Source organism: Nyctereutes procyonoides, unplaced genomic scaffold (assembly GCF_905146905.1).
Source record: "Nyctereutes procyonoides isolate TBG_1078 unplaced genomic scaffold, NYPRO_anot_genome, whole genome shotgun sequence".
Classification (NCBI taxonomy): domain Eukaryota; kingdom Metazoa; phylum Chordata; class Mammalia; order Carnivora; family Canidae; genus Nyctereutes; species Nyctereutes procyonoides.
The window spans coordinates 16,235,406-16,357,301 of NW_026575159.1; the positions used below are offsets into that span (position 1 = coordinate 16,235,406).

Sequence of the window (121,896 nt, forward strand, 5' to 3'; positions counted from 1 at the left end):
GGTGACAGGGTAAAGAAAATACTTCACTCAATGTTCAATTCAAGCTGTCCAGAGTATGGCATGGCTGTTATATCAAGACCAAAGCTGTTAGGCAGAGTCCAGATAATAGAATTTTTTGGGTAAACTTGGCTTAAACTTGGTCTATTTCAATTTGAATGAAGAATTTTTTGGCAGAGTATATTTTGGTAAGGGGAGAGCAAGTATAAGCATCAGAGGAAGTAAGAGAGTAAGCAGAAGGATGCTAGATACCTGAAGGCAGGGAGGGAAGAAAATATTCCAGGAGAGATGAAAACTCCAACAAGAAGCACTGAGGAGTCATACTAGTTTGCACAGAGCTGGCCCCAAACATTTGGGGGGAAACTTTGGGTCCAGAATGAGTGCACAGTTTAAGAGGATCCAAAATGCTCCTCACAACTTTATAGATCTGCCATATGACAGTGACCCAGAAGAGTAAGGGATTCAGTGTTTCCTTCACATAACTTGCCCAAGCAGGACAGAAAGACAGTGTCTGAAAGAGCAGGAAATATGTGGCATTTTCCCAGTAGGAAGAGCTGGTGCTCCCTCCTGGGCCTGGTTCATGGTCTCCCAGCGCCTCTCCAGGCCCTCGCTGGCTGCAGCCTGAGTGATTATAGTCAAGGAAGGGAAGCTCCCATTTGAGCTGTGAGAAAGGAAAACCCAACATACGGTGCTGAGTGGGAGAATTTATGGTTCATCAACTCTCCGTTCTCTATTGAGATAAATGTCCCCACCACGGCTCACGCAAAGGCCTAGTCCACACCACTGAATTGAATGTGATGTAAAATTTAAAAGCCCTTTTTCAAAGATCTCATTCCAGAAAGCCAAAGCCAAGTAAAATACGTGATTAGTTCCAAGATGAATGCCTCGCCTGGCAAGCTTTCCCGCTTTCCAGCTGTACTTTGGGGTTCCTTGTCTCAGTGCATTAATTGACGCTTAAACCCAAATTTTATTGTTTCTTGTATGAGGAAATGCCTCCCAAACCTAAAAGAAAAATTAAAAAACCCCTCACATACAAAATGCAATAACAACTTTGGGCCTAAGGAGTTCCAAAATCAAAAGAATATTTTCTTTCAACCCCTGGCAGTTCCAGGGGCAGGCTGTATTCCCTAGCTAGGATATAAATCAAGAACTTCATACTTGCAGGGAGGCTGCCTTGGGCTTGAATTCCAGCTCTGCTGATTACTAATTGTGAGCTCTGAGAGACTCATTCACTTTCCTGAGTCTTGATTTCATTGTCTTTCATGTAGATTATAATAATCCTTCTTCTTGGAGTACTTGTGAGGTTTAAATAAACAAAGCAGCATTAGTGCCCAGCACAAGACTCAACTTACCAAGAGAGCTCAACACACAGGGTTGGCTATTAAATGGATCAGTTTTCTCTCTCCACAGGAAAAACCAATTGACAAAGGCAAATGCAAGAAGAGCCTGGAAGGTCATAGTTCACACTGGATTCCGATTCCCATTGGCCCACCAGCTTTAGAGGTACTTCCCAGCTCATGCTTACAGAAAGGTAGACAGACAGAAAATCTAAGAGCAGATAAGAGTGGTATCAGTCCACAATGTGTTGCTCACCCTGTGTCTTAGTCAGCTTGGGGTGCTGTAACAAAAGACTGGATGACATAAATAACATACCTTGATTTCTCACAGTTCTGGAGGATGGAACAGCCATGATCAAGGTGCCAGCACAATCACTTCTTGGTAAAAGCTCTCTTTCTGGCTTGCAGATGGCTGCCTTCTTACTCTGTGCTCACGTGACCAAGAGAGGAAATTGGTGTTTCTTTTTCTTCTTATAAGGATACTGATCCTCTCATGGGGACTCCACCTTCATGACTTCATCTAAACCTACTTATGTACCTTCCAAAGGCCCCACTTGCCATATTGGAAGTAGGGCTTCAGCATAAGTGTTCTGGGGATGGGGAGGGGCACATTCAGTCCATGATACCATATATTAATGTATTCATACACTGCCTTAACCTATCCCAAGCTCAATTGGAAAGGTCATAAAGGTTAACACAAGGAGAAGACAACAGCATGGTGCGTGGCTGTGTGGTTGCCCATATGAGCCACTTCACTATCCCTCCAAGAGGGAGATATCCTGGCACTCATTGAGTCAGAGGGAATTCCAAGTGCTGTCATGAAATTTATATGTTATTGCCTACTTTTCCTATGTCAATTCAACCCTGGGTAGTTATCCTGATGAAAATTGTACATCTTCTCCTATACAACTCTTCCCCTGACTCTTTCCCCAAATATTGGTAAAAGGACGACAAAAGATCCTGGGGGAAAAATATCCCATAGAGAACTAGAATGGGTTATAAGGCTGAGGTCATGGCGTTAGGGTTCAAGAGGTTTAGCACAGGCTTCTGGATATAAGGGGAAACCCCTAGTTTTATTCTTGCTCATCCAAAAACTGTAGTTATAAAGAAAATAAAACAGTGCCTCGCTCAGTGCCTGGCACACGATAGGCTCTCAATAAATGTTTTCAACTATGTTGAAATAGAAAATGGTTTCCAAATGAGCTCCATTGAAATATACATACTTGCACATATACACACATGCACACACATGCATGTACATGCACGTACATACCTCAGCATATCATCTAAAAGGAATGAAGCGCTGATAATACTACAATGTGGATGAAGCTTGAAAGCATTACACTAAGTGAAAAAAAAAACAAATTAAAAAGGCTACATATTGTATGATTCCATTTAAATGAAATACTCAGAATAGGTAAATCCATAGAGACAGACTATAGGTTGATGGTTGCCAGGGGCTGGGGGTGGAGGGAGGAGGACAGGAAGTGCCTGCTTAATGGACACAGGTCTCCTCTTGAGTGATGACAATATTTTGGAACTAGATAGTGGTGGGCGTTGCGTAGTATTACGAATGTACTAAATGCCACTAAATTGGACATTTTTAAAGGACAATTTTCCATTATGTGAATTTCACCTCAATTGAAATCAGAAGTCTTCAGCCTGTGTTTTTTTTTTAATTTTTATTTTTTATGATAGTGAGAGAGAGAGAGAGAGAGAGAGAGAGAGAGGCAGAGACACAGGCAGAGGGAGAAGCAGGCTCCATGCACCGGGAGCCCGACGTGGGATTCCATCCCGGGTCTCCAGGATCGCGCCCTGGGCCAAAGGCAGGCACCAAACCGCTGCGCCACCCAGGGATCCCCAGCCTGTGTTTTTAAGACCCACAATAAGTGTTCCTGGCCCCCAAAGCCTTCTTCCTCTATTCACACTAATCAACCCCTGCACAGCAGACACACATCTTCCTAATCCCTACAATATTTTACACAGGAAAAACAAAGAGCTCTCCATTAGAAGCAGATCAGGTTTGGGGGAACTAAAGCTTATAAAAATTGGGGAGGCCATTTAAGGAAAAGAATGGAAAATTATACAAATTTGGATACAAAAATAATGTAATTAGCATAAAAAATAAAGCACAGTAAAGAACAAGTTTTCAAAAGCTAATACTATAAACTTCACAAAATCCACTGAAAAACCAGCTTGCTACGTTTTATCAATTAATTGCCTGGCATATATCTGTAACATTTTTTCTAGGGTTTTTTAGCTACATACATTTGGTAGCCTCTATTTTACAATATTATCTACACAGGGAACAGAAAGATAATTCAGTCTTCCATCTAGCATGCTGACTGAAAACTGTATTTTTATTGACAATTTAGAAAAGTTCCTTTCAGCCTCACAACTCAACATTGGTAATGTTGTGTACATTTTAGGACTGTGATGAAATCTGAGGAAACCTCTATTAAGTGTTTTTTATATATGAGTTGTGAGATTTAGAGCTTTTAAGTTTTCTTATATAGTGACTAAATGTAGATATGCTCATTCATCTCCTGTGCCAGAAACCCTAGGACAACTTCAATTGTGAGATCACCTCTATCCCTGGATTTTGTGTCAGAATACCTGGTGAGTCAGCGCAAAGGATAGTTTGGAGGCCATCTCAATGGTGGGTCAGCTAGTAAAAACAAAAGCACACACAGAAGTAGCTGAGAGCTACATAAATGGATCCCGGTGAGTACAGGGCAGAGGCGACTCCAACTCAATTTCCCTTTAACTGGATCCCAATAATGCCTGAGACCCCTCAAGCAATGTCCTACAGGAGGAACTGTGATAGAGGGGGGTCAGAGTGAGAAAAGACAATGGTCTTAATCCACATGAATTCAAATACCATAATTTTGCAAATTTTATAAAAATCAATGGCAAGTGAACATCGTGGCACCCCTCCAGTCTCTGGCAGACGAAATTTGAGAAATTGAAGTTCTGTTGGCTTCACTGTAAACCACCTCTACTCTGGATAGGGAAGTGGAGCATGAGGCAGCTCACCTTTTCTTTTGTTCTTTTTTCTTTTTTTAATAAATGTTTGATTTCTAAGAAAATAAAACATGCACATTGAAGTTTAAAAATCAAACAGCACTAAAGTAAGCTATAAAAATAGCAAGATCGGTCCTCCTTCTAACCTACCCCCAATTCCTGGTATTCGAAGGCCACCACTTAGACATAGATCTTCTTTCTATTGTTGGAAATAGAAATTTAATTCTTTTTCACCAGTAAATCATCCTCTTTCGTCCTCCTCCCTCCACGTCCTCCACCCACCAATGGCTTCTCACCAGACTTAGAATCTAAGCTCCTTTTTCCAACGTGACCTAGTCCCTGCCTTCCTCAGTGGCCACATCTCCCACCACTTCCCTCCCTGCCCACTCCGCCAGCTGTTAGTCACCTTCCAACTGTTCCTGCCCCCTGGCATCTGTGTATCAACTTTCTCCCTGATCCTATCTCCCATTCCCAGACCTAAACATTTCTTTTCCTATACTTGGTTGTATTTGAACATCCATTCCTCTGTTTACTCTATTGCATTTCTTATAAATTGGCCCTAATTTTTCTTGGAACAAATCAATATCCTCACTCATCCATTTAACAAATATTTGCCGGGGCTTAAACTAAGTGCAAGGGACACAGTGATGAAGGGAGACGTGTTTGCCCTCACTGCCCTTACAATTTCATGGGGAAAACTGACAGAGGAATTAGCACAGGGTATGAGTGGCATCATGATGAGAGAAGTTCATGGAAGAGTCAAGGACTCCCACCCTGGTCTAGGTCATCAAGGAAAGCGTCCCAGAAGTGGCATTTACACTGAGACTTGAAGCTGGAACAGAGCCCAGCAAAGCAGGCTTGGGAGGGGGATGTTCTCGGTGGCAAATACAAAGGAAGAAAGAGAGCGAGTAGTGCCACCAAGGTATTGACATGGGCCAGCTAAATCTTCAGTATGGATTTCCCCCTGGGGAAATGAGACAGGTACATTTCCCACCTGATGGTTGGCAGCAATAAATTTATTGCTTATTAATTTGTGAGCCTTCAGTAAAATAATAGTCCTCATTACCAATCTCAACGAAATAACTAGAAGACATTACTAGATACCAATAACGTATCTCTGCAAGGACCAGACCCAACCTGGTGAAAATGATGCATCCCTACAAATTAAGAGATCCTTCAAATTAAGCATCCTGTCTACATGCCTTTAGGAAATAAACCATCATATTGATGGGGGGAGGCAGGGGAGATGGCCAGCCAGCAGTTTTTGTGTACCAGGAGTCTTACCTATGATACGTAATATTAATGTTGTTACTAGTTATAGTGGAAGGTACCAATTGCTGAGTATTGGCCAAGCCATTTTTCTCATCTTCACAATAACTCTCCAAGGTGGTTGTTAAGATCCCTCTTTTCAACATGGAAGAAAGTTGGCTCAGAGAAGTTAAATGATTTCCTTAAGGCCACACTGCCTTAATATTCAAAATCCAGTCCATGATATCGCACTGGTCAAATGGGCCTTCCAGATCCCTCTATCAATCTTTCTTAAGGCCCGATTATGACCGCCTTACAGGCAGGTGTCTTCATGCTGGTCCTGCTTGCTGCTCTTCTAAGTATTTCTCCAAGCTTTGGAGTTATTGGTTTAGAGGGTAGGGGGACTTTCTTCTCATTTCTTTTCTTCCTTCTATCAAAATATATCTGTCCTTACTATCATTTCCTTAGGACCCCGCTTGGAAAAGCAGTGTGATATTTTGGAAAGAGTATAGTAGGATTGGGAATCAGGAAGCTGGACTGTTTACTTGGATTTCCCCCCTGCTAAAACATTCAATTCCTACATCTGTAAAATGAATTCTTGTGCAGATTAAATGGGATAATAGATATAAAAGCTCTAGAGAAATCAGAGTGAGGGAGCTGATGTGATAAGCTCATTCGAATAAGGTTTTAATGGCTGCTAATGTTTTAATTATGTTTGCATCTGAACTGAGCCTTCAATGCCTTAAGGGAAAAATTCAAATTAGCATCTCAGACTCCTTGGCAAGCCAGTATGAGAGGCACTGCTTGGGACAGGTGAGGGAATTACAGGTGTTCTATAAAGAACATCTTGAATAATCTATAGGAAAATCAGTCCATGAATAGGGATAACCCTGGTCTGCAGAGCTGATCCATACCCACACAGATCCTCTAGAGTGTGCCCTCATGAGTATTCCTCATGAGGGCCTCCAATGCACAGAGGGTTCTAGAGTCAGCAAAGGGTTGGGAGGTAGAGATTCAGGACTCAGCTCTCCCATCTAGGTAATGCAAGTGACATAGTCCAGGTGAGTCCCAGGTTTACAGAATGTCAGGGCTGGAAGATAACTGACATGTGACCTGATCCAATGCCTCCTTCCACAAGAGGAAATTAAGACCCAAAGAGATAAAGCAAACCGGCCAAATCCCATCCCTTTCCTTACTTGTATGTAAGGAAAAACCCATATAGACATAGATATATAAATGTCTATACCTATATCTAAATATATAGAGATATATAACAGATAAAATTCATGTGACACTCTCTATGCTACCAGAAACTCAGCACAGTCCCTTATTCGTTCTCTCCCAACCGGTAGTTGTTCATCTCTCATTGCACAGAGAGGTTCAAGGCCGTGCTACATAAGAATCAGCCAGAGGACTAATGAAAAATTCTGGTTTCCGGTGGCTACTCCTGTGGATTCTGATTCAGTGGACCACAGAGGCTACCGGGCTTGGGAACCACCATGATATATGACTGATTTCACTGAAGAGCAACAGTGGGTAATAGAAACATGCCAAATGTGCTGATGGAAACGGAGCCCAGCCCTGTTGGAATGCTTCTGAATACCCTCCAGTAACACAGAGCATTTGGAAGCACAGAGTTTGGTGTTTGATGAGAAACAGGATGTTGTTGTGCTGGTTTCTTTCTAGTCTCTAAATGTGATCTTTTATCAGAGGCACATATGTTTTCTATACCTTCACATGTGGCTGCAGTTAGACAGGAAACAAATTCCCTACTAGTTGAAAGGTTTGGCCTCTCTTTCACGCCCACCAAGCATCATTTCTATCCTCTGTTAGAGAGACCCCAAGGAAATAATTAATCAGCTTGCCTGCCTGCAACACTTCCAGGATTTGGGTCATGAGAAGTACACTGTCCCAACAAATGGCAACAGCCTGGAGATCACCTCTCCCTCCTCCAGCTGCCATCACCTCTCTTGTCAGCAGTGCCCAGCTGGCTGCTTCCACTAGCCTCCTCCCCATATGGCTCTGTGACTATAAGGAGGAACCCCCTCCCCCACATATCCCCAAGTCTTCTTTCTGGTCCCGCTGGATAATTAATGTTTCAGCCCAAGGCCTAGCAAGAGTGATGGGCAATTTCATTTAAACATCCATAGCTTTAGGGATTAGGCACAAATTTGCTTCCCAAGTGGCCAGGCCCCATTAGCTGCATAGGTTTGAGCTACATGAATGGCACCTGGAATTTCCATAGACATGCACATCTAAGCCCAGAGCCTACTGGAAACCAAAGGAGGCCCCAGATATTGCCATATTTTTAAGATCCCAGAATATTAAAAAGTGAAGAATTGTCAAAGCAAGGTGGCACCCTGACAGTTCCCTGAGGATGCATTCTTCATTCATTCTTATCAGTGCGCCTGCCTACATTAGCTCATTTGGAAGGACAGTCACAAGTCTAAACAGAGGCCCTTCCTCACACAAATCCAACCAGTTCTTCAGTCTAGCCCCATCTTATCTTTCCCTGAACTAGACTCCACCTAGAACCTCCAAGATAACCAGGAAATTGGTAGTTAAGGAAGAAGAGAGACCACCTGGGTAAAAGACCTGAGTTTGATTTACTATTCAGTTGGAAACTCAAAGGCTACCCTAAAAAGTGCCTCCCATTCCATATTTTTAATTATAAGCTATTGTGAAATGGCCTGCAGTAAGCACCTCTTGAACTTGGTGTTCTGTGGGCAATTTGTTTTTGTTTTTTTTTTAAGATTCTATTTATATATTCATGAGAGACACAGAGAGAGAGAGGCAGAGACACAGGCAGAGGGAGAAGCAGGCTTCATGCAGGGAGCCTGACATGGGACTCGATCCCAGGTCTCCAGGATCACGACCTGGACTGAAGGCGGCGCTAAACCGCTGAGCCACCCGGGCTGCCCTCTGTGGGCAATTTGAAAGCCCGGAGTACTGGGTGTTATTCTATATGTTGGCAAATTGAACACCAATGAAAAATAAATTTATAAAAAAAAAAAAAAGAAAGAAAAGAAAAGAAAGAAAGCCCGAAGCAGCAGTTACTACTGATGTTCATGCCCTTAACGCTCTACACTCAGCACCTTATCTCTTGCCGGTGGAAGCCCTGTGTGCCCAGTTGGTTACGGTGATGACTGTTATTCCCAATGCAGAATCAAGAACCTTAGCCTCAGAGAGTTTACATAACTTAGTAAAGCCACAGAGCTTGCAAATAGCTGAACCGGAATTCAAACCCAGGCCTGCCTTACCACCAGCCTGAATATCGCCCTTAATTGCCCGAGGTATGATAAGGACTCCTAACTGGCCTGCTTGCCTTCAGTCTTGCCTCATCAATCCACCCCAATATGGAGAAATAAATGTCCAGCATGACGTATTTATTGTTCAAAGTCACACGGCTAATTAATAACACATGTATGACTTGAATCTCCTTCAAATGTTCCTGCCACTATACTCTGTATTTGATCAGTGTGGTAAGTGATACTGAATAAATTGAGATCCCCAAAAAGATTTGCCTTGGCTGTATGTGCAATATAAATTAACCACATAGTGGCCAAATGTGAAGGGCTACCATCTTATTAGCATCAGTGTTACGGATCCACAGAATATACTTGAGCAGTTATAAATGTGCAGAGGGGGAACTGTTTTTTGACATAATAAGGCAACCACATCCCTCTTTAAATCCTTGTGGTCATTGGCAGGGCCCTCTGAGGTGGTGAGGGTTGGTGTGGGGAGGGGGAGCAAGCAATTCAGATTTCTTGAATATGTGGCATCTGTCTCCATAACATGAGCTCGTGAATTTTCTTTCTTTTCATTTTCTCTGTTGAAGACAATTTACAACTTTATGTTGTCACAGAACAGTAGAAGCCATGGCTCTAAATTTTCCCAATTTACGTAGCTAGGTCTGTCAATGTCATTTTGACAGTTCTCCCACATTTCCAACAGGCACAAAAGCTTTTCTAGTAAGAAAGTGAGTACATCCCCTCCCACCCCCCGCAGCAGTCCCGCTGTCACTAGGCTCATGGCCATGGACTACCTTGACAAGATCTGGAAGGAAATCAAAAGAAAGAAACACACCCCACCCCCACCGCCCCTGGCCCCCAGTGCTTGCCAACACATATCCTTCCAGCTTGCAGACTGGCACTAGTAATCACAGGCATGTTTCTGCTTTGACGACCCCTGACTTCTGCATGAATCTCCTCTGAAATTTGTCCAGGGAAGGGAGCCGGAACCATGGGTTTAATGTCTACCCCCACCATACAGATTTCATTTAAAAACCCACTTGAAAAAGCTACCCCTCCTTCTGATGAATCCATATACAAAGGCAGCAATTGAACCTCATGCATGGAAATTAAAGCCCAGATTATTGAATATCAAAGCCCACCACGGGGCACCGCCAACCCTCCAGCCTGCTCCTCACCTCATCCCCAGCACTGCCTCCCTTCTGACAGCTTCCACCTGGACTCCCAAACCTCCCTCCTGGCCTGGCTTCCCACTCATAATTAAATTCAGAATGAATCTGGCTCACAAAGAACCCTTAGAAACACTTGATTCAACAACTGTTTCCTAAGCACCTACTATGTACTGGGCATTCTGCTTATCTCTGAGGATTTAAAAAGTAATAAGGGATCCCTGGGTGGTGCAGCGGTTTAGCGCCTGCCTTTGGCCCAGGGCGCGATCCTGGAGACCCAGGATCGAATCCCACGTCGGGCTCCCGGTGCATGGAGCCTGCTTCTCCCTCTGCCTGTGTCTCTGCCTCTCTCTCTCTCTCACTGTGTGCCTATCATAAATAAATAAAAATTTAAAAAAAAAGTAATAAGACCCAGTCCCTGTTGATAGTCTAGAGTATAAGAGAAAGGCATGAGAAAAATTGCAATGTTGTATACAGTTACAGTGCAACTTAATAAGAAATATATCAAATCCTAAATTGTATTTGCTTTTTTTCCCAATTCATTAACTATGTGTGTGACCCAAGTGCTTGGGCTCTCGAATTTTAAAAAGCAGCATTCAAGTCTCTGCTCTGCAACCTACTAGCTATGTAATATAAGAAAGATCACTTAATCTCTTCAGGTATCCACCGCCTCATCTCTAAAATGAACATCAAAATGACACCAAGTGAAGAGAACCAATGTAAAACCCGAATGAGGTCCTATCTGTGAATGCCCTTTGTAAAATCTTAAAGGATAATATAATTGCATAAACCAGCCTGGAAATTCCAAGAAGTCAAGGACTAAATCCCTATTCACCACTGCAGTCCCAATGGACCGTGCCTGGATGGAGTCTCCTGTCTACCAGCGGGCCCACACCACAGATTTTTGGACTCACTGGCCTCCATGATCACGTGAGCAAATTCCTGATAATAAATCTTTTTACTTACGTATCCTATTAGTTTTGTCTCTCCAGAGAACCCTGACTAATACCTTGTCTTGGAGACACAGTGGTTATCCCCGAAATGTGTGTTGTGTGGCATCATATCAGGAAAACGAACAGAGCTTGCCGATTGTGGATCATCATACCAGGAACCTGCAGAGGAGGGTCTGGGGGTTCATTTCACACAGCACGTAAAAAGACAGAGTTGGTGTGTAGCAGTGGTTTTAGATGGAGTCTAAGCTTTTCTCTTTTTATAGGTCTGGATATGCCTGAAGCATGGGGTTGCAAGAAGACAGCTCTGAGTCTATTTTGTAAGGGACAGAGAAACTCTCTGGAAAGAGATTCACCATCTCTAGAAGCCAGTCAGGCACGCAACTTGGGTCCAACATGTGGCTGTCCTACACTGAGACAGAAGTGAAGGAGGGTGATCCAAGGGTGAAGAAGACAGAGTTTCCACACTCTGCCGGGGACACAGGCTCAGCAGGCTGCCACAGCTTCAAGCTGGCCCAGCAGTGGCCTTGGTGGCAAAGAGACTTAGCCTCAGAAGCCTAGGCTGGGGACATCATCTCAAGAACGCAAAGCCTGAACCAAGCTCTCCAGAAGCAGGAAATTCTCAGAGGGCCTAGAGGCTCCACTTGACCAAGCAAGTCAGAGCCAGAATAAAGTACTGTCCCTGGCATTATCATGACTTGGTTTTTGTATCCTCAGTTTGGAGCAGCCCCGGACACCCAAATTGAAGCTTTTTATTCCTAGACATATTAAGAGGGCATTGGTGGGGACAAATTTGTTGTCTTGTAAATTCCACACCTGGAAAGTAAAAGGAAGCAAAAGAACTCCCAACATCCCCATGTTGCTTTTCCAGGCAATTCAACAGGTGAGGCTAAATGCCAGGAGTCCAGTGCAGTGGCAGAGGAGGGACACAGAGGAACACTGGGGCAGGACTGGGAAGGTAGCCATGGGAAGGCAGCCTGGAGACAAGAGTGGGGCCCCCCCAGGAAGAGGACCTGCAACCAACAAAGAAGAGGAAGGCAAGGGCCTGGATGCGAAACTGCTGTGAAAAAAAACTCAACTTTTATCTCTACCAAGGAGAAGGCAGCCTGTAGGCTTCATGGATAGCAAGAGCACAAAGCCCTGGGGTCTCTTCGCCTGCCCGCCTTCTGGAAGAAGCCAGCCATCGCTTTGCTGGCTCGCGATTAGGCTCTTGCCGCCTGACTCCGGCTGGAAGCAGAGATCGAAGGAGCTCATGCTCTGGGCATATTCCCTTTGAGCTCTCATCCCACTGTCCGGCGTCAGACATCTAAGCCTTCAGAAGAAGACAGACTGCCAGGAGGAGTTGGCTGGAATGCTTTAATAGAGCGGGAAGCCACAAAGCCCAGCTATCAGCCAAGCTCCCATTTAGTGCTGATTCTTGCCTGAAGCCTGTTCAAACAACTCCCTTTCATTCTTCATGTAGAAAGCAGAACTTCTTTCCCCCATTAATTTCTCTGCCCTGTAAAAAATAGGAAGTCTTTCTTTTCCCCACAAAATCGAAACTTTCTTCAGACGTTTTGTACAATAATGGAGCCCAGCTCAGGCAAGCTCATGGTGGGCCTGTGATTAGAAGCCAGGGACTCACAAATGAGTCCGCTCTGCTCACTACAGAAGAGTTGCCCCTAAAATATTTTCTTTTCCTTCCAGAACAAAACCCTCTTCCTCTGAAAAAGGCAAAGCCGTGGAGTCCAAGGCCCCTGTGAGTGATTGGCCTTATCTACTTCCATTTCCCTATAGCTTCTGCACAAAGCTCTGCACAGGAATTTCTGTAATATTGAACCAAAAGGAAAAGAATATAAAATATTACAGAAATAAAGGAGACAGTGCGTCCTTCCTTCTTCACCTCAGAGAGGTAAAGGCCTATGTCAAGAGTTAGCAATCTTTTCTGTAAGAAGACAGTGAATATTTTAGGTTTTGTGGACCCATAAGCAAAATCAAGATATTATGGGGATGTGTACATAACAAAAGAGAAACAAATATTCATAATTTCTTCTAACCATTTGAAAATGCAAATCCATTTTAGCTCCTGAGGACTATGTAAGAACAGGCAGCAGGCTATGGGCCACAATTTGCCAACCTCTGGCCTATGTCCTGGGCTACTCCACCCAAGGTCCATCTGCCTTTTTCATGTTTAAATGTCTAACTTACAGAGCTTTGTTTGATCAAAGAGGAGGATAAGATGCAATGACTTGTCATCAGTTTAATTTCCTATCTTTCAATGCTTTTGTTCAACTCGTGTTCAAATTACAAGCGCGAATAGCCAACGCAAATAGAATTAAATTCAGCTCCTGAGCCACACCAGCTATAACTGTGTTTCAAAATGTATATAAAACGGGATCATGTGAGTAACTCAGTAAGTTGAGCCTCCAACCTTTGGTTTTGGCTCAGGTGTGATCTCATGGGTCATGATATCATGGGTCATGAGATCAAGCCCCACATCTGGCTCCTTGCTCAGTGGGGAGTCCACTTAAAGATTCTTTCCCCTCTGCCCCTCTCCTCCCACCCCCCACGTATGCGCACACTCTCTCTCAAGTAAATAAATTTAAAAAAAAATAAAATTAAATTTAAACATAAATAAAATGTATATAAAACAATTGGCAAACCACAGAGTTTTCACCTAAGGAAGGACACTGATTTTTTTGAAAGATCCTAAGTCATCCTAATACATCAGGGGAAATGAATTACCCAGTACCACATCCATAAACCATTAGAATAAAAAACAATGACCAAATAAGGTAATCTTGCTCTTTAGAATCAAATACACTTGGATTCAAGAGCTGACTTGTCCCTCATCACCTGTGTAGCCTTGGGCAAGTTTCTGAACTTCACTGTCTTGTCTGGTAAAAAGAAACTAATAAAATCTATCTTACTGCAGGATTTAAAATCATATGGAGGTCACATTCTAAAAGTTATAATTAAAAAATATAAATGTATTTTTATCAAGTACTCATTAATAATTATACAAAGTAATTAATTTTCTTAAATAATATAAGAAAAGCAGCAGTCCTGTGGGCATTCACTAAATGGTAGCCATTATTTCCATCAGATTTTTAGCAGTGAGGACCCTGGGTAGCACACGGCCTGCATCTTGGCAGGTTTGGCACATTCCTCCAGGATGGAATGTGAGAGGTGGTTGGACAGCCCCACACTCCCCACTGAATATACTTCCCCATCAGCATCCTAGGATGCCAGAAAGATCCATTATTCTCAAGTCTTCAGGTGAAGGTATTAAAAACAAACTCTAGCTAAGCTTCACTGATTTTAATGCTATCTAAATAAGAACTTTTGTTTACACAAACTCATGTAATCCTCCCTGAAGCCCTGGAAGTTTATCAAGGCAGACATTATTATTTCTATTTTATAAGCCAAAAAACAAACAAAAAATTAAACATCAAGTTAGAGAATCTGAGGTTAAATCTCAAATGCGCTCTATGAGTTGTGTGACCTTGACCTTGTTTGACCTCCCTTAGCCTCAATTTTCTTATCTGTAAAATGGGTATTTGGCATTATGAGAGATTCTTATTTGAAATGCCTGACACAGGCATCTGAAACACGGTAGAGGTTAATAACTATTAGTTTAAACTGTATGGCAAGATGACAAAAATAATACTTAAATGGTGTATATTGACGTCAGCTTCTTCAGGCTGCTTGTGGCCAAATGCAGACAAGATGAGCTAAAATTCTCACAGTCTGCAAAAATGGCTCTCAGGGGGTTGGTAAATTCTTTGAGTCTCCAAATGCACTAAATTGCTGCCAAATCCCAGAGCCTGCTGACCTATTGGAATGCCTTGGTCAAATTAACAGACAGTCTTGGATTCTCAATATCTCCCCTTTTTCCATTCAAATCTGAAGGACTAATACTTCTGTATCATGCTATCCAAGTGGTCTAACTTCATTAGTGACCTGCAACTCAGGGAGAAAACATAAAACAAATACCTGGTCTTTGCCTAGTAATGCCTTATAGGAGTGTATCCAAAAAATTAGTTGCTAATTCAGCACCATTTTCCTGAGCACCTACTACATACCAGGTATACATGTTAATGACTTAAGGCTTTTATTCTGTGAGACCCAGGCTGCCTACAGCATTATGAGGTGACACAACCTGATTTTAGGACATATCACTCTCTCATTTTTTTCCCATTTTCAGATCTCCCCCTGATGTCCATGCTTCCACCTCATTTAGATGTCACATTTTCCCCAAGGTTCTATCTTCAGACCTCTGCTCCTCTTTCTCAGGCTTCAGCTGGCACCTTGTGCTAACAATTCCAAGTTAATATTAGTGACATTGATATCCCTCGTAAACTCCAGATGTCTGTGTCTTTGTATCTGGTCAGTGGTCCTCCCTACCTCCTCATTGTCTTTGTTATTGGCACCCTAACCACATAGATGCAAAATTCTTAGAGATTCCCTAAATTTTCTTCTCTTGACCTGGACAACAGATCAGTGACCATGTGTGGTCTTTTCTGCCTCTTAAATATCTCCCTGTGTCCTCTGCTTGCTCAGGATTGATCATTTTTTACCTGGATTACTCAAGTAATGTCCTCAGTGGTCTCTGGGTGTTAAGGATGCAGCACCAAACAGTGCAAACAAAAACCCCTGCTATCTGAAAGCCTATATTCTGGGGAGCAGAGAAATTTACTACATGGAGGCAGACAGAAATAGAATCTGAGGTATAAAATGGCAACCTTGTCCATTCATTCCTTCCTTCCTTCCTTCCTTCCTTCCTTCCTTCCTTCCTTCCTTCCTTCCTTCCTTCCTTCTTTCATCCAATTAGCACCCATTTAATGAGCAACTATTCCCTATTGGTCACTTTACTCAAATACTTCACACACACACATACACACACACACACACACGTACACGTGTCAAATACTGGCTTAGTGTCTATGTTTCCTCCCCACTCGTATACTCTCCAAAAATTGTAAGCAATGTGAATTGCTTAGTAAATATTTGTTGGATTCATAATATTTGAACAGATGGCTAACTATGAAAGGCTGGGCAGCAAGGCACAGTCTGCCCCTTCAATATGTTCTGATATATATCAATTTGTAAGGAAAAAGTTAGAAACAAAAGTAATTGCTCAAATAATAACCACCATCTTTGAGTGCTCTTGCTTTGGTAACAGTGGAGCTGCTTCCTGGGTCAGATGTGTTCCAGCAAAGCTGGGCACCTGTAAAATTGGCAGAAGCTTGGCCCCTGCTGTTCCTGAGTCTTAGAGGGAGTCAGATTCTCAAAGCTTCCTTCTCAGATATAAGATAAAAGCCCAAAAGGACAAAATGAGAAAGCAGGGAGCCTGAAGTGCCTGGAATGGTGTGTGGAGCTAGCACCAAGGGAGCTCCAAGTTCTCTACAGGGCCCTAGTCTCTGGTGAACTCTTTCCAAGGGCAAAATTCCTGAAGTTCTATCTCTTTTCTGGAAATTCCAGCACTGAATTCTGCATGTCCCCAAGGGAGACATACGTGCCATCCATCATGATCCCATGGATCCTCATCCAGGGTTTTGAATCCTCCCAGCCCGAGAGCTCTTTGAAATGGATGGGAAATCCATCTCTAATTCCAAATTCCTCCCTAGGGCTCCTCTGTTTTCCCCAGAACTATTCTGTCATTCTCTGATTAAGGGACACGTAGCTAAGGCTTATACAGAGTGCAGGCAGCTCAGAAGAGGCGCTCACGTGCTTCTTAGAATCAAAGGCTCTTAGAACTGGAAAAATGTTAACTTAGACATCCACCAGCAACAGGTAAGAAAATGCAACAGGTAAGAAAATGGGACTCCAGACATATTAGTCTGTGATGGCTGTTGTAACAAATGCATTGACTGGGTGACCTCAAAAACAATTTGATTTCTCACAGATCTGGAGGCTCAAAGTCCAAGATCAAGGTGCTGGTAGGGTTGGTTTCTTCTGAGGGCTCTCTTCTTGGCTTGTAGATGGCTGCCTTCCTACTGTGTTTGCACATGGTCTTCCGTCTGTGAGCACAAACCCATGGTGTCTCCTTGGTTTCCAAGTCTCCCCTTCTTATAAGGACACCAGTCATATTGGATTAGGGCTCACTCTATACTAGCTTTGGAACAACTTAATCAGCTATTTGAAGATCCTACCTCCAAATAAAGTCGCATTCTGAGGAACCAGAGGACAGGGCTTTGACATATGAATGGCAGTAAGGGAAGGACACAATTTGGCCTATAACTCCCAGCCCCAGGTCACCCAGACCTTCCCATAGTTACCTTCTTCTCAACATCCAGGTCTCAGAGAAGCCTTCTCTGGCCATCAAATTGAACATCGTTCCTCTCAGTCACTTTGTCCCCAAGACTTTATTTCCTTTTCTTCATAATCTTGATCATTTTTCCCCATGAGAATAGCCACACAGAAGGCTCTAGAAGGAAATCCAAATTCTTTATCTTGGCTAACAAAGCTCTAATAGGATGTAGCCCCTGCCAGCCTCCCCAGTGTCACCTCCCTCGCCCTCCACACTCCAAACACCCTGGTCTTTTTTCTGTTCCCAAAAAGAACATCCCATCTTCCTTTCCATCTCAGAGCCTTTGTACCTGCTGTTCTCCAGGCCTGACCCATGCTTTCACTAGATGGCTTCTTGTCATTCATATTCAAACATTAATATGACTGCTTTAGAAAGGTTATCTGTGATGAGCCATCCTAATGCAACCCCCAAGTGACGCATAACTGTACCAAAGCATTGGAACTTTCCACACAGCACACCATGCCACCTGATATTTTCCTTGATACTAATTCATTTTCTTGTTAATGTCCTACTCCCCTTCCCCTCCACCCTTCACTCCACACCCAAATATAAATGACATGAGAACAGGGGCTTTTTCTGTCTTCTTCCCCATCATACTCTCCATGCTTAGAGTAGTGTCTGGTCCATTATAGGTACCCATGAAGTTTGTAGAGTGATAAAATTAATGAATAAATAAATAATGCACTGAAGCAGGATTTGTTAACCTCACCACTATTGACAGTTTAGGCCAGATAGCTCATTGCTCCATGTATTATATGATGCAGAGCAGCATCCCTGGCCTGTCCCCACCAAATGCCAGTCAGGACCACCAAAAATATCTTGCCAAATGTCCCCAATTCAGAGCCTTTCAGGGTGTGAACTCCCAGACGAAAGAAACTGTATCAAAAACTATCAGATACCCTTTATCTGCATAGTAGTTGATCAATAAATGTTTACTAATGAAAGATTAGTTTCACAAGTTGCCAAAACTAGATCAAGAACTCTTCCAGAACCCATCTCCAATAGAATCTGGCCACCTACTATTTATGCGATCTTAATTCATTTAAATTAGCCAAGCCTCTGCTTCCTCATCTGCTCAACAAAATATCAAAAGTTCCTATATTGTTAATGTGCTTTCTAAACCATAAAGGATGATACAAATATGCCATTATTTACTGATTCTGAGCTATGCATTTTTACTTCACCTCTTGCTAACTTTTGCCCAAAATAACTTCAAAAGATTATTTCCTTCTAATTGCCAAAACTTCGCTTTAGTATTTACCTGATCCCTTCCTTTTAACAGCAGGAAGATACACTTCCTGCATTCTGTAAAGCTCTATCCCTCCCTCTTACCTTGTCCAGGTCTGTTGAGACTCATCAAGTGAGGTCTTCATTCAACGAGATCTTAGGAAAAGGTCTGCCTTGGACACTCCTATCACTAGACAACCTGAGTTGTTTGGGATGCTCCTATGTCACAAACTTCAGAAAAAGTATGTTCTATCATAAATATTATCCTTTCTTTGGGCCCCATTGATGTCTCAATCTTCCCTCACGGAGCTTCCAAGCAGAATTAACCTCTTCCTCCATCATCCAATGATACTATTTTTTTTTTTAAATCTCAAAGTCTACCTTGTATCTGAACAGTGGATGGATCTTCACTTCTAGCTAGACTGTAACCTTCTTGGGTATAGGGGGAGATCCTGAGGTGTTTGAGAAGGGAGATCAGAACATGTGTCCTACCTCTTTTGTCACCACATCCCAAAAGAAAAAAATAAATTAACTGTCAGAAATATGGATATTTCTCTGGGAATCTTGAAAATACTTGAAATCTGCTTTTTAGATTAAGAAAGACAAGTCATATTTCCACGAATTCTAAAACAGGATATAATTTACAGTATGCATTTTTTTATCAAAGCCAAAAAAAAAAAAAAAAGGCACAGAGGCACCCAGAAAGACAAGCTATGAGCGCCATCTCATGGAGAAGCCAACCTCTGCCTCATCAGCATATGCCCTTCCATTCTCTGGCCTCACCTAAGGACAGGAGTAAGGGTTATCAATGTCACTGACACACTTCTCTGTCTCTCTCTCTCTCTCTCTCTCTCTCTCTCTCTCTCACACACACACACACACACACACACACACACAAACTTGTTGGTACTCCTCCTGTATGTCACAGTCAACAATGAGGGCCATGTCAGTTGGCTGCAAAGCCACAGCAACACCAGGCATCATGGTCAAAGGTGAATCTTGCTGCCTGTAACTGATTCAATGGTACTGGGATGAACCTGGGCTCACAATATGGCCCGTAGACCACAGAAGCTTAATGTCAGACCCTGTTGTATGTTCTGACCATTCCCTAGGTCCAGGTCTCCTCTCCATTTAACCCTTCTCTGACCCTGAGCCTTCTAAATGAAATCCCATACCAATGTAGCTCACATTGTCTCCACCCTGCTCATGCCCTCAGACCATGCTACCCAGAGCCCTGGAGTATTGCTAACCTCCTGGAACCTCCCACTGTGGCAAGGATATCTCACTTTCAGATTGGACCCCCCTGTCCAAACACATACCTGCACAAACAGACAAGAACTCACCACATCCACTGGAAATCCTAGGGTAGTTGCTCCTGCCAGTTAACTTTCCCCAGCACCCACCTGCTAAGTCAGGTTTTCCCTCCAGGCTATTACATTCCCAACAGGCCTCACACCCGAGTTCATATGAATCCCTGCACATCCATCCAAGTCTAAGACCTCAACCTACTTTATGTTTGTCCTCTAGCCAGTTCATGATAACAGAGGAGAGACTTGAGGCCAGGAAAGGAAGAATGGGCCCAGAAAGTCATTTGACTCCAGCAAATCAAATGGTTTCATAGTGCCTGATGAAAGTCTTATACATAATCATGAAGAGCAATACTGGAGTAAGGATCACAGACTTAAACACCTCCGAGTCAGGAAGATGAGTGAATGAATGGCATGGGTCAGATGTCAGACAGCTTAGGTCCGACACCCCTACAGTGACAGCTGAGTTTACGTGTCAACTTGGCTGGTCTATGGTGCCCAGATATTTGGTTAGACATTATTCTAGATGTTTTTGTGAAGGTGTTTTTGGATAAGATTTGCATGTAAGTAGGTGGACTACTTTGGGGTGCCTTGGTGGCCCAGTTGAGCCATCTGACTCTTGATGTCTGCTCAGGTCATGATCTCAGGGTCATGAGATAGAGCCTCATATCAGGATTGGGATTGAGACTCTCTCTCTCTCTCTCTCTCCCTCTGCCCTTCCTCATTCATGCACCCTCTCTAAATAAAGGAATGAATGAATGGATGAATGAATAGGTGGGCTTTGAAGAAAGCAGATTGCCCTCCATAATGTGAGGAGACCTCATCTAATCAGCTGAACAAAGACCAACCTCCCTCTAGCAAGAAGGCAGTCGCCAGAAGACAGTCTTTGGACTCAGACCGCAACTCTACACTGGATCTTCAACCTGTTGGCCTACCTTGTAGATTTTAGATTTGCCAAGGCACCACAATCACCAATTCCTTAAAATAAACCCACGCACAAACACATACACACATATCTTATTGGTTTTGTTCCTCTGTAGAACACTGACCTCAAGGGACCAGCCATTACTCAGATCCAGGTAATCCTGGAGGCCAAGTAAAAATATGTTTAGACCACTACCAATCAGCCTATGAGCCATCAGTTAGGATGTCTGAGCTAGAACTGAGACAGAACCAGCACTAATCTTAGGCAAATTTGCAGCATCTCTGCCCATCCAACTCAGAAACATCATACCCTCCTGCTCCCATACCTCCTACATGCCTACATCTTTCCCATTCTTTACTTCTAACCATAGTTCTCCCCTCTTCCCTCAGCACTGGTTCAGGAAAGAAAATAGATAGCATAATATTTATACAGGCTAGGAACATAAGCATCATGATTATCCTGTGTAGTAGACACAATTATCCTCCCCACTTGACAAATAAGGAACAGAGGGAAGTTCAGTAATTTGACCAAGGTCACACAGGAAGCAGAAGGGCAAACAATCAGATCCTGGACTGTCTGGGTCCAGAGCTCAAGGCCTACCAAGATGGCTTAGTGGAGACTTTCCTAAAAATATCCATTTTTCAGCAACTCAGGCTGGTTTGCTCATCCCCAATAAAGGTGATAACAGCCTTCTGCTGCAGGCCAGAGGTACCGTCAGTGTTCACCGCATAAAACAGGCAACACACATGTGAAACTCATTGGGTTTCTCCAGCAGAATGACAACTTTATCACCACCGTGTAACCTGAACATCCTCCACACAGCTGCAGCTAGAGCAGTAAATCTGAAACTGAAATATGATCCTGACACAGCCAGTTTAAACCCTTCCTGTGGCTGAAGGACCTCCTGCCTCTCATCGGCATTTGTGCCCTAGAGCCAGGATGGGACTGAATCTTCAGATGGAGATCAAAGTGGCCACACTAAAGGGGGTAGAGGTGATTCAGAGGCCGGGCCAGGAAACCATGGAATCCGGAGATTTGAAGGGCAGGTGACCATGTTCCTATGTTGTTCTTCTTGCTTAGTTATGAGGATGGACTGTGGCCTGGTCTCTGTTCTCTGTGCCTTTCCCAATCTTCCATATATAATGTTCCATCATTCCCTTTCCGGGAAGAGAAAGCCACTGAGCTTTTTACCCTGCATTCCCCAGAAACACAGGTAGGGAGAGGTCCTCTATCTCTACATTGATCTTGTTTTCCATTGTAAGTGAAAGAGTTACTTCCCACCCTATTCCCTTTCTCGGCCTGGCCTCATATGGGACATCACAAGGACTACAGGTTGGCTCCAGAGTGATTTTTGGCAAGAGAGGGACTAAAGGAGGCCAGGCATTCAGCCAAATTCTGTTCTTGTGAAAAATCAGTTAGCCCATTCTGACCAGACGTATAAAATAGTCTGTAATAAATGTTTCCTGAAAATGTCAAGGGAATGTTTCCATCTTTACATGCTAAGGTTATAAGAGAGTCACTGAAGCACAGAATTAGTCATGCAAGCTGTGGAAACCAGATATCTAATCAAGCCAAAAAATAACAACAACAACAAAGAAAATGCCCAAAAGCTCTGTTCCCCTTCATCTATGTTCCTTTCTAGTTGTTGCAAAGGTCAAAGATTAACTTCATAAATCTGTTTGATATGTTAAGATGAGACTGCCACAGAATCTAATTGCCTGGAAAACATGGTTTGATGGATATCTTTAGTAATACATGCAGCTTCAGTTAGACCATCACTTCAACCTCCAGAAGGATGCCTGGAAATCAGAAAAGGGGTACCAGAAGCACCTCAGTGTTCTCTGAACCAGGAGGAGATTGATTCCCTTGTGGTAAAGTAACTTATTTCGGGGAATATAGTCAGTTATGAGAAAAATGAGGTATCCTGATAGTAGGGTCATTTGTCTTTTCCAATTACCTGTGGTCTTCAAGTTGGGCTATATTTACATGATGACCTCACGAGGTATATATGGGCAGAAATAAACTAGTTTTAGAGGGGGCAAGTTGCAGATCCACAATCTTCAAGTGGGTATTCTTTTATAAAATTGAGCTATGTGAGAAAGCACTTTGAAGCAGCATGCCAATTCCTTCCTAGTCTCCCTCCACATTCTTCACCCCTTCTTGGGGGGGAAAAGGGCACGATTTTCAGCTATACAAAGGATGAAACAAACCCAAAGCACCAAACAAGGGACAATCCAACATTCTGACATTTGCAGAGCTGCCATGAATAGGGAAATATAACTCCCACCCCATATTTATCGTTAGGAGAAGCGTTTCCAATAATATTTTACTCTTACGACTATTATTTGTTAAAACGTACAGTATCCACACATATGTTACTTTGATCAATTGTGAACTCGTAATAATTATAATGATAACTCAATCCAAAAGCAATTTGTTTTGAAACTTAGAGCCTTGGAGTCTCAAGAAATAATTTTTGTTTCAATGTTTAAACATATTTTTGTTGTAGAAAAATGTTATAGGTTGATCAGTAAGAGACCTCCAAATATGAAAATATGTTACAATAAGAGAAAATTCTTACTGTGATGGAAGAAGAATAGAAATGTGATCTTTAAGGTAGAAAGATGTGATATAGAATTTCTTGCTATTAAGAAAAGTTTGTTCATGTGTGTGTTTGTTTTTTTAATTAAACGATAGTATCAGATGCCTGTGGTATCCAGGCCACTGAATTACTTTAAAGGAGTGATGCATTATTTTATATTCAATATGTATAATGTGCTCAGTATTTATAATGGATTAGAAATTTTGTCCTCTGTAATCATTTAAAATTATAAAGAAAAAAACTTAGTTAAGAATTAGGGCATAAAGGAGCAAAACACTTTGAAGGACATTGGTTTTTACTTTCTTGTTGGATAATCACTGGAATAGGAAGTGGAAAGAACTGTGGCCTTAGAAGCCTATCCTGCTATTGAGCCAATATCAGTTTGAGTAGAATGTTTGTCAGCAGAGACCAGCTAGATGCCCAGTAAACTTGCTTTTTCTTCCTAGAAACACTGTTAAACCATATTTCCAATATTCGACATCTGGGTTAAAAAAAAAGTCCTTTCTGCACATAGAAATTCATTTACTTGCTTAACAAATTAAATAGATACAGATTTGCCTTTTAAAAAAGGACCTTCTCAGCCATTAGAAACGACAAATACCCACCATTTGCTTCGACATGGATGGAACTGGAGGGTATTATGCTGAGTGAAATAAGTCAATCAGAGAAGGACAAACATTATATGGTCTCATTCATTTAGGGAATATAAAAAATAGTGAAAGAGAATAAAGGGGAAAGGAGAAAAAATAAGTGGGAAATATCAGAAAGGGAGACAGAACATGAGAGACTCCTAACTCTGGGAAACGAACTAGGGGTGGTGGAAGGGGAGGTGGGCAGGGGAGTGGGGGTGACTGGGTGGCGGGCACTGAGGTGGGCACTTGACGGGATGAGCACTGGGTGTTATTCTGTATGTTGACAAATTGAACACCAATAAAAAATAAATTTATTTAAAAAAATAAAAATAAATAAAAAAGGACCTTCTCAGAGCCTTCAATATGCTAATATTTAATTAAAACCCTAGCATTCCCCCCCCACCCCGTGCATCTGGGACCCTTTTTCCCAGAATATATATTTACATATTCAGATGACTGATTCCTCAGTAGCATCTGAAGATACCCCCAGCTGTCTTCTCTCCAGATACTTCCTGCTGCTGCTACTCCCTTCATAATGAATGCTCCTCTATCCTCCTAACCTCTGCCTTCATGCACCCAAAATTTCCCCATCCTTCAAGGCCTCTCTCTACTATTTCCCGCAGCTGCCCTTGGAGCCTACCTGCCAGCCCCAATCTGAACCCGCCCCACCCTCCTCTGTTTCCCCTCTTCTAGCAGAGAAGTGCTTCTCTGTTAGAGCCCTCCTCACACTCTACCTTGTCTAATTGTGCCATCACATCTTACCTCCTACACTAAGTGGCAAGGTCTCTAAAAGCCAAAAAATCATTTATCTTTGTAGCGACTCACCTGGCCCCAAACATTTATAACACGACATATGCTTAATAATTGTATTACTATAATGATTGACACTTCAAAGCATAAATCAACCCAGCTAACTTCTAATGGTCTACCTAACGCATATGGTCTGGCTTTTCCGTTTATTGGGTGACCCTAAAATTTTGCGATATTCGGTATATGCTGGTATGCCATGTCAAGGCCAAGTTTCCTTGAGCAATCACTGGCAAGTAATGCCTTGCAATATAGGTGGAGGGAAAAAAATTGCCTCATTACTTTAGTGTAATACGTTTCTGGCCAAGAAGCAATTTCATGAGTCACAAACCTCTTTCTTATGGCACCGGTAGCCACCTTACACAATGTACTAATGAAGAACTGTCATGTGAAGCAGCAACAAAGGAAAGATCAAGTTCTGACCCACGCTGAGTTTTTGGAACAGTTAGCCTTTCTGCAAGCCAGGCCCACGTTACTGGGAATGTTTGTTCTGGCCCCAACTACCCAAGTCTTCAAAAAGGAGGAACTCATATTTTCCCCCATCTTTCAATCAGTTTAATGGTTTAACAAATGTTCTAATTCAATGACCCAGTTGGCATTCTCTGAGCAGTTAACTACATGCCCATCACAATCACCTGTGCCTGCTAGCTGCTTTTTAAGAAGAGTAATTCTAACACAAGCAGTCCTATGAAGAGATATGCAAAGGCCCCTGTGGCAGAGGCTCTCACTTGTCCATAATAACCATTTTCCCCTTCCTCACTAGAACAATGGCCCAATTTTATTGGGGGAAGAAATATAATTCTTGCTATAATTCTGCTATAATTCTAAATTTCCTGACCTCCTTTTCAGTTATATGTGGCTATGAGACTAACTGTGGCCAAAGACAGTCAGCAGAAATATGGGGTCTTCCAGAAGAATTGCTTTATAGGAGCTGACGCAGCCAGGAAGCTCACCCCTTTTGTCCTTCCTGCCATCCTCTGGCCTGGCAGAACGTGGGACGCTGCTATAACAGCCAGTACTCCAATACCCATCTTGAACCTTGAGGTGACCTTGAGATGAGAACCTTGGAGCAGAAAGATAGAAGGAGGCTTTCTCATCCCAGATGATCCTATAAGGACACCATTACCAGCCCCATCATGCCTACCTTTCTTCTTCTTTAACATGAAGAAATAAAATCTTTAAGATAAGCTATTGCCTGATGATTTCTGTTACAAAGAGCCAAATTTAATTATTGGCCCTTGAACTTGGAAGGTTCATAGGCCGTTGTACCTCAACCTGAGTGCTAAAGCAAATTTCAGACCAACCTTGACTGCTCCAAGGGGTTGAGCCTGGGTTCACCAGCTGATTCCTGGTTCAGCCTCTTTCTCAATTCTTTACTCTACATGCTGCCTTGGTCTTGGAGTCCTCCAATGACTGAAGTGAGGAAAACTTTCCAATATAGCCTCCAGCTGCAAAAACTCCATCAAAAAAGTTAGATCTTTTGCCTAGACACCACTTCAAAGGGAGAAAATCTGGAAGTAGATGCCAGAGCCAGCACATACAGATTTGTTCAAATTGTACCCAGCACCATTTTGGGGGGTACCATTCATATCGTAGTCTGCCATGTGTCTATACATGGCCTATGCTGTATAGGTGGCCCTGTACTCACTGTTTAGTGGGAAAAAGCCAGAGTGGAGCTAACAATGTTGTTGGGTCCATGAGCTTGTCAGGCAAAGTGTCATTTCCTGCTTCTGTGAGTCCCTTACTGCTAATAATACTGTAACATCCAAAACAGCCAGGAAACTGCCACAAATGATATAGCTTTCTCTTACCTGTGCTGCTGTATATCAGGAAAATGGACTCATGTCATGCCCCCTGCAAATTGGAAAGAGTTACGTATGAACGGTTGTAACCGGAACTTTGAAGGAATTCATTATTGCCATTCTTAGTGATGACAATAAAGGCGTAATTATCATAGCACATTCATCTGTTTAATCCTTGAATAATTATAACCCCCTTGGAAGTAGACATTATAAATAGTATGATTTAGTAGATAGGAAAAGGAAACTCAGAGAAATAGGTGACTTTCCTAAAATTTGTTCACCTGGAAGAAGAGAACCACAGTTTAAACCCAGGACCTCCAGTTACAAAGCCAACATTCCTTCATTAATGTGTTCATGCATTAATGGTTTGGGAGCTAATCATTATTATCACCTCCATTTTATTATTAAAGGAAAGTTTTAAAATGTATAGCTTCATGACCGGAAAGGGAGAATCTAGACTTTGAGCCCAAATCTTCTCTGGATCCTAGACTCCTTCCGTCACCAGCGTGTTACATTTTTCAAATCACTCTTACTCACATGATCTCCAAACTAATTCATCCATCCCAATCCCATGGCTTCTTTTGTTGGATTATGGGAGGGCATCCCAAAAGGAGTTGAGCATAAAGAATGAGTCTGGTGCAGATGAGAAATGTCATTCAAGTGCATCTGTAGGGTTCACCAGCTCACCTTGTGCTTTCAGCAACTGGGCACTCAGCACAACACCAGGCAAGATCCCTGCGGCCGAGGGGACATACTCTACCAGAGAGACCAGAGCCAATCGGTGCAGACTGAGGCCAACCTGAATTCAACAGTAAACACTGAAGAGAAAAATCACATTGAAACCAACTTGTGAGACACTATCCAAGGCAGATGAAAAGGCAGCAGAGATCACCAATGTCTGCCATGGGGACACTGATCAAGCCTGGGAGGAGTGAGTACTATTACCATACAGGCTTGATGGCCCAGATACACAAGGATGGAGTGGTTCCTAATGCAGAGACACCTGAAATAGAGTACGAACCTCAGGACCATATCCAGAAAGGTTCTGGACCAGGGCCAGCTGGATTTTAACCTTAGAATACTCACCACCTGCCCTCTCTCTTCATGCTTCTCTGTATATCCTCCAAACACTCACAATTATGCACACACACACACACACACACACACATTTAAGTCCTATGAAGTCAGTCTAAGTGAGCAAACAAAAGTCAGGAAAATCTTAAGAGCAAACAATTCACACAATGATTATGTATAGAAGGAGGCAACCAGCTTTGCCTTTGTTCAGAGCTTATTAAAGAAAGAGAATTTTAGAAAGGAAACATTTTTATTGGACTTGACAGACATAAAATCCCAGGTAGGCACAGAGAGCAGGAGCAGACTTTGGGATCTGGGAGGCCCCTAAAGATTAAACCGCAGAGTCAGAGCTATCACTCACAAGCAGCACTAACATTGGCTCCAGCCCAAATCCCACACTGCAGACTGAAGTTAGGAACCAGAGAGTTATCTGAGCAAGAGCAAGAAACAAGGACAGGAGGGCTAAGAAAAAATTTGAGAAAATTTTCCTGCTAAATCAATTTGTATTGGTCCAAGTCTCTGTCTTTAATGGTTCTTATCCTGGAGACATGGCCTGTGTCACCACAGACCTTTTAAAGGTCATGGTCCGATTTCCTCCACCAACTAACTATCCCCAAGGGGAAGATGAGGTCCAAAAAGGTGATACAACTCATTCAAGGGTATATAGACAATTCATGGTAGGAGTCACGATCAGAAGTCAAAGTCTCAAATACTTGCAAGAAACCTGCCTCTTTACACTTGATAGTTGCTGCTTAGACACACCATCTAGCTTTTCATAACTGCTCAACAGTTAGAGACTCCTATAGGCCAAAGTATGAGACAGGATCGGGTTTGGCTGCATGTAACAGAGAAGCTACAAAGAAAAATGCATATTGCTCAGGGATGTCAAAAAAAAAAAAAGTCAAGAATAGATAGTCTAGGGACAACATGGAAGCCATGCAAAGTTGTCTGGGACTCAGGTAGGTGCCTACCAGCTCACCACGCCACCATCTCTGGAGTGTAGCTCTTGCTCTCATGGTCCAAGATGCTCGCTAGAGCTTATACTTTTGAAAACAGAATGAAGGAAAAGTAAGAAAAAAGATCTACGTGCTTCCTATAAGGACATTTCTTGAATTCACTCACAAAACTAGTATCATTGGTCAAAACTTCAATCAATCAAAAGTCTCCTTCCCAGTTACAAGGAGACTGGGGAAGACAGCCATGTAATCATTGACAATATGCCCATCTCCTTAATGATGAAGGGAAGACAGATATGGGGGACAACATGGTACTGTGCCATACCCAGGACCAGTCATTCAAGTCCCTAGCTGAAGGGAAATGCCTAAGAGAAGTCACATGCTTAAGTCAAAGAAAACTCATGCCCTAATGGCATCTGACATGAAAAGAACATGAATTAGCAGCAGGAAGGAAGCAGAGAGCTTTTCATGGAGAAAATCTCCCAGGCAAAGGCCCAGAGGAGGGGATATTAAAAGTTAATGCAGTAGGAGAAATACTTCTTAGATCAATGGCAATGAAGAATAATCTGAGGAACAAGGTAGGGAGGTAGGGTGGGGGGAGGTATTTGTTAACTTTTTAAGACCTAAATACTGATACCTAATGTTTAATCATCCACTCAACCAACATTTATTGAGTACAAACTGTGTGACAAGACCTCTGCCTACTCGAGTGAAAGAATGAAAAAGACACTAGACTCATGGATCTTATGCTCCAGAAGAAAAGAAAAACAAAGAGTTCATGACAGTACAGGCTGATGAAGACTGTGCTAGAGAAAGTTCTGAGCTATGCAAGCACTGAGAAGAGGCACCTAATGCAGGTGCTCCTTAGCAGAGGTACCATAGAAAGTCAAGAGATGCAGGTGCCACCTGGAGGAAACGCTTAAAAGGCCCAGTAGCACAGGGTTAAGGGTACAGGCTTTGCATCTGCTTTCTCAGGTTCAAATCCTGGATCTACCGTTTGTGAGCTGTATATCCTGGCAAGGCATTTATCTTTTCTGAACCCCAGACACCTGGTCTGTCAAATAGGCCTGCTAATGATAATAGTAGCACCTACTTGCTAGGATGGCTGAAAGGATCAAATGAGATATTCCCTGTGAAGCACACAGCATGGCATCTGGCATATAAATAAGTGCTCTGGTTAGAAGAGCTATTCAAATGACTATTACTGATGCTAACTGAAGACTTAAGGATGAGCAGGAGTTGGTGGAAAGAAGGAAATAGATGTCCAGAGCTAAGGAATAGGATCTTCAAAAGACCTGTATCCCAGAGCATCAGAAGGAAAGGGCATCAATGGGAAACATTAAGAGAGGAGAAAATCCAGGCCCTTGCAGGCCAGGTGAAGGCATTTGGACTTTACCCAAGAGCAGTAGGGAACCATCAGAGCAAGGGAGCTGATGTAATCAGGCTGTCACCTTAGAAAGATCACTCTGACTGCTGTGGGGTGAATGGATTGAGCAGACCCAACACTGAAGGCTCTGTGCCAATCAGGAGGTGGTAATCTTTGTGACAGATAGTGGTGGCTTGAACCAAGATATTAGCAATGAAGATAAAATGCATGGATTCAAACGATATTGAGGAAATGGGATCTGTACGACCTACTCATAGTTATATCCAACTTGACACATGCTCTTGGTACAGCCTCTTGAATAATCAAGATCCTAAATAAGCCTTGGAAGTTGTTCTAGTATGTGTTACCCTAGTCCTTGTCATCAGAAAGAAGAGTGTCACCTAGAGAGAGGATAAGTCTTCATCAGCAAAGGGCACATATAATTTCTGGCTGGTAGAACTGGATAATAACCAAGCAGATAAATATGATTCAGGAATTTTAGGGGGTGCCAGGGTGGTTCAGTCAGTTAAGCGTCCAACTCTTGAACTCAACTCAGGTCTTGATCTCAGGGTCATGAGTTCAGGCCCTGCATCAGGCTCCATGTTGGGCATGGAGCCTACTTAAAACCAAAAACAAAATTTTTTTAATGGTTCAGGAATTTAGAAATACACTGCTAGGAGCTGAATCACAACAAATCAAGAGAAAAACAATTCTGTAACAGTTCTCCATGCCTAGGGAAATGCCCCATTTCTGGCACTCAAGGCTTCAGGTGAATAATAGTGTCTATGTATATATGGGATGCTATTTAGTGGCCTCATAATTCATCCTCCAAATGAGGGCACTTTAAAGAATGGAGATGGTCTCTTTGATATCACATCACACAACAGGCAGAAAGTGGGGCTCTCTGCCAACCAAACCCAATCATACACAGGTTGGTTTTCCCCACTACCAAAGGGTGGAGCATTCCTAGGAAAACTTTGATAAATCAAAATGGCATAAAGCCAAGAAGCAGCTTCCATTAATTTATACAGAAACATTTTTGAGTATTCCCAGACCCAAAAAATAACCTCTGCCAGACTTCTCTGATACCTTAGGACACATCTTGCTAATGGATGCACAAAATAAATCGAGGTAAAGCACAGATGCTCACCAGACACATGTCCACACTCTGGCAGCTTGACACGGAGATGCTCCAGCCCCTCAGGGCTGCCTCAGTAACGGCTGTTGCAAAATCAATGCTGAATGCTATTTTTGTTTTTTGCCTTTTGTCGCAAAAGTGAAAATCTTCCGGTTTCTTTCTGTTAGCAAAAAGGTATACTATAATTATTATTTTTTAAAAAGATTTTATTTATTTATTCATGAGAGACACAGAAAGAGAGGCAGAGACATAGGCAGAGGGAGAAGCAGGCTCTTTATGGGGAACCCAATGCAGGACTAGATCCCAGGACCCCAGGATCACGACCCAAAGGCTGATACTCAACCACTGAGCCACCCAGGCATCCCCAAATATGGGTACTACTGTTGGTCCTTCCTAAAAGTGAAGTGACATAGCATGAACTTTCAAAAAGCAGAGGATACCAGTAATTGCTCTTCTTTTTGGCTACCTAATCTTCACCACCCCCCAACACCACACACACACACACACACACACACACACACACACACACACAGTTTTTGTGACAATAGTCTCTAATATCCTTCTAAGGAATCACTCATCTCCAATGGTAAAGTGGTTTTACTGGGACAGTTGCCAGGAGTGAGCCCATAATGCCGTGTTAAGCCAGCTTAACTCAGGACTTTGAACTTGATCAAAAATGGAACAAAACATAAAACACCAGAAAGGGCACAACCACATTCCTTCCATCAGCATTTCCTAGTAAGAACATTAAAACGTTCCTGGTTCCAGACCCCTGGTGCCCTGAATATCTGTCCATTTATGAACCTGTTCTCCATTCCTTCCCATTGATTCTGCGAGCTATCTGATGCCACTGCCACAAATTCCCTTTCTGCCGTTAAAAATCCTAATGAACAGAATTACCATGAACTTTAGAATACATAATTCTGACTCTAAATTTCACATCTGGGGGCAGCCCTGGTGGCTCAGCGGTTTGGCGCCACCTTCAGCCCAGGGCCTGATCCCGGAGACCTGGGATCGAGTCCCACGTCAGGCTCCCTGCTAGAGCCTGCTTCTCCCTCTGCCTGTGTTTCTGCCTCTCTCTCTCTCTCTCTCTCTCTCTCTCTCTCTCTCTCTCTCTGTGTGTGTGTCTCATGAATAGATAAATAAAATCTTTAAAAAAAATAATAAATACAAAAATAATAAATTTCACATCTGGCATTCACTAATTCTCTGTCTTTGGCCTTAGTTTTCTCACCTATAGAATAATAAGACACATACTTTATAAACTAGTTTTAGAAATAATGAGATATTATATGCTGAGCACCTGGCTTACTACCTGGTTCAGAAGCAAGCCATTGGCTAATATTAATTTCCTTCCGATCTTTCTTCCTCTCAGCTAATGTTATGGACTTGGGTTTGATATTTCATATTAATATTTAGAGGCAAGATAATCATTAAAAATGATTTTAAGTTCATTTAAGTCAAGGTGAATCATGATGTCCAACTGAGATTCAGCTGTGCTCCTAAAATAAGTATAAGAAAAAACACGTAGATGAATGGGACAAATTATACCTAATTTCCATATCAGGAGGGATAGGGTAGGTTATGCTGCAGCACCAAACAACCCCAAAATCTCAATGGCTTTTAATGCCAAAGTTTTATTTCATGCTCACTTTACATTTCCGTTATGAGCTGGCTGGGTTTCTGCTCCAGTTCATCCTCACCCAATGTATAGTCAGAGACAAACAAAAAAAACAGAACAAATAGGATACATACATAGAGATTTATTTTATCTTAAGGAATTGGCTCACATGATGCTGGGGCTGGCAGGTCCAACATCTGTAAAGCAGGCCAACAGGCTGGAAATTGAGATAAGAGTCAATGTTTGTAGTCTTGGGTCTGAATTCCACAAGACAACAGGCTGGAAACTCAAGCAGAGTCTCCATGTTATAGTCTGGAAGAGAATTCCTTCCTCTTTGAGAAACCTTAGTCTATTCTGAAAAGATTTCAAATGATTGGATGAGGCCCACCCACACTATGGAGGATAATCTGGTTTACTCAAAGTCTACTGATTCAAATGCTAATCACATCCAAAAAATAAAAAATAAAGCTCTCATAGCAACATCTAGACTGGTTGTTTGACAAAACAATGAACACCATAGCCTAGCCAGGTGGACATATAAAATTAACCATCACATCCAGTCTAAAAAAAATCATGCACTATCTCAAATGTTGCCTGTCACTGTGACAAAGGGAAAGAGAACATGGTGAATCACATTAGCTAGCTCTTAACATTTTCTACCAGAGCTGATACATACCACTTTCACTCACATTTTATTGCCCACAGCAAGTCACAGAGCCATGCCTAATTATAATGGGGTTGAGGAAGTAGAATCCTACAATGACCCAGAAGAGAAGCAAAATATCTATGAACAGCCTTAATGAACACCACAGCCTTATAATCTCACCCTCTTGATTCTTTATAAAGAATACCATTGCCCTTGGTCCTGACTATGCTGGATGAAGCTTTCTGCCTTCATAGTACACAGAGATCCTCTAAAGGAAGACAAAACAGGGAAAGTCATTAATATAAACACATCTCATTGGACTTCTTACCACAGAGTTCTCAGCCCTGAGAGTCTGGTCAGAAAAGGGTCCAGGAGGTTTTGAATTATCCGCTGTTAGAAGCAGTAATACCTCTTACTCTATATGCCATTCTGGAGTCTTCTAGTGCTTTGAAAATCCTGTAAGAAAGAGGGTCATATTTCTTGGCAGAAATGGGACAGATGGGAGAAGCATCTAACTTATGATTTCTGAACGGATTTTCAAACATCTTTATCCTGCTCTAGGACTTGTGCCAGATTTCCCTCCTGCATTCATCTAGAGGAATTTTCATAGACAATTTATATGAAACAAGGATCTGTCTCTTGGTGCACAGTCAGCTCAGAAGTAGCCTCTTTCCCACCTTCTGCTTCCAAAAAGTAGATTGGTTGATTTATTTTATCCTGCTGAGGCAGCCAAGCCTAATTAGCATTGTTGGTTTCAAATAATCTGTGCTTCTCTTTAAAAAGAAAAAGAAAAAGGTCATCTTGTTACAGAATGTATGCAAATGTTGGGCTAATCATTTCTTACTTGACCCCTTTGTTGGCGATAGGTGACACTGATAACCCACTGAGAAGAGTAGATAGAGCTGATGCTGGTGCCAATGATAATATGGCAATGACGTCTCCACACCATAGGGGTGCAGTAAGGATCGAATGAGCTAATGCTTGTGAAGGGCTTAGCACAGTGCCCAGCTGCAACTATGCTCAGTGGACAGCAGATGTTCTTATGGGCAGTTCTGCTGCTTTGCTGCAGGTGGCTGCTCAGGGCTCAGCCCCTAGGGGCAGATAATCTAGAGCTTGATTCCTGACTCAGCTGCTCAGTAGTCATGGGCCCCCAGGCATGTTACTTAAATCTGTGCTTCAGTTTTCGCCTCTCTAAAATAGAAATAAGCATAGAAAATACTGCATAAGATTATTGTGAGGATGAAAAATTGATATAAACAAAGCACTTAGCATAGGACTAGCTCAGACTATGTACATAATATGTGCTATTAGCCACAACTAACAAGAAAATCAGGGTCCCAGCTGGATTGTGGTCCCCCTGCTCAGTTCTTTTCTAAATAGCATTATCCTTTTAGGGGCAATGGTTTTAAACTCTGCCCAAGGAGCCTAGGTCTCCCAAAGGAAGAAGGGGAAAGAGAGACCATAGGGCTTCACTGCTCCTATAAACAAAAAAGTTCTGCTTTTATCTGTTCCAGAAATTGAGATGCTGCACACAATTTCATCACTGACAAGGTGCTGCTGTGGAAGAGTATTTGAAAATCTGTTCTTCTCTGTCACCTCTCACGCTCTCATCCTTAAGTCAGATCATCAGAAATGAGATAAACAGAAATAATCATTTATTCTTGATTCTTATATTTGTTCACTTATTCATTGTTTTCATTCATTAATTTGTGCTTTTTTTTTTTTTTTTTTTTAGTTGGCCAGGTCCTCAGCCAGGCCCCAGAGTCACAGCCACATGAACAAACAACACAGTCCCTGGGGTCATGCAGGCCACTTTCCAGTGGGAGAGACAGACAAAGAAACAGCCCATGATGCCCAGAGTTAGGAGAATCATAATGTAGACATGTTCATGGGTGGTACTGAAGGAAAAGAGAATCTAAACGTCTTTGGGGTCAAAGTCATCTCATTTAGGGGGAAGAAGCCTAAGGGTGTAGGGGAGAAGGAGAGGTAGTACATTTTCTAGGTAGAGACCCAAAGATGAGAAAGAACATGGTAAACTTAGGAAATGTAGGCTGAGCAGCTATTGGGAAGGCAAAAGGTAGGACAAAAGAGAAACAAAGTAGTTCCAAAAAATGAGCATCTAAAACCAAAGGCCAAAGCCCTCTCATCAGGATGGATGCTTCCTTCGCAGCAGATCAGGTTATAAATTCATTATAAATTCAACCAAAAACCTAGCATCCCAACATGTCTTCTCCATGGAGCAGTTTCCTGAAAGATTCTTAGTCTAATCTTTACCAAAAGCACACTCTTTGGCTGCTTGAATTTAAAGACACGTGCTGGGACCACACAAGGACAGGCACACTGGGAGACCCCTACCTGAGGAGAGACATGGCTGCAGCTGACACAGCCTTTTCCTCCTTTCACTAGAGTTCCCCCATCCCCCGCCCTATGGAGCCAGTTCCTAAGTGAAGTCACTGAGCCATTTCAAGGAGGCATTTGCAAGACTTTCAAAGCTGAGCTCTTCCCAGAGCACAGACCAAGGCTGGAGAAATCCAAAATCTGCTGGATGAATCCAAGCTTCTCCAAGCAGGTGCGACAAGTGTGAATGTTCTCAGATTGTGAATGAGGCCATGACTAATTCTCACTTCATATGCCCAGAATCCCAGCCAAGAGTCAAAAGGTTCACTTATTCCTGCATCTCAGTGACTAGCAAATACTAGGCCACCCCTCGAGAAGGAACCTAGGCATAATATCAAGGTGGAGAAGTGTTGTTATCCTAATGATGTTGAGGTAATAATAACTACAATAACCAACATTTACCAAGCACATACTCTGTGCCAGGTACTGTAATAAGCACTTAGTATAAATTAAATTAACTCATGTCAGGTACTCCATGGAGCATTAATACCACTACCCCAATTTTACGAAGAACAAAAAGATGTCCAGAAAAGGGAAGCATAGGTGGAGGTAGGAGGCAGAAAATTACAAAGAGTTTGCAAAAGCTCTAAAACAGAACAAATAATACCCAAACATAAAAATACTAGCATTTTTACCAAAATTGACTGCATAGGCCTCAGATTACCCATCACACAGGAAACTACCCAGAGGCACCTATAGCATATCAGGGCAACCTATACTAGCATGAGCAACTATAAAAGCCATGAGAGAAGTTCAAGAAAAACACTTTGGCTTTCAGAGTGAATCTCTCTATCCAGGGAGTATTGAGGATGGTTTTAGGAAAGAGGTGACCTCCAAGATCTTGAAGAACTGACAGGACGTCATTCCAGGTTAAGAAACTGGGAGGGGGGAAAACAGGGAGGGGGGAAGAGTGGACTTTGTTCCAGGAAGAGCAGAAAGTGGATTGTGGATAGAGGCACAGTTCCAGGGGATTCCAAGCACACCTGCAGAGCCACAGTAGGCTCCGAAGCCCTGTCCCACTTAATCTCAGCTTTTTATTATTATTTATTATTTATTTATTTATTTTTATTTATTTTGCACACTGAGCTTTTACACGCAATTGCATTTGAAGAAACAGTTCAGTTGATCTCCATTTTCAGACCATAGCACCAAAGGTTAGGGAAAGTATTGAGGAGGAAGGGAATGGTTGGTTGTTCAATTTGAACATCGAACCCACCACACACACACCACCCTCTCCATTCTCTGCCCTCAGCAGACGTCACTAGAGGAACACATAATTCTTTCCCACCATTCCCAGAGACTCAGAATCCTTCCATAACCAGCACCCCAGACATCAGAAGTGCCATATCATAGAGCTAAGCAAAGGAATGAATGCAGGCTTTTTCCTGGAGACAATAGAGAACCATATATTTTTTAATCATTGTCCCTAAAGATTCCTCCATTTTTAAACTGTGGTATTGTGATGGGGCCATGAATCTATGGCCAGGCCACACATGTAGGCAGACCTCATCTCAAAGAAACCTGCATAGGTGACTTCCTTGGTTCCTTGAGCTTCCCTCCCACAACAATATGCTCCAGATCCACAGCAATAAGTTCATCAGTGGAATAAGAAGTGAGAAGGGCTTTCACAGTGTCCCAAGACCCACCCGAGGGTGATTCTTTCCATTAGCACATGGTGTGAGGTATTCCTCAGTTTATTACACTGGTACCAGGAAGTTTGGGGATCCAGGAGAGGAAAGGAGTAAGAGAATCAGCCTCACAATCCAGAGATGGCAGGTGACGGAGTGATGGGACCCCTTTGGAGGAGAGGTAGGAACCAGAGTGACATGAGCACTGAAAAAGGAAAAGGGACTGCCATAAACACAAACTTCACCTACTCTTGGGGGCACCTGGGTGGCTCCATTGGTTAAGTGACCGACTCTTGATTTCAGCTCAGTTCTTGATCTCAGGGCTCAAGCTCCACATTGGGTTCCACGTTGGGTGTGGAGCCTACTTAAAAACAAAACAAAGCAAAACTTTACGTACTCTTTTTGGTAGAAAGAACAGGTTCTGGAAGTATAACTTTGCTCAGCTATATGTTTATAGCTGTGACCTTGGGCAAGTTCACTTCATCTCTCTGGGCCTCAACTTTCTAGTTTATATCATAGAGGTAATTGTTTCATTTACAGGGGACATTTGTTACTTATTCCCCTGTCTTTTGTCAAAAGCATTAGAATTTGCTTTGGATACAGCCTTCAAGGACCTACACATCAAGATGCCTCAATATTCCCCTAGTCGAGGAGTGTCATGTGCTCCAGGCTGGGCCATTCAGACACCTTCACTCTGGAATGGGTTTCCCAAGCAAAGTAACACCGTGAAAACATGCAAGACAAGGTAGAGTAGAGGCAGAGCCCCGAAGAGACTGCGCTTTCATTCCTACTCTCTTGTCCCAGAGCAGCTCTGGATCCTGTCACTGTGGGACCCTACAGGCTCCTTTCTAAAAATGTCCTCTCAACGACCAGATGAACCAGAATCACCAGGAACCCTGGCTGACACAGAAAGTGTCAAATGAGGGAAAGATATGTGGGAAAGTGCTTAGAGAATGTTAAGGATGTGGACAATACTAGATGGTGCTTTCTAGGACAATCCATAGTATCTACTACCTAACAGCTTCATTATATGATTATTGAACCAAGTTTGTTGAGTGTGCCCTCTGTCCTTGGACACAACCTTCCAGAGATTCTTCTGGCCTTTCGTGTTCTCCTGAACGGAGCTACTCATCATTTCCCCTTTGCATCATCTGCAAGGTCACAGGGCACTGAATCACCAGAATGTCTTTATCACACAATGGTCAAAACCCTCTATCTCTTCTCTCTCTGCATTATTTACTTTATTCCAGACACTTCCTTCGCAGGCTAATGTAAAATGAAAGGCCATGGGGAAAAAAAAAAATACTTTCACCCTCAGTTCACACCAAAAGTCTGTGGGATATTGGAAAGAGTGATGACCAGATACCTGTGGGGCTTTGTTACTAATCAGCTGTGTGATGAAGCAAGTCATTTGTCCCTCCAGACTTCAGTGTTCTCGTCTGTCAGATACAAGTTTTAATGAGAAAATCTCTAAAGATTCCTCTAGAGCTGAAGGTCATGAAATAATTTAGCCCCACCTGGCTTTCATGCCTCTTCATCTTATGTGCCTCATCTTTGGTGCAAGGAGACCAGGAACCCCTTCTCTGCCTGGGCCATTTGGGATGCATGCCAGCATTTCTAAAACCTCTTTAAGCCCTCAAATACTTAATATGTTTCCCTGAGAATATCTACCTCATTCTTCCTCAAGGAAAAGATCATATCTTAAAAGAAATGAAACCTAGGCAATAAAAACTTAATCAAATGATTTAATTAGAGATCATAGAAAAGAAATATAAAAAAATCAGATTTTATTACAGAAAACATATAACTGAGAATTTTTCCAAATGCTGGTAGCACATTTACAAGCTGTTCAAACTAAGAAAAAGTGCTCCACCGCACAGTGTTGAGAAATAATAATAAAAAGAAACTGTCCAACGTTTCACAAATACATCCATCCCCGTAAGATGCGTTGTCAAAATAGATCATTCTATCTGTCTCAACAAGTCAGTCTGCCCTAGTGATAACTGCATTTCCAGTTCCTGTAGCTGTAGAAAAGGAAGCACTACGCTTTGAATGGCCTCACACTGAACTATGGAAGTGGTTAGGGCCTCCTGATTTTTAGAGAGGGAAGGAAGGGAGTAGGAAAAGATGAAGTATCCTTCATTTACTAGCTCTGTATTTTGAGGCTTCACGTGTGAAACCAGAGAAGCCTCATCACCAGATTGTAGCCCCTCAAAGCCCATCGTCTCTGCTTCTAGGACAAGCCCATACATCAGGAATGACCAGGGTCCCAGGAGCTGAGCAGCCTTGGCCCCACAGGGGTGAACTGTACTCCCCACGCCCTGACTGTAAAAGTTGCCATCAGGCGAGGAGAAAGGAGAACCAGAGCTGTGCATGGATGGGAGCTTTGAGGTTGGCAGAGCCTGTGCTGACCCCTCCTTGAGGGCTGTGGGCCTGACTGCATTACCTTTGGAGGGCAAGAGAGGTTTTTCCTTTGCATTTGGGTCCCCCTAGTGGAACAGTGGCTGGGTCTCCTTAAAGGAGGCATGTGGGGAGATGGAACTGCCCAGGAAAGTTGAAACCAGCCACTAAAAACTTGTGGCTGCCTTTCCCACCACCTCTGGCATATGAGGCCAGCCAAATAACCAATCAAAACATAATTTGCTCCTGCTGTTTACCCAGCAATGGAGGACGGGGAAGTGCAGGAGGAATGGGGCCTCACCACCTTTCTCTCAAGGTACTCATAATGTCGAGGAAAGGGACAACAAGGCTAATAAACATACAATGACCAGCAAATACTATTACTCATAAGGGAAGATGTGTACAGGAGGTCACTTATAATGTAACAATTCAGAGGGAAAGCCTCAAAATCAGACTGCCTGAATTCCTGTGCTAGCTCCTCTGCTCAGTGATCTTGAGCTTGTTCATTCAACAAATACACACTGAGCACTTCGTATATACCAAGTACTGATCTAGGCACTAGACAAAAAACATTTTATTAAAAAAAAAAATCCCTGCCTTGTGGACCTTGCATTCTTCATCTGTTAAAAAAGGATGTTCAAAGCCCTATCCCATAATATTGTAAGGTTAAATAAAATAACCTTAACACTTAGACCTGGCCTAAGATGAAAGCTCAGTAATGCTTGCTTTTGTTAACATCCTACTGATAAATTCTGGAGTCTATATTCTGCTTCAAGATCCTTTCAAAGTCATAAGTCAAAAGGACAGACATCCTGGGCTGGAGTTGAAGCAGCTCAACTTCTAAGTAACCCTGAACCCCAAATATCTAAGGAAGCCTCCACTTCCTTATAAGTGGAATATGGGTGGTCAGAGAAAATGCTTTCAACAACTTGAGCAATGCTTCATCTCCAGAAGTGCTGACCTGGTGGGTCAAGCTGTCACACTTTTCTGGGCCACATTTAGTGGTTGAGGAGTTCCCTACGTGTAAATAGATTATACATCTGTCTATCTGTCCAGCTCACTAAATCCCAAAGTCCCCTCTGTCGGTATTGGTAATGGGTCCTAGTTATATCACTCTTCTCATCACATAAGCATACTGGTCATGGTTCTTGCTCCCATGAGGGTGGACATAATGAAATAAGATCCCACCTTATAGATTTGAACTTGTTCTAAGATAGGAAATCTGATAGGCCTAAAGCCTAATGTGTGAGGTGTAATAGAGCTTTACTGGGGAAGACTGTCCCAGGAATCATTATCCCAACTAATAACAAGGTCCTATCATTTGGATATCTCTTGCCTTCAGAACCTCATAAGGAAGAGGAGTAATTGAATTGGCAGAGCAAGATATGGCATTTCTGGGTCCTATACTCAAGCATCATTACATATATTTAAACCCCATCTTTAACCTTAAGAAAGGAATTGGTCTCTCTCAGATATCTTAAATTCCTTTGAGCATTTATACTCTAAGACCCAACATTAAGAGACAGAGTTCAGGACTATGTCAAGAGAAAGCAGAAGAAAAGGATAGAGAGCATGATTGTTTTTCAGGATAAACATTAGAAACTTAATAAAAATTAAAATGTGAGTCAAAGAAGCATATCTGGCTGGCTTAGTCAGTGGAACATGTGACTCTTGATCTCAGGGTCATGAGTTCAAGCCTCAAGTTGGGCATGGAACCTTCTTTAAAAAAAAATACATGAAAAAAAGAAAAAAATTAATTAATTAATTAAAAATAAATTTTTAAAATGTGAATCAAAGAGTAAAATGTGACCTGCGATTGGAATCAGAAGTCTAAATTCAAGACCTAATTCTACTTTTGTGGTAGATAATAGAGCTACTCACAAATGTTTCCATTTTTTCTTTCCCAGTACATTGGAGAGGTTACCCTTTCCTTCTCCCTTAAAGTTAGATGAGGTCTTGTGACTTATTTGACCAGTGAAATATGAGTGGAAGCAATGTGATTCATTACCTGGCAAAAGCATTGAAGAACCAGTGCATGATTTTCTAATGTTCTCTTTTCTCTTCTGCAGCAACTGTAAAGGCAGTGTTAATATACTTGAAAAGTCTGAAATTCTGAGCCATCACCTAGAGGACAGCTTCTCCAGCAGGTTTCCCAGAACCACAGTAGATTTTACAGAAGTAAGAAATAAATATTTATGTTGTAAAGCAACTGAGATTGTTAGTGTTATTTGTTACCAAGCATAACTTAATCTATTCTGATTGATAAAGCCTCTTACTAACTGTATGATTTCAAGAAAGTTACTTAACTTCTCTAAAGCTCAGTGTCCTCATTCATAAATGGGAGTAATAATAGTTTTCAGCATTCTTGTGAGGATTCAGTGTTAAATGTATCTTCCAGGACTTACTAACTATCAAGCATTATACACATTAAATAAATTAACTGAACACTTCCGGTTGTCCAGACACCATTCTAGACAAATAGAGAGATAAATGAGTGAGGTCTCTACCCTACAGGAATTCACAATTTTTGTGTAAATCACTGTGTTTGTTCTCCAAGTATCAAAGATAAAAATATGCTCTTGGGAAGCTTATGGTCTCAGAATAAAAAAAAAGATAAGAAGAATCATCTTTCTCACCAAAGAATCAAAGGAATAGAAGCGAATGGTGTCATTCTGTCTGTTTTAGTCAAACCTACAAAAGGATGCACAAATGACCTAGCAGCTGTCTGAAAAATATTCAATAGGTCCATTTCAATTAATACTTGAACTCCATTCTCTATTTTTACCTTAATCCCATTGCTTCTTTTTCTAAATGTGTATCTCTAATCTGAACCTCTTTTCAGGATTTGGATAGGCAATCCTAACTTCCAGTTTAATACTTCCACCTGGATGTTTAATACAATCTCTAGCTCAGCTAATCTAATACCAAGCTCAGCATTTTTCCCTGAAATTCCAACTCCTCTTCCTCCTCTGTCCCCATACACCTAGTCTCTGAGATTAGAAAATCCATTGTCATCTTTAATTTCCTGCTTTCCATATCCCAAGTCCAAATAATTTTCCAAGTCCTAAAAACACCATGTCCAAAATCTTTTGCTGAGAGTTTCTGCCTTTCTATGCCTACCACCAGACACATTTCTGTACTATTGCCAAAACCAGAGTCCCTTGGGGTGCCTGGCTGGCTCAGCCAGTGGAGCATGTGACTCTTGATCTTGGGGTTGTGAGTTTGAACCCCACATTGGGGGTAGAGATTACTTAAAAATAAAAACTTTAAGGGGATCCCTGCATGGCTTAGTGGTTTAGCGCCTGCCTTCAGCCCAGGGCCTGATCCTGGAGTCCTGGGATCGAGTCCCATGTTGGGCTCCCTGCATGGAGCCTGCTTCTCCCTCTGCCTGTGTCTCTGCCTCTCTCTCTCTCTCTCTCTCTCTCTCTCTCTCTCTCTCATGAATGAATAAATAAATAAATAAATAAATAAATAAATAAACTCTTTAAAATAAAAAAGAGTCTTATTTTAGTGCATTCTACATTCTTCTCTAAGTATAGCCCTGATTTCTGTTATAAAAATCTTTAATAATCTTCAACTTCCTGCTAAATTAATTCAAACAACTCATCAAACCCAAATCCCTCCACAATCCATTCCTGACAATGTTTCAGCAAATATTTATCAAGTGCCTTGTGCTCCGGATCCAGCCCTTGTCTAAGCCCCAAGGATACAGAGGAAGACCACTCCCTACCCTTAAAGAGCCTATAGTGTCCATGGCAACACACCGCTTAGATCCCCTTTGAGAAAACTTGTTGCAAGGAGCATAGTTGACAGCCCCCAGCTGCCCTCTCTATGGATATCATGAAATCCATGGGTGCTCCCATCTAGCTGAGCTGAGCAAGGGGGGGGGGGGTACCAAAAGCCAGCCCATTCCTACCCAGTGTGAGGTTCTTTTAATAGACAACTTTGGTTCAGCAGCTCTCCATTGGCCTGGCCAAAATTCTCTCAGAACCATGCTATGGTCTTTGGCTTTTTATCCCCATCCTTCCTTCCCTTTCTCCTTTCAACTTGTAGTGCTGGGTATAATGTGAGACAGACAGGCACAAAGTGGCATAGAAGCATAGAGGGGGAAAACCTCAAACTGAATCCAGGGAAGGGGAACTTCAAGGGACACTAGGACATGAGACCGGGCTGAATCATTAAGGATGTAAAGTTGATTTCATTTGCCTTCACTTTGTTAATAATACCCTACACTCAAATTTTGCATACAGAAGAGCCTGGATTTTCATTCCATATACCCACAAATTTCCTCTACCATCTTTGGCATTTTGAGGGAACAATAAATAGCTCCATGTTTCCACATTTGAATTCTAAATTGAAAAAATAGGAGTTCTAGGTGGGAGTTCAAAATATTCCATTACTAAAAAGATGGGAGGATGAGACTTCCTGTGAGAGCCAAATGGACCTGCTGGCTGGATTCTGCTCCTTTGGGAATCTCCTGAGACCACTGGTGTACAGTTTAGGTTTTGCTTCCAGAACTTTCTGAAATGGTTAGAAAAAAGGCATAGGTGGACTAAGTGAACTAAGTGGACTTATCCATCCTAATCCAGGCAGCTGGAATGGTCAGAGCAAACCTTCCCCCAGGAGAACCAAGAGAAACACCTGCTCCCTGAGGGAAGCTCATTCCCAAGGTGAAGAAAGGTGAATATGATCCAGACAAGCCCAGTTCATTCTTCCCACAGCTCCCGATCAGATAAGTCACCCTATCTCCCCAAAGCAGTAGAGAAATCAAGTTGAATTTCTTTAACACAGAAACATCAGAAGTTGAGGAAGAAATGTTCTTCCCTTCCTTGCTTTAGCTTTTTGCTCTCGATTCAGCCTGCTTCGTTGTTAAGTCCATGCTCAACTACAGTGTAGCTATGGCCCTCAGAAGGAGAGCACCATAACATGGAGGCTACGACACCAGGCTACTACACCTTCAGTATCGAACCCACTCCTGGGACCAGAGATGAGTGGTTTAGACATTGCTTCCAGAAGGCTCTGAAATGTATCAGAACAGAACCGAAATTCAATCAACGCCAGACCCAAGGCTAAAAATTCCCTCTCTGTTCCATTTTCCAAATCACAATATGTGCAGTCATGCTGTCCAACACAGCATATCCAAGATTCAACAATGAGATTAGATGACAACCTTATAATGCACCAATAACGAACTGCGTGAAGACACTCACAGAATGAATGATTACAACCCAGAGATGTCCCATTATCAAAGTCTTAGCATAAAATACACATTCAAAAATCAAATCTGCCTTTAAAAAAAATCAAATTCTCCTGAAAGTTGACTCCAAAGATGTTCAAATCCAAAGGAATTAATATCCAAAACCAAATTGCTTTGTCCTTGGGTATTAAAAGCTTCATCTTGCTTTCTATTATACAGGGAAATATGTGTTTCCAGCACCTGACATGCGTCTGTCACCAGGAAGACATTTAATAACATCTTGTTCCATAAGTGTATGAAATAAATAGGTATTCACTGCTAAAGAACCAACCTAGCTAACTTCCACAGCAAGGTAAGAGCAACCAACAGAATGGTAACCGAATGGTATTTCTGTTTATCCTTCTCTCATTAAATTTAATTATTTTAGGAACTGCTTCTTTGATTATAATCACTAGCAAATGAAGCCAGGCTGCTTAGCATAGCTCCTGGCATATATTAGATATGCAGTGTTATTTGGATTGGATTCTAATTTCACAAATCTTATATTAGGTAGGAGCAATGAGCATGATCAAAACCTTTTGCCATCTAGAAAGCTAAATTACTTGCTTTTCATTTTTGCAGCTCCAGGGGATGGGGGGGGGTACTGATTTTTTACATCAATAACCAAGAAAATAAAGTCAGAGGCTTTTGTTTCTGCCTGAACCTTTCCTCGGGCCACCCCTCAAGTTTTTGCTCTTCCCTGTGTCTCCCTTGCCCTCTGAGCAGCTTGCTCCTCACTGGCCTCATCCCTCTGCCCTGGCACCTGCCAGAGAAGGAGCAGATGCTCATCTTGGCCAGTCATGCTTGGCCACCGCAGGCATCCAGGTCCTCTCTCTACTCCCTGCAGCCTGTGCATGCCCAGGCATTACGTCAGGGAACCCCGGGAGCTAAACAAACCCTTCCCAAGTCAGTCAGATATAGGCAGTCCTCCAAAGAGTCAGTCACGACATTCTGGCACCTTCTGATCTTCTCCACCCAGGAATCCCCACTCATGTGTCACACCCCTTCCAGTGCCCTCAGATCCCTGATGGCACACCTGCTCTTCCCTCATTGCCGTGGGGAAACCCTGCCACCTCTGCAATGCCTGGTCAGGGCATCTGTTCCTCCATCTCTCCAGCTGGACTGCTTTCTTGGAGAGGACGGTGTAAACCGAGAGCAACAACCATAGGAAGCGTCTCTTCTCAGCAATACACAGTGCTCCCTCTGTCTCAGGAGCTCCACACTCCCATCTGTGCTCCAGCCACCTCTTCTCCCAAAACACATCCTTCCCTCTTTTTTCTAGCAAGGTCCCTTCATCCTTTGCCCAGTCTTTCCATTCTCTCCTCTGACCCCGGTACCATCTCCACTTCTCCAAATGCCTAGGGTTGACGAGAGAATTTCTCCCCTGTAATCCCATAATATGTCCCTGGAAACAGATTTTGAGATGGAAATTCACACTCAGAAAGTTTATTGGGGAATGCTCCCAGCATCAACACCTACAGGAGTCAAGACTAGGTAGGGGGAGAAGCTGAGCTGTGATGCAGTTGCATGAAAGCTTCCGTCCAACCCTACAAGGGCTCTGGAGCCGAGCTGGCCATTCAGAGCTGTCCAACTTCAAAACATGGAGGTCAAGCCTTTGTAGCTTGTATGTCTGGTCATTGGCTGCCCTTGGAGAGAGAACATGATCTTGAGTGAAGCTGCTTTCTTCCACCCAAGGCAATTCTTGGAGAGAGTCTCAACTGAGAGCCATGAGCAGCCGACACTCCAGGAGGGAGGAAAGAGTACCCAGGAGGGACCGGGCACTGGAGGAACCTGGGATGGAGGGATCTCCATAACACATCACTGCATCCACCGCACACTTACTATGTTAACGTGCAGAATCTTCATTCTTCCTTTCAATCCACAAATGTGTATCAAGCATGCAAGACCCTGGAGATGTATCAGCAGGAGCTCTCATGGACTGGCAGCCCATCAAGAACAAGAAGCTTCGTTTTCCTCTCTGTCTCTAGGGGGCACGTAATGATCACACAATAAATGGTTGCTGAATAAATGAATAATAATAGGATCACAGAGGGTTGGGTAAATAACCCTTCTTTCTCCACCTTCAAAATTATTTGAGAGCTGGACAAGATCAGACCTAGAGAAGCCGAAATATTACCTTCATTACTAACAACAGGCGCTGCTGGAGAATGGGGATTCTACATGTGGGAACATAGAAGAATTAGGAAATAAGTAATAAAATAAAAAAAACTCCAGAGTTAAGCAGACTTTTCCAACTAGTCCTGGGCGGTAATAGAAGATCACAGTCCTGCCTCCATGCACGTGGGAGGGACAGAGAAGGACAATCTTCAGTGATATTTAAAGAAGTGGGAAAAGCTGAGCTGGGAACAACACCCAGTCGGTTCTCCCACAATTTATGATAAGGAATAAGTCACCCTCCTTGCAAAGTGAAGGACAGGGAAAGGCCAAAGTATTAGCCTGCTGATACCACCTCCACAGGTAAGAACGCATCAAGATTAAGGAAGATTTTACCCCTAATATACAGGTACTGCTCAGACCAAGCACTGCAAGCTTATTAGTCCCTGAATCCAGTTATTATGGAAGCCAGGTTCAACCATGACCTTCGCATTTACCTGAGCCAGTAAACTCCCTTGCTGGGAAACAAATGCTAGCAGGGTTTACCTGCAACCTTGAGTTCTCATAAACATAAGAACTTTTTTTTTAAGATTTTATTTTATTTATTCATGAGAGACAGGGAAAGAGAAAGAGAGAGGCAGAGACACAGGCAGAGGGAGAAGCAGGCTCCATGCAGGGAGCCCGACATGGGACTGGATCCCAGGACGCCAGCATCACGCCCTGGGCTGAAGGTGGCGCTAAACAACTGAGCCACCCGGGCTGCCCAACATAAGAAATTTTAAAAACTTTTTAAAATGTAAACATCAGTTATAGGAATTCGCATTGTTAAATAGTTTAAGCTTAAATCCATGGATAGTGAATTTGGAGTCAATGACTGACCCATCCCTATGTGGTTACTATGGAAATGGTTCTCCTCTAACTTCCTGTACTGGATACTAGGAATAGTTTCTTTGTAATCCACATGAATCCCTGATGTGAGGCGTGCAGCCAAATGCCAAGGAAAGCCACCCTCATGGTAATGATAGTATAATCCTCTTGACGGGATTTCAAGATTGGGAATTGGCAATACTCAAATCTGAATTAAACAGACTGAATTCAGTCTGTGTGTCAGGAAAAACAAAATCAGATTTCTCCCCAGCACTGTACTGGCAACAAAAGGTACATAACTCAGTCCCAGAAGAACAAGGAAATTAAGTTTGCACAGGGACTGAGGCAGAGTGGGAAAGAAACATGGTTTCTAAGCAAGGTTCCAAGCCTGAGGAGAATCTCAATTTATGGACTCCTGACAATGGCCTCGCTGCTTACACAATTAAGGTTGGCAAAAATTAATGTTGGCTTGGCTTAATGTTTGGGGAAAGCAGGTAGTTTCACAGATTGTTCACTTAAATGGCAAGATAGAGCTTTCATTTCCCAGAGATTTGGTAGCATTCACATTCCTGTACTTTGAATAACAGCTTGAAGAGGAACTTCTAGGATTTAAATTGCTCCCTTGGCTCAAATTAAATCAAATCCAGGACTATGACACCTACCAGTTCAAAAGCTCCCAGTGGCACACAGCTTTCCAGAGAATTATAGACAGAGGGAAAGGCTACACCCTTGTAGTTTTGGGCAGTGGGCTGAGAGAATGAATATGAAATACATATTAATAAGATGCAAATTACAATGAGTCACATAGATCTGTCCTTGCAGTGAAAGACTGTACTGAGGTCGTCCCTCAGCACACTTGTGCCCTTCTGGAACCTGTGTCTATCCGTGACTCTGTCTTGAATTAGTTCCAAAACCTTTGGGTAGATTGCTCAACCTCTCTGGATTTCTCATTTCCATCATTTATATAATCTCTGACAATGATAGCCCAAGTCTTTCTCTTCTAAAATACTATGCCAATGAGATGGGGTGTCTACCACTGAGCATAACTACTCGTTAAATGAAGTAACCAATAGATGAGAGGAAGAATAATTAAATGAACAAATACCTAAATACATGGAAATTCAGTAACTTGAGAAGAGTATCTCTGCCCACATAGACATTCTCAATCAGGTTTCTGCAAGGGAATTAAGGTTTAATGTTGTAAGGCATCCACTGTAGGAATGAATTTTCTCGACCCATCTATAATGGTACTAGCTATATACCAACTTTGGAAGAATTGGAAAATAGTCACCCTAATCATTGTCTGTGTTCTGTAGTCCAGTTGGAAAGGTTGTACGGTTGTTTAATAGCCAACAGATTTGTCAAGGAATCAGAATTTGCCGATAAGCCCAGGAACATGCTAAAACTCCCCATCATAAAGTCTTGCACATGCTGCAAGACCTGGAGACTGGTCCACCCACCAGCTCTGCAGTGTGGTACGTAGAGAAGAATGCAGGCTCAGGACACAGAAAGTCTGGGATTCCTATCCTTGTCTTCCTCTCCTCCAAGCTCTGCAACCCCATCAAATCACTTTGTCTTTTGGAGCTTTAGCATCCCCCTTGTCTTAGCTTTAATATCCCCACATTGTCCTCCAAACAGAGACCCCAGACAAGGATTTTGGTGCAAGTAATTTATTTGGGAGCTAATCCAAAGAAGCGTGGCATAGCATGAGTTTCTCAGTTTTGGCACTATTGGCATTTGGAGCCAGATCATTCTTTATGGTAGAGGACAGTCTTGATGGAGCTCTATAGAATATTTAGCAGTGTCCCTGGTTTCTGCCTACTAGATGTCAGTAGCAAACACTCCCTCCAGTTGTAATAACCAAACTGTCTCCAAATAATGCTAAATGTCCCCTGGGAGACATAATCACCCTCAGTTGAGAAACACTGGTATAGCAGTTACTTTGGCCTATGGCCCAGATCCTTTCCTCAGGACTCATTCTCCCAGCAGCTGGGAATGTTGGGTTGCTGATTGCTCACAAAGGCACCCACCTCTAGAGATTGCCCTTGGTCAGAGAGACCTGCCATTATGTCCCCTCCTCAGGGGCAGCCTCTATCCTGTGACTGGTCAGTACAAGGAAACAAAGACCTGGGTCCCTTTCTCCAAAGCGGAAAGTCACAAAAAGCTACTGCATCTCCAGAGTTTGCTGTGTGATCAGCAGGTACTCTGGTGCAACTACATCATGGCGTACTCTCCCCCTCTGCCCACTTCTGCTCTCTAGCTTTTCTACAGGGGCTGCTCCCAAGTGCATTCTCCAGTAAAACTTCTACATGCAAATCTCCACCTCACAGTCTGTTTCTGTTTCATGACCTACAACTTGCTGGCAAGAGGTATCCTAGAAAGTCGATTCTCAAATGGAATATTGGGAGTTGGATTCCCTGCTTAGCTTGCTAATGAGTACCCCATCACCATCCATGGTGGTGGAATTGCAATTGTTAAAGGTGTCCTCTGTTCTCAGCTGGCTGGGATACCTCTGGAAGGAAAATATGCTGGCTGGTGAATAAATAAAGCATTCAAGAGGCCCAGGGCAAGAGAAGCAGTCACTATAAGTGAGTGGACTCAGATGGCTGCTGCTAGGTGCTACAAACACATTAAGGGAGGGACAGTGAAAGGCTGAGGTGATTCATCATCAAGAAAAAGTAAGGAGTGAGGGTCACTGGGCCTCTGTGGCAGCAAGTAAAGAGAATTTCATGTCTTACAGCCAGAGAGCAGGAAAAAAGAAAAAAACTGAGCATCAGGGCCAGGACTTAATTATAAGGTAGCAGAGCCCCCAGAGAAGGTTGGAATCCCAACTGTAGCAGGGCTTCTGTGTCCAGGTTAGAGCTCTGACTGGGAAGGAATGGGCCCCTGACATGTGGGTGGTGACAACTGGGCCAGTGCACCCAGAAAGCTTGAGTTTGAGCCATCGGAGCATCCTGAACCCTCTGGGGTTCCCTCCTTGTTATGTACACCCCAGGGCTCCCCCTCTTTGCTTCAAGGCAGCCTGAATGCTGAGGCCTTCGCCTCCCCAGACAACTTACGCCCTCCCTAGATCTCACTCCTGGCCGCCAGAACAAGAAGTGGCATCAAGTCACCACAGTCATCCCAGGAAAGTGCTCAGCGTGCTACAGGAGGCATGCATGCCAAAGGAAATGTGGAAAGCAGCCAAAATGCACCAACAGGAGCCAAGAAGGTATACAGAGGATTGGAATACTGAATATGTCCCAGGGGAACAGACTAGAAAGTTGGATAAGGAAGAGTTTATTGGCATGGAAGAATGATTTAACACCCTGGCAAGAACAGTAGGAGATGGTACAAAGATGCATCCTGGATGGCTCTCGTAAACTTAGGAGAAGTGAGGCAGCGAGGTGGAAATGCCAAAACTACTACAACGGACAGCAAAGGGAGGGATAAAAGGCTCGAAGAAGGGGTGCCTGGGTAGCTCAGTCAGGTAAGCCTCCGACTCTTGGTTTCAGCTCGGGTCATGATCTCAGGATCATGGGTTCGAGCCCTGAGATGGGTCCAGGCTCAGCGCAGAGTGGACCTTCCCTCTCCCTCCACCCCTCCCCCTCTCTCTTCCCCTCCTGCTCAGGCACTCTCTCTCTCTAAAATAAATTAACAAATCTTTAAAAAACCAAAAAACCAAAAAGGGCTCAGAGAAGCAGCCTTGCTAGAGTGGTTACATTGCTTATGCTGGGCTCACCCTAAGGCGATCCCAGTGAGTCACACCCTTGTATACTCCCCTCCCCTGAGTACAAGTGGAACATGTCACTTGCTCCTAGCCAGTGGTGAAGGGCAAAGGTAATGGGTCAGTCACCCTGGTGATTCTGTTACATTATATAATACTGTCTTAGGCTCCCCTAGGGAGAGATTCTCCTGCTGGCCTGACGCAGCTGCTGTGTTGTGAGAGGCCCATGCAGCAAAGAGCTACAGGCCACCTCCAAGAACAGAAAGCAGCCCCTGGGGGACGGCCAGCAAGAAAATCAGGATCCGAGTCCTACAGTGGCAAAGAACTGAATTCTCCCCACTACCATATGAACTTTGAAGAGGATCCCAGGCTCCAGATAGGAATGCAGCCTGGCCAACAGCTTGACTGTGGCCCTGGGAAATCTGAGAAAGGACTCAGTTAAGCCATATGCAGACTCCTAACCCTCACAAACGAGGGTGAGATAATAAATGTGGGTTGTCCTAAGCTATTCAGTTCGTGGTGTTGCTATGCAGCAGTATCCACTACCTAAGGCCAAAAAACCTGCAACCAATGAGGTTCCATAGGCGGACCCAGAAGACACCTCATTTACCAAAGCAATAAGCAGGATGTCCACAGGGCAGGGCACCAGCATTGCCGGCCAGCTCAGCAGTGGTTACCCTGTATGGGTCATGACTGACACTGCGACAGACCCCCTAAGAACAAAGGGGATGACCGATCCTTGAAAAACAGAGACCATGTGGCAATGTGGAAGCATTAAAAGCAAAGTGTTCACAATTGCCATAATGAGTGGCAAGGTTGAAATATCGTCCTATAAATATTCCCCTCGGCTGGTTGGTGTTTTGTTTTGTTTTTTTTTCTTCATGTAGGTAGGTAGGAAGGAGGGGAAAGATTTTTAAATCAAATAGCAAAAGGATATCATGGCCCATAAAAGGTAAAATTTCCCAGTCAGATATGTACATACAGAAAATGTTACCCTCCTCGCAAATATTAAGGAGGCCGGTAACAAATGGTTCTGTAAGGCGGCAATTCTAACTCCCCCAACATAAATAGCACTTGCCCTTGCCACCGAGCAATCAGCTCTTTGCAAGACTGTATCATAGCAACATTGAGCCAGAGAACTTTCAAGAGTATTGAAACGTCCTTCTGGTGGCTACAGTTGTTCTAGCAGCGAGATGCAACAGAAAGAAAATTCTCAGCTGAGTGGTCAGAGGGCCGGATCTCAGAGGCCTAAAGCCACCACTAACTGGATGCATGACCTTGACCAATCCCTTGATTTCTCTGAGCCTTGATTCCCTCGCCTGTAAACTGAGCACTTGAACTATATTCGCTCATTCATTTATTCATTGATTCAACAAATATTTGCTCAGCATGTGCTTAGGCATCAGGCTCAGAGCCTCTGTGCAGGGAAGGAGGGGTGAATTAGACAATGTCCAAGGTCTTTTTCAAATCTAACTGGGGACTTGGAATGGCACATCTATAGAGATAAGGACGCATTTCCCAAAATTAGCATCTCCCACATGGCATCCACATGCCATCTCATAGCCAGATCCTCGATCCTATTGTTAATGACCCTTTGGCACCTTCCCTCTCTTGGTTAAAAAAAAAAAAAAAAAAAAGAACTCAGTTCAGAGTCTTCCCCTCACCCCCTGAGAAGAGGTCACAGTGGCAAAGAATGAGGACGGAGGCGCATTTGAAGAGGCTCACTGAGTCAGCCCGACTCCTCCTGTCTTCCCTCCCTGCAGCCGGGGGTTCCCCACCCTCCTCTCTTCTCCAGAGAGGCACGCCCCCTCTGCCACTCTGCTGGCCACGAAGCTCATTACCATTTTGCACACTCTAGCAAACGGAGCTTTGGAATCTCACTTGTCCTCTCAGCAAAATATCAGATGAAAGTGGAGCAGATTTTAATGCAAAGGACAATTATATAATTTGTCTGAGTCCCAGCACAGAAATGCCACATGACTTCACTTCTTCCCTTTTGCGCTTCTCCCTCACAAGCCACAGAAAGTAATCCCACAGCCTAGAACCAAGCCCACACGTAACCTTTGGGCCACTGAGGATGCTTTCTTCTCATGCTGAGAGGCTGTAGCACGGCTCCAAAACAAAATTCCTTTTGCTTCTTGTCACTATATTGAAGAGTTTAAGGGGCGCCTGGATGACTCAGTCAGTTAAGCGTCTGACTCCATCTCAGCTCAGGTCTTGATCTCAGGGTTGTGAGTTCAAGCCCCATATTGGGCTCCATGCTGGACATGGAGCCTACTTAAGAAAAAGTAAAATAGGGACGCCTGAGTGGCTCAGTCGATTAACTGTCTGCCTTTGGCTCAGGTCATGATCTTGGGGTCCTGGGATTGAGTCCCGCATTGGGCTCTCTGCTCAGCAGGGAGTCTGCTTCCCCCTCTCCCTCTGTTCCTCCCCCCCTTTGCTTGTGCTCTCTATCTCTCTCTCTCTCAAATAAATAAAATATCTTTTAAAAAAATAAAATAAAATAGAGGGCTCAAGATTATAAGATATATATAAATATATACACATATGATTATACCACTGTATGTATATATAAATTATATATATGAATGTTAAATTATGACCCCCAAATGGCCACCATTTTATGTTCTATCCCTGACCTAAATGTATTCATAAGCCCCATTCCACAAGGGAGCAGGAACTCATGAGCTGAAGGCTTCTCGGCCCTCTCCAGCATCTTTCAAACTGAGTCCCTGGGAGGGGAATGCTGGTCTTGCATGCTTCCTCTGTGATGGACACTGGAAACAATTTTCATCTCATGGTGACCAGAGAGGAACATGCAAGTCTCCCCAGGGAGTGCCGCTGGGTGAGGCTGGGACCCTGGAGCCCAGCATGGACGTGTCCTCAGGCATAGGAGTCCCTTACCATCCTTTGAGGCATTGAACTGCTACTACATCCTGAAATCTGTAATCATGGCCCTGTGCCTCCAGTTAAGAAGGCTCTAGAACACCGGTCCAAAACCCAGGCCTCTGCTGGGCCCACAGGTATCTCAGGTTCCATGTCTCTCCTACTGTGTTAGTTTCCTAGGGCTGCCACAGTACATTATCACAAACCAGATGGCTTCAAACAACAGAAGTTTATGCCTCCATATTTCTGGAGGCCAGAAGTCTGAAATTAAGGACCACACTCATCCCAGAGCTCTGGGCTCAGAAAGAAGGAAGACTCTCTCCTTGCCTCTTCCAGCTTTGGGTACAAGTGGCCCCCTAGACCTGTGACTGCATCCTTCATTCCCTCCCTCCTCACATGGCCTTCTCTGTCTCTGTGTCTCAAACTCCGCTCTGCTCTCTCTTGTGAGAACACCAATTTCTGGGTAAAGGGCCCACCCTAAATCTGATATGATCTAATCTCTACATCCTTAACTTGATTATATCTGCAAAGACCCTGTTTCCAAATAAGGTCCCATTCACAGGTACAAAGGTTAGGTCTTGGTCATATCTTTGGGGAGAGGGTGCTCAATTCCACCCATTGTACTTTCTGAGGGCTACCTGGGAACCAGAGAATTCTTACTCCTTTGGCCCCCATTTATAGGTTCCAGAGAACCAGGAGTCCTGCCTCTTCTCATCTATGGAGACCCCTCCCTCATCTGTTTCCCAGCCATACCAGGTGCATGATGAGGCTGAGCTTCTCTGAAAGGCTGTGGTCTCTGAGAGCACATCCTGGGATGCCTCGACAAGAGTTGCTTCTGCTATGAGAAGACTAAAAAGCTGTCTGGAGTTTCTAGCAAACCCCCCCATACCTGCTTCTCTGTCCCTCTGCAGCTACCTTTCTTCGCTACTCTGAGGCTGAGACAGGGAATCCCGGAGGAAGCACCACTAAGCAGAGTTATGAAGTATAATCGGGAGTTGGGAGCGTTGAGGGGAAAGCATTTTCATTCAGAGAGCAGCCTATACAGACACAAAAGTGGAAGGAATTATGGCAGGAGGTTTGTGCAGCCAAAGTGGAAGCTGTGAGGCCACAAGCCTCCAATGATGATCACCAATAACTCCTTGCCTCTCTGTGCACATAAAATGTTCCCCCCACCTGCCACCCCCTTGCATCTTCCCACCTCATGATTTGCCTTTTCCTGTAGAATGTGACAGAAATAATCCCTTCCAGGTCTCGTGTTAAATCTGAAGATACCAGGCAGCTTCCTCTCTGGCTCTAAGAAGCCAGCTCTCACCTTTAAAGAAGCTCAGCTCCCTGAATGAGAAGATTCCTGGTGGGAAGAGAGAGGCCAGGTGGAGGAGCAGGGAGGTGCCAGACATGTATGTGAGGCCTTCCCGGACATTCCAGCCCAACCCAGGTGCCAGATTGGATGCAGCTGAGTGAGCAACTTCCAGCCCTTACCATGTGGAGCAGAAGGACCTCAAAGCCAAGAGCTGACTGGATTCTTGAGCCACCCCCCACCCTCCTCAATCCTGAGAAATAATAAATTACTGCTGTTTAAGCCACTAGGTTTGGATGATGGGATAGATAGCAATAGGTAATTAAAATGTATTTCATTTCATTTTCAAAATAACCACCGAAGGAAATACTTTCTCTCTCTCTCTCTCTCTCTCTCTTTCTCTCTCTCTCTCTCTCTCTCTCTCTCTCCATTTGAGGAAAATGAGACTCAGCAAAGTTTGAACCTGCTCAAAGACGGGGAGGTACGAGAGATTTTAAGAAACATCCAAGATTGAACTCAGCTTTTACTGGCTACGGGGTCCCTATTCTTTTCACCAGGTATTAAGAACAAGCCTAGTATTCAACTAAAATGTTGGGTACAGACAGCCCTTATCCTGATTGGTCTGGTGTCTGTTCTAATTAGTCAAGGCCTATTCTTGACTAGTTATTAAATGTTTGGAGTACTGCCCTTGACTGAGAGCAAGAAGGCAAGAATCACAACCAACTTTGAAAAAATGTTGGAAGTATTTCAAGTTTATATAAACACCCCTCGGCCCTGCTTTCCTGGCCTTACCAACAAACCTGGCTTGCTTTGGATGTATCAGTACCTGAGGCCAAGGCACAGAAGTGACATCTGATCTTCCCATGTGTCCATGGTGAATCTCCTGCACAACCAGAAGCAGTTTTCAGTGGGCATACCCCACAGGCTGAACAAAAAATGCACGAGGTAACAGGTGCACATTTCCTTTTCATGTCCATATCCTGCCTTTTTCTCCTTTGGTTTCATAGTTTTTGCTGTCGGGTTTATTACTTTGGAATGCCCCTTGGAGTATTGTTCTGGAGTAAAATCACCTCATTTAATTCAATGTATTGCTCTTGGAAGCAGATTTTATATCCTATACTTGATGCTGGACAGTAAACAAGATGCTTCTATTTTTCCCAATCCTACTTCCCTGCCTCCTCATGTGTCTCCATGGTTAAGGGGGCTAACAAATTTATAGCACGCCCCATCATTTATAAAGACTTGGCCTGGAGCCTGGATGGAGAGAAAAGAGAGATTTCTGCAAACATTTATTCCATAGACTCACAGAAGAGAAGGCAATGAGCCAGTTATGCTCGGATGGTTGATTCAAGTGTTTAGTGGATTGTTTCCCCATGCTAAGTGATCCAAAGAATAAGGTACAAATTATTTAATTCACTGACATTTTCAACAACTCCATTATGTACAAGAGAACCTTCCATTCTACACAGCAAACCAAGGGAGGACTGGACTTTGAATCAGAAGGACAAGTGTGCTCTTCTCAACCCATTTACAATAAGACTTTCACCCTAAGGTCACCAATGGCATGTCAAGGTCACCAGTGCCTGCACCTAGCCAAATTCAACAATGGATTTTAATTCTTACCTAAGCATCTCAGTCATACTGTGGATCCTTCTCCTTATGAAATACTTTTCCCCCTTGGCTTCTGGGTCATCCTACATACTTTGTTTCCCTCCTCCCAGTCTGGCTTTTCCCTCTTCCCTCTCTTTTATTGGGCTCTCCTCTTCTTCTGTCTTTTGTATGTTGGTATACCCCACAGCTCAATCCCAGCCTTCCAGTTTCCTCCGTGTGATATTATCCAGTCCCATGGCTTCAAAGGCAGCTTATATGCTGCTAACTCCCAAGTCTTACCTTCAACACCAACACTTCTCTAATTGGGAATCTCAAACCCAATGTGTCCAAAATGGAATTCCTAATTTTTCCCATTAAAGCTGCCCTACTTTTAGTCTTCTCCAGCTCAGCAAATGACACCACCATTGTGTTCAACCCAAAACCCTGAAATATATCTTAAATCTTCTTTCTTTCATACTTCACATTTACTAAACCAGCAAGTTCTCCAAACTCTATCCCAGATCTGAATTCTTGTTATCACCTCAACTGCTACCATTCTCACTAGCTTCATTTCTGCCTTAATTATTGCAATAACCTCCTGTAGTAGATTGTTCCACAGTTTCCAAGATTCCCCACTCCTCTTGGTGGAGGATTGTACTTCCCTACTCCACTGATACCAGGCTTAGCCATTTAACTTGATTTGGTCAATGAAATTTAAAGGAAGTGATGCGTGTCATTTTCAGGCAGAAGAGTTCACAATTAGTATGTGATTCACCATAATCTCTTTTGTCTCAGCCATAAGACCAGTAATATTCCAGATAGTGAAGATGATGTGTGGCAGAACAGAAAAACATGAAACATTTTACTACAGCATTACTTAGCCCATCCTGACTAATTTGACTAGCAGTTTGACTCCCTAGTTCCACACCACTGCCCTCTCTCACCACCTGCCCAATAAATTCTCCACATAGTAGATAGAAGCCATTTTGAGAAGGTAAATAAGATCATGTCATTTCCCTCCTCAAAGTCTTCCAATGGCTTCCCATTTCACTCAGAACAAACTTTTTTATTGTTCTCATCTTGTTCTATAAGCCCCTTTGTCGTTAAGTCCTAGCCCATCTGACAGCATCTTTTGCCCATCTTCCTCTTGCTCACTCTTCTTAGTCCACACTGGCTGAGATGATTGATGTTATATGTCAACTTGACTAGATAACAGGATGTCTGGATATTTGGCTAACATAATCTGAATGTGCCTGTGAAGATGTTCCTGGATCACCATTTGAATCAATAAACTAAGTAAAGGAGATGGTCCTCCCCAGTAATTGATTGAGAGGCTAAATAGAACAAAGAAAGTAGAAGAAGGGAGAATTTGCCCTTCTCTGCCTATTGAGCTGTAACATTGATCTTCTACCCTTCAATTGGGATTTACGCCATTGGCTTTCCTGAATCTCAGCCCTTTGGACTCAAACTGAATTACACCACAGGCTTTCCTCAGTCTCCAACTTGCAGAAAGAAGATTGTAGGACTTCTCAACCTCCAAAATCACATAAGCTGATTCTTGTAAAAAAAAAATGAACATGTATATACATATACATACATATGACACACACACAGGAGAGAGAGATCTGGTTGGTTCTATTTCTCTGGAGAATCTTTGTTTTTTCCCCCCTCTGGAGAATCTTAACTAGAAGGTTCTGTTCTACTGTTTCTTAAATATGCTGAAAACCACTCTACACACACACATACACACACACACACACACACACACACGTGCTGACATCATAATTCTCCTGAAGAATCAAACCAACCAAACCAACTTACCCTTTACAATTCATTCTAACGAAGTCCACAATTAACAAGTTCCACCCACACACAAAAAGCTTCCAGTTAGCTTTTAAGAGTCCCATTTTAAATGTGAGCATCAGCCAATGATCTCAAGGAAATTCTTTAACTTGAAAAATAGAGGTCAAAATATTAGGGTTAGGGAAAGCAACTGGTATAAAACTATGCAGGAAGATAACAGATTGAAAGGAAATTATCATTAACATCCTCAGAGAAGTAGGAGAAGTTATTGTATTTATTAATAAAAAAACAATTCTATCAAAAATAAAACAAGTATAAACCAAAAGAGAGTTCTTAGAAATTCAATGAAGTAGAATGAAAATTTCAACAGAGGAATCAGAAGATAAAGTTAGGAAAATTTCTTAGAAAGTAGAATGAAATGTAAAAGAGAAGGAAAATATGATAGAAAAGAAACTTTTAAAATCAGTTTAGGAGTCCTTCATCTGAATCAGTAAAGTTTCGGAAAAAGAGAATGAAAAAATAGAAGAAAGGAAAATACAAAAAAAAAAAAAATTCAAGAAATTTCCCAAAACTGGAGGGCATGAGTTTCTAGATGGAAAGAGTACGTTAAATAACCAGTACAATAGACAAAAACAAGTCCATACTAACATTTATCACCATGAATTTCCAGAAAAATTGGGACAAAGGAACAATATTAAAGGCTTCCAGAAAAGCTAAAAAGGTCACTCAAGAAATCAGGATGACCATGGATTTTCCAGTGGCCACACTAGAAGCAAAAAGATAATGGAGCAATAACTTCAAAGTTCTATAGAAAAATAATTTCTAGCCTAGAATTTCATACCAAACAAAGTTACCAGTTTAATGTTAGGGTGGAACACAAACATTTCAGACATGATAGGTCTCAAAATATTTACCTTTCATTCAGCCATTCTCAAGAAGCTATTGGGAAGTTCATCCAAAATTAGAAGGTAAACCAAGAGAAAGGAAGATATAGGGTCTGGGAAATATAAGAATCAATCCAAGAAAGAGCCAAAGGAATCTCAGGGATGAAGATGAAGGGAGATCCAAGAAGAACAGCTGCACATTGAGTTTAGAAAGAAAATAGTTCAGATTGTAATAGCTCAGAAGAGCATGGAAGACCAAACAGATGGCCGTATAGGAATACCTGATGTGAGTGAATGTGCTGAGAGGAGATTTAAACAACTGAGAAGAGAGTTTGGGATGAATTGGGGTTAGAAAACAAAGAAAGGGAGGGAAAAAAACAATACAACTGTTAACTCCAGGAAAACCTAATGGTCATACAAGAAAACAAAAATAATCATGTCCAGCTGTGAATAACATTTATATAGACAGGATAATATGCACATTAAATATTAACTTAAGCAAAATTATGAAATAACAGTAGCAAGAAAATGGGAAGGTGGAAGATCAGGATATGATAGAGCACAGTGTGGGTGGTTAAAGAGAGCTGACACAGTGGCAAGCCAATAGATAATGCCTGAAGCTGAAAGGAGAAAAATGAAAGTAGTAGTGTAATCATAATATAGAGATAAGGAGATAACATCAAAATAAGCATCTAAAGTAGCCAAACATGTTGATTCTAGAAAGCAGGGAAACGGTGGAGCAAGGAGGAGCTGCTATATTTTAGAGTACCTTGTGAAATTATTTGACCCCTGTTATGGACTGAATGTCTGTGTCCCCTCACATTAATGTGTTGAAGCTCTAATCTCCAATTCAATCTTATTTGGAGGTGGAGCCTTTGGCAAGCAATGGTTTAGATGAGGCCATGAGTGTCAGTCCCCATAATGGGATCAGTATCCTCATAAAAAGAGGAAGAAAGATTAGGTCTCTCTCTCTCTCTCTCTCTCTCTCTCTCTCTCTCTCTCTCTCTCTCTCTCTTTCTCTCTGCCATGTGAGGACACAGCAAGAAGGGAAGCCAGAAAGGAGCCATCATCAGAAACCAAATCTGCTGGCACCACGATCTTGAACTTCTCAGCCTCCATAACTGTGAGAAATAAATGTCTGTTGTTTAAACCACCCAGTCTACGGTATTTTGTTATGGTAGCCCAAGCAGACTAAGACAACTCCTAAAATTATGTAAGTGCATAACTTTGATGAAAATGAAAGCTACATTTTAAAATGATCATGCATCAACAGTGAATTAAAAGGATGGTTTTAATTTGGCTTCCCTTTGTTATGTGCACACATAGACACATAGCACCATTTGGGCAATACATTTTGCAAAGCATCTAAATGCATGAAAATATTTCAGGGAAGTGTTAATGATGGCCTGGGCCAATCTGTCTGTTGTAAATAGTTCTCAGGAAAGTATACTAATTAGAGCTAGGATAGGCAAATGATACAACAACCCATCAATCAACAGCACTTGCTGCTCAACTATTGAATATGTAGCAATAGATAGTCAACATTCTGTGGGGTAAACAACCTAGTGTAAGATAGAGTTTCTGGCACTAAAGCTTTTATTATTCAAGAAAAGACATGGGACATAAACTTCTGTAAAGTTAAATGGCAATACAAATTTATAAATAATGACTCATTAAAAAGGTAAAAAGATGCCACAAGATAATGCATGATTTTTGTTAAATATATGCGAGAAGCTATAGCTGCGTTACTGTTTAGAAGAGATTAGGATGCAGGGGAGGAATCTCAGAGGAAGGATATTAAAAGTAGGTCTTGAGGGAAGGGCTGGACTTGAATAGATAGGGAAAATGAGGAATTCAAAATGCGGACCCAGGAGAGCAAGATGTGGTTTTGGGGACTGTGCAGAAATTGTGGGATCTACAGCCAATGCATTTGAATGAGTCTGCTAACCAGAGTGGGCAAGCCAAGTTTTAGCCTTGGCCTAAGAAAACCCACATATTCAGAAAAAAATCATTCCATCATCCACGGTGAGGCCAAGAATGCAATCAGGTATTCTGTGAAGATGTGTATCCATCATGTCATGAGATCAAAAAAACCCCAGAGATAGTTTCTGATCCACATTACAGGCCCAAATTCCCTGTAAACAGAAATTGCATCTTATAAAAATCATTAATTAGGACATTGCCTCGATTCTATTGTGAACGATAAAAATATGTTCATGGACTTCTCTACTTGGATGAAAGCAGTAGCGATTTATTGGGAAGACTATTCTCCAAGGGTACATAAAAATGTAAGGCTTACATATTTATAAAGTTCAAATGTATTACCTCTTCAATGGTGAAATAAACTAAAGTAACCTCTGTTCAGACAAATAAATAGAAGAGGCATGTAAATTAGCAAAAAGTAGTGGTCTGCCATTTATGAGAGCCCTTGGAGCCCACAATGAAAAATAGCTAGAACAGTGGGAAGTCCGAAGTGTTTTCTATATGTCGCTCTTACCAGACAAACCTACACATATGGTTGTCACTCAAACAACAACAACAGCAACTTCCGCTTTGGTTTGTAAGTAATTAAGGGAGACCCGGGGGGGGGGGGGGGGGGAATATAAGAAGACAAGCCACATCATGAGGCTGTGACCTGTTTATATCCAGTTCCAAAGAGCAAGTAGCTGTAGCCACGAGTGCCCAGAAGAGGGCAGACAAGAGCTGCTCAGGTGGAAACTTCCTTAGAAGGACATCCAGTTGGTACCAGTCAGGGAAAACCATCCTTTCCACCTGCTCAGTGAAGACCAGAATCAGCCCAGAACTGACTGGTGAAAGGGGTGGGGTAGAGAGAAGCACTGGTGGGTAACATGGACCAAATTTGAGACCGATGAAGAGTCAGGCCAAGAAGAATCAGAGAAGCCAGAGAATGGAAAATAAAGACAGAGGCCAGGAGTCAAAAGGATCTAGACTTTGGCCATAGAAAATCTGATCATGCCACTCTGGCTTAGAAGCTTTCAGTAGCTCTCTATTTCCATAACACAAACCCAAACTCCTTAACCTAACATTCAAAGTTGCCCTACAATCTAGCCCTAACTCACCTTAGGATTTACTGGAATGTTGTTGTTGTTTTCTTTTCAAGATTTATTCATTTTAAAGATAGAGCATGTGTGTGAACAGGAGAAGGGGCAGCGGAAGAGGGAGAGAATCTACAGCAGACTCTGAGCACAAAGCCCAACACAGGGCTCAATCCCATGACCTATGACACATGATCTGAGCCGAAACCAAGGGTCAGATGCTCAACTGACTGAGCCACCCAGGCGCCCCAGGACTTACTGGGTTTTTTTAAATCACACACTCAAGATTCCAACCAAACCAGAAGTGACTTCCCTCTTCTGTGTCTTTGTTCCTGCTGTTCCTTCATTCACTCATCCACACACTCAGTGGCCACTACACACCAGTGAGGGGAGGGATACAGGATTGATAAGATGAAGTATCCACTTTGAGGAGCCACCAGGAAGAGACAGACAGTGATACACAGAGACAGGTGCTACAGTGAGAATAAGCAAGGGAGCTAATGGGGTGGAGAGAGGAGTGGCTAAATCAGGCCATCAGAAAAGACTTCCTAGGGGAGGGGACTATCTCCCTGAAATGCCTTTCTCTCTCCTCTCCACATGTCTAAACTTCAGTGCCTGCTAGAGAGCCATCTGTTGTTTTCATCTGTCCTCCCACCTTCCCACCCTCCTGGTAAAAGTATCCCCTCTCCTCCTTTGGAAACTGCTTCTCATTCTCTTTTCCAGATAAGCTTAGGTGGCACAGACCTGGTCAGCCATATTACTTCAACCCCTTGTCCATGGTCATTGGCCTAACGAGTATCCTCCACACCAATCACATTTCTTCTCTGGGTATTTTTTTCTTCCCTTTCGGCAACAGAGGGGTTAGCTCCCTCTTTCCCCTGGATCGGAAGCTTTCACAGTGCATTCCAGAGCTGCTGGTGTCATGTCCCTTGCCCCATTGAGGATTCTGGGAGAATGAACTAGAGAGATAGAGAAACCTGACACTATGAAATCCTAGACTCCAGATGCACAGAATCAGAGCTGGCCTGGGTTGAACTGCATGTAATAAGAGCCCAACTCCAGGACTGACCCAAAGGGAAGTTTATTTTTCTCAGGTGGCATCTAATTGAAAGGCTGGCAGGAGAGATCTGGTATGTAGGTTCCATGGTGACCGCAGAGACCCAGCCCTCTCCTGCCATTTTGACTTGACTTGACTCATCACTTGACTCTCCTTCTCATCTTCCAGGACGATTCCTGCATCTCTGGGTGTCATATCCACATTCCAGGCAAAAAGGACAAAAAAGCATATGCCAGCTAAGTGTGAGGATTCTCAGATGGGCCAACCTGTGCATGTCTACTTCCATCAGAGAAGGGTCACGTGACTACCCTAGCTGCAAGGGAGCCTCAAGAGCTGAGCGCTTTTAGTTGGGCACACCGAGAACATGGAGAGAATGTACATCGGGTAGGAAACTGGGTGTCTGCCACAACTCCCCAATCGCCTTGTTTGCCTGTGTAAGTCCACAAATCCTCCTTTTTGCTTAAGCCAGTTTGAGATTGGTATTTATAACTTTCAATAAAAAGCCATGACTAATACGCCTGCCAAACGCCACCGCCACCACCTGATCCAACTATATCAGAATAATCTTGACTTCGATTTCCAGTTGGAATACGTGCTTTTCCCACAGCAGCCTGAGGCAGGGCAATCACAGGGACAGGGTTAATCCCACAGGTGGCCAAAGCAGGCAGAAGGACGCTGCGACATGATTGCTGGAATGAAATGCCCCTCGCCCCCTTGCCTGGCCTGTGGAGGACTAAGGAGGGGCCATCTTTCAAGCCATCAGTAGGATGAACCTCTACCTAGGCACTGTTATCGACCCTGTCCCCTGAGCCCAGCGATGCCACCAGGGTGTCGCTGGTAGCAAAGAGGGTAGAGCAACAGCTCTAGGTGCCACTAAAACACTTCCATACAGAGTGGTACCTCTATGTGATGGGACACTACACCACAAAGAAGAGAAGGGGGGAGTTCTGTGTGTAGTGATGTGAAACACTTACCAAAAGGCATTAACGAGGGGGAAAAAGGCAATTTGCAAAATGGTGTATATATAGGAGATAATCATTTGTGTTGAAAGGAAGAAAAAAATATGTGTGTGTGTCAATATTTCCTCCTGCTTAAAATATCTCAAGAAGGATACACACTACAAGAGACTGGTGCCATTTGCCGCCTCCAAACTGAGGAACAGAGAGCCTCAAAAATAGGAGGGAGGTGGGCAACCAAGTAGCTCAGTTAATTAAGCACTTGCCTTGGGTCATGAGCCCAAGGGATCAAGTCCTTCATGGGGTTCCCTGCTCAGGGAGGAGTCCACTGGTCATTGGCCTAAGGAGTATCCTCCACACCAATCACATTTCTTCTCTGGATTTTTTTCTTCCCTTTTGTCAACAGAGGGGTCAAGTCCCTCATGGGGTTCCCTGCTCAGCGAGGAGTCCCCTTCTCCTTCTGCTCCTCCCTCCTGCTCATTCTCTCTCTCTCTCTCTCTCTCTCTCTCTCTCTCTCTCTCTCTCTCAAATAAATAAATAAAATCATTACAAGAAATAGGAGGGAGGCATTTCTTCCCACACCCTTTAAACCTTTTGAAGTCTGGACCTTGTGGAATCTATCTAAGCCTACTTGCACCTATTTGGATCTTGAAAAAGAATGAAAACACATTTCTTAAAGTAAACGCCTTTGTGGTCTGTGGTGGTAATGCCTAGTTTTTTGTTTGGTTTGGTTTGGTTTTCCAAGGCAGAACAACAGGAAGGAGGAATCTGGCAGCCAGGACTGCAAAGAAAAAAAAGAAAAAAAGAAAATTAGCATCCACTTAACAATGAAATAGAAATAATATCTTTTGATTAATGGATGCTTTTTTCATATTACTCTCAAAACATTTACAAACTTCGGCTCACTCATCCTCTCTCTTTCTCTTTCTACAAGGTGTGGAAAAAATGATTGAATTCCTTTCTGCTCAGGAGTAAGGAGAGGCTTGAAGAACCCGGGCTGGGAGCCTGGCCCGCTTCTCTGTCCTGGAATCAGGTCACCGGGCCTGTGGCCAGAATTCCCTTTCTTCAGCTCTTTATTCCCAGAAGCCGATCCGACATGCTTCTCTATTGAAAATAGCTGTCCCCTGCCTTAGACCAGGGGCCTGAAAACTTTTTCTCTCAAGGGCCAGATAGTATGTAGGTACTTGAGGCTTTGAGGGCCATTCACTCTCTGCAAGTACTCAGCTCTGCCGTTAGGGGGCAAAAGCAGACGCCGGCAACACAAACAAACCAGCCTGCTGAGGGGCCAGCCTTTTTCACTTACAAAATATGGGCCGTGGGCTGGATTTGGCCTGTGGGCTATTCTTTGCTGAACCCTCCTTTGGGCCCGAAGGAAATCTGCCATCAACTAGACATCATGCTCTGCATTACATTTTTATATGCATATTTTTTATTGGAGTTCGATGCCAACATATAGTATAACACCCAGTGCTCATGCCATCAACTGCCCCCCTCAGTACCTGTCACCCAGTCACCCCATCCCCCTGCCCACTACCCCTTGCAATTGCATTACATTTTTGATTAGCAGTTTACCCTCTGTCTTCCCCCTGGATGCAGATTCCTTGAGAGTGAAGACTTTTTCCATCTCCTTCAGCGCTCCTCCGCTAGCCTGGATATCCACTGGGTTGGCCGGAGGTCTTTCAACCCATTTGCTGAGAACGGAACCCAGCTCCTAGCTGAATTTTCCAGGGATGTGTCTGTCACACCTGACACCAGCTAGTAAAGTCTAGAGAAAAACAATTTTTGAGTTTGGAGACCAAAGAACTTTATTAAACTATCTTACTCGCCTGTTCTTTTTTTTTTTTTTTTTCAAGTAAGCTCTACATCCTACCTGGGGCTTGAACTCAGGACCCTGAGATCAGGAGCTGATGCTCTACGGACTGAGCCAGCCAGGTACCCATGTTACCTTTGTATTCTAAGATGCATTTCCGCACTAACATTTCTATGCTTCCAAAGTCAAGGCCTCTGTGTTCCGAGGCTTGATAACCCCAAAAAGATCCAGTCTTTCTTTGACCCCTGCCAACGGTCCTCCAGCCCACAGCATCACTGACTGCCTCCAGCATGTGAAGGGCAAGTCTACGAAAGGCAGCCTCAGCCCCTGTTACCTCTCTGGTGGCTGCAGCCAGGCAGGTCCTGTGGCTCTCGGTAGGGGGAGCAGCTGATCCCTCCGTCAGCTCCAGGGCCCTCCGCAGTGCCCTCACCCCTCTCAGTGGTGGGGGGAACCTAGGAGCCTCTCCCCAGAATTTCAGTCCTCCATGGCCCCCCAGCAGGACACCACCCTCCAAGTTTAATGATGCTGCAGAAAATGCAGACAAGTTTCACCCCACTGAAGACTGTCCTGGAAGTGAGCTGAGCCTCCCACCATGACTGCCATCTGCCTTCAGCCCCAAAAGCCTTAAGGAAAATGAGCGCAATGTATATTTGGAGAAGCTGCTGTATATTTGGCTTGAAGCTGCCACCACCCTTGAGAGCCACTGGGCTTTCTTCCCCTGATTCAGTCACGTCTTCTCTTCCCTCCCAGCCCTCCTTCTAGAAACTGCATGGGACTCAACGAGTACACTTGAGAAGTGGCCAGCGTGACTGAATTTGTATTTTATTTAAACTCATCTAAATTTAAAAACAGATACTTAATTCAGTTATTGGAAAACTTTATGTTTGGAAGGACGTGGGTGGATGGGTCTGTTTTTCTCAACGGCAAATTTTATAAAATTGAAATACACATCAAGTATTTTTGATGAAAATTGAGTGTCCAGATTGAGATGCACTGACTATAAAATACATATCAGGTTTTGAAGGCTGAGTACAGAAAAAAAGAACTATCTCATTCATAATGGTTTGTACTGATTGCATGTGAAAATGATATTTTGGATATCTTGGGTTAAATAAAATATATTATTAGATTTCACTGTTTCTTTGTCCTTTTTTTCACATTATTTTTCCATCAGTCAGCACTGTTCTAGACCTTCTTCTAGTTGTCCTTTGTACTGGAACACTGGCTAGAATCATGGCCACCCCGTCTTCCTCCACTCCCCAGCAGAGCTGCCCTCCTGGTGTTAAGAGGGTGGTGTTTTCAGAAGAAACTACTCAGTCTTCTGAGACTCACTGTGATGAAAGGGGAGAGAAGGATGGTGAGCAGGTAGAACCAGGTCTGAATTCCTACAGGAAACCCAGCTCTGATGCCAATGCAGCACCCACAGTGGGATGATAAATGCATGGGCCTGGCCCTCCAAAGACACGCTTGGCGGAGGGCTCCCACAGTCGAGGGCTCCGGTACACACAGGAGCATCTAACTCAGCCTGTGGAGCAGGGAACTCTCCCCAAGGGAGGTGGCAGTTGAGCAAAGTTGGAGCAGAATCAGAAGGCTTTCCAGCCGCCCTGTGTAGTAGCTCTGCAGGCCTGGTGGTGGCCATGCCTACTGCTAACCCAGATGCACCAACTTGGCCATCATTACCCCTCTCCCAGGGCCAGGCCTGTCCCTTGCTCCCACAGAGTAGAGCCACCCCAGGAGTCCATCAGCATGACCAGCGCCGAGCCCAGGCCTGCTGGAAACGCAGGCCAACCGCTCAGAGTAAAGAGACACAGAAGGGAGGGGGGCTGGGCCCTCCTCAGCAGGACCAGCGCTGGGACTGCAGCTTTCTGCAGCTGCCTGCCAGGTCTCTGGGGAGCACCTCCCTTCCAGGAGGCTCTGAGTTGGAAACACACAAAATGGATTTGGGCACACATCCCTAATCACAAATGCCAGGAGAGTTGGAATATCCAGCGAAGTGCTTTCCAGGCTTCTGGAAACACCTGGGAGGAGGGGCTGGAGAGCCAAAACCCAGGAACCCAGGGATGCCTGGGTGTCTCAGGGGTTGAGCATCTGCCTTTGGCTCAGGGTGTGATCCCCAGAGTCCTGGGATCAAGTCCCGCATCGAGCTCTCTGCATGGAGCCTGCTTCTCCTCCCTCTTCCTATATCTCTGTCTCTGTGTCTCTCATAAATAAATAAATAAAATCTTAAAAAAAAAAAAAGGAAAAAAAAAAAACAGGAATTCAGCCCTAATTCTGACCCAGCCAAAGGCTCACTGAGTGCCTGGGACATCATAATAACGTGTGTATATGTGTGTGTGTGTGTTACCTGCCATGGGCCAGGGCAAACAAGAGTAGAAACAAAATGCAATGGTGACGAGAGATGCCTTGTTTACCTCCAGCTACAGGGATAAGGAAGGACTTCCTGGCAGGGTGGCATTTGGGAGAACAAGTAAGTACAAAGCCTGAGAAGAGAGGCCATGGAGGCTTAGGTGGGGCGTGTCTCCCCTTGCTGACTGCCAAACTCAGTTTCCACCTACCTCTTCTCAGACACCCTCTGCAGCAGTGAGCTGACTCACCTCCATTCTCTAAGACATAAAGCTTGTCCTGTACACTCAGCACTTGGTTATTCACACTTAATGTTATTGCATTTATTACCATCAAGAACATTTTCAATGGTCTACTGCTATCATGCTTCATGTCTTGTCTCTCCAACATCACAGTCAGGGAACATAATCGATACTTTCTCGTATTCCCTGCCAGCCTGCCATACAATCTCTGTATTGGAAGGGACCCTGACAATCTTTCTATCCAGACCCCCATCCTCTCTCTCTGACGTGCCTCTGCAAGACTGACGTGCATGCTGGCTGCCTCTTTATTCTCTTTGTGCAAAACAGAATGTTGAGAACAGGTTCCTTCCATTTCAGTATCAGCTGATACTCCAAGACAAGAGCCAACTGCTTCCCATTTCAAAGTGAGAAGTAAGACCACCAGAACACAGGATAAGATGACTTGATTTAGTCAGGTTTTAAAATCCCAATCCCGGGGCACCTGATTGGCTCACTTGGTAAACATATGTCTCTTGATCTTGGGGTTTTGAGTTTGAGCCTCATGTTCGGGTTAGAGTTTACTTTAAAACAAAACAAAAAAAAAAGCCCAATCTACCCACCTCTAGAAACTTAAAGAAGTTGGAGAGGCAGAGATAGGGGTTGGTGTCGGGCAAGGATTTGAGAAGAGAACTGTCAGTGTCTAGATTCCCACCCTCCCTGTGGGGGCTCTGTCCAAGGCACAGGGGCTTCAGTGAGACCTCTTAGAAAAAGGCTCAATGCATAGTCCCTGGAACATGCAGAACTCAGTTGGCTGGTATTCCAATCATGTTGAGGGATCCAAAGGGCCAGTGACTGTGGCTGACTAGCAGCCCTGAGGGTGGAGTAAGGAGAGGTTATATTGAAGGTGGCTCACTTTCCCCAAGTCATCAGGGCAAAGGATGTATGAAGGTTTCCAAGAACCAGAACTGGCCAGATGCTGGGGCAGCAGGGGAGGGAGAAGTCGTGCAGCAGCCACCAGAAGAGACATAAGCTCCCAGTCAAGCAAACTGCAGGTGCCCACCAGGAACAGGAAGGGACCAGCTGCAAAGGACCCATGAAGGAAGGCACGAGAAAACCCAGGTGGCTAGAATAACACCAGTCGGGTGAGCCTTTTCCTGCCTCTTTCTTTCCCTCTCCCTCTTCCCAATTCTGGAGGAACCAGAGGAAGTGTTGGACGGAATGGGGGGAGAACCAAAGCACCCAGTGAAGAGAAAGAGACACAACAGCCCCACCCCCCTTCTCACTACAGGCGCCAGCCTGACACGGTTGAAGAAGGAAAAGGACGAAATATTCATTTTCAGCGAAGATTGGAGAATCTGAGCTGTTCCATGGAGCGGACATATTAATTAGTAGAGACTGGGTTTTTGTGACTGTAGTGAGTAGATGACTTTTTCTTGGATAAGAGTGACAAAAGAAGCCCTAGGACTTGCTCCAGTTTTCAGAACTGGGCACAGAACAGGTTTGGCAGAACAGCAGAAAACCAAGACTACAATTCATCTCTGCTAGATTCTATAAGTACCTCCTTGTTCAGGGTCGTGAGGACATACCGTACACAATTTCAAAAATTCGGAACATACTCTATATGGTATCCAAATATTTTTTCTTCAAAGAATAATATATCATGAAGGTTTTTCCCTTGGAGGAAAATATTCATCTATGAGTTGAACATTCCACCATATGGACATGCTGTAATTTATTTATCCAATATCTATCCAATGTTTGCTCTTGCAAATCATGCTAAAATCAAATATCTTATGCATAAATCTTCATACACATATTTGCTTCCTTCCTAAAGATAAATTCCAAGGAATGGAATTGCTAGACTAGCAGGTAGACATTTTTAAGGCTTTTTAACTCAATCGTCAAAGAGCACAGGGTCCGGAAATACATTTTTCCCTGGGTAGGATTGAGTGGTCCAGCCCAGCAGAGGTTGAGTACTTCCCACAATCTGTATAGCTTTTCTGACGTGACCAGGGAAACCAGGGAAACAATGTGACTATTGGAGGAAGTTCTTCTCATGCACAGATATGTAAGGGGAGTGAACATCACATCTGAACAAGCCTATCCTTTTTTTCCTTCTATGATGCACAGAGAATTCATTGCATGTACTTATATGGTGTCTCCCTTCCTGTCTCTTCTCAGAACCAATTTCTTGGGGACACAGTATGGAGTATGATCAAAAGCATAGATTCTAGAGTTGAACTTGCTCTTCTACCCAGTAAATGTGTTACTGAAGCAAGGGTTACCCCCAACTCTGTGTATCCTCCCTTGCAGGCTTTCTGTTATGGCTGAATTGTGTTTCCCACAAATTCATTTGTTGAACTCCTGACTGCCAGCACCTCAAAATGTGACTATATTTAGAGAACTGGTTTTTAAAGAGGTAATTAAGTTAAAATCAGATTGTTAGGGTAATTCAGTATCACCAGAGTCCTTAAAGAGGAGCTTAGGGTACAGACAACATACAGAGGAAAGACAATCTGAGGAGACAGCCATCTCCAAGCCAAAGAGAGAGATCTCAGAAGAAACTCACCCTGCTGACACCATGATCTCAAACTTCTAGCCTCCAGAACAATGAGACAATAAATTTCTGTTAAGTCACCCAGTCTGTGGTACTTTGGAATGGCAATACTAATACAAACTAATATACTTTCCAAATTGGCTCAATTGCTAAAAGTAACAAGAAGCCTCAAATTCAGTAAGTGTTCAATAAGTAATGTCATTAGTTATAAATTTCTGTTCTTACCTTACCAAAAAACTGAATCCAGGTCAGCTAAACTAATGGTTCCCAACAGGGAGTGATTTTGGACAATGCCTGGAGACATTTTTGGTGGTTGCAAACTGGAGAGAGGAGTGTCGCCAGCATCTAGTGGGTAAACTCCAGAGATGTTTCTAAACTTCTATGCAAGGGACAGCCTCCCCACAACAAAATGTCAGTATCATGGAGGTCGAGAAGTCCTGAGCTAAACCAACACTGGCAGTCACCTGGGTGTCAAGCTCTTCCATCCAGATGAGCCTCACACTCCTGGGTTGGGGAATACCCCTTTTGTGTGGTATTTCCCTCACATGTGCTATGAAGCTATCTAGTCTACCAAACAGGTAGGCTTGGCCAAACCCACCCATCTAGCAAGCACAGTGTGACATGATGGGAATCTAATCACCAGATATATTAGCAAGCTTCTACTGCAGTGCTCCTGCCTAACAATCACCAATCTGCGAGGCGAACAAAATAAGCATTTGTTTATTGCTTTATGAGGTGGCTGGGTTAGTTCTTTGTCAACTTGTGGATCAAGTGCAGGTCTGCCTCATACATCTCAGTCTGGAGCCCAAGCTGAAGGAACCCCAAGAACCGGGGCATATTCTTCCCATGGTGGAAGTTTCCAGAGGGGTGAGTAGAAACAATGGTGTCTCCTAAGGCTCAGAACTGACACACTTACCTCAGCCCACATTCCATTGGCCAAAACCCACTAGTGGGCTCCCTGTTACCTACAAGATAAAGTCCAAATGTCTTAGACTGCCTTCAGTTCTTCATTGAAATCAGACAGACTAGAATAGACAAGCATCTTTCCAAAGTCTTTAGCAGACACCAAAGGGCTTCATTGCCCATCTCTTTAGCTTTCTCTGGCTATGCTTGCAGCTCCCAAATGGGGCTGTCATACTATTTCACACCAATGGGACTTTACAGATGCCACCACACTTCTCAGTCCGCCCACCCAGAATGCCTTTTCTCCATCTGCACTTGGAGACTTCCTCATTCTCCAACTCCCCGTTCATGTGTCCTCTTCTCTGCAAGGCTCCTCAGCCCAACCAGAACTAAATTTTTTGCTTTGGCTATCACTGGACCTAGACCCATCTGTCCGGTCACTTCTCACATGTCATTGCCCTTATCTCTACACACTTAGGGAGTACTCTGCAGGCAAAAACAGTTCATTCTCAGGTCCCTAGCACCCAAATACTCAATATTTATTGAAGTAGTGTAGGAGGAAGCAAACAAATGATTCAATGAATGAATGAATGAATGCTGGGTCCCATTTCAGCTATGAGGACTTCTCACTAAGTTACTCAGACAATGAGTTGCCTCTCAAAAGTCACTCTCCTCCTCTTCCTTGGGAACCAAAACCCAAATTTTAAACTGAGAACATTATCACTCATTTCTCAACCACCCTTGCAGTGAGGTGTGCCTATGAAACTAAGTTCTAGCTGACAACACATAAGCAGAAATGTTGTATGTGATATGCTGAATGGCTTCTTAATAGGAAAAGAACAAGCCTTTTTCCATTCCTCCTTCCTGCTGCCTGGAATTTAGATGTGATGGCAGGAGCCTTAGCAGCGATCTTGAACTATAAGAATGGAAGGTACATGTGGCAGAGTAGAAAGACAGAAGGTGTGCGGGTGTCTGACAATTCATAGAGCTGTCTTAGCAGCGCCCACTACTTACCTCCAAAATTCTTTTACATAAGACAAAACATTCTTAGATGTTTTAGCCACTGTAGTCGAGCCTCTGATTACTAAATAAATTTAATTCAAAAGCACACTTTAAATATTTCTGCGTCTTCACTGGGTGAACACATCTTCACCTCAGTGCATATACACCCACTTTTCTATCAGTGGCTCTGGTTTCTCTACACAGTCGTTAAGGATTGGTGAAAAAAGAAATCTGCTCATTTCCAGCTCACTCTTTGCATTGCTGCTATTGGTCTCCCTTTCTACTGAACACTCAGTGGGGAGAAAGTAAGGTTTTACCACTGAGGTAGGGCCAGGAGATTTTTATAAATTCAGTTTCTAACCCCTCTGGCAACAGGTAAATTCTATCACTTTTCTCCTGGGTAATATTAATAGTTTACAAATGAAACCAAAGTCCTTGAGTACAGCCACCTCTCCAAACATCTCTCCATCTCACATGGAGGACAACCCTTTACGCCCCATGATCTCCACAGGCTTAGCACACACGGCAATCATTTGTCAGCCCGCCTCTGCCTACTTGATACAGGCCGGTCCTCTGGCTGCTGTCCAACTGCAGGGACTCCCTACTCCCTGCATCAGCCTCCAGCCAGCCAGCCCTTTAATCACTGACTCTAACTCCCCTTATCCACACCTGCCCTGTACTAATCCAGTATCTCTGCGGAACAATTAGCCTTCCAAATAGAGGTAGTTTCTTCTCCTACCTATTCTCTCCATGGACAATGGACTGATAGATAGAGGTATAAAATAGGGCAGAGATCACAGAGTTCATCTAGAGCAGTGATTTGCAGAGTATTTATATTTTAAACCCTGGAAGCCTTTGTTCGTCTGAAATCTTAGGGGAAGCCAAATATGGAAAGTAGATAAAGTTAGAGCCACTTGAAAGGCAAGAGAGTTTGAAGGGAATCCAGAGACTGGTTTGCCCTCCCTCCCCACCCAGCAGTTTTAGGGACTGCTCCTCTCAAAAACCCTTGTCTCTATGCCTCAACATATGCTCTTCTTCTTTCTGCCCAGATACACCTCTTCCGGGTGTCTGTGTGGGTCATCCTGCCTTCCAATCAAATTCCTAAACAAATGTCACCTCTTGTGAGAGTCTTTTCCTGCCACTTATCCAAAGTCACTCCAACCCCAAGTCACAGCCTCTTCTTTCAGGCTGCATTAGCATTAGCTCAGGTCCTCCAAGAAACAGATGCTGAGATGGAAGAACAAAATGCAAACTTTTATCAGAGCGAAGGTGTGAGACAGTAAAGAAGGGATGTGGGATGGGCTAGGAGAGCTGGTAAGCTGCCATGAAGAGGTGTGCCTGAAGGAAGGAGACTGTGCGGAGGCGGCAGGGCGGGGGGGGGGTGTGGGGGAGAAAGGAAGGAGAGGGTAAGAAGTCTTAGGCCACAGTACATTTCTAAGAAAAATTGAGCAAGACCACCAGAGAGTATCCAAACTCAAGGATTCCTTCACTGAGTCTTGTGCCATGCTCAGTTATTGCTGAGGAACAGCCCCTGAGAAGCATGGTCCTAGTCAAACACAGTGAGGGATTTCAGAATACAGAGTCTCTCTCGGTCACTTACACACCCTGCAGTCTGAGATCAGAGAGGCCCATTCTTATGGCTGCCACATTTTTCTTCACAGCACTTTCACCATCTGATGTTGTTACATTTAGTGTTTGTTAATATCATTCCCCAGATACAATGTAAACTCTGTGATAATAAGGACATGCCTGGCTTGTTAACCACTATATCCTCAGCTCCTAGAAAACTGCTGGCAAATAGAATGTGGTTAACAAATACTTGTTGGGTGGATGGATGGATGGATGGATGGATGGATGGATGGATGGATGAATGGATGGATGATGGATGGGTAAGTGGATGGGTGGGTAGATAGATAGTTGGATAAATGGATGGATGGAAGTTGAGTGGATGAAAAAAAAAGGAAGTTGAGTGGATGGGTACTTGTGGAGTAGATGGGTGCATGAATGGGTAGATGGGTGCATTGGTCAATGGATGGGTGTGTGTTTGGGTGGCTGGATGAGTGCGTGAATGGATGGATAAATGGATAGTCTGGGCCACAAAGGAGGTATAACATGAAAGGAACAGTGTAAAAATCTCAAAGTTGTGTTGTTGATCAAAGGAAAAACAAAAAGTATCATCACGTGTTACCAGGGATACAGGAGAACAGAATGTAACTGAGGGGCCTCCAAGAATGCTGTTTCCTTGAAGAAGAGAGATAGGATTCAGGGAAGCCATACAGGTGATGAGAGCTCAGCCAAGAGTTTCAGAACATAGGGTAGTTTTTTGGCCATGCGTTGCAATTCATCCAGGCTGAGAGACTTATATTTACTTTTCTGAAACTAAAGAGATGCAAACTCGTGGCCATGAAAAAATTAAAAGGTAATCTAACCTCCTTTCCTTTGAAAACACACACCCCACATATACTCAGACATTGGGCTTCTCTTGAGTATGACCATTAATGACTTAGGCATAATGTTATGCCTCTCCTTCCCACCCCACACACAAACCCACCACCCTAACACCACGTTGTAGAAGTCACTTTCCTGGCTACAAACGCTGAGACTCTAGATCACATGGAGATCTAACTCTACCATCTACATTTCAGTCAGGAAGATCTGAGGAGATTAGATTTAAGGTAGCAGGGATGTGAACATGCTAAAAGGGGAATGGCTTCTCCATGAGTCAATACTAAAATCTAAAGTGATCTTCCTCCCTTATTAATAAAAACAAAATAGCACAAGCCCCATATAAGAATGTCTGCTCTTAATTTATAGGGTTTTCCAAAATACATGGGCTTTCTCTGATATGACAAGTTCAACTGATTTGTGTAACAAACCATAAAATTAAATGTATGTACTTAAGGGACTGGGGTTGCCAAATGGATTCTCTAAAGTAACTGCCTTTTTGATTCGCTGCAACACTTTTAGCTAAAGCTGGTATAATGCTCTGAACACTTCAATAAAAAATGGAATCTCACAAACCTCCAAGAAGCTAAGGGCAACCTCCAACTTTTAATAATAGAGTTTAGGCAGCCACTAAGGACCAAGAGAAGTCTACAGTGTTTGATGGATTTGAGTTTATGAAAGCAGCTATCATTTTTGTCCCATTGACCCAGGGATGGGGTCAGAAAGGGGCCTCAGGGACCATAGCAGGAGATGAGAAGGCGTAGCATGACAGAGGGGGGCTGTAAGCACCCACTACCCCTTTCCTTCTCCAATCAATACACCACACTTTCATCTGACATACATGCTGGGCTTTGTAGTAAGCTTTCATAGGTCTGAATCAACAATGTGAATAGCACTAGTCACTGAGATGACATAACACTTGTATCAGAACCTTCCCATAAGTCCCCAGGGGGTTACCCATATAAGATTCACTGACATATTTCTCACTCCCCAACACCGAAGGCCAATCTCCTAAATAGAACAGACATTGTCTGGCACACACTGTTTACTGTAGCTCTTAATGGAAAAGTTATAAAAAAAAATAAACACTACTTCAATGAACATTTGTTGAGTTCTGACCCTGTGCTAGACATCAGGGATACAAAGGTGAGTATAAGATCATCCTTTCTCACAAATAACTTACAGAAAGAGGAGGCACAAAGGCAACATGAACATATGTTGAATCATTTAAAATGTATTCACCTGAAAGTAACAGAATATCTCCCCAAATGTGACTTAGGCAACAGGAGGTTATTACTATACCTCACATAACAAAAAGGATGAGGGAGAAAGCTCCTAATGTGGTTCAGCAGCTCTGGGATGGAAGGGATTTGCTTCACTCTCTCTGTGATTCTCTTGGCTTTCCCCTCATAGTTGCAAGATGGCTGCTAGGGCTCCAAACATCATTTCTCAGAGAATTACATTCAACAATAGAAATGGAAAGGCAGGGTGTTCTCTGCATTACTCTTTTATTGTCATGGAGGAAAATCTTTCCCAAGAATCCCTTAGTTGATTTTCTTTCTTTCTTTTTTTTTTCTTTTTTGTTTTTAAAGATTTTATTTATTTATTCATGAAAGACACAGAATGAGAGGTAGAGGCACAGGCAGAGAGAGGCAGGCTCCATGCAGGGAGATTGATGTGGGACTCAACCCTGGAACCCCAGGATCACGCCCTGAGCCGAAGGCTGGCGCTCAACAGCTGAGCCACCCAGGTATCCCCCCCTTGAGTTAGTTGATTTTCTATCCAATCTCTGTGAGCAGGAACAGATCACATCCCAGACCTTAGCTGCAAGGCAGGCTGAGAAAGAGAATGTCAGGTTTTCTCAGCCTCTGCAGGGAGAGACAGATTCTCCCAGCAAGTAAACAGGAGAAGGAACCATTGTGAGTAAGCAATCAACAAGATCTGTCAGGCGTAATGACAAGGAGGTGTAAGGCCAACTATGGGAGCTTAGAGGAAGCACACCTGTCCCACCAAGAGAAGAATCCCTGGAGCTGATAACACCTGAGGTGAATATTAAAGAATAAATAGGATTTAGCAAGATAAAGACGAAGAGATGATAAAAGGAGTGAGTGGACCAAGATTCCAGGTAAAGGAGTTACATTAGCAAAAGCACAGAATGGTAAAGAGCAAGAGGCCAGCACCAGTTTAGCAATCTTAGAGCATCTAGCAAGAAATGAGACTCAGCCAGTGTCAGAGGCATGGTCACGAAGGCCTCCTAGGCTGTCTGCAGGAGCTTGAACCCACAAAATAGGCCAGAAATTGCAGATTCCAGAGCCAGGAGGCCAAAACCAACCTCCAGATGTGTTCTGTTTGGTGAGCACAGTGTTTGCATTCTGAATATAATGGCTAGAGGCAAGGCACTTCTCACCCACTGAACCCCTTTCTATTGTCTTCCACCTGGCCTCCCTCCTTCATATAAACTGTCTCCCTGTTCTCTTAAGACTTTTGAGCTTGCCTCCTCTGAGTAGGCTCTGGGGAGCCATCAAAAGATCTTACATAGGGAAATGGTACTGCCATTTCTACATCTTATATTAACCTCTTAATTCCCCTAATGGGGAAGTTACAGTTACAAGAACATGGCTGGAGATAAGAAGGTAGTAGAAGGTATATTTTTCAGGACTCTTGATAGCAAGTGTCAAAATGCAGCTCAAAACCAGTATAAATTATTAAAAAGGATATATTTGTTTACATAACATTCTCTTTAAAGTAAGCTCTATGCCCAACATGGGGCTTGAACTCATGACCCCAAAATCAAGAGTCCCAAACTTAGGGGCCTAGGTGGCTCAGTTGGTTAAGCATCTGTTTTCAGCTCAGGTCATGATCCCAGGGATTAAGTCCAGCATTAAGGCTCCCTGCTCAGTGGGGAACCTGCTTCTCCCTTTGCCCTTCTCCTGCTTGTGACCTCTCTCTCTCTCTCATATAAATAAATAAAATGTTTAAAAAAAAAAAAAAAGAGTCCCATACTCTATGCACTTAGCCAGCCATGTGCCCTCAACTTCAAAAAAAAAAAAAAAAGGCAGGAAAAAATTAAATTGAATATGCATACAGAAAGGGAATCCACACCAACAAGGAATTCCAAAGACAATGAGGCAATATGAACCCTGCATGAGCTAAGGAAAAAGGTAGGGGCCTGAGGACACAAATGGAGAAAATTTGTTAGCAAGGAGGTAAAGGAGATGTTCGGAAAAACAAGATTGTTGTATCATCCAGATGAGTTCTTTTGGCAAAGGGGGCGGGTGCTACTTTATACTTGTCTTCCGGTTGCAGGCTCTCCTTCTCAATGTAAATTTAGGCAGTCAGGGAGGAAGCAGAGCACTTCTCTTGCATATGCTGGGTTTTTATTACTTTTAACTCAAAATAATCTTCATGCCAAAGGAGGACATTTTGGGGCAGCCTGCCCTGTGACCCTACAGAATTGGGCTCCTGCCTGGAACTTCCCTGGAAGTTCTACATATTAAAAGTTGAGCTGGAAAATTGTTCCATCTCGTGGAGCTAGTCTTTTTTTTTTTTTTTCTTTTAAGATTTTATTCATTTATTCATGAGAGACACAGAGAGAGAGGTACAGACATAGGCAGAAGAAGAAGCAGGCTCCATTCAAGGAGCCCAATGTGGGACTTGATCCCAGGACTCCAGGATCACACCCTGAGCCAAAGGCAGATCCTCAGCTGCTGAGCCACCCAGGCATCCCTCATGGAGCTAGTCTTAGTCCTGACCATAGGTTAGTTCAGTTAAACTCATTTCAGGATACTGATGTGTTCTCAAAGTTAGGCCTATGCTTCAAGAAATAAAGGATTGGGGGGATCCCTGGGTGGCTCAGCAGTTTAGTGCCTGCCATCGGCCCAGGGTGTGTTCCTGGAGTTCCAGGATCGAGTCCCACGTCAGGCTTCATACATGAAGCCTGCTTCTCCCTCTGCCTATGTCTGCACCTCTCCCACTCTCTGTGTATCTCATGAATAAAAAAATAAAATCTTTAAAAAAAAAAAAAAGAAATCAGGATTACACAAGAGGCATTTCTATGGGGAAAAAAAGAAAAACAATGGTTAATGATTAAGTCATAATATAAATCAGTTTTTAAGTCCTGAGGATAGCCAGTGGAGAAGAATTCTAGATGTCAAGCCCAAAGCATCATCAGATACAGTGAAAGTAGGCATGACAGTCAACAGATTTTCCTGGTTTGTAGTTCAAATATCTCAGGATCTTTGAAGATCCCACACAGCAATAGGCATGGGACTGTCTACACATGAGCTGTTGTGGTTTCTCTGAAGTTTATATCAAGTCGTTCATATTCAGTTTCCATGAATTCAGGAAAAAAGGGCAGTTTTAGTTCTTAAATGAATATGACTTACAGGCGGGAGGAAAATGAGACGTGTTCGTTTGGAGAGTGATAGGCACTAGAAGAAATCAGGATCTGGTCTAATTTATAATAAACAGTATTAGAATCTAATAATTACTAGGGTATGTTATCAAGACATTTTTATCTTTCTATAATCACCCTCATTTTTAACAAAGATAGGCAAATTAATGTATTCGCAAAGTAAATCTAGTTTTTAACACCTTGCCCTAATTATTTACATAAGCAAAGCAAGAATAGTGATTGGCCATAGAGGTTCCTTTATTTTTTTTTTTTAAGATTTTATTTACTGGGGCACCTGGGTAGCTCAGTTGTTGACCATGAGATCTAGCCCCACATAGGGCTCTGTGCCGGGCTTGGAATCTGCTTGAGATTCTCTCTCTCCCCCTGCCTCTTTCTCTCCACCCCTCCCCTGCATTCTCCAACTCTCTCTCTCTCTCTCTCTAAAATAAATAAATAAAAAATTTTAAGCAAGATTTTATTTATTTATTTATTTATTTGTTTGTTTGTTTGTTTATTTAAGAGAGTGTGTGAGCAAGCGAGCAGGGGGAGGGGTAGACAGAGAGAGAGAATCTTAAGCAGAATCCACACTAAGTGTAGACCCCCAAGTGGCTAGATCTCACAAGGCTCAGATCATGAGCTGAGCCAAAATTAAGTCGATCGTTTAACCAACTGAGTCACCCAGGTACCCCTATACTGAACTTTTAATAGCCCAACCAAAACTTGCACCAAATACTTGCCAGACTTTCCCTATAGTACCCATGGATTTGGGTGAATTCCTCTCTTCTCCACGTCCCTGGTATATCCTGAGATTCCTGCACCTGCCAAGAAGTGACCTTCTTTACTTACCTGATAAAGCTGCTAGAAACTGTATGCAAGGTATCAGGCCAACATCTCCATGGGGTTTATTGGTTCCATAAAGTCAACCTTAGTTCCTTAAATCTATCTGGTCATATCTGAGTCTGTACAGGTCTCAAATGGAACATTCAAGTCAAAGCCTTGATAATATAAGCAATGTTTCCAATGGTGTACGTGAAGAATGGATTCTTATTGAACTTCTGTAAATAAATACATTGCCATTAGAATATAAGAATAATATATATATATGAATATTCACTGAGTCTTTTAATTCTAGAGGGTTCAAGTAGAAAGAAAGGATAAATACTTCAATTCTGCTTATAATGATATAATTTACCAAATTGATGTAGGTCAGTTAGCTTAAGAGAAAATATTTACTTAGAACTAGAAAAAGACATTTTAAAAAGCCAGCAATGTTTTAAACAAAAAGTCAGGGATCCCTGGGTGGCTCAGCAGTTTGGTGCCTGCCTTTGGCCCAGGGTGCAATCCTGGAGTCCTGAGATCGAGTCCCACGTCATGCTCCCTGCATGGAGCCTGCTTCTCCCTCTGCCTGTGTCTCTTCCTCTCTCTCTCTCTCTCTCTCTCTCTCTCTCTCTCTCTCTCTCTCACATGAATAAAAAATTAAAAATTAAAAAAATTAATAATCTAAAAAAATCATAAAAATTACTATTCTCCTTTTGAGTTCATTCAGTCCCATATTATTAATTGTTGTATTGCTTGAATCCAGTTTTTCCATTAGTTTTGGAAATTCTTACCTACTTCAGTTTTATGATCATAAGGTTATCAGAAACCTGCACTCAAGAGGTTTTTTCAGGGCACCTGGGTGGCTCAGTGGTTGAGCGTCTGCCTTTGCCTCAGGGCGTGATCCCGGGGTCCTGGGATGGAGTCCTGCATTGGGCTCCCTGCAGGGAACCTGCTTCTCCCTCTGCCTGTGTCTCTGCCTCTCTCTGTGTGTCTCTCATGAATAAATAAATGAAATCTTTTTTTTTAAAAAAAAGTTTTTTCCTATGCATCTCACTGAAGAAGAAACACATTTGTAAGAGTATCAGTATAAATCCTAACGCAAAGGATAAGACTTAAAAATGGCCATGGTTAAAGATTTTATTAGAATTCATTATAATGCAATCAGCAAGGAAATTTTGCTATTTCTGTGACATACAACACTCAAGATAATAACAAATAAGGATATCAGATTTCTAGGAATTTTATACATTTTTTAAACTCTCGCTTTAAAAATGCCCACATAAATATAATCTTAACAAAGTTTAGTTCACTTATTTGACAAGGTTTCCTGTTTAACATACCAAATAAGTCTAATGTTTCATAAAATTCTTTAAGATTTCCAGGAGTCCCCTGGAACATCTCAGACTGTAGTCAAAAGATTTTATTTTATAGAAAAGGAAAGAAAACTTCCAAAATCATTTTATGAGGCCAGGATTACCCTCACACCAAAACCAAATAAAGGCATCACCAAAAAAGAGAACTACGCATCAATAAACCTGATGAACATAGATGCAAAAATTTTCAATAAAATACTAGCGACAGTACATAAAAAGATCATTTACTACAATCAAGTGGGATTTATTGCTGGGATGTAAAGGCGGTTCAATATTCACAAATCAACGAACGTGATACATCACATTAATAAAAGAAAGGATAAGAACCATATGATCATTTCAATAGATGCAGAAAAATCATTTGACAAAGTACAACATCCATTCATGATAAAAACCTTCAACAAAGTTGGTGTAGAGGGAATATACCTCAACATCATCAAGGCCATATATGAAAAATCCACAGCTAACATCATTCTAAATGGGGAAAAACAGCTTTACCTTTACAGTCAAGAATAAGACATGGATGTCCACTTTCACTACTGCTCCCTATAGTAGTACTGGAAGTCCTAGCCACAGCAATCAGACAACAAAAAGAAGTAAAAGGCATCCAAATTGGCATAGAAGAAGTGAAATTTTCACTATTTGCAGATGATGTGATACTATATATAGAAAATTCAAAAGACTACCAAAAAACTACTAGAACTGATGAACAAGTTATTAAAGTTGTGGGATCAACACGCAGAAATCTGTTGCATTTCTATATACTAATAATGAAGCAGCAGAAAGAGAAATTAAGGAATCAATCCCATTTACAACTGCACCAAAAACGGTAAAATACCTAAGAATAAACACCTAACCAAAGAGGTAAAAGACTTGTACTCTGAAAACAATAAAACACTGATGAAAGAAATTGAAGAGGACATAAATGGAAAGATATTCCATGCTCATGGATTTGAAGTACAAATGTTGTTAAAATGTCTATACTACCCAAAACAATCTATACATTTAATGCAATCTCTATCAAAATATCACCAGCATTTTTCACAGATCCAGAACAAACAATTCTAAAATTTGTATGTAAGCACAAAAGACCTTGATTGGACAAGTCAACTTTGAAAGAAAAACAAAGCTGGAAACGTCACAATTCCAGACTCTAAGTTATATTACAGTGCTGTAGTAAGCAAAACAGCATAGTACTGGCACACAAAAAAATCACATAGATCAATATAGAACAGAACAGAAAACTCAGAAATGAACCCACAATTATATGATCAATTAATTTTTGACAAAGCAAGAAAGAATATCCAATGGCAAAAAGACAGCCTTTTCAAATAAATGGTGTTGGGAAAACTGGACAGCAGCATGCAGAAGAATGAAACTGGACCACTTTCTTACACTATATGCAAAAATAACTTCAAAATCGATGAAAAACCTAAACGTGAGACCTGAAACCATAAAAATCCTAGGAGAGAACACAGGCAGTAACTTCTTTGACACCAACCCATAGCAACTTCTTTCTAGGAATGTCTTTCACAGCAAAGGAAACAAAATCAAGAATAAACTATTGGGACTACATCAAAATTAAAAGTTTTTGCACAGAGGAGGAAACAATCCACAAAACTAAAATGCAACCTGTGGAATGGGGGAAGATATTTGCAAATGACAAATCTGATAAAGGGTTCTTATCCAAAATATATAAAGAACTTATGAAACTCAGCGGTGCCTAATTGGCTCAATTGGTAGGGCATGTGACTCTTGATTTTGATGTCATGAGTTCAAGCCCCACATTGGGCATAGAGCTTACAAAAACAAAAACAAATTCATAAAACTCAATACCCCCCCAAAAAATTGATCCAGTTAAAAAATGGGCAGAAGGCATGATTTGACATTTTCTAAAGAAAACATGCAGATGGTCAATAGACATGTGAAAATATGCTCAGCATCACTCATTGTCAGGGAAATACGAATCAAAACTACAATGAGATATCATCCCACACCCATCAAAATGGCTAAAATCAACAACACAAGAAACAACACATATTGACAAGAATGTGAATAAACGAGAACCCTGCACTGTTGATGGGAATGCAAACTGGTGCAGCCACCCTGGAAAACAGTATGGAGCTTCCTCAGAAAGTACCCTGGGGCATCTAGCTGGCTCCGTTGGAAGAGCATGCAGCTTTTGATCTCAGGGTCATGAGTTTGAGCCCCATATTGGGGGTAGAGTTTACTTTAAAAAATTCATTAAATTAAATGTAGGAAAAGAATACAAAAATAATAATTTCAAAGGATACATACACCCCCATGTTTATACCAGCATTATCCATAATAGCTAAATTATGGAAACAGCCCAAATGTCCATTGATTGATGAAAGGATAAAGAAGATGAGGTGTATATATATATTATACCATACACCATATATCATACATACACCATAATATATACATACACAATAATATATATAATATATTATTATTTATATATTATTAATATATTATATATCATATAACATTATATATATACACAATAGAATATACAATAGAATATTACTCAACCATAAAAAAGAATGAAATCTTGCCTTTGCAATGGCATAAATGGAGCTAGAGAGTATTATGCAAAACTGAAATAAGTCAGTCAGAGAAAGACAAATACCATATGATTTCACCTATATGTGGAATTTAACAAAACAAATAAGCAAAGGGGGAAAAAGAAAGATTGGGAAAGAGAAGCAAACCAAGAAACAGACTCTTAATTATAGAGAACCACACTGTTGGTTTACCAGAAAGGAAGTAGGTGAGGTGGAGGGGAAGAAATAGACGATGAGGATTAAGAAGTGTATTTGTTGTAGATGATCACAGGGTGATGTATGGAAGTGCTGAATCATTATATTGTACACCTGAAACTAATATTACACTATATCTTAACTAACTGAAATTTAAATAAAAACTTTAAAGAAAATTTTATTTTAGAATTTGATTTTGGGAAGTATGCCCCCCCCAAAATCAAAATTTTTGACCAATTAAAATCACAGATCATTATAAAACATTTAATTACCCATTTAACAAAAGTGACAATAAAAGATACCAAAGACAAATACATAAAGTTACATAGCCAAGAGCAAAATCTAGTTGGTTTTTTGTTGTTGTTGTTATTTTGTTTTGTTTTTCAACTAAATCAAAGACTTGATAAACATAGGAAATTATTTTGGCAAAACAGATCCTTTGCTTTCTAGGCAGATAACTTTTAAAGATAAAACCATTTACAATTTATTATTAAGAGTAGATCAATAGTTTAAGAAAACTTTTTTCTTTTAAATAAGAGAAAACAAAAATTTTAACTTTTGCACCAGTGTATTTATTTAAAACTCACTTACTTACCTAAATTTATTCTAATCTTAACCAGTACTGACCAAACACAAAATTCCCTTCTAAAGACTCCTTCTCTATAAATCTTCTACAACTTTCCTGTTTACATTCAGAGTTTGTCCTGTTTTTCTTCTTTAATTAGTCTTATTTTAGAACAAAATTACTTTCCTTTCTCTCGACAAAAGTATATCCCCATTCCACATATTTTCCTTTCTTACTTTGCTTACATGCAAAGTTGTTTACCTTATTTCTAGTAGTCTTTTTTTTTAAGATTTTATATATTTATTCATGAGAGACCCAGAGAGAGAGAGAGAGAGGCAGAGACACAGGCAGAGAGAGAGAAGCAGACTCCATGCCAGGGAGCCTGATGTAGGACTCGATCCCGGGACTCCAGGAGATCCCAGGCTGAAGGTGGTGCTAAAGGGCTGAGCCACCTGGGCTGCCCTCTAGAAGTCTTATTGCATTTACTGGAATTCTTCATACTTACAAACCTTCATTTCTAGTGTAAACTAAATAGTGAGCAATTGAAAGATGGTTTGTTATACCAATATTTTTGGTTAGAAAATTTATGAAAATTTTTATAATTTCTAAACATGTATTTTTCATAGTACAGTTTTTAAATAAAGCACAAACCAAGTTTACTAATAAATTATATTCATTTTAGTTTCTCTACAGTAAGACAGAAGTAGACAAACTTGTTTAGTATTTAATATTTCATTATCTTATCTTACTTGGAAATGATCTAGATACTCAAACTTAGCTCACCATGTAATTTAGCAAAACTCCAAAATGTTTTGTAAGTTTACCCATAAATATAAACATTTTAATCTTATTTACATCTATTTAATATACTTGTTCTTAACAATTATGTTTAGATTACCTATAAAACTTCATGAGACATTTGACAAAGTCAACTATTATTCTAATTTTTTTGACAAATTTGCAACAAAGACAAGTACCCATCCGATCTTCATTAAGCACAGGTAAAATAATTTTTAACATTTAATGTATAACTCCAAAGAAAATTTTCTTTTAATGAAACCAACAATCTTAAATTAGCTTTAGTACTATCCCCGATTTACATGAACTTGATAAAACATTTGAGCTAGTTTCTGACTTTTGGAATGCCCACTTCTTACAAGTGCTTGCCTTCAACCAACTAAATAGAGCTCTTATACAAGTGAATTTCAGCAATATCATCCGGAGGTAGAAAAAAATAAAACACACATAGACATATACACAGAAAAGATGTAAACAATCTTTTAGCCTTTGTTCTTACTAATATTTGTGGGAAAGACATTAAAAGCCCAATTTACAAATTCCTCCCCCTCTCCCCCCCCCCTCTCTCTTTAAATGAAAACTGTTTCCTGGGGATCCCTGGGTGGCTCAGCAATTTAGCACCTGCCTTCAGCCCAGGGCGTGATCCTGGAGTCCTGGGATCGAGTCCCACGTCGTGCTCCCTGCATGGAGCCTGCTTCTCCCTCTGCTGTGTCTCTGCCTCTCTATATATATCTCTCCCTCTCTCTCTCTCTGTCTCTCATAAATAAATAAATAAAATCTTTAAAAAAAAAAAAAAGAAAGAAAAGAAAACTGTTTCCCTAAAGTTCCCAGTTGTTTCTACCTCAAAGAATTGCTCTGAGGTCCTAGAAAAGATGAGGGCAGAAAATTTACATCACCAAGGCAAAGAGAAAGCACCTATATTTTGTCTGAGGTGAAGAGTTGGAACATATGGGTCTAAGAGGTGCTAGAGTCTGGGCACAAAAGCCATTCATTCTAGCAGTTTGTATTTCTTTTAACCCCTTTTATTTCTTCAGTCTCAGGCAACTGTAGGCTGTATTTACATTATAAAGACAGAAGATTTATATTTCATGGTACAGAAAGATTGCAAAATAATGTTTTGGGGTTTTTTTTTTTCAGAGTTTCAGGGAAATTTTGATTTAAAATTCACCTTCCTCTCTCCTGAGTACAGGATAATTTTGTTCCAATCTTCATCTTTAAAATATCCACAAACATTTCAGAAGAATAGGCAAGGTTGGGGATTGGCAGATAGATGAGCCTTGACTTTTTTCTGGAGTTCCATTTCTGGTTTTATGGAGATTTGTAAGATAATGAGTTGTTTTTAATTCCCCCCAAAGAACTATATTACAGCCTAAATGTTATGCAATTGGCCTGACTTTTTAGCTAAATTTGCTTTGTTATACTAGGAAGATATTTAACTAAAATTGGAATAAAAAGATTTTTGTCTGTATAAAGGATTTCAATAAAAGCCCTCTAATTCTGTTAGTCCCTGAACATTGTTGTTTTTTTCTTTTCACAGATCATTTGTAGGAGGGACTAGGAGAAATTTTGGTCCCTTTTCCCTCTGAAGGGAAGGTAGCAAATAAGTCATTAGCCTTTTACATTTCTCTCTGAATTTTGTAGGATCTTTTAAAAGTAGAAGTAAGACAGCTTATACTTTAAAAGATTTTGCCACTAAGGGTGTCTGGGTGGCTCAGTCAGTTAAGTGCTGGCCTCTTGGTTTTAGCTCAGATCATGATCTTAGGGTCCTCGAAATCAAGTCCTACAGTCCTGCATCAGGGTCCTGGTTCAGTGCAGTCTGTTTGTCCCTCTCCCTCACCCTCTGCTCCTCCCTTCACTCATGCTGTCTTTCTCAAATACATATATACATACATACATACATACATATATACATACATACATAAAATCTTTAAAAGATTTTGCCACCATCCAAGAGGTACAAATTCTTTTGCAATGAGGTGGGGAGTTCTAATATACACATGCAAAGAACACTGCATAGGAATGCCTGAAGTTGGCAGAGCCCAATTCTCAATTCCTGGACTGTAGGAGCAAAACGACCCTTACTGCCAGTCTCATGTGCTTTTGTTAAATGTATTTCCTGGCTTTCAGCATCTATGTGAGCAACATGTACACTTTGAACCTAGAGATTAGAGCTGAGTGTTCCCTGTAAGTCTTATAGGGCTGATGAGGTCCTATATAGGTAAATGTGGCTAAATTTTAAGGGAAATTTACATCGGATATGGACATTTGTTTCTGAGCCTTGAGCCTAGTTTCTGTGATCTTATCTTATCAAGGAAGTCCCTAAGGCTAGCCATTATACTACTAAGAAAATTGAGAGCTCTCTATAAAGAATATTTTCTTTAAAGTACAGCCAATTGAAAGGATTCATCATCTGGCCATTGACAAGTAGAATCTAACAGCAAATCAAACCAATAAGCCTTAATGGCTTAGCCAAAGATGCAAGATGCATCTAAGGGCAGAGGTGGTACAGCCCGTGATCCAGAATTTTGCTCCCAAAATTAGTCTAAGAAAGTGAAACCTTCATTGTACAGGTGGAAAGAATGGTGTGGTGGAAATGATACGTCCAGTCTGCCACAAAATTGTGAAATGCCTCCAGTCATAGACCTGTTACTATGACACGTGTAGACAATACTGGAATGGGACTTTCCAGCACTAACAAGCAGCAAAGGCTTAGACAACAAAAGTTCCTATGAGCTGGAACCTCTCATGAGAACTGGCACAGCCAGACAGAAAGAGAGAGAGTCGGAGTCAGTTCCCTCATCTGCTTGGCCACCAAAATGCACCCCGCTAAGTGCACTCTCCAATAGTGGAAACCAAAGAGAATATTCTCATGGTCACAAAGCCAAGCTCTTAGGACAGAGGAGATGAAGGGAAAATATATGCACATCAACAGTCTTGGCCAAGCCTTAGGTCCCCTGGAACCACACTAATACCTAAGAGGGTTGTTCCAGGGGGTTGGAGACGGTATGATGTTTTACAACATACCTCAATCCACTGAAGTTTTCTCTTTTTAAAACTATATTTAAGGTTTTTTCTAAGTTTTAAAAAATTTTTAAAAATTTAAGTACAATCTACCCTCCAACATGGGGCTCAAGTTCATGACTCCAAGATCATGAGTTGATCTCGTGACCAACTCTAAATGAGCCAGCCAGGTGCCCACACAGAACTTTTCTTGAGGTTGGCAGATGACCTAGGGTCAGTATAACCTTTCCTATGACTTATCCTGTCAGGGGAGTCTTCTTAAGGCGGCGAGCACTCTAACAGCTTTTAAGTACTTGACCTGTGCCCACCAGTTTTGTGGCTTAGGCTTCCAGGATGGCCCTTAGCAACACACTTCACCTCGTGTACACATCACATGACACATACAAAGACCATGGGAGGCAACAGATTAGTAACAAGAGAACACTCTATCAAATTTAACCAAAGCATTACTAGGACCAAGGAACTAGTTCCACACATATTTTTCTCCTGCTAACCTAAATTTTGAAATAGAGAAAAAGACTCTCACCATTCTTGCTCCTTCGGACTCTGCAGACAGAGTCCAGGAGGCTGACACGGTAAGAAATCTCACCTTCTGCTAACTGCTTGTCAGATGTCCTAAGCACCTCTCAGATGTAGCAGAGTCCAGGGCAAGGAGTGTCCAGCCAGTTAAAGTGATCCTGCTGACTGCCAGCTGTTGGGGAGGAAGACCTTTCTCTGTGCTATGGTCCTTCTAGCAGGCCTTAGAATCAAATTGGCATGAGACAGATTAACAGAAGAAAATCAGGGGTGCCTGCCTGGCTTAGGAGAACACGTGACTCTCGATCCTGGGGTTGTGAAGTCAAGCCCCACATTGGGCATAGAGCTTACTTAATTTAAATACACACACACAAACACACACATACACACACAGGAGAAAATCAAATTTAATAGTCATGCATACAGGGAATCCACACAAACATGAAATTACTTTACCAGTTCACACAACTTTAGACTCAGGATTAATTTAAATCTCAGATATGGCTAAATCCAGGGGTACCATGATAACAACATGTCTCTCCACTCTGCTTTCCCATGTTCTGACTTTATTCTCAGGCAGATTCTCTGCTCCTAGAGAAGACAGTCTCTCACAGCTCCAGACTAATGTGAGAATTAAAGCCAACTGTCTCCAAAAAGAACTTTCCTTCTCCATAATTCTAACAAAATTTCCAGGAAAGACTTTGATTGGCCCGGCTAGATCATGTGACTATTCATGAGCTAAAACACAGGGTTCCTATAAGGAGGATGTGTGGAGCAAGATAGCTGGCAAACCAGTTACCCATTATCTAAGCAAGGAGAGAATACAGTCATTTCTATGTTATCACCCCACAAACTTTTTTATCTTCCTTGTAAAACCCAGAGGGGAACAGGGAAAAACAAAATTCCCTCCATCCTCAGCTGCCAGTAGAATTCCCAAGATAAGACAAACTTCTCCAAATGACTCACATAAAAAACACTCCACACTTCTGGGCCCCTGAGAAAAACAACCAGACTAGCTATTATTCTGGGCTACAGGTGGAGATTAAAGATGGACATCCAGCCTGACAGAGGCAGACACTGGGAAGGCTTGAAACCATGGACTCCAGAGTCAGACCATCTGGGTTCCAATCCAGGTGTTCCCACTTACCAGCTTTGACACCTTGAGCAAGTCACCCTGCCTGGGAAGAAGTCCTCCAATTGGCAAATGGTAATAACAATAATGATAGCACCTAAATCAAAGTGCTGTGCAAGGGCCATGTGGTCGTTCATTCAAGTGAGCACACAGGCTGAGGGCTGGGTGAGGTGTACCCACACATCAGAGTTGGGAGCTACAGCCAAAATGGAAAGACAATGAATGTCGCAGAAGCAAACATCCAAGTTCACTTACCAATTCTGTGAAATAGTCTTTATCTGATAGCTCGCCCTCCTCCAGAACCCACTCAGTCTGGACAGGAGAGACAGGAAGGATAAGATTTCTCTGTCTACTTCAAACACTGAGGTTGATACAATTTGTATTTAATTCTTCCTGCTGGGGCCAATCGGCTTATGTCATGTATTGAAAGAAAATCTATCTTCCTCTTCAAAAACATAACTTAGTGCAACCATTAGGTCAAAATTTCAGCTAAAGATTGGTTTCCTGCAAAATGTCAAGTCAAGTGTCTTACTATTTATGACAGGACAGCTGTTGCCTCTTTTTCCAAGAAGGAATTAAAGGATCTTATTACCTTAAATGAAAATGACTAGAGCATGATTATTTTTCCTTTTAATCTTTTTTCCCCCAGTGGAAATTTACATAAGACGGAGCTGTAATCCATTCCTTTCATGCCGGCAGTGTGTCAGAAAATCTCTACTCTTGTAGTCCCCATGGCAGCAACCCTTAACCTGAGTCAAGGCTGCATTTGCCTCATGGAGTGGATTTGACTTTTATCTGGTGAATGCAATCAATGTAGACAAGTGCATTGGATGACTCAAACTCGAGATTATTTCTGGTTTTGAATTCCATGTGTGTTTTGGCCCTCTTTTTTGGCTAAATTCACCCGGTGAATTCAAGTCTGTTTGTTACTTGATGTTGTGGTGAAACAGCCTGAGAACCCTCCGGGCATTTGGAATGCTGGCTTTCACGCCATCCTGGTGATGGTGCATTTTCCAGTTTTCTAAGAAGAGATGATGCTCCAGACTCACTTCCTGGATCAGTGAGGACTTGCCCTTCGAATTGTTCTCTCAGTGGTGGACGGCTCTTTGTCAGCTCATCTTTTTGTGATGTTCTGAAAAACACTGACCTGTAGCCACTGAATAGAGTTAACCCCTGGGGGGGTGAGCTATTTTAAAGCTGACTGAGCACATCCAAATGGGAATTAGACCCATGATCTGCCCTGATGAGTGGTAACCAATGGAGAGACCATGCCCAGCGCTCTCAAGTACAGGTCAGGCTTTTCTAAATGGGAATTTAAAACCTCCATTTGTTTTCTGCTGTGAAAGACCCCATTTAAAGGATGAACAAACAAGCTACAGACTAGGAGAAAATATTTGCAAGTCATATATCTGACAAACGCCTTGTATGAAGACTATATAAAGGCCTCTCAAAACTCAACAAACAGTACAAAAACAAATAAAGAATCCAATTAAGGGGTACCTGGCTGGCTCAGTGGGTAGAGTTTGTGACTCTTGATCTCAGAGTTGTGAGTTCAAGCCCCATGTTGAGTATAGAGATTACTTTTTTAAAAATCTTTTTTTTTAAAAAGAATCCAATTAGAAAATGGCCCAAAGACATGAACAAATATCTCAAAAAAGAGGAGACACAGATGGTAAGGAAGCACAAGAAAAGTTAGTGAACATCAGTAGTTATTAAGAAAATGCAAATTAAAACCACAATGATGTATCCCTACACACCTATTCAAATAGCTCAGTAAAAAATAAGGATAATATCAAGAGTGCCTGGGTGGCACAGTCAGTTAATCATCTGACTCTTGGTTTCAGCTCAGGTCATGATCTCAGGGCTGTGAGACTGAGCCCCACATCAGGCTCCATGCTTAGTGCAGAGTCTGCTTAAGATTCTCTCTCTCCCTCTTCCTCTGTCCCTCCCCACCTCAAATAAATAAAAATAAATCTTAAAAAAATAGGGATAATACCAAATACTCATGTGAATACAGAGAAACTAGGTCTCTCAGACATTGCTAGCGGCAATGTAAAATGGTACAACCACTATGGGAAACAGTTTGGCAATTTCATATAAAACTAAACATGCACTTACCATAGAACCCAGCAACCACAGTCCTTGGGCATTTATCCCAGAACAACGGAAACTTATATTCACAAATGACATGTACACAAATGTTCACAGCAGCCTTATTTATAATAGCAAAATACTGAAAACAATTGCAATGTCCTTTAATAGGTGAGTAGTGGAACAAACTCGTATATCCATGATGAAACACTCGCCACCAACGAAAATGAACCATTGGCACACGCAAGAACCTGAATGGTCCTTGGGGGCATGATGTTAATGAAAAAAAGTCAGCCTGTAAAGGTCACATGCCTTTTGAAGTATGATTCTACTTCTGTAACATGATAATAAATGACAAAACCATAGAAATAGAGAATAGCTTCATGGTTGCCAGGGATGGGAGAAGATAGGGAAGTGGGAATGCAAGAGGTAGTGTGAAGGAGTTCTTCCTTGGAACAGTTGTGCATCTTGATTGTGATGGTAGTTCTAGGAATCTACACATGAATACAATTACATAGACGCAAACACACTCACTTCAAAAATGATAAGAACAAAATGAGATCTGTAGTCTAGTTAATAGTAACATACCAATGTCAGTTTCCTGGTTTTGATATTGTACTACAGCTTGATACCACCACTGGGGAAGCTAGGTGAAGAGTATATGTGACTCTGCTATTTTTGCGACTTCCCATGAATCTATAATTATTTCAAAATTAAAAGTTACAAAAAACCCTTTATTCAGCATTCTCCTTTATTTATTTGCTAAATCATTTATTCATGGTATTAATTCTACTGGTAACCATCGAGTCAAAAAAACCCCACAAAACCCAAAAAACCAAACCCTCAAATACACAGCAGATCTCCTCGCTTATTGTCAAATCATTGTTGAGAGCTGTCCTCGGCCTGCACATGATCCATCTGGACACTTGTCTTACACTCCATCTCTGACAGAAGAATTGAGGGTGGATGTGATTGTCCTTTGTGGGCAGGGCTGCATCTGGAGCATCCTCCAGGCTCTGAAGACTCACTCTTGGTCTGTCATCCATGAATTTATCCAAATTCTCAAAGGACTTTATCTTTTCAAACATTGCTACGTCAAAAGTCATGGAATTCTGAGTGTTTATCCCCATTGTTTGAAAACACACTCAGGATTTGTGATTCTTTTAGCCTTTTGAAACTTCATGGGTGCCCCTCTTATTTGAGTCTTGAAATTTGGTGAACAAGTTCATTTACAGACATATTTTCTATGTCTTTCGTGAATTCATAGCATTTGCTTATTTCTTCAAAGCTTTGGTCTTTCCATCCTTGAATTCATAGACTTTGAGCTCTTGCTCAAATGTAGGTTCCTCTTAATAACTTAGTTTACCTCTTCTGATGCATCCTCTGCATGTCCTTCCTTGAATGGTGGAATGAAAACACACATATTCCTGCAAGTGCTGAACTATCTAGATGCTGTACAAGATACATGAAACCAGACTTTGAGTATCCAAAACCAATGAAAGGCTCTTTTACATGCTAGTTTTAGAGGTATAAATTTTTCCTCTAGACTTTTTTCTTGCCTTCTACTTTTTTACCAATTGAAATACACATAAAAGGAACACTAAGGGCAGCCTGTATCAAAGGAACTGAGAAGCTGTGCCTAAGAACCTCAGGCACTGGGGAGAAATGTTTCCTACTTGCCCATTGCAGGCAGAGAGAGTGAAAGAGGAAAGATGAAGGTAGCAGACATTTACATAATGACATCAACATATTTAGCTGCCAGCTGTAAGCCCTCTTCATCTCTTCTTTCACCTGCTCCTCAAAGTATGAGTCCCAGAGCGATCCCTGGGTTTGGTGGCCCAAGGACAACTCGGAAAGTAACCACAGTTTTCCTTTTGTTTCTAATGCTCCCCAGAATAACGAGCAGGATTTTCTTATCCTGATAAGAAACACACAGTGCAAATATTTTTAGGAAATAATCTACAATTAATATTATATCTGTTTTCTGATTGGCAGCTGATAGCCATCCTTTTATGGTTTGATTTGTTTACCTCTGTCCACATTTAAAGTGTTTTTATACATTTGCCTATCACACACTTTCTCTCCTCTGCTTACTCAGTTGTTCACTCCTTTCATGTTATTTCTCATTTGCTTACTACTGACAAGTCCCTGAGTTATACCCCAGGGCACATCACAAATAGAACTATGACTAGTCCCTGCACTCAGAAAGAAAGGACATTTCCTAAGTGGGACACATGACCCAGCCCAAGCCAATTAACACATCCCATACTCCTGGCTACAGTGATTGGTTCACAGCTGGCAGGTGTCCAAAGACATCCAATCAGAGCCCTCAAGGGCTTTCCTGTGAAAGCCCCATGACAAGAGGAAGCTTTTCTCTTTCTCTCTGTATTCCTAGCATGTGGAAGAGCCTGTGACATACAGTGAGCCCTCAATAAATTTTTTTTAAAGATTTATTTGAGAGAGAGAACATCTGAGGTGGAGGAGGGGCAGAGAGACAGGAGGAGCAGAGGGAGATGGAGAGAGAGATTCCCCAAGGTGACTCCCTGCTGAGCAGTGAGCCTGATGGGGGGATGGATACCAGGACCCTGAGATCATGGCCCGAGCTCAAACCAAGAACTGGACACTAAGCCAACTGAACCCCCCCAGGCACCCTTCAATAAATATTTTTGAATTATTTAATTCTATTATTTTCTTTTCCATTATACAAGAAATCTGAGAGGACAAGGCTAGTGCTGCCATCTTGCCACCACAGGGAACCTGAGACTCAGCCAAGAGAGCACAAGCCACACAGAAAGGCAAGACACATTATTATATCTGAGCCCTGAATCTGGCCATGCCTGAAATCAGAGTTGCCCTTGCTCTTCTCTGAGCCAAGAAGTTTCCGTTTTGCTTATTCCATGTCTGGTTGGGTTTATGTCACTGTTTACTGACCAAGTCCTAAATGAAAAAATTAAAAGAAAGATTATGCCCCAGCCTTAAACTGGAACACTTCAGCCTCTTGGAAAGGGAAATATGGAGCACAGGCACAGGGATTTGAGTTTGATGGAGTTGCTTTTCATGATAAAATGCTGATGCCAGTGCAGGAGGAGTGATGGCAGCAGGCATAGAGAGAACACTGGCAATGGTGATGGTGCTTATAATAATGGTGGTGAACCTGGTGATGTTGGTGATGTTGCTAATGATGGTAATGGTGGTAGGGCTGGGATGCTGCAGTGGTGGCCATGAGCACATTAAAAGTGACTCTCTCCCTGTCTCTTCCAACACTCACCACCACCATAAACTGACCTTACCACTGCTTCCAGAATAAGAAATCTTAGAACTGAAAGAAACCTCAAAAAATATCCAGTCCGGCCTCCTGCTTGAAGGCAGGCCAAGCTATTGTCTTCACTTCACAGAGGAAACCACTAATGCACAACATCTTTGAATGATCTTCCCAAAGCCATCCTGGTGAGCCAGGTACACGGCTTTCACCAGCAGAAATCTACCCACTTATTCCTCAGTTTTCATTCCCAATCACCTGCAGCGTAGACCCCACAGCAGTGGTTGTTATTCCTGGGCATACATTAAAATGGAGTTTCCCATATCAAAGTCTCAGCCCCATTCCTGATTGCCTGAATCAGCCTCTGGGGATGGAGTCTGTTATATACTGAACTGTGTCCCCCCAGTATTGCTACGTTGAAGTCCTAACCCTCAGTATCTCAGAATGTGATTATATTCAGAGATGAATCTTTAAAGAGGTAAAGTTAAAATGAGGTCTTTAGGATGGACCCTAATCCAATCTGATTGGTATCCTTATAAGAAGAGGAAATTTGACATAGCTACAGAGGGAAGAGCATGTGAAGACACAAGGAAAGATGATTAACTACAAGCCAAGAAGAGGTCTCAGATGGAATCAATGCTGTTGACAATTTGATCTTGAACTTCTAGCCTCCAAAACCATGAGAAAATAAATTTTTGTTTACATAGTCTGTGGTACTTGGTCATGGCAACCCTAGCAAACTGATATAGGGTCGGTGCATTTCTTAATTCTCCCCAGTTTACTCTAATGCTTACTCAGTGTCAAGAATAATTGCCTTATAATGTAAACTTACGTTCCCCAGCCCTCATCAAGACACTGGCCCACACTTTACCAGTCCAACCACAGCTCCAACTCCCCTATAAAAGCCCCGCACCTGTCAGAACCTTCACCACACCATCTCTTAAAAAGGCCATGCTAGTTCTTAGCACCTCTCACTTGCTCCTTTAGTTATTCCCCAACCCCAAAGTCTTCACTTCTCTCTTCCCCCAAACCATATGCAATTCAAACTTTTACCAAGCATTTGCTAGACAATGTATTACGATGCTTAACCAAGTAACATATTTTTAAAGAAAAGACTTTCAGGGACCTTTGCTCCTAAACAAGGTGGGGAGGAGTAGAGGTGAGAGTTCAACTTCATACTACACCTCTCAAGTTACACCAACTGGGAGCCTACTTTAACCACTTATTTAAAAGCTTGACTCTAAGTTCTCAGAAAGCTAGAGCGGGAATTTCTCTTTTTTAAGATTTTATTTATTTATTTATTTATTATTTATTTATTTATTTATGAGAGAGAGAGAGAGAGAGAATGTGAACAGAGGTAGGAGGGGAGGAGAAAGACAAGCAGACTCCATGCTCAGCATAGAACCCAATCCCATGACCCTGAAGTCATAACCTACACTGTAACCAAGAGTCAGACCAGATGTTTAACCAACGGAGCCACCCAGGCACCCCTAAAGATTTTATTTTTAACTAATCTCTATACCCAATGTGGGCTTGAACTTACAACCTCGATATCAAGAGCTGTATGCTCTACCAACTGAGCCAGCCAGTTGCCTCTAAGTAGGAACTTCCACCATTGGCCAGGAAGGGAGAAAGTCCTGTGTTCAGGGGAAGCACCATGAAAGAATTGGTAAATTCACCTTGACAGTCTTTGGGCTATGTTCTCAGTTCCCATGCACAATTTGCTTTGTCCCAGACTGCCTTGCTACTCTACCAACTGATGCTAGTGAGAAGGTAAGCCCTGCACTTGGAAAAACCCTGCTCAAATCCCAGCTCCTCCACTTCCTAGCTATCTAGAAGAGTGTCCTAAACTTGAGAATATCCAGAAGGGACTACTGGGTGTTCTTTTGGTGCAGTGTTGGACTTGACTTTGTACTGACCAGGCAATTTTCATCTCTGCAGGGGCAGAGGTTAACTTGTAAATTTAGGTCCAGTAAAGATGCAAATCGTTTAACTCTGGTGGAAGAATTAGCTCCAAGGGTTATGGTTTATGGCCCTGTTGGACATTAACCAGCTTTCCATCTAATCCAGTAATCTTTCTGTATTAATTTCCTCCTGCTGCTATAACAATGTACCACATCTTCGGGCTTAAAACAATATAAATTCATCTTAGTTCTAGAAGCCAGAAGTCCAAAATCAGTTTCACTGGGCTAAAATCAAGTGTCAGCAGGGTTGGTTTCTCCTGGGGGCTCTAAAAGATGTGTAGCCCTGCTTTTTCCAGCCTCTAGGGTCACCTACATTCTATAGCTTGTGGCCTCTTCCTCCTCCACCTGCAAAGCACATCACTCTAGCCTCTGCTCTTCTGTCTCTCGCTCTGATATTCCTGCTCTCCCCCTCATATAAGGACACTTATGAATATATTGGACTACCTAGATAATCCAGGATAATCTACCCATCTCAAAATTCACAACATAATTACACCTGCAAAGTGCTTTTTACCTTTAAGGTAATGTACTCATAAATTCCAGCATTGGAACATAGACATCTTCGGAGGATGGAGGAGCATTTTCCAGGCTACCACACCATCCTTATATTTCTTTGTTAAATCACCTGCATATACCCAAATTCTCTAATGCTCTTTGGGTAAGCTTTAACATCTTACTGGTTCTTGCACTAATTAATGACTCAAATAAAATATTTGATATGATACAATTTGTACTTTAATTTGATTAATTTAATACCTACCTGAGGATTATAATGTGTATTTTTAAAAATTACACTTAGCATAGCTCTGTGACCCCAGGCAAGTCACTTAACCTCTCCAAGTTTTAGACCTCTGTAAGAAGGAAGAAATAAATAATACTATTACTTAACTTTGGGGGTTGCTGTGATAGGGAATAAATGAGACAATGTATGTAAAGCAATTGGTTTAGGGCCTCGTGCATCCTAAGACCTCAATAAATGTTAGATGCTGACATTGATAAGAACAAGTGCTCTGGCTCTCTGTATCTCCACCTCCCTAAAACCCAAATGCTGTGCTCAGCACTCCCTGTTTTTCTCTGCAGCTCTCTAGCTTTAGGACCAGTCACCAAACAACAGCTACTTTTATTCAGTTTGCAAAAAGGCACCCTCTCTAGGTGAAAAAGGCAATGCAACTCCAGCCAGAACACCTGGCTTGGCAAAGGGGTGTTGGCTGGTTTTCAGTCTCTGCCTGCCTTTCCCCAGCGGGGTCCCTCTATGGGGCACACAAAATGTACCCACCGTGTAGGGAGTCTCTACGATTTTAAAACTAATTGATTCTGGTGATTATCATAAGAAACACTCCATATTGTTCTCTAGACCGAAGCAGAGTGATGTAATAATCATCTGAGCGGAAAGGCAGGACTTGTCTTTGTATTGATTTCCTGCCAAAACATGGCACATTGCATCAGACAATTGCTAGGAAACTTATTAGCCTCAATAATGTTATTCTTGCACACACACACACACACACACACACACCGAAACTAAACTGAACTAAATCTGCCCAGACAATGGACAGTCATCATTCAACAGACTACCAACTTTTCGTCCCCGGGCGTATATAACACTGGATGAAACTCTGCACAAACTTAGTAAACTACAGTTACAAACACATTGAACATAGAACTGCTTAAACTCAGTGTCATGTTTACACAGTTAATATGTAAATGCACTATGTAAATATGTATACTCACTCTATTCCTTAAGAAAAAAAAAAAAAAAGACCAATGCTTAAGATGACCAAAGCAGCCTTGCCACTCAATGTGCGGTCTGGATCACCAGCATCTATAGGACCTGGTTGCTGGTTAGAAATGCAGAGTCTCAGGCCCCCAGACCTGCTGAATCAGAAACTGCATTTTAACAAGAGCCCCCAGGCAATTCAAATGCACATCAAAGTTTGAGAAGCTCTGTGCTAAGAACTTCTGAGTGAAAGCGGTGGGTGGTAATATCTTTCTGAATAGCTCTCTCTCTTTGTAAGGAAAAATCACACCGTTGCTACAAACCAGCAGGGATGTCAGGGAAGGGAAGTCACTGAATCATTCTTTCTACAAACATTCATTAGGGCCTGTTGTGTGCCAGATACTATTCTAGGTGCTGAGATACAGCAATGAAAAAAAGAAAAAGAAAAAGAAAAATCCCTGCCCTGGAGGGTCAAATGAATAGTCCATATGTGTCAAGAGGTGATAAATACTACAAAGTAAAATTAAAATGGGATGGGGAGGGTGACATTTTTGCACTTTTTAAAAATTTTTAAATCTTTGTTTTCACATTTTTCTTTCTTGTTGCTTCCAAAAGGAAAGGAGAGCATAGTTCTGCGATTTTTGCACTTTTAAACAGCATGGTCAGATGATATTTGTGCAAAGAGCCAAAGGAAACAAAGAGACAAGCTTTGCAAATATTTACTGGAATAGCATGGCAGGTAAAGGGAACAGTACATGCAAGCCCCGGGGAGGAGAAATAACAGCATGTGTGTATGTGGATAAAAGTGATCCACTGATGAGTGCTGGAGAGGAAGAATTGCTGATGAAATTCTCGAAGGTGGAGGATGAGATGGAGCACACCAGGGAGTCCAGCCTGATAAAGGAGCATGGAGAGTCTGACCAGTAATGCCTGAAAAGGTCGAACTTATGTGTCCAACGTGAGTAACCTGGTAAATAAAGTAACAGAGCTCCCAGAGGTTTCCTTCAGTGTCTGTGATTTTTACCTGAAATAGGAATCAAGTTAATGGGTTGAGAGAGAGAAGAAATAAATGCTACAAGTATAAGATAAGGTCTGAAATGGCACGATAGAAGACAGAGTGAACAGACCAGGGAAGTGCAGGCTTGTTGAGCAACACTAATTCTTCCTGGTGACACATTGACATCTTCTTGACACTATCCTTCAGGTCTGGAGATGAGAAGAGCGTTGGGGGTTGGCAGGGAAGGAAGGGGTGGCCTTCCCCAGAAGACAGGGAGCTCCTTCTTGACTCATTGAACCTGCAACTGGAAATGCCTAGCCTAGCATTGGAATTTCCCTGGAGAAGGGGGCTGCTGGAAGCAGGAGCCAAGCTTCAGGGCCCCATCCTGGAACCTTCCCTGAGTTGAGATTCTAGACACTGTCACTTACTACTTTGTATCCTAGGGAACGTCTTCTAATTCTCTGAGTCGTACCCCTTTGTCTTCAGGCTTTCCTAGTGCTATTACCTCTGCTGAGACGTTTCCTCTTCCTTTTCCAAGCCAAGGAAATGGTCCTGGTCTGCTGCTCGAAGATATATACTTTAAATATTCCAATAACTGGCTGTGTCCATCATTCATTCATTTATCCCATCATTCATTCACGAAATACTAGTAAGGAGCATTAGGAGAACAAATGGGATAAACCCAAGTTGAAATACAAGTTCTGCCGCTTACCAGTTGGGTGAAATAGACAAAAACAGCTGTACCAGAAAGTTTCTGACTACTCCAAGGCTGTTTTCTCTTCTGCAAAACAGAACCATTAACAATCTTCCTCATAGGGCTGTGTGAGAAGTGAACTAATCAAGTTAACCCACAAAGATACTTAATGCAGTGCCTGGCACATAGTAAAAACTCAGTAAATACTAGACATTATCAGTCCCAAAGACATTTTGCTAGGTACTGTGTTAAGTGCTGGGGATACAGAGATAAAGTGGGTCACTTGTGTTTCACACATCTCACGTTGTGATGAGGGAAACGGCATCTAAACCGATACACTACATTGTGATGCGGTTAGGTAAGAGCTATGCCAAAGAAATGCATACAGTTACTACTGACGTGTAATGAAGCAAAAGATTTCATTGTATCTTGGGAAGATGAGAAGTCTTCCTGGGGTGATATTTGGAACAGTCATCCAATGACTAGATGTTTGCCAGATGGAGAAGGGGAAGGGCATCCCAAGTTGAAAGAACAACATGGCATCTTGAAAGGGCAGTGTGCCCATGAAGCTGTGAGAAGCCACAGTCATTGGAATCGAGGGGACATGGAAAAGAAGAACAGGAGGTGAAGCTTAAGAGGCAAAGGTTCTCATGTGGGGAGGACCAAGTTTGCCACGCTAGCCCTTCTAATGTGATCTTACAAGCAAAGGGCAACTGTGCTGAGATTTTCAGGCAAAAGAACAAGATCAGGATCTTGGCATTAGAATGGAATGTAGATAAGAGGAGGAGCAAGACTGAGGAGAGACCATCTAGGAAGCTGTTGTTATAATGCAGGTGAGACATGGTAAGAACCTGAACAGGGCATTGGCAGAGGACATAGGAAGGAAGCTAAGGATGGGAGAGACCATTCTGAAATAAAATCCATAGGACTCAGGAGTGTGCTGGGCTGATATGGGGTAAGAAGATGAGGGAGTCATTCACCATCAGCCTATTAAATTCACACAGCTATGGGTGTCTGAAGCAGAGCCTCAAAATGTTTTAGCCAGTGACGGCCCCAAGTTTAGGGCAGCTCGACAGTTACTTTGGAGCATAGCTTCTTTGACTTTGATGAACACTTGAGCATTTCCTCATAATCATGTAATAGTAAAGCAAATAGCACTCACTGCCCTCAGAAAAGACCATACAGCCATGTGTCTATAATGCAAATGTAATATTGCTATAATATTAACCATTATGCAATGTGTGTCCTGCAGGAGATGTGAAACAAAGAATATAAGACTTAGCAGAGAGAAAGATCTACTTCATGGAAGTGCTTGTCCATGAGTACATTTTCAAAGGCTAGAGATGGGCACTTTAAGAGGTAGGAAACACCTGAGCTGAGCAGGTGAGCAGAAAGGCACTTCTCAGGTGTGTTCTGAGAGCCCCTCATTCTGGGAGATGCTCTAGAACAAAAAGACTCATGGTCAAAAAAAAAAAAATCTGGACATGCAACCCCTGATCATAGCACCTCTCCTTGGACATTCACAACCCTCTCAACATATTAAAGATCCTGAGAAACCCCACAGTTAAAAATAATTTCTCTAGGGGCCCCTGGGTGGTCAATTTGTTAAGCATCTAACTCTTGGTTTTCAGCTCAGGTCATGATCTTGTTCTCCAGGGATCGAGCCCCACGTCAGGCTCTGGGCTCAGCACCGAGTCTACTTGAGATACTCATTGCCCTCTCATTCTGCTCCTTCCCCTACTTAAAAAAAAAAAAAGAAAGAAAGAAAATCTTTAAAAAAAAATACTTTGTCTAGTGGGAAAAAAAGCAAGTCAGTGGTTACCTGGGGTGAGTTGTGGGGATCGGAAGGGGCCTAAGGGAACATTCTGGAGTAATGGACATGTTCTATATCTTGACTGGGATGCTAGATTACGATGTATGTATATGTCAAACTCATTGATCTGTACACATAAAATGCATACACTTTGATACATATTTTGTGTGTAAATTATACCTCATTTAACTTGATTAAAAACTATAATAATCTATTAGTTTTGTTTGTTTTATGTTGGAGAACTTTTTAATTATTTTCATTAATATTCCCTTGAAAGGCCTATTTCTTTTATCACCATCTGGAGAAACACCAGTGTGTGAATTTCCTATGGCTGCTGTTACAAATTACCACAAACTTGGTGTTTAAAACAACACAAATTTATTACCTTATAGTTCTAGAGGTCATAAGTCTGAAATGGGTCTCAATGGGCTAAAGTCACTGTGTTCCCAGGGATCTCTTGGTTCTGGAGGCTCTGGGGAAGGGAGGATCTGTTTCCTTGACTTTTCCAGCTTCCAGAGGCTGCCCAAATTCCCTGCCTCAGGGCATCTCTTCTTTCATCTTCAAAGTCAGCAACCACATCACTCCAACCTCTAACTTCCACAGCTCTCCTTCCCTGACTTCTATTTCCCTCTCTCACTCACAAGGACCCTTGGGATTACCCTGGGCCCTCCTACATCATCCAGGATTATGTCTTCATCTCAAACTACTTAATTAGATCACATCTGCAAAGTCCCTCTTGCAGGTTCCAGGCATTAGGACATCTTGGAGAGGGGCCGTTATTCTTCTTAACACAACCAGTTTTTAATGTAAAATCATAGGAGTAAATAATAAGCCTAGAAATGAAGGTTGAGGCCAGATCAGGCTAAAGGATTTGGTAAGCAACAGGCATAATTTCTTTTTTTTTCCAGGCAGAATTTCTTTACCATTAAACTGGCACATTTATGTGTTTTAAAATATGAACGCTATCATAGAGTAAAAAAAATTTTCCTCAGATCCCCAGCCATGCAGTCTCCCTCTCTGGTACCAACAAAAGTTCCTTACCACTTTCTTATATATTATTCCAGAAACGATCCGTACCTACATAATTCTTTTACACAAATGGTAGCACAGTATAAAATTGTTGGGCAGCCGGGGTGGCTCAGTGGTTTAGTGGCGCCTTTGGCCCAGGGCCTAATCCTAGAGACCTGAGATAGAGTCCCACGTCGGGCTCCCTGCATGGAGCCTGCTTCTCCCTCTGCCTGTATCTCTGCCTGCCTCTCTCTCTCTCTCTCTCAAGAATAAATAAATTTAAAAAAATAATAATAAAAAAAGAATAAATAAATAAAATCTTTAAAAAAAATAAAAATTGTTCCAGTAACTTTCTAATTACCCCTTGACAATATAAGTTAGGTATCATACCAGAGCAGAACAAAGCGAGCTTTTTTTCTAAAGTTTTTTTCTAAAGTTAATTTGCTTTTTTTTTTTTTTTTTTAGTAATCTCAAACTCACAGCTTTGAGATCAAGAGTCACATGCTCCACTGACTGAGCCAATCCAGGTGACCCCAAAGAGAACTTCTTTATTCACTTCAAATGGATAGATAGCATTTAATTGTATGGACCAGTGATTCTCAGCATGGTTGTTCATTAGAATGGCCTGGGAAGATTTTAAAAGATCCCCAGGAGTTCCAGTTATCTGTTCTCTGCAATAAACCACCTCAAAAGCTAAGAATCATAAAACAATGACCAGTTTGTTATGTTCACAATTCGGAGGGCCAAGAATTCGGGCAGGGTATAGTAGGGATGGCTTGTCTATGCTCCACAGCAACTGGGGGTGGATGGCACACTCTGGTGGGGTGGTTTGAATGGATGGGAGATAGCAGGCATGGTTTGATTGGAGCCACGGATCTGGGGCTTTGATTCTGACATCAGCTGGAAGCCTTGGTTACTGTCTACTTCATATTTCTAGAGGCTGAAATATACAAAAATGCTTCCTTACTCACATGCTTAGGGCCTGGGCTGGGGCCGAATAGAGCCCCCCCTTTTCTCTCTCTCTCTTTTCCCCCAACCCACCCTGCTTCATGCAGCTAACTTGGGCCTCCTCACAGTATAGTGGTCTGAGGATAGTCAGACTTCTCACCTAGCAGTTGGCTCATCCCAGAACTTAAGTTCCAAGAGGCCAATGCAGAAGCTACAAAGCTTCTTATAACTTAGCCTTGGAGGTCTCAGACTATCTATTTGACACCCTTCTATTACTTAAGCAAGTCCCTAAACAAGAAAAAGGGCATTAGACTCTATTTCTCAATAAGATAAATAGCAGAGAAATTGAGACCATTCTAATATACCACACCCAGGTGACCTGAATGTGCAACCAGGCTTAAAAACCACAGTTACAAATGTACCAGATCTTATTAACCAAGCCTTTATTTTTTAAAAAAATTTTTTTTATTTTTTTTAAACATTTTTTTATTTATTTATGATAGTCACAGAGAGAGAGAGAGAGAGAGAGAGAGAGAGCAGAGACATAGGCAGAGGGAGAAGCAGGCTCCATGCACCGGGAGCCCGATGTGGGATTCGATCCTGGGTCTCCAGGATCGCGCCCTGGGCCAAAGGCAGGTGCCAAACCGCTGCGCCACCCAGGGATCCCTAACCAAGCCTTTATTGATGAATGTGCAAGTTGCTTCAGGTCTGCTGCTACTACCAGTGATCCAGCACTCGGTATGTATGGCAGCCATCATTTCACACATGGGCAAATATGCCTGAGATAAATTGCTGGAAGTGAAATTGGTGCAGATTAAGGACACCTGGCTGGCTTGGTCAGTAGAGTGTGTGACTATTGATCTCAAGATCATGAGTTCAAGCCCCATATTGCATGTAGATATCACTAAAAAAAGAAAAAGAAAAAGAAAAAGAAAAATTGGTGTGGATTAAACATTAGGCACTGGAAGTTTTTGAGGGGTCAAGTGACACAATCGAGACTGAACTTTAGAAAATCCAATCTGTTCACAATACCCAGGATGGAGCAGAGGGAGGCAAGAATTGCAGGAAGAGAGACCAGGGTTATTGTGGTCAGACTGATTGGGGATAGATAGAGTATAAGGTAGAAGAGCGGCTAGAAAGGGACAGGTGAGTCAGAGCACCAAAATGCTATGGTTCTTGTTATAAGTGATGGAAGATAGAGGCTGATGGGGTGATAAACTTGGTAGTAGGGATGATATGCCCTGGGGTGCTCATGGCCAGTTTCTTAAAAGAGGTAGGACTTGAGGTGGAGCATGCAGGATGAGGAAGGTTTTAATAGGCAGCAAGGAAAGGCACAGATAATCTTTCTACCAGAATTTCATGTGTTAGAAGACATGGAGGAAGCTTCTTTTTTTTAATAAAGATTTTATTTATTTATGAGAGAGAATGGGGGGAGGGGCGGGGGGGAAAGTAGACTCCACGCTGAGCAGGGGACTCTGGGATCATGACCTGAGCTGAAGGCAGACGCTTAGCCTACTGAGCTACCCAGGTGCCTGAGAAGCTTCTTCTTGGGATAGATAATCCATCTAAGCACTTAGGGCTTAGCCAGTGCCTGTCATACAACAAATGTTCACAACTATAATGCATTATTCTCAAAAACAGCAAGTAATGCCTCCTAAAAGCTTAACAAATTGGGACATGACTTTGGATGGCACTGTCAATGTTCTCGTTATTTCTAAACAGATCTGTATGGAATGGGAAAAGCTTTTGTTGGGCCATAGATTATTCAACTATAGGCCCACTCTGAACCAGATAGTGGGTTTCTCATTCTATCCATCAGTTTCTCTTCCTTCCAAGGGAGAACCAGTGGGAATTGACACTAGCTGGACAGAGAATCCCTAGAAGCCCATTCCTGACCTGCCATCTCCCTCTCACCCTAGTACTCATCTCCTTATCATCTTGTAAAACTTGAGTCCAGGAGCTGATTTTCTTTGGGGTCCATTAACAAAGAAAAGATCCCAGAACAAATATGGAATGGGTCTCACTGTAAGTGCTTGAAAGACCCTATCTGAAGATGTGTTCCAATTCTGGGTGGCACACAGTCATGAGAAGAAGTAGCATCTGGATAAAATCCTATGACATGGCTAACCCTGATCATCCTTTGTGTCTCAGTCTGAAAAATCCTTCTTCCAAGAAGTCCTGACAACCCTGAAACTGTTTGAGTGTCCCAATCTAGGCCTTCTTACACTCTGAATCTCCTCATCATAGCAACTATCACACTACTGTTATTCTTGTGGTTACGTGTCCCTTATGTATATACTCTCTTATACACAAGCTCTTGTTTGTATGTCCCTGTGGTGGAGAGACTCCAAAGTGACCCCCCAATGATCCCAGTGACCCCGTGTTGTCCATGCCTTCATATAATCCCCTCCCCCTGAATATACGTAGGACCTATGACTTGCTTCTAATCAATAGAATACAGCAAGGTGAAGGGATGTCACCCCCATGGATATGTTAGGTTACATAATACTCCGTTTCAGCAGACTGGAGCAGGAGACTCTGCTTTCTGACTTGATGAAGTAACTGGCCTTGTTGAAGAAGCCCATATGGCCAGGGAGCTACAAGAAGCCTCTAGTTGTCATGGGCAGTTTCTATGGGTAGCTTCTAGAAGTGGTAACCAGGAAAGAAAAGTTAAGAAAAGAGATGGGGGTTGGGGGTGCAGGGAGACAATGTTCTATGGCCTAATGGAATCCAGCTGACAGTCAGCCAAAACCAAGGCCTACAGTCTTACCATGGAAAGAAAGTAAACTCTTCCAGCAACCTAAATGAGCTTGGAAGTGGATTTTTCCTCAGTCAAGCTTCCAGATCAGAACAGAACAACTCAGTGGATGTCTTGAGTTTAACCTTATAAGACCTTGAGCTGAGGGGCCAGCTAAGCTGTGCCCAGACCCCCGACACATAGAACGTGTGATATAAAAATGTATATTGTTTAAAGCTTCTAAATGTGTGGTAATTGGTTACAGCATTAGAAAACAAATATATCCCCCCCACACTGGACAATAAGCTCGTGTGGGCAGGAATCATGTCCATAATGTACCACCCCATTGTACCTCCAGCACCTCCCATGGTGCTCAACAAATATTTGTTGAACGAATGTACATCATCCCTACAATACTTACAACCACTTGATAAGAAGGATTATTTTTACTTAAGGTTTACTAAGACTGAAAGGAGGTAAGTGACGTATCCAAGAGAAGAGATAGGACTCGAACTAGTACCTCTCCAGGCCAAACCCTAAGCTCATTCACTAACATCACAGCTGTAGGAACAGTGCAGGCTTTCCATCTTGGCAGAGCCAGTGGAAGCTTACACAAATTATTGTCCCTAGCCCACGCTCATTGCAGACATCACTAATAAATCCCTATATACTTTTGGGCTGCGTCCATTGCAAACCCTCTCAACTCAGCATTTCAGTAGCCACGAGCAATTGATCAGAGCTGGCCAGGGAGAAGAAACCTATTCATCATCTGAGCTCTGAGCTCCAAGTTCTAGCTATATCTCCATGCACCCAGATTTGGGATCCATTCCTAGGAATGTATGGGAAATAATATGAAAGAAATGAAAGTCTGAGTATAGGTAGAAGTGGTACCCAGGAAAGAAAAGCCAAGAAAAGGAGGTGCAGGGAGACCATGTTTCTAGAACCTTCCCCTCAGAGGAAAGCCTTACAACATTTCCGGGCAGGAATTCCCCTAATGATGCACACTACAGCTGGGTTCTCTCATGGCTGAATTCCCCAAGCTAACTGATGGTTTCTTCCTTGCACAGAAATCAGGCTCAGCAATTAGAATCCTTTTTTAATTATTGTCATTGCCATGCCATCCCGGCTGATGACTTTACCAGGGGTGCAATGGATTGAACATTGGCCATGGCTGATATTTTTGTTGTTTTGACAATTAAGGTGTTATGATTGCCTGAGGGGTTCCAGTTTTGATATTTTAAACATTAATCTCCAGGAAGGAAAGCTAACTGCTCAAGCAAGGAATACCTAGGCTGCCATAAACATGATGGAGCCTTGAAGAAAGAAAACAGACTGAAAAGTGAGGCAAACGGTCAATGAATTAGTTGTTTGGTTTTGTCTTTATTGTTAATAAATTGATTAAATCCACTTCGCCCTGGGCATTAAATAGACAAGAGTTACCAAATACATTGTGCTGACAATACCAGCTCTCATGCCGTGGCAGGCATTACTAATTAATCACATCACTCTCTCCTCCCTGAGTCCCAGCTTGGTCTTGGAACTCTTCCCAACACAGAGCTCCAAGCAGCCAATAACAATCTATCATTTTGGATCTGCAGGCAAAACTACTTGCCATCCAAGAGTAGAGGCACAGCCCCAACTCACAAGTTACCAAACAAAAAACAGTAGAGTAAAGCTTTTGGATTAAGAGCACAGACACTGGGCTGAGAGTCCTTGGACTTGAAGCCCACCTCTGCTCTCCATTAGCCATTCCATGCCTCAGTTTTGTCACCCATAAAATGGGAATAATAGCATCTACCTTGTTAAGCTACAAGATGATTACATAAGTTCAAATATGTACAAATCCCAGAAGAGTACCCGGCAAACATAAGCACTATTCTTCTTATATTCTTATACTTTGAATAAGAATATTCTTATACTTTGATTCTCTTTGTTCCATGTACAAAATCTAGCTCTCCTACTGGACTGTAGGCTCTTCAAAGGTAGGCACCATGCTTTTCCTTCTTTTGTGTTCCCGGCGCTTAATATACATAGGAGCTGAGTCAGTACTTGTTAAATAAACTGTTGAGTCAAACTCTTCCAGTGAGACTGGCAGACTCACTATTCCTCCCCCAGCGCCTTGCGCATTTCTGCCTCCTGTCTCTCCCATTGTTTCCCACCCCCACCCCCCCATACCTCCTACCAGCCTCTATCTTTTTTTTTTCAGCCTCTATCTCTTTAAGGCTCCAATTCCTCTTCACCCTTCTACGCTCCCCACCAAACCCACCTGGCCAATATTCACCTGATTCCTACCCATCCTTCAGAGCCTGCCCAGCTGGAGTAGTTATTCATCTGCTCACCAAATATTTCCAGCTTTCTGCCTTCTGGGCACATAGTGGAATTTTACTTTCTGCTCTGCCCCCCTGTGGTTGGGTGCAACCATATTAAAAGTCTGGCCCATGACTGAAGAATTTGATTGCTGGTGTGAGACCCTCCCAGTTTCAGATCTGTTTCCTCTACTACCACAACCGGCAATGTTCCAACCTCCGGCTGCTCCACTTGTCTGGTTCAGAGTGAAATTGGGGGGGGGGGGGGCAGAGCCACTAGCTGACCCATGATGGACCAATAGCATGAATGAGAAATAAATCTTCATTTCTTTAAGTCCCAGAAATTTGTTGTTGCTATTTCTACACCATCACCTGATTTATCCTGACAGATACATTACCTTAAGGTCAGCATCCTCCTGCAAGCCTGCTCTAGCTACCCTGACCCACAATAATTTCTTCAAAAGGGCAGGGGGAAAAACCCCTCTTACTCATTTTTATCCCCAAATCTAGCATAGTGTCTTGGACACAGTAAGTGCCCATTAAATGACTGTTGAATAAATGAGCAGTCATTAATCTCTGGGCCTCTAGTTTCTCAATCTGTAAAACAGGATAATAAATTTCTCATTCCTCTTACTTTGCAAGGGTGTTGCGGGGCTAGAGTGGAATTATGTGTAAGAAAGTGCTTTGTGGGCTATAAAATGATGAACACATCTCAAGCATTATTATTAGATAATAAACTACTGAGAAAAGTTCTCAGAATTCATTAATTCATCTTATCCTTGATACTATTCCAGTTTGATAATTAACTACCCCCTCCCACCCCCCCCACCCCCCCCACCCCCCCACACACAATTCTTAAGTTCTGTTGCTGTTCTTAAACTCAAGAATAATGACAGCGGTCAATATCTACTGAGTGTCGATACATGCCAGGCACTGTGCTGGATGCTTTTCATGCCCTTGTCATTATAATCCTCAAAGAGTCAGAGAACTTGGGTACCATTCGCTTATGTTACAGATGGCAAAACTGAGCTTCCAGAGAGTTAAGTAGTTGACCCAAGGTCAAATGGCAAGAAAATTGCAGTCTCCGATTATTTGATCAATAATCCCAAGTATTTGGAGTCCTTGGAGGGAAGCTATTAGCCACAGCACTATTCTCCCTCCCAAGGAAGATGTGAACTAAACCCTCTTTGAACTGGGCAGGGAGGAGCATTGCACACTCAGGTGTCTTCAGTGTGGCCACTGAACCAACAGCAGAGACTCCATGTATGCAGATAACCAGACACTGCACTCATTTTCCCAGAGTCACACTGGTTGAGTTGCTGCTGGATGTTTTAATATACACACATCCATGTAGATGAGTCCACTCCCAATTTAGGAAACCCAATACACAGCAAGACAGACAGACACAGACACACACACACACACACACACACACACTTCTTACTTTAGAAAAGTTCATGCCATAAAAAGCATTATGGGTCAGTTTTGTGACTGTTTGCCCAGTGCAGTCACACAGGCCCAGCCCTCAAGGGGTCACCCATGCCTGGGTTTTGACGCTCAGTAATCACCATCTTAAATTTCTCCAATTTTACCTTTGAGTGTGTATTTTGCAAGTGAAGTTGGATGGAACAATGCAGATGCTTCAGAGGTCCAGAGCCTTAGCTCACGCACAGTCCCAGCCCCTGCCACCTCCCGGCTTCCCAGGTGAGGACTCTCAGCTGTCCAAGACCCCACCCCACATGCTCCAGAAGCCCCCGTCCCTGTCCCCACCAGACCATCCACATGGAGAAGGTTGGGTCAGGCAGTGTGTGGAGCAGAGCACTAGAATCTACATCTGGGCATAGTATTTAACCTCCCTAAGCCTCCATTTCTTCACCTGTAAAACGCAGATAAAACCAATACCTTCCTCGTGAGGTTGTTAGAGGAATTAAATTTGAAACCCCCTGGAAAGTAGTGAGGTCTGTGGCACACAGCAGTAGCTCAGTAAAGGGCAGGTGTCACATTCTCACCATGAGCTTCAAGAAGTGGTGTTATGACCCCAGATGTCAGCCGAGAAAGCGGGGCCTACCCAGATCAGGCTCTGCAGCCAGAGGACCCCTTGTGGAGGAGCCCAGATGCAAACACCCTATGGCTGCCAGATGCCAACACCTATGTCCTTGACCCCCATACCACACTGCTCCATCCCGAAACAGGGCCTCATTTGATGGCCTGAGTCCCACCCCAGGCCTAAATCTGAGGTCCTCAAGCCACACGGCCCCCTGAACTTGGGGATCCAACAGAACCCTGCGGCTCTTAAAGTCCTGGTGGTGATCAAGATAGCTACCAGGTAGCAACCACCACCATCATGCGTGGGAGCCCCAAGAGACCTCCAATTCGGACGTCCCTTCCGCAAAGCCCCATACAGTGCCTGCCCAAACAGGTACCCAGTAAGCTTCTTTGACAAACTATGCAGCTGATAAGGCTGCACCGTACCTACCTACCATTTGATGCCAACACTGAGCAGTGGGAGGCGCGCAACAAGAATAACCAGCAGCAGCTCAATTGAAATGAAAGGCAAAGGAGAAAAAGTGAACCAGACAGACCAGGCGCACACGTCCCAAACCAAGGCCTTCATGCCTTTGAAACGGAATCCAGAGAGATAGTAGGAGCCCCCCTGAGAGCCGGAGGGCCTCTCGCCTCCCCTGGATTGCCTCACTCTTCGGGAGTCTCCAATTTCTGATCTCTGAAGCCTCTGTGCAGGGGTGTGTGTGAGTCAGCCCTGGAGCTGGCAGCGCCCGGGCCTCGCGTGGAGTCCAAGCCCGTCTCTGACACATGGGGGGGCAGCGGAGGCAGGAGTGGGTGTTTGCTGACAAGCAGCTTCATGGGAACGCTTGCCTTGGCATTTCTCAGTGCTGAATCAGGGAGAAAAGTTGGGCAGAGTGCTGCGGGGTTCAACTAAGGGGGAGGGAGACCAGAGCCCGGGGTGCAGGAGCAGTAGTAGAAGGAGCAAGAGGACTACCTCCAGAAGGCCTCCTGGGTGCATTCCCTGCATTCTCCTGGGCGCCCTCAGCACAGCCCTCGCAGGCCAGGAAACCCTTCCAAGACCTGTTTTTCTCTCCTGCACACAGAGAAACCCAGGCTAAGAAAGAACAAGAGCTACACAGCTAGCCAGTGGCTAAGATGGCATTGTAGGTCAAGTCTAACAAAGGCCCGAGGTTCTCTCATGTCTAACCCATCACTTGACGCCACCAACCACCCCAACTTCTGATAAAGCCCGTCTCACCTTGCCCTCACCTGCTTCTCCTCCAAAGCCTCGCAAAAGCCAGACAGGAAATGAAGCAGCTGTGGAAAGAGGCGTTCACCTCTCAGACAGACTGGGAGGGGGGTGAGAGGCCCCCAAATGCTGTCTTGTTCAGCCCTGGGTGCATCCTGTTCAGCCCTGAGGAGGTGAGGAGGGCAATCCTGCACCTGCGGATCCAGATGAAGAGCGAAAAATCCAGACCTCCCCATTCCTCCCTGACTGTGTCATCCAGAGCAGCTGTCTAATAAAAATACAACCCAAGCTACCTATTGTAGTGATAGCCTTCAAGTAACCACATTTTTTAAAGTAAAAAGAAAGAGGTGAAATTAATCAATAATATGTTTTATTTGACCAAATCTATCCCAAATAGTACTGTTTCAATATAAATATTCAATTCAATATAAAATAGTACTATTTCAGGATTAAAAAATTATTGAGATATTGCATGTCATTTTTTTTGTACTAAGTCTTCAAAACCTGATGTGCACTTGATACTTACTCCACACCTCAGCTGGGACTAGCATAAGTGACCAGTGGCTACTGTATTGGTTGGGGTAGATCTACAGGACACAAAAATATCCTAATGAACACAATCTCACTCTACATGATGAAAAGGGATTTTTAACTATCATACAGGAAGGTTTTTTTGTGGGGTTTTTTTGGATTTACAGTCCTCTGAATTTTAACACATGTATAGATTCATGTAACCACCACCATCATCAGGATATAGAGCAGTTCCATCACCCCCAAAGAACTCCTTGGTGCTATCTCTTTACTGCCAAACCTTCCACCCTCCCCTAATCCCTGTACAAATGAAATCATACAGTGGGTAACCTTTTGAGACTGGCTTCTTTTACTCAACATGACCTCTCTGAGATTATTCCTTTCTATTACTGTGTTTTAGCACACTGAATGGATAGACCACAGTTTGTATACTCATTTAGCTGTTGAATGACATTGGAATTGTTTCCAAGTCGGGATAATTATGATCAGGGCTGCTGTAAAAATGTGGACAGGTTTTGTGTGAACCTAAGTTTTCATTTCATTTCTCAGGAGTGGGATTGTTGGGCCATGTGGCAAGTGTATGTTTAACTTTATAAGAAACCACCAAGTCATCTTCCAGAGTAGTTGAGCCATAGTTTATTCCCATCAGTAATGTGGGAGAGTTCCCGTTGCTCTGCATCCTTTTCAACGCTTGATATTGTCAGTACTTTTATTGTAGCCAGTATGATAGGTATGTAGTTGCATCTCATTATGGCTTTAATTCACTTTTCCTTAATGCCTAATGATGCTGAACATCTTTTAAAGTGCTTCTCTGCCCTCCGTATGTCCTCTTGTGTGATATGTCTGTTCAAGTCTTTCACCCACTTTTAGATTAGGTTGTATGTTTTTAAGGTCTTATGTATCCTCAAAATGGGTCCTTGGTTGATTATGTGATTTGTATAAGATTTTTTTCCTAGTCTCTAGGCTGTCTTTTTACTTTCTTGACATTGTCTTTCACAGAGCAGAAGTTTTCAATTTTGATAATGTTTGATTTATCCAATTTTTTTCTTTTATGGAGTTTGCTTTTGTTGTCCTTAGTAAGAATTATTTTGCCTAACCCCAGGTCATGGAGATTTTTTCATATTAAGTTTTTGAACAACAAATCACACGTTTAATACCCAAGGTGTTGTAACTCCTTAAAGAAATTCAGCTATGGGTTTTAGTTGTGAAAATCTATCTTGTCACATGGATTCATTCATCCACTCTACAGATATTCAATAAGTGGAAAATCATGACTACTCAGGGAGAGATGATTAAAATTTGGCTCACAATAGTAGCTGCCATTAATTGAAGGTCTAGGGTCAAGTGCCATATAAACATCCTCTATATCCTCCAATCTGGCATTCCTATCCTCATTTTACAAGAGAGGAACCTGAAGCTTAGAGAAGTCATTTTCCAGCCACTCAGGCAAGTGACAGTAGAGTTAGGCTCAGCTAATTCCAAAGTCCTCAGGTATGGGAGAGTTCTTTGGTCTCTAGCAACAGAAGATAGCTCTACCTACCTACAGGGTAAAAAAGAAAAGAAAAGAAAGAAAAAAGGAGGGAGGGAGGAAGAAGGAAGGAAGGAAGGAAGGAAGGAAGGAAGGAAGGAAGGAAGGAAGGAAGGAAGGAAGGAAAGAAGGAAAGAAGTTCACAGGTATTTCACAGAACCAACCCAATGGCTCAACAACCAAATTTTAGAAGGGAATAAAAGTTAAGGAAGTTCAAAGATCTAGGTTTCAGGAAACATATAGATATGAACATCCAGACATCCATGCCCTTTGAGTGAAGCATCTTTAATGATTTTTAGCCCTTTCATGTGTCCTCTCTAGATTCAAGTTCCCTGGAACAATAATCTGACTGAGCTGTCATGGGTCATGAGACCATCTTTTGACCAAGGAGTGATGCAACACTTTGATTGTCCCACCAAGACTAGGTCTAATTAGGGGCACTGTCCTCTTTCCTTGTTGAGAGGAATACTGAAGTGCTATTACTTCAGGAAGATGGAAAATGGATCTTGGGAAGACAAAAACCACAGAGGCCCACCATGGCAATGTTTTCAATTTTTTTGTTTGTTTGTTTTCAAAATTTTTGACCATGATCCATGTTGAGAAATATATTTCACCAGCATGTGAGTATATTCACATGTGACTGAAATGAAATTTTCATATAACAGTGTGTGCCCTCACAACATGTAGCACACTCTGCTGTGTCACATTCATTCCCTTTCATTTTTTAGAAATGGACGTCACGGGCACCTGCCTGGCTCAGTAGGCTCCCTTCAGCTCAGGTCATGATCCCAGGGTGCTGGGATTGAGCCCCATAACAGGCTTCTTGTTCAGCAGGAAGTCTGCTTCTCCCTCTGCCCCTGCCCCTCACCCCTGCCCCTTTCCCTGCTCTTTCTCTTGCTCTCCCTCTCTCTCAAATAAATAAATTAAAATTAAATTAAATAATTTTTTAAAAAAGAAATGGATGCAAAACTCCCTCATGGGTCAAAACTCGCAGATTGGAAAACACTACACTTACCATGATTTCCTTCCTCTATCCATGAAGACTTCAGAAGGAAAGCGAGACAGGGAAGGGAGGAAAGCCAGCAAAAGGTTCACGATGAGGGTGTTGTCACTGTGGCATCTGGGACTCTGTCACGCAGGAGACCATCTAAGAAACCGTGCAGAACATGGCTCAGGACTGTCCCACCAAAGGGCAGGGAAGCTGGGGGCGTTCATCCACCAACTGACATTCCTCCATGTGAAGGTGGCACCCAAGCAATTAATTTCCCAATACTTCCAGCCTGCCACCCAGTGAGGGCCAAGCTCCCAAGGCCAGAGAACACCCCCAAGCTGAGAGATGCAGGACTTTGGGCTGTATGGAAATTATCTCTAGATGACCTTGGGGAGGGGGGGAGGTCAAGAGTATACAGTTTGTTAAAGATTTTATCCATTCATTCATTCATGAAAGATACAGAGAGAGAGGCAGAGAGGCAGAGGGAGAAGAGGCTCCCTGTGGGGAGCCTGACGAGGGATTCGATCCCAGGGTCCCAGGATCACGACCTGAGTCAAAGGCAGACGCTTAACCTCTAAGCCACCCAGGAGCCTGAGAGTATACAGTTTGAAGGTCTCCTGCAAGATGTAACTGGGAGAAAGAAGGACTAACTCAGAAAGCCACCGTCAGTCATAAACACCTGCCTCCCTTCCCGGGCCACACCACACAGTCAGGCACATCCTGACCCAACCCCCTGAGTTCTAAATTCTTGAAGTTTGTCCTAGCCTGGCTGCTAGGTTTCCTGCTTCAGCACTGCTGAATGAAAACAGGAAATCTGCCCAGCTGCTTCACCAGTCCTACTGGGCCCCTCTGATTCTCAGCTAATGTCCCAGAGAATGTCTTGTCTGCAGCCTATCATCTCTGCCACAACATTTCAGTAAATCTTTATCCACCCGTTCCCTCCCCTTAGTGCCAGAAGAGAATATGGCCCTACTCCTGTCAAGGTGCCAATGAAAATAAATACCCAGGACTCAGGGAGGGATCTAGCACACAAACCTTGATTAATCACCTGCCGTTTGTCAGATTAAAACACACAAGGCAAACTGACTTTAGGAGTCAGATCCAATGGGGATGGGAATAGAAGCAGCAGAGGCATGGAGCAGCACACCCTTGATCAGCAATGCCTGAGGGCAGCGGGTCTTAACTCAGGCTGCAACAGCCACCTGAGGAGCTTTTAAAGAGCACTGATTCCCACCAGGAGATAGGGTGGATCTGAGGCATCCATATATTTTTTAAATTACCCAGAATCTCATGCTCAGGAAGTATAAGATGGGACAAGAAGGAAGAAATGGCATTTCTAGTGGTGGTTTTCTTTTTGAGGCAACCTTTGTATCTCATCTAATTCAATAATGCTACAGTAGCCCCTTTATTGGTGAGGGATACATTCCAAGACCCCTGGCAGATGCCTGAAATCACAGTTAGTACCAAGCTCTGTGCTATGTTTATTCTGTACATACTGAGCCATGACAAAGTTTAATTTATAAATTAGGCACAGTAGGGGCCCTGGGTCACTCAGTCGGTTAAGCATCCCACTCTAGATTTCAACTCAGGTCATGATCTCAAGGTCATGAGATTGAGCCCTGCATTGGGCTCAGCAGGGAATCTGCTTGAGATTCTCCTCTCCCTCTGCCCCTCCCCCCATGCTCATGCTCTCTCTCTCAAATAAATAAATCTTTAAAAAAATAAAAAATAAGTTGGGCACAGTAAGAGTTGAGCAAAAATAATATAATAGAATAACTGTAACAATACACTGTAACAAAAGTTACGTGAATATAGTCTCTCTATCAAAATACCTTATTAGAGATCCCTGGGTGGCGCAGCGGTTTGGCGCCTGCCTTTGGCCCAGGGCGCGATCCTGGAGACCCGGGATCGAATCCCACATTGGGCTCCCGGTGCATGGAGCCTGCTTCTCCCTCTGCCTGCTTCTCCCTCTGCCTGTGTCTCTGCCCCTCTCTCTTTCTCTCTCTGTGACTATCATAAATAAATAAATAAAAATTAAAAAAAAATCTTATCTTTCGCTCACCTCTCTTGTGATGATGTGAGATGATTAAATGCCTGTTTGATGAGATGAAGTGAGGTGAATAACACAGGCCTTTCGACCTAGTGGTAGACGACTTTTGACTTTCTGATAATCCATCAGGAGGATCACCTGCTTCTATACCGCGGTCGGTTGCTGGTAACTGAAACTGCAGAAAACAAAACCAAGGATGAGGGGGAACTACTATTTATGTTGTGTATGACTGTACCCATCTCAAAGGTGAGAAAACCGAGGCTAAGGGAATTCAAGTAATTCACCCAAGTCCCCATGACTATGAGCAAAAAGACCACAACCAATCATCACCCAAGACTGAGTCCAAAGGCCATGGACTCCTTCTACCCCACCATGCTCCACCCGCCCCCACTAAAATTTTAATAAGATTAATGGTCTAAGGAAGGGAGTAGGAAAACATATGAAATCAAGAGTGTCACTGGATAAATCAAGACTGGCCTAGGTGGGGCACATGGGAAGCTCTCTGGAGAATCCTGGATACATAAAGCTGTTCACAGCACCAAGAAAAATGAGGCAAAGCCACTAAAGGGGGAGGGATGTCGAGTGCCAGCTCACCCTGCCGTGTCCTAAGGTCTCCTGAGACTGGCTCTGCTCTCAAGAAGGTCTTGCATCCAAAGTTAGCTCACTGGGCCATTGTCTCATCTGATTAGAACTGTGACTTAGAACATCCCAGCCCACCAGCCCGGGTTAATCTCCCTCTTCTCCCCAGCCTCCAGCCTGACTATATTCAGCTGCGAGAATAAGCCGACATCACAGCAGACAGCCTTTCCTCATCTCTGTCACTGATTTCTCTATTTTCTGTGACTGCCTGGCTCTCCAGGCTCAGAGGCCCATCTGGTTGAAGGGATGCCCTGCTGTTTGCAGCCTCCTCTGGGACTGCTCAAAGAGAGGAGAAACCCTATCCATTTCTACTCCTCTGTATCTGCTCCAGGAAACTGCATTTTATTTAAGCATCACATTTGGAGAAGGGAAAAGGAACTTCAGTCTGTTCTTTCTTGATTATATGTTTCAGCAACAAGATGCTCAAAACACAAAGGCAATCCTCGAAAGGAAAACTTGAAAACCAACATCTCCCGAGCACGCTGCATTTCCAAAGTCCAAAGGCATCTTTTGGAAAATCCTGGAAAACTGCAGAGCTGGGTGGGCCCTACGGATCATCTCATAGAAGGGGAAGCTGAAGGCCCAACTGGAGGGTCTCTTGCCCAATATCATGTCTTGAGGCGAGAGCAGAGGAAGGACGGGGATCCAGTGCTTTGACCTCTTGTCTCCAGGTGGCATTTTCCTGGCAGTGACTGAGGACACACAGAAAAGCAGCACATGGAAAATGGTCTTCCTTGGGCCCACCGTGATCCATATTGAGAAATATATCTCACAAACATGTGAGCGTATACACTCATGACTGCAATGTGTGTGTATAGGAAGGAGAGCTGGTGCCAAGGAAAATACTGGATGAGAAACATGAAGGCTCAGCCCCAACTGTGAAGTGATCTTCACTATTTACCAACCCATCCCTCCCAAGTTGACTAATCGGAGGGCCACCATATGACACCACTCCAGGGGGCATAGCTCACACTGTACTGTTAATCTGTATTTTCGAAAGGCAGGAGAGTAAGAGCTGAAATATTAGCTATTATTTTTTCTTGCTCTGCATTAACAGCAGGAACCGAGGCATTAATTGATAACTCCAGGATTCATTAAAAACAAATAGTAACTTAAGAACAACCCCCAGGAGACTTGGCTTTCAAGATTCCAAAGAAAGAATCTATAAAAGCAAGTTAATCATAAAGATGTCTGGAGGAGAGGACAGTCGGAAGGAGCTGACTTAAGCACGCACCAATGTTGGCTATGGTAGGCATGGTCCTCAGTGCTTTGTGTGTGCAGAGCCTCATAACAACCCTACGACAGGTACTGTTAACCTCCCATTTCACAGATGGGGAAACTGAGCTGTACGGCAATCAACTCGCAAGTCACGTAGCCAGGAACTGGCCAGGTGTGATCCAAAGGCTCCCGACACTGTGTGCTTGACTATTTACAACGTAG

At 42.7% G+C, this 121,896-nt stretch overlaps 2 long non-coding RNA genes across 5 annotated transcripts; both read right to left on the reverse strand.

Moving 5' to 3' along the window:
- Positions 1 to 27,310: 27,310 nt before the first annotated feature.
- Positions 27,311 to 33,827, reverse strand: LOC129502400 (uncharacterized). The gene is made up of 3 exons (XR_008662950.1): positions 33,700 to 33,827; positions 31,117 to 31,264; positions 27,311 to 27,388 (listed from the first exon to the last, which is right to left on the reverse strand). It is a non-coding gene; the product is annotated as an uncharacterized LOC129502400 (long non-coding RNA).
- Positions 33,828 to 63,977: 30,150 nt separating this feature from the next.
- Positions 63,978 to 114,871, reverse strand: LOC129502640 (uncharacterized). Of its 4 annotated transcripts, none has more exons than XR_008662996.1 (3): positions 114,738 to 114,871; positions 66,822 to 67,014; positions 63,978 to 66,030 (listed from the first exon to the last, which is right to left on the reverse strand). It is a non-coding gene; the product is annotated as an uncharacterized LOC129502640 (long non-coding RNA). The 4 variants fall into 4 exon arrangements; XR_008662995.1 differs by having other exon boundaries at positions 114,727 to 114,871; XR_008662994.1 differs by lacking the exon at positions 114,738 to 114,871 and adding an exon at positions 113,945 to 114,204.
- Between the last annotated feature and the right edge of the window lie 7,025 nt (positions 114,872 to 121,896).